This window comes from Pelophylax lessonae (genome assembly GCF_965119305.1).
Source record: "Pelophylax lessonae genome assembly, chromosome: 3".
In the NCBI taxonomy this organism is placed as follows: domain Eukaryota; kingdom Metazoa; phylum Chordata; class Amphibia; order Anura; family Ranidae; genus Pelophylax; species Pelophylax lessonae.
The window spans coordinates 599,192,971-599,337,149 of NC_138770.1; the positions used below are offsets into that span (position 1 = coordinate 599,192,971).

Genomic DNA, 144,179 nt, shown 5'->3' on the forward strand with positions numbered 1-144,179 from the left:
GAATCAGCAGGTGGCCATTTTGTCTGGGCAGATCAAGATTTATGGGGGTATTGTATGTCAATGCATAAAGTGACAGTTGAAACAGAACACTGATTATCTTTGAGCTTCTGATGGAACATCTGTAACTCTTTTAAAGCTGTGGCTTTTTTACCGCGATTTTACAGCGATATTTGACCTTAATCTGCACTCCTCATCTATCCACCTAGCTGTAATATAGATCTCAGATGCAGACAATACAAGTTACTACTTTCACCCGCCAGGGCTGTTTATCTTCCTTTTAGATGCAATGGCCTCTGAAGTGATTGCAAATTATGCAGACACAGCTATAGAGAATAATGACTGTCCTGGGTGCATGCACCCACCTAGAGACCAAACAGCTGTTATTCTGTAAGGCCACGGACAGAGGCAATCCAAAAATGTACTTTATGAAATAAACTCTGTCATGTTTTTATTGCTGTTGTGCAAATGTCCCCTTAGTTCTTTTTCCATTCAATAAGTTTTTATTGAGTTTTTACATAAGCAAATATTAGAACAAATATAACAGGAATTACAGATTTTCAACAGGTTCCAATGCATGTACACAGATAAATGAACTATAACATAGAGGAATCAGGTATAACCAAAGCATTACAGGTTATAAAGAGGTATGGCAAGTGGAAAAGTGGTAGTAAAAAAGAAAAAAAAAAAAGGGGAGTAGAATAGGAGTGAGAATCTCCACCGTTCCGGGCCCAGAACCCTAAGGAGCATTGTCACTAGGTCCGGTCGGGGGGAGCACCACCACTATCCTTATGGCTATTAGGCAGGTATTATTATTTCAAGAGAGTCTTAATGCCTGATTTAGATAGGGCCAGCTTTCCCAGGACTTTTGGAATTTTTTATATGACAGGGAATTGATTGCTAGAGATTTCTCTAGGAGATAATTGTCATTAACCAGAGATATTACTTCAGGTAGATTGGGAGTGGTAGTAGATCTCCAATTGCGGAGAATAAGTGTCCTGGCTGCTAACAGTATGTGAGTTACCATTTGTCTATGGCTGTGAGGGTATATGTCGATGTTAATATTTAATATTGCCAGTTCTGGATTTGGGGGGGAAAATACTCCTGTGCATGAGGAAATACACTGGAATATTTTATGCCAAAAACTCGTGAGGGATGTGCAGCCCCACAGGATGTGATGCAGGGTACCTGTTTTGCCACATTCCCTCCAGCAGAGTGAGGGTATTGACGGGGCCATCTTGGCCAGCCTGTATGGTGTGTAATACCATCTGTTGATGATTTTAATTGTAGTTTCCCAGTGATTAGTGCATTTGGAAAATTTATATATAGAGCACAGTGCTGTATGCCACTGTTTGAAGGTAAGATTTAGCTTCAGATCTTTCTCCCATTTAAGCATATTTACCGTTTTCTCGGAGGTTGTATCGCTTGTTAGGATATTATAGAAGGTAGTTATACCTTTATTGGCTGGGGGGTTTGATACCAGGAATTTCCATGTGGTTAGATTAACATGGGTGGAGGTAAGGGAGTGTTTCCCTAGTAGAAAAAGTATCCTTGATAGGGTCAAGGATGTTTCGGGCGGTAACTTAAATTCTGACATTATGTCTTCTCTATTTTTGAGACCTAGGGGTGACCAGAGTTGTGAGATTTGCGTTAGTCCTAGGGTTTTTAATTTGGAGACATTCAGATTACTGTACATAGTCGTGAGGATAGAAAGTGGTAGGTTGTGAATGTCAGTAGGTATGGCTCTTGGTTCTATTTTGTTTACTGTTCTCCAGGCTTGGAGAGAAGCCTTAACCGTAGGTGGCAGTTTGGCTAAGTTCCATGGGATCCAAAGGTCTCTTAGCAGCATTAGATTAAGGTTAGAGGTAGGTACTAGGTATTTTTCGATATCTGACCAAAGGGGGGTATCGTCACGGGGGGTCCAGTGTTTAAGCTGGTCAAGTCTAGTGGCCCAGTAATAAGCGGAAATATCGGGTAGTCCCGCTCCTCCTCGGTGTTTATGATTTGTGAGTATATCATATGCAACTCTTGCTTTTTTACCCAGCCATAGGAATTTCCTCAGTGTGGCTACAAGAGTGTGTAATTGTGTTTTGGTGAAAGGGACAGGGAGGGCTCGGAATAGGTAGAGGATTTGTGGTAAGATATTCATCTTAATAGCAGAGATTCTAGCCCCCCAGGATAAGTTTAGGGAAGCTATCCTTTCTAATTCAGATGTTAGCTTTTGTCTAAGGGGGCCTAAATTATTTTTAACAAGATCTGTGGTTTTGGAGGTAATATAAATCCCCAGGTACGAAATCTTGTCTGTAGTCCAGGGAAAGGGACAGGTGTCGATTAAGGTTTGTTTAGTTTCAGGAGATACTCCTAGGTCAAGGATTATCGATTTCGTGGTATTAATTTTGTAAAATGAAATTTCACTAAATTTAGTCAAGGTTTGGTATGCAGCGGGTAGAGAGATTTCGGGTTTCGTCATCATTAATATAATGTCATCTGCAAATAAATTTATTTTATGGTCATAACCATCAATTTTAAAGCCATGAACATGTCCGTTAGAGCGTAGGGCTGCAGCAAGTGGTTCTATAATTAAATTAAAGACCGTAGGGGATAAGGGGCATCCCTGTCTGGTACCATTGGATATGGTGATCGATTTGGACAGTGCCCCTGAGGCGAAGACTCTGGCAGAAGGTTGTGAATAAAGTGCCATAATGGCAGAAAATATATTACCTCGAAGGCCGAACTTGTGTAGGGCGGCCGTCATGTAGCTCCAGTTGACTCTGTCAAACGCCTTCTCCGCATCCAGGGAAAGGAGGAGAGAAGGCGTTTGACCTTTTTCAGCCATGTGTAGCACATTTACTATACGTCTAGTAGCGTCCGAAGTTTGGCGACCTGGTATGAATCCTATTTGATCTTTACCTATGAGGGAGGGAATCATCTCCTGTAGGCGCCCTGCAAGCATTTTGGCATAAATTTTAATGTCTGTATTCAACAGAGATATAGGGCGGTAGTTGCCCGGGAGAGATGGGTCCTTCCCTGCTTTTGGTATGGTAACAATGTATGCTCCGAGCATATCTGCAGGAAAACTCGTCTCGGTTGCAGCTTTAGTATAAACATTCAGTAGATGTGGTATTAGAGTATCGCTGTATAATTTATAATATTCACTTGGGAACCCGTCGGGTCCCGGGGATTTACCGTTGGGAAGTGAGTTTATAGTTTTCCTAATTTCGTCATGCGTAAATGGCGCATTGAGTATAGACAATTGTTGTTCGGTAAGGGTCGGTAGGTCTAATTTGTCCAAAAAGGCAGATATTTCAGCTGTAGTCGGGGTGTGGATGGTATTGTCCTGGTCAAGATTGTATAGTGATTGATAATAGGTTGCAAATTCATTTGCTATGTCTTTAGGATGGGTATATTTGGTATTCGTCTGAGTATTAGTCATGTGGGAGATTTTGGATTTAGTCTGTTTGGCTTTGATTCTATTAGCCAGTGTTTTTCAAGGTTTGTTAGCGTGAGCATAGTATGTCGTTTTGAGTTTACGGAATATTTTGTCATGTTGTGTAAGCAAAAGTTGACGTAGGTCATGTCTCAGGTCATGAAGGGTATTGCCTAAGGATGAGTCAGGTACAGCTTTGTGTTTTTGTTCTAGGGTGTTGATTTGGGACAGAAGGTTAGAGAGTTTTTGGTTGTATAATTTTTTCATTATAGAATTTTGTTGGATGCATATGCCTCTTATGAATGCCTTATGGGCACCCCATAAGGACCATGGATTAGAGACCGAGTTTTCGTTTAAACTAAAGAATTCCTGCAGGTGCTGGGATACACACTTACCAACCTGTTCATTCTGAAGGTTTCTGATGTTACATCTCCATACTTGCCCTGCAGATCTCGGGATTCCTTCATTCACAGTCATTTCTATTGCTGCATGGTCGGACCATGTAATGTTTTTAATCTCTGCAGAGGTAGTTCTTCCCAGGAGGTGCCAGTCCACCAGAAAGAGGTCAATCCTAGAATACGATTTATGTCGTGCTGAATAGAAGGTGAAATCTCTTTCTGATGCATGAAGGCACCTCCATGCGTCGTAGAGATGTTCACTATTGAGTAAGTGGAGCAGAGAAATCCTACGACCTTTTGGGGAGGCAGAGGTGTCTATGTCCGGATCTACTGTGAGGTTGAAGTCTCCACAGATGACCAGGTTTCCATATTTCTTCTTGGCAATGAGCTTAAAAAGTTTACGCAGGAATCTGAGCTGATGTGTATTTGGCGCATAGATTGTGACAAAGGTCATTTGTAGATTATTAAAGTCTCCTGTAATGATCAGGTAGCGGCCTTCTGGGTCAGCAATCTCTTCCTTCAATTGAAAGGTGATAGTGTTTTTTATGGCAAAAAGGATTCCTTTCTTCTTAGCTGGGGATGTTGCTAGGAAAATGTTGGGAAAGTCTCTGTGTGAACACTTGGGATGGTTTGCGGTTTGGAAGTGTGTCTCCTGGACTGAAAGGATGTCGGCGTTTGAGGATTTCACTTCTTTCCACATTGCGAATCTCTTAACCGGGTGGTTTAGACCGTTAGCATTGATTGAGAGACACTTGAAAGGCATTACGGTGGGTATTTTGATTCATTTATTGGCGATGTGGCGCTAGTATAATTGATAGCCCGGTTAATGGCTTGGTGGGCTTCATGAGAGAGAGGAATGAAGGTATAACCAGTGTGTACAAGATGTGCATTGGAAGAACAAAACAAAAACGAACAAGGAAGAAGGGTATGAACTAGTAAAAAAAGGGACCATAGTATAGGTCCGTGATTAACCGAAACAGTTAATAACAGTTCTGGGTGAGGGGCCATATGGATTTAGGAAGATCCATGGGCCTGGGGACCGTGATTTTGAGGATGAGTAGTGGGAAAACCATCCGCGTGGGATTTGTTGTTTTGTTTTCCCGATTTCTTTTTGGACACAACATTCCATTCCTCGGGTAAATGAGAAGGGCCAGGCCCCCTGTGGGGGTTGGTTATCTCCGCTGGTAATAATATCCCCCATTTTTGAAGCAGGGCAATCCCTTCTTCAAGCGCTGTGACTGTGGTAGAGTTCCCATTATAGGTGATGACCAGGGAAGCGGGGTACTTCCACTTGTGTGGAATCTTGTGGTTTCTAAGCGCTTTAGTAATGGTCGATAGGTTGCGTCGTTTCTGTAGAGTGTGCCGTGATAAGTCCGGCAAGATTTGCAGGCCTGCAAACTCTCCTGACAGGTCATTGATTTGGCGGGAAGCTGACATGACTTTTTCTTTAGTTTGAAAAAAGTGTATTCGCAGCAGGACGTCTCTGGGGATTTCTGCTGCTAGGAATGCGGGTTTTGGTAGACGGTGAATCCTGTCAATGGCCAGATCTGCAGCAGACAGTGAGGGGACTAGGGTGGTAAATAGACGAGTCGCATACTGCATTAGGTCAGGGGCTTGTATTGTTTCTGGTATACCCCGCAGTTTGACGTTGTTGCGTCTCGACCTATCCTCCAAGTCAGCCACTTTATCCTTCAGCCAGGCAATATCATCAGAGTGGTGGTTGTGAGCGTCCACCATAGTATTGAAGGATAGAGCATGATTCCCCAAAGATTCTTCGACTATATGGATTCTGTTCCCCATGCTGGACATTTCCTGTCTAATCTGGTGCATACAAGACATCATATCCGCATGCATCGAGGCTTTGAGTGTATATAACATATTCTTCAAAGTAGTCTCTGAAGCAGGTTGACCACCAGTGGGGAAGGATTCAAAGGGATCCTGAGTATGAGGTATTTGGTTAGTATTGAGGCCTGTCTGTTGCAAGGGGTTACTGTCCATGCCATGCCACTGTTTAGCTGGAGAGTTGATTCTCTGTTTAGCTTTGGCAGGACTCTTGGAGGATGGGGAGATAGGAGAGGCTGAGCCAGAGGATCCCTCACTATCTGGATTGCCTATCTGGTAGATTGGATGGATGGATTGAGCCGGATTACAGTGTTGAGAAGAGCTGCCTCTGATCTGCTGTGTAGAGCTGCTATTTTGGAAAGATCCGGGGCTGAGATGAAGCCCAGTTTTGCTCAATTTGCTGAGCTCTGGAGGATCTCTCCTTCTTCTGCCCATGTTTGTTTATGGCCCAGTGTCTTTGTGATCCTGTCAGTGATGTGAAGCTGCGGTTGGTTTGTGCGGCAGATGTCACGGTCCCCTCAGGCGGTAAGGAGTTACAGTGTTAAGTTGTCATTCCCCAGTCACCACCTTCCTAACTGGAGCTGTATGTATTGGTTGAGGGTGCCCACCGCACATGGGGGCAATATGGCGGTTATTGCCCAGTTGCCTGAGGGTGTAATACTAGTTTATTTGATGGGAGAGGTCGGAGGGTGTTGTGGCCTGGTTGCAGGGGGTAATGTGCACTTCTCCTCTAAGGCGGAACACCGCCGCTTACCGGAGTGGTGGCCGCCCGATCGCGGGATCCCGCAGGAAAGTCCGCGGCTTCGGCTGTAATGTAGGCCTCAAATCCGGATCGCGGAAATCTTGGTCCGTTTTTCCCCAAACTTTCCAGGGTTGTGAAGTGGGTCCCGAAGGGTGCCTCCACCGATTTTGGGGGCAATTGGTGGATTTATAGAGGTGGATGGACACCGATTATAGTTGACTTCGGCGGAGCTCTTTTCAAAGCGTCCGTCTTCCGCGGCTTCCGGTCCCCGTCCCCTTAGTTCTTGTAAGGACAGAAAGTGATAGAAAATCTCTCAAACAGGCAAAATGAAAAAACAATTTTTAGTACAGTTGGAAAGGCTTAGAACTGCTGAAAAAAGTTTTAATTACTGTCTGTGTTTTCCTGTTCCTGTAACAACCATTCAAATTATAAAGATAAGCAAGAGCCAGTCCAATTTAAAAAAATCAATATAAAGGGAAGATGTGCAAAGTGAAGTCACCAATAATAAGTGGTTCCAAAGCCTCAAGGTTTTTCACCTTAATGCATAGTAAAAGACCTTCTATGCTGCAGCCCCCCCCCCCTCTCCCCCCCAGACCCCCTCTTTGTCTAACCTGAGCCCGATCCGATCTGATCCAGAGATGTGCTCGTACAGAAGGGCTCCAGACGCTGTCTGCCTCCTCATTGAACAGATTGATAGCAGTAGAAGCCATTGGCTCTCGCTGCTGTCAGTCTCAGTCAAATCCTGTGACATGGGAGCAGGGAAAGGGGCCGAATCCCGCTCTCTGTGTCAGTAAACACAGCGAGACTTGGGGGCGAGCCTGCACGGGTGCCCCCAGGGAAAGGGGCCTTCCGTTGGGGCACCTGATGAAGAGGAGGGGCCTGGAGTGCTGGTGGAGGGGCCCCAGAAGAAGAGAGTCCGGTCTGCTCTGTGAAAAACGATTAAGGCATTATTGTTATGAGAAAGAAAAAAAATGGAGGGTTTACCATAACTTTAAGTGCAGTAATCTGAAGCAACCAATTTAACCTAAATCTAATCTAACCTGGCACTTAGCTTTGCTTAGTTGCTATAGAATACTGGTCTTTGCATTTTTAGGATCTCTTTGTATTGCTGTACTACATATACATATTTATGTGCTGAAACCTTTTATGCTTATCCTAATGAAAAATACACTATTTAGCCTAAGACAATCCTTTGCTACTGTGCATTCTTATATGCTGAGCTATAACTCCTTCCAGATATACTAAGGCTCATTTACTAAAGCACCTGAGAATCCTAACACAATAATTTGTGTGAAAATTAACCTAACTATTCAGTCATATGGACAGCAAATTCCTGTATTCTTATTTTATTTGCACATGATCAAATAATTGGATTGAATATTCATATATTCTTTTATTGTGGTAATATTCTCAACTTTGGTAAATCAGCACAACTGAATAGAGCAGTGGTGGTCAACTTTCTTCATATGTTGGACCTTGAGTTAGGCTCCCAACATCACTAAAGGGAAGGGCAGCACATGAAATTCAGTGAATATTCTACATTAGAGGCAACACAACAGGATATAGTCAAAGACTATGGGTATGATACAAGAGATGGTCAGAGATTGTGGACATAGTACAGAAGATGGTCAGAGACTGCAGACGTGGTACAGGAGATGGTCAGAGACTATGGACATGATACACAAAGTGGTCAAAAACTGTGGACATGATACACAAGGTGGTCGGAGACTGTGGACATGGTACAGGAGATTGTCTGAGACTATGGATATGATACAAGAGATGTCAGAGACTGTGAACATAATATAGAAGATGGTCAGAGACTGCGAAGAGGATACAAGAGATAGAAAGAGACTGTGGACGTAATACGAAAGATGGTCAGAGACTGCGAAGAGGATACAAGAGATAGAAAGAGACTGTGGACGTAATATGGAAGATGGTCAGAGACTACGAACAGGATACAAGAGATGGTTAGAGACTGCGAATATGGTACAGGAGATGGACAGACACTGTGAACATGCTCTAGGAGTTGTTGGAGTCAGGGAACATGCTTCAGGAAACAATAATAGACAAAAAACATATTACATAAGACTGATAGAAATCACTACTATAACAGGACAATCCGTAAACACATTTTAGTGTCTGCAGGGGACCAAAGGGCCACATAACAGGTTCCAAGGGGTCGCAGATTGGGTACAATGGGCGTAGAATGTCTTCATCATGTCTAATGTGCCCATAGTTTTACCTGGAGAGAAATATGGTATATGGCGTGCTAGTCCTGCAAGCTCACACACAGATCATGTTTCTGGTGAATGTGAGCTTCAATTTCTACATAAACAATACCTACTATGGATGAGAAGTGCTATCAAACTAAATGGCTAAGTCAGGATTCTATGCAATACATTAAAAGACCACAAAGTAAGCCAATGAAAGGAATCATGGCAAAAAGAAGTACATCTTACTTCAGCAATTTTTGCTTAACTGGTTTACAAGGGTGTTGTTTCCCTTTAAATGTGCTACTTATATTGTACATTATCCCCCTAGCCAGCCTGTCCTGTGTAATGTGCCTGAGATGTAAGTAATTACAGTAGTGCTGTAATAGCCTTCTCATTGTGAGATTACATCAGCAGCTTTCTACAAACATTAAGCTGGCCCCTTGAGAGACTAGGCTCGTGACTGTAGAAAGCATGCTACTGGCATGTAATAGATGCATAAGTACATATTTATTAAGCAGGGAAGGATCAGTTCACCGGTCACCCACCACTCATTTGCTGCTCACTCATTGCTGAAATCCCGCCAGGGTCATTCACTGTAGATATAAGACACAGTCGCTGTTCTTGCTTTTCTCTGATCATGTCTTGTTTGCTGCACATCTGGAATTCCCAGAGGGATGCGTAGGTCTTGGTAACTCTCATGTTTATAATTTATCATAAAATTGATTCTTTGCCCAAATGAAGAATGCTGAAACCAGATGTGCCCACTCTCCAACATATACATTCACCACATGTCCAATGCTCTGCAAATGATTTTATCATTAACGTTTTAGGTGGAAAGGGGAAGTCAGGTTTTTTTTTTTTTTTTTGTGGACAATCCAAAGAAAGGAGTGTGGGGTGCTGGATTACTTGCACACTTCAATTCTGAGACTGATGCAGGGTAAGATTGCTGTGATAGCAAGGCTTGGCATTTCTCATGGGAAAAAAACAGAGTACAAGGAGGAAAGCGCTAGAAAACAAGTACAGTATATAAAGTCTAGGAAGTGGTTTATAACAGAAATCACATTCAGTAAAAGCCAATGCCTTTCAAGAGTTCAATTGGTCCCTCTTACCAAAGCCTGTCAACTCTTGTGAAAAATTCTTGCAGTGCTGGATTACCAAATAGAGTAGACTCTGGCTATGGCCCCTTTCACAATGGCCGGTTCCGGCTTTTCTCAACAGGGGATCCATCCGCTGATCCCCTGCTGAGCTGAGTGGAGCGGCTGGGTCACAAACCCATGTCTGTTACGCTTATGCAGAGCAGACACAGACACAACCTGCTCTTCTCTATAGACCAGCTGTCTGTTTACACCCAACTGCCCTCCGATCTGATCTGGCCAGACTGAAGGGAACGGATCCCTTTCCTTATTTTTTGCTGGATCAGATCGAACCCAGAGGTAGGCAGGTGTAAACGGACACAATTCCATTTACATCCAACTACCCATTAAAGAGATCAGGTCCAGTTGAAAAACAGACAACTGGACCCAATCAGACCTCTCATGTGAAAGGGGCCTAAGGTCCCCATGGTGTTTAACGGCTCCAAGACAACAGATAAAAATAAAATTGATTTGATATTGAAAGAAAATTACAATGAAGCTTTCTTAAATTGTTTACAAAACTTAAAAAAGGGGTCAACTTAAAGAAACAAAAATTTGACATGAAAGAAAATTACTGTATTAATGTAATGTACCCAATTACAACCTAAAGTACATAAACCATACACATCAGGTTCACATTACGGTTTGTCTCTTGAAAGCTCATCTTCTTTCAGCTTTAAAAATTTTTTGGTGCAAGCTATGTACGTGTAAGTGATGATCATCTCCATCTAGTGGCCGACATGCACACTACTTATTTCATTGTTATCCCACTAGTACATGCGCACGAGAAACCTCCAGAAACCTGAGAGGGGTCCCAAGGTTTCGAATGTCTAGGGACCTCCACAGAGTTTAATATGGCACTGAATGCTTGTACTTGACAAATAGCTGTAAAATTATACTGAGAATAATTTGTGATCAAAGAAAAGTGAAAATCACTTGCGCAAAGGATAAGTGATATTATTTAGGTTTACTGCTTCTCTTTAAAAGGTAAATACCTCTGCAATAAATAAATTATATTAGATGAGAGCTGCGCTTACCCTAGCTACTCTCTACTGAAACAATTATAAAGGATACAAATATGCACATATAGGCCAATACACATTTCATGCAGCACTCAAAAGTGTATATGTAGATATTATTATAAAAGTAAAAAAGAGTTAATCAAAAAGTGCAAGTGTTCAATTGTGCCGATGCTACACAAGTGATAATGCCTTCAAATAAAAAAGTGCTCATGTGCATGTAGACCTTCTCCACAACAATCCCCTCTATTTGTGCCCCCCCCCCCCCGAGGGTTTGCACTCATCCACTGGAGTCGACCCCCTTAATTTTATATACACTAAGGTGGGTCGCCAAGGCTTTAAATTTCTGCTTTCATAGAAAGAATCACCGTCTAGGGGCTTTACACGCCACACACCCAAAAGGTGAAACTAAGGAGAAAGGAGCCATTGGAAACATCATATCTTATCACCAAAATGTATTCAAACCCTTATAACATATAAAATGTATGCACTCACAAATCTTATGCCCCGAATGATCTGCCAATGTACCAAAGAAGAAACGCCGCTGCTCCACAACCAGCATGCATTCTAAACAGCAGAAGTGAGGTACAAACCGGAAATCGGAGACTTCAGGGGCAGGGACTTCTGGTTGTAGGTCTACACTGGCCCACATAAAAAAAAGAAGCACTTTACCAAACAGGTAGCTGTCAGTGTGAACTCTGGCAAGTAACGGTGCAATGTGCATTTCAGCGCATTGCACTGCTTACTTTTTTTTTTATACATTATTTGAAGTCACAATTAGTGATGGGCGAATGGTTCAGGCCAAGCATTGGTTCAGTCCCCAGAACAGCTCCTGTTCGGATGTTCGCCAAACATCTAAATTTGCGCTGCACAGTGCATTCTAAGCCCTGATTGGCTGAAGCAATGTACCTGACCGCTGGTCAGGTGCAAGTCTTTGCCCAATCAGGGCATAGTGAATAGCTGGTTGTTAAGAAGCAGGTTGGGAAGCTGGCTGTCGCGTACTTAACAACAGATGAGTCATCAGCTGTTAACGGGCTTCCCCACTGACAGCTGAATGAGAAAAAAATACATTGCTGGCAATACAAAATTGTGAAAAAAAACAGCGACATGGGGGTCCCACCCCAATCTATATCAAGTGCTTTGGGTCTGGTATAGAACAGAAAACCTACACCAACATTAAAAAAAAAAAAGGCTTCGCCCCACCTACCCCCTCAAATCTATACGGGGGACATTGTTTTTTTAGTTTTTATAAAGGAGTTGTCTAAAACTGTGTGTGTGTTTTTCTTTTTGACAATTTTTTTGGTGAACGAGTACCTCACAGAGGGGTGGGGGGATCTGGGGTCCCTCTTGTTATAGGGGGCTTCCAGATTCTGATAAGCCCCCTGCTCACAGACCCCTACAACCACCATCCAGGGTCTTGGGCAAGAGGCCCCTCTGACCCAAAACAACCCCCCCAGGTTGAGGGATCGTGGCCTGGTATGATTCAGGAGGGGGGGGGTGCTCTGACTACGGTCTGGTTTGGTTTTTTGGGGACCCCACATAGTTTTTTTTTATTTTTTTGGCATGGGGTTCCCCTTAAAATCCATAATCCCAAAGGACCTGGTATGGATTGGGGGAGACCTCCGTGCTGTTTTTTTCACATTTTTGTACCGTCTGCAAGAAAGCTTGCAACCGAGAAAATTAATTTAAATGTAATTTGTTTTTCTTTATATGTCAGTTTTGCTGCAGCAGGTTCTTTACCTGGTACAGATGCACCACTTTTCAGGCAGACTAAGGGTACCCCCCAGGCACTATATTTAAAGGAATTTTTCATTTTTATTGTTTCACTTTAAGCATCATTAAAATCATCACTAAAATTCTTTTAAAAACAATGTTTTAAAAAAAAAAAAAAGTTTTTTTTGCATTGATATATTTCCCCTAGGGCAGTACCCGGGCCCCCATACCCTTTTTATAGCCAATACCTTGTATATAAGCCTTCAAAATGGGGACTATTGATTTCTCAAGTTCTGGTCCCATAGACTTTATTAGGGTTCGCGTCCAAACTTTTTCCATGTTCCGGAGTTTGGTGCATACTGAACCAGGGGGGTGTTTGGCCCATCACTAGTCACAATGAGTCACTTGATTCATGTCTTTCCATATAGTAGCAGCGTGGTTTGTTGACTGTAGTGATGTGTAATGTGGTGCCATCCAGTGTAAACTTGCAGCATTTTTCTGTACCACACACATCACAGCAGTGTTATGGTGTGAACAGAACTCAATGTGGTAACCTTAGTTTGTTTAGTGTGGAAAAAAGCAGGTCACCGCACATAGGGGTTGATTTACTAAAGGCAAATTGACTGTGCACCTAGCAAAGTGCAACTGCACTCTACAAGAGCAGTTGCACCAGAGCTTAGTAAATGAGGTAAAGGATCACTTTGCAAAAAATGCCCAATCACATGCAAGGAAAATAAAGATAAGCTGCATTTTTGTTTGTACATACTACTAGGCTGTACATAATACTAAGCTCAGAGCAACTGCTCTTGCAGAGTGCAACTGCACTTTGCAAACTGAATAGTCTATTTGCCTTTAGTAAATCAACCCCATAGTGTGAACAAGCCCCTATATTAAATTTGAAGTATGGGTGGAATACTTATAAAGCAAAGCATGTAACATTTACTGTACATTTACATTTATAAAATGAATACACTGTGAATATTTAATGCATTACCTAGCACATTTGCACATCAAGCATCTCTCACTGACATTCATTAACATCTATTTTTCAATGGGAAATAGCACTTACTGTACTATTCAGTGTATTTACTTCCACATGAATGCACATTCAACATTCTGTGAAGAGTCTATACTTTAAAAGGTATTTTAAAAGACTTGAATGGCAGCAATTGGAAAATTGTCCACTTGTCCCTCCATAGTGATGTCTCCCTAGTGCCCCATTACTTCTGTATGCAAGGTTATTCTACAATGAACACCATTATATTAAAAAAGAATGGATAACAATGTGTAAGCAATTACACAATTCTTGAGGTCGACAACATACTGATTTGATTTCTATGTATACACTATATTTTTTTCATCATGGAAAAAACATTATGAAAAAATGTATTCCATAAATTCATATAATTACTGATGTCATATAAAAAAGATATCATATAAAATCTAAAAAACAGAAGCTAGTAGGATAAATTAGGCTTATATGAATGCTTTTCTGCATCCAGCTCAGTGTATACTTATGTGTGGCAAGCATTTCAATGTTCACTCAACTGCAGGTCTATCTATCTATCTATCTATCTATCTATCTATCTATCTATCTATCTATCTATCTATCTATCTATCTATCTATCTATCTATCTATCCATCTATCCATCTATCCATCTATCCATCTATCCATCTATCTATCTATCTATCTATCTATCTATCTATCTATCTATCTATCTATCTATCTATCTATCTATCTATCTATCTATCTATCTATCTATCTATCTATCTATCATTGAAGTGTAAAGATTTTTGCATTTTCACCTGCAAAATATCATTTTTTTTTCCCTTAATTTTCAAAAGTATCCTTTAGAAATCACATTTTGAAATGCTGCAAGAATGAGTCCGCCAAGTCCATCCACTACAGGGCAGCAACCACAATATGGTTGGATTGCAACCAGCATAGGAACAACAATAGTCAACTGATTTCTTTGTCGTTTATTTATAAAATAGCGAGCAATCCAGGCATGTTAGCAATGCTAGATTAGTCACAATCTGTTGAACATTGGGCAACATTTGCTAGCAACATTCATCAGGTTTATAGTACAGAGCATGTAATGCTGACAATGTTCAATCACCTAAAACTCATCAAAAAGCAGCGTGCAAACTTTTTGGGACCATGCTACGCACTTGATGAACAGCCCATACTTTAATGAAGTTGTTCCAAAATACTGCACTGATGTTTACTGATGACTTTTGTGATGTTGGTGAAGTCTCATGGAAAAATGAAAAAATGTGTTGTTCTAGCCTGAATGGTTTCCATGTTGAGCTGTTTGCTGTTGGCTCAGACAATCCCAAGGCAGGATAAGGTTGTATGTTGGTGTGTTTCCAGCACCTGCGCTAGAGATGCCATTAATAATTATGTTATAAACATTTTCTGTGCAGTTTACCATGTGTTTGGAAATGCGCAGATGTGAATGGAGCTTCATTGTTCTTGTGTAAACACACCAAGTGCACATTCAGACCCCATGCACACCTAACGTAGTGGCAGCGCACATTTTTTTGATAATTTTTCCCACAAAATAGGGCAGCCTATTGATTTGAATGGACTGCCCTAAGTGTGACAATGTAGGTTATGGGACATTTTGGCGTGTTGCAATTTACAAGTTTTTTACTGCATGTTTTGCTTTGTTTGCCGCTTTTTAATTTTTTTTACGAGGCAAAATGTGAGTTTTGTGAGTATACCCACATCAGCCTGTGCCCCTACAAATGAGGAAGTCCGTGTGGTGAATGCATTACCTAGTGGGGGGCCACGGGTAGCAGCACTCACACACATTAGCACGGAATTGGACGGATTTCCCATCAGAGAGATTGTACTGTTAGACATTAAGTGTGGAATCAATACCTCCTTAAATTGTCTAGCATCCATCCGCATTTATAGTCTTTCACCCGCTGGCACCTAGCACTGGGCAATTATAATCATCATTTATTCCCTGTGATCAGAGGTCACACAATAAAAGGAATTCAATCAGCACTTCTCTTTTTGCACAATTTCACCAAGCACGCAGCATTTGTATAGCAACTTTATTCAAAATTAAATATCCAGCACACTGGCACTTTATTTATATACTGTGTATTTTTTCTTTTTTTGCATTTTCTTTATATGATACACTGGTTAAAAAGTAGCAGTTTGATGCCATTATCCAGCACGCTGGCACTATAATACAATAAGCACAGTGCACTTTAGTAAGTCACGGAAGAATCGCACAGGATCACTGCATTTGATTTATGGTCCTAACATCTCAGCACAGTGCACTTTTATGCTTTTTATGTGTTTATGCCATATATAATTTCTATGATTGTCATTTCTAAGTGGTATTATCATATGTGCTGATTAGGGCATCTGTGGATGTGTAAATATCTTCCTACACACAGTTAACCACTTAAGCCCCGGAAGATTTTACCCCCATTCCGACCAGGGGGTATTTTGCGATTCGGCACTGCGTGACTTTAACGGACAATTGCGCGGTCGTGCGACGCTGTACCTAAACGAATTTGGCGTCCTTTTTTTCCCACAAACAGAGCTTTCTTTTGGTGGTATTTGATCACCTGTGCGATTTTTTGATCACGCGCTATAAACAAAAAAAGAGCGTCAATTTTGCAAAAATAGCAATATTTTTCACATTATTTTATATGAAATTCCCCCCAAAAAAAATTTAAAAATCAAAATTTTTTTACTTTTTCGGCCAATTTGTTTTATGCTACCTATGTTTGGTAAAAAAAATCGCAAAAAGCGTATTTTGATTGGTTTGCGCAAAAGTTATCGCGTTTACTAACAAAGGGAAAGATTTCTGTCATTTTTGTTGTTTTTTTTTTTAACGTGTAATGGCGGCGATCTGCGATTTTTTTTGCGGTACTGCGACATTGGGGCGGACAGATCGGACCCTTGACTGACATTTTTGACACTTTTGGGGTTACCAGTGACATTTCTACAGTAATCAGTGCTATATATATGCACTGTTACTATAAAAATACACTGGTAGTGAAGGGGGTTAACTTTATTTGGGAGGGAGGGGCTGTGTGTATCCCTAGGGGCGTGCTTTCTACTGTGATTGGCTGGGGCTTGAGCTGTATGGACACTGATCAACGGATCTACATACTAGATCCGAGTGATCAGTATCCTAACAGCAAGGAGAATGACAGGTGGCTTGTTTACACAAGCTGCCTGACATTCTCCCTCTCCCCCGCCGATCGCCGAGTGACCGGCGGACATCGGGTCCGCCGGTCACACGCGCGGGGGGGTCCGTGACCACGCGGGAGTGGGAGCGCGCCTCCGGGGGCGCGCGCTCGCTCCCTAGACCCTCACAAGCTAGTGACGTAGCCCTACGTCACTTTGCCTGTGAGGGGCTGACTGCCGACGTAGATCGGCGTTAGGCAGTCGGCAAGTGGTTAATGCCCCACATAGTCACACATACTTTATGCAGTGGTAGCGCCACATACCAACACTACACCTTCCATTATAAAATGTGAGTTTGTGTCTGCATTTGGGGTGCCGTCAAAAATTATTGGCACTACAAGCGCGACTAGTTACTTTTAGGTATATATACTATACCATGCACTATACAATCTAATTGTACAATCTCTGTATGATCTCCTGTAGATTTACTAAAACAATTAAATAGAAGGACACAATACTGTTTTTTTTTTTTTTTGGTTGAACCGGATGGACTTGTGTCTTTTTCCAACCTGACTAACTCTTAAACTATGTAACTATCTATTAAATCACTCTGTATCCAGTCAGACAGGCCTTTGCATTACATAGATGATGGTAGATTTAAAGGCAAGTGTACAATCTGATTGTATAGTGCACTGGTCTCCAAACTGCAGCCCGTGGGCCAGATGTGGTCCTTTGCTTGCCTTTACCCGGCCCTTGGGGTACTTTTCTTTCCACTGACACCAAAGATGGGGTACTATTCCTTCCACCAACACCAGAGATGGGGAACTAATTCTCCCACTGACACCCATGATAGGGCACTATTACTCCCACTGATACCGAAGATGTAATTTTTTACTCCCTCTGACCACCAAGCCTATGGTTGTTTACTTCCACCTAAATTTTGAAGGACAGTAAACTGGCCCTTTGTTTTGAAAGTTTGGAGACTCCTGGTATAGTGTATGATGAGCTTTACAAACCTCCAGGGACACACTTCTCCTCTTTTCAATTCTACAGCTCTGCTCCATCTAGGCTGTTATTGCTCAGCTCCTGCACACTCTGCCAAATGAATAATCTATGCAAGAAGAAAATAATATACTAAATGAGGAAGAGCCTGGCTGTGCATTTAGTGAGAACAAAGCTGACATTACCTTAATTTAAAAAGCAGTAACAGGGTGGCTGGGTAGGACCAATCTCTTGGAGGGGGAGGGCAGGTGCAGGGTGTGTGTTAATGAGATCAGCTGGTGAACTACTTTCTTGTACATGTTTTTCTGTCCCAAATATTACATTTCAGGACAGGGCAGGAAGTAATGGAGGATTTTTTTTTATGGAAAACACTAGAGGTTGAGGTAAGGCCTGTCCTAAAAGACAGAGAAAGCTTTGTCTTTTTGGCAAAAAAAGGTACATTAATGGAATACTGGTAGCCTTAAATACTGGAGAGCATCTTCACTACTATCAGAGCTATGTTTCAATACTTCCTCCTCTGTAAAAATATAAATTAAATATAGGCATCACGTTGGCCTTACACCAATCCAGTGGTACTAAAGAGTCCCCAAAAAGTAGAAACAATGGCTTTGAAATGACAGAGCTCAATTTTTTTAGGACACCTGCGTGTCCTGGTTGTCACACAATCACAAAAAGCTGCACCAAGTAGACTGGCAAAATCAATAGGTATTTGTCAGACTTTTCAGGGGGACTAAGGGAAATTTGTCAGTGCAAATGCAATCAGTAGCACTTTCTTTTTTTAACGGGAGGCCATAGCTCTACTTTAAGATGTTTATTTGCAAAAAAAAAATGTTTTATAAAAATAATACAAAAAAATTGATACAAAATATCAGTTTAAACACATTATTTTATTCTCTTTAGCATTACGGTTTTCTTAAAATCTCTCTGGTAGTCAAGGGGTTAAAACACAGTGCTTGTAAGTCTCCCATCCTACAGAGTGTCTGCATAAGAAATAGTAAGCGATAATTGGAGTGAGATAACTTTGTGTGTGGGAAGATGATCAAAGCGACAGCACAATAAATATTCTTTTGTCATCAGCTACCAAGCTGCAGCTTAGATAATTTTCTTTTTTCAGCTTAAAAAGCTTTTCCCAAACCTTCTCCGCCACCTGTGAATTTACAAGTGACACATAAGGGGGGTTTGTGTTCTGTACTCCGACTCACAGCTCTCTGTGTTTTACTTCCAAAGTCTAACAACTTGTACCTCTGATTTTAACACTTAGGTAAAGGACGTTTTTTTTTTTTTATGCTGTGGAAAATAAGAAAGATGGGTTAAAATAGATGAAAGCTTCTACTTTTGAAAAAGCAATACGAAACTGACATGGTAGTATGTCATTTTTTTTTTTTTTCATTTTTTCTCTGCCATAGGACCAGGAGATAAAATAACAACCAGCTTTTGCTACAATATTCACCTTCAATTCAGAATTTCCTAGCTGTGCGGTTTTCTGCAGCTAGATGTCCTCTGTCAAAAAATCAGCATCATTCAACCCACTTCCTTTGAGCTCAGGTGGTCCTGGACCAATGCCCAGCCAGTGACTGGACAGTGAACAGAGAAGCAGCACAGCGATGAGTTCATTTTTCTGTCACTCTGCTCTCTCTTCCTAACAGCATGCTTCCTGTCAGCTCATGAACTGATTGGCTCCTTGTGCTAGTACTTCCTCTCACACTTCAGCTTTGTTAGACAGAGTCTACTGATACCAGGTCAAACTCATCCACCTACAGAGCTGCAATAATTTGTCCTATTTTATCTGCCTAGATTTTTGCTTTAAAGAGTCTCTAAAAATCAGAAATATTGATTTAGAAATGACTAAGTTTAACTCTTTAATGGGTAAGAAAGGAGCGCCTAGTGTCCAGAGTAATGCCACACTTGATGGGAGAATCACAATCTTTTATTGAACGTAAAAAATGACAAATAGAGCCAATGTATTTCAGAGGAATTACACCCCCTTCTTTAGGACTGTTGGTACGTTCAAACAGATGGGTGGCATCACGTACCAGGTAGCAGAGCCTGATATGATAAGGAAGGCCTCTCTTACACCTCTGATTTAGGGCCCCTGATAGTATAGACAGGACGCACAGGAGTGCAGAGTGGCAGGAGAAGTCACTAGATGGCTTCAGCAAGCAGGCAGGGAAATGGTGCTGGTGACAGCAGGCAGAGAAGCAAGGTCAGTCAGGCCGGGTCATACACAGAAAGGATGGATCAGGTAGAGGGCACAGACAGGAATGTGGTCCGGAGACAAGCTGGGTCTGGAACCGATCAGTTGAACAGGAGCTAAAGGAGCAGACAGAAGCAGGGGTCAGAGGACAACGCAAGGTTGATGAAGGTGGAGTTCAAAGAATGGTCAAGACAAGCCAGGTCAGATACTGGAAGCAGGATACAAGGTCACGGGATCACAGGTACATAGGAGGCTGACAGCTAAATATCCCAAGCGATCACTCTATTGGGAATAGTAGGCGTGCTGCACTCCTCAGATGGGGAAACTGCAAAGATTGAAAACACAAAAGAAAGGAGGCGCAAGGACCTAGTGCATTACTCTTGGATACCTTCTAAAAATGTATTGAATACCAAAAACATACTCACAAACATGAAGAGTAAAATCGCATAAAACAAATCCACCTAATGTGGAAAAGGACATGTCCCTGTGTTAGGACAGCTGACGCGTTTTGGGAAGCATGCTCCCTTCCTCAGAGCTCTGTAATACACTAGGTGCTTGTGCCTCCTTTCCTTTGTGTACACAGGAGGCTGACGACAAAGTAGCACTGATCATGCGCACTGGTTGAGTTTAAGCAGTCTGTTTGGTGCCAGCATCTGTCACAATGCACGCAAGCGCTGGCATGCACAAGAACGGCTCATGTGTGTGCGCAAGTTCGCGCATGTGCATTTTTTTTAGCCAGTGCTTGATTCTTTCAAGCATAAAAATGAATTTGTTTTAGCCTGTGACCAGAAGTTCATCCAGAGGAGTTATCTTGTTTGCTGGCATGCGCATCCTGACAGGTGTGCTCCATGGTGGTACCTGGATTTCTTGTAAATGTGGCTGTCCGCTTTTTGATGCAGAGGAAGCCTCTTCAACTCTTTGAGAACTCAAAAGTCATCTGGCCCAGGTGCTTTTTTCACAATTATTTTGTCTATTTCTGTCTGCTCCTTGTCAATGTTGAGCCACTGTGGTACATTTAAAATTGGCTTAATTCTACTGTACTGCACATCATTACTATCAATTTCCATTGCATACACAGATCTTAAGATTATATTTAACTCCTTGCCGCTTCCTTTCGGCGGCTCTTTAACAACTTCTGGACCGGAAAGGATTTACCCCCTTAATGACCAGGCCATTTTTTGCAATTTGGCACTCAGTGATTTTAACTTACAATTGCACGTCATGCAATGCTGTACCCAAACAAAATTTACGTCCTTTTTTCCCACAAATAGAGCTTTCTTTTGGTGGTATTTGATCCCTTCTGCTTTTTTTTATTTTTTTGCGATATAAATGAAAAAAGGCCAAAAAATTTGAGAAAAAAATTAAATTTTCTACTTTTGCTACTTTCTACTTTTCTATCCAATAAACTAAATTTTTGTCATACATTTAGGCCAAAATTTTATTAGCTACGTGTCTCTAATAAAAAAAAATCTCAATAAACGTATATTTATTGGTTTGCACAAAAGTTATAGCGTCTACAAATTATGGTGTATACACTGGAATTTTCGCAGCTTTTACTTTCTGACTGCCTATCTCATTTCTTGAAGTGCTAAAATGGTAGGGCAGTACAACCCCCCCTGCCCCGAATTACCACTTTTTGGAAAGTAGACACCCCAGGTATTTTCCTGAGAGGCATGTTGAGCCCATTAAATGCTTTTATAATGGGCTCAACGTTTTTTTGTGTCACACGTGTTTGAAAAACCGCAAAACAAAATTTTTTTACACAAAGTTGTCACTGAAATTATATATTGCTTACACATGCCATTGGTATATGTGGAATTACACCCCAAAATACATTCTGCTGCTTCTCCTGAGCATGGGGATACCCCATGTGTGAGACTTTTTGGCAGTCTAGCCCCGAACAGGACCCCGAAAACCAATCACCGCCTTCAGGCTTTCTAAGGGCGTAAATTGTTGATGTCACTCTTCACTCTACCTATCACAGTTTCAGAAAGAAAGGGGGAATGGTCTGACACTAGCCATTGTGTGCACCTCCATCCCTAATTCAAATGCAAAGAAAAGAGTGCCCAGATGGGACTTTAATTGAGGTGCACGCAATAGTCACTACTATGGAATAATGAATGTATTGGTTTATTGTAAAAACATAACTGAATATGAAAAAGTACTTGTTCATATTCAGTTATGTTTTTACAATATACCAATACATTCATTATTCCATAGTAGTGACTATTGCGTGCACCTCAATTAAAGTCCCATCTGGGCACTCTTTTCTTTGTATCACAGTTTCAGAGGTCATGAAATGCCAAGATAGCACAACCCCCCCCCCCCCCCCAAATGACCCCTTTTCGGAAAGTAGACACCCTAAACTATTTGCTGAGAGGCATGTTGAGTATTTTGCAGATATCACTTTTTGTCACAAAGTTTTGAAAATTGAAAAGAGAAAAGAAAAAAAATGTTTCCTTTTCTTTCTTCATTTTTCAAAACAAATGAGAGCTGCAAAATACTCACCCTGCCTCTTAGCAAATACCTTGAGGTGTCTACTTTCTGAAAAGGGGTCAGTTAGGGAGGGTTTGTGCTGTCTTGGCATTTTATGGCCTCCAAAACTGTGATAGGTACTGAAGAGTGAAATCAACAATTTACGCCCTTAGAAAGCCTGAAAGCAGTGATTGGTTTTCGGGTCCTGTATTGATACTTGTGGCAAAATATACAATTTTCCATGGGCTCAACATGCCTCTCAGCAAATAGCTTGGAGTGTCTACTTTCCATAATGGGGTTATTTGGGGGGGGTGGGGGGGTGGGGTTATGCTATCTTGACATTTCAGGGCCTCCGAAACTGTGATAGGTAGTGAGGAAGTAAAATAGGCAATTTATGACCTTAGAAAACCTGAAGGCTGTGATTGGATTTCAATGTCCCGTACACAGTTAGGCTCCCATAAAGTCTCACACATGTTATATCCCTGTACTCAGGAGAAGCAGAAGAATGTATTTTGGGGTGTAATTCCACATATATCCATGGCATGTGTGAGCAATATATAATTTAGTGACAACTTTGTGTAAAAAAAAGTTGTAATTTTCCCGAAACGTGTGGCAAAATATGAAAAAAATCCAGGGACTTAACATGCCTTTCAGCAAATAGCTTGGGGTGTCTACTTTCCAAAAAGGAATCATTTTGGAGGTGTATGAACTGTCCTTGCATTTTATGCCCAATATTAGAAGCTTATGCCACACATCACCCACTCTTCTAACCACTTGAAGGCCAAGCCTTTTCTGACACTTTTTGTTTACATGAAAAATTATTATTTTTTTTTATAGAAAATAACTTTGAAACCCCAAACATTATATATTTTTTAAAGCAGAGGCCCTACAGAACAAAATGGTGGGTGTTGCAATTTTTTTTGTCACTTGGTATTTGCGCAGAGATTTTCCAAACACAATTTTTTGGGAAAAAAGCCTTTTTTGAAATTTAATGCACAAATACACTATATATTGCCCAATTGTTTGGTAAAATAGGATCCTCTGCCGAGTACATAGATAATAAACATGACATGCTTTAAAATTGCGCACGCCCCTGCAGTGGCAACAAACTATGTAAATTTTTAAAAGCCTTCACAGGTTACCGTTTTAGATTTACAGAGGAGTGCTACTGCAAGAATTACTGCCCTCGATCCGACATTCCCGGCGATACCTCACATGCATGGCGCAATTGCTGTTTACATATGACACCAGACAGATGCTTGCATTCGCCTTTGCGGGCAAACGCTGGGGGACAGGGGTGCTTGAATTTTTTTTTATTATTTATTTGCTTTTATTTTATTTTGACACCTTCCCTTTCAATTTTTTTTTCTCATTTTTATTGTTATCGCAGGAAATTTAAATATCCCATATGATAGCAATAAGTAGTGACAGGTACATTTTTTTTTCTTTTTCAAAAAATTGGGGTCTATTGGACTCTAGATCTCTCCCCTGCCCTTAAAGCATCTGACCACACCAAGATTTGTGTGATAAGATGCTTTTCCTCCCACTGTTTGTAAAAGCAGTCTAGTGGCTAATTATCTGCTAGGATTGCTTTTACATGAAAGATGACCGCTGGCTGTAAAAAAACGATACCAGAAAGTGTGTGGTATGCCCACCATTAGAACTCCCACCATCCACCCACTTCTAATGATGGGCATACATGCAATGTTTTTTTTTTTTTTTTTTCATTTTTTTTCTTCAGCTTATGGGCTGAAGAAAAAAAAGAAAAAACAGCTTTCGCATTGATCGATGTGGATGAAGTAATCTCTGCCAAGCAAAGTATTAAAAATATATGGCGAAGCATAGGGGAGATGCGCCCTCGGTGTCCACCCTATCCCCTATGCTTTGCCATATATGCGCTTTTTTTAACTGAGGTGGTGAAATCACCTCCTACAGTGCTACAATCATTGATTACATATATGGTGAGAGAAAATGCTGTTGCTGTCAGAATAAACAAATCCGTGCTGCAGCTAATGGGCATACCTGCAAAGCAAACAATGGGTAACAATAAAACACAGTAACAATAAAACATTACAGTATAACAGTATATTATGAAGTACAGTAAAAGTAGAAAAGTAGAGTAAGAACAGAAAATTAACTGAATATAACGACAACTTATTTGGCTTTTTTATTTTTTTATGTAACTTTTTTTTACACTTTTTTTGTAATTGTAAAAAAACAGTTCCAGGCTAGGGTCTCTCAAATAAGCGATAGCCAACATCTTTCAAGACCCTGTGTGAAAAGTGTGCCCTAGACTGTGCTGTACCCTATACTAATAATCTACTAGTGTGTAGTAGCGATGGAAACAGTCCCCGATGCAGAGACCAGGTAGGCCAGGACAGGAGGGACAAAAATACCGGGTGTCACGCCTAAATCCACGTTTCCTACAGACACAATATCTTCTTTGGGGTGCTCTTTGGATAGGGGTACTAGGGAGGACATCCCGAAAATTCCTCTCATGCAGCCGGCTCACTGCATCTGGATAGTGAATTTGGACCATGGCACCTGCTGGATACAGAAGGGCTGTTATGATCTCTTCCTGGAATTTTAGGAAGGATCCACTTCTTCCTGGTGCTTTGTATAGCACATAAACGTTCTGCAGAGCCAATTGAAAAAAAGGTATACAGACTTTTTTTTACCAGCGTCTAGCCTTACAGGCAACTAAGTACGGCACCAACATCTGGTTGTTGAAGTCCACCCCTCCCATGTTAAGGTTGTATTCGTGGGCACAGAGGGGCATCTCAATAACACCAGTCAATTCAGACAATCATATCTGTGTTAATAGAGGACAGAATGAAAACATTCCATGTGTCCCTCCACTTCACTGCAAGCAACTTATTAGCCTTCAAGCAGGCTATCTCCCCTGTCTAAGTCGGAAATCTACAAACAATTGGGGGAAGCTCCATGGATTAGGTCGCATGGTGCCACATGCGCCAATTCCAAAATCAAAAAGGAGTCTAAAAAGTGGCACGCTTGTATAGAAGTTGTCCACATATAAATGGTACCCCTTTCCAAATAAGGGTGACACCAAGTCCCAAACAAACTTGCCACTGCTCCCCATGTAGCCTGGGCAGTTGGGGGGATCCACGTTGCTATCTTTTCCCTCATAAACCCAGAAACTACATGCATAGCCTGTTGCCCTGTCACAGAGCTTATACATCTTGACCCCATATCTGGCGCGCTTGCTGGGGAGAAACTGTTTCAAAGCAAGGCGGCCAGAAAATGTAATCAGGGACTCATCAACGCAGACAGCTTGTTGGGGCATATACAAGGCTGCAAACTTTTGGTTGAATTGGTTTACGAGGGGCTGAATTTTGTGGCAGCAGTCATATCCAGGGTCACCCCGAGGAAGACAGTTCATTGTCACTGAAGTGCATGAACTGCAAGATTTGCTCGTATCTAGTTATGGCCATGGCAGCAGAGAACACGGGAAGTTGATGAATTGGGTCAGTGGACCAATATGACTGCAACCCACTCTTTTTAGTAATGCCCATGAGGAGGGATAGGCCCAGAAAATTTTTACATTTGGAAACCGTTATACGTTTCCATGCAAATTCTCTGGCAAACGTTAAATTTGGATTTGCCGCAATTAATTGATTGCATATAAATTTCTTTGGTCCACAATAGATCTGTAAAGATCATCCATGAAAAACAGCTCATATAAAGTAAAGGTGGGAAGTAATATTGTCTGTTTCCACCTGAATTCTGGGTTGGCCAGTGAATGGAGGAAGTACTGGCACTGCAGAAGTGGTGGGCTCCCAATCAGGATTTGCAAGCGTATCAGGAAGGACACTATGGGCTCTATGAGCCTGCCTTTGAATTCTTGGAGGCTGCGGGACACTACTTGTTCTAGCCACCACACCAGTTTGAACTGCACTTATGGGATTCGCCACATCACCAAGTGTTACTGCAATGCTGGTTTGACTATGACCAGGATGTACTAGGATGCTGGTGCTTGCCAGAGCTATCTGTCAGGGTGCTGCTGCTGTCTACAGGTTGGAATACTGAGCCTGATACTGACAGTGAGGCTTCCCCACTGCTCTCATCTGTCATGCTCAGCATCGTGTAGGCCTCTTCACTAGTGTACCTCTGTTTGGACATTTTGGCCAATACATATATAGATACCTAGTGTGACTCAGGTAAAAAAGCACCTGGTCGTCAAGGACTGTTTGAACCGCTACCAAACAATGGAACTGCTAGTGCAAGCAGAGATCAGGCCTGACTCTGCTAATGTTGCGGTTTAGTGTGCTGTGTATTGAAAGTGACAGTAATCTGCTGATTCTGCACTTCTTGGGGGGAAGGCTAAACGCAGATGCTGGCAGGTGTCGGGGCTGATCCTGCTAATGCTGCATTTTGGGAACACTAAACTATCGGGGACGCTGTATAGTTCTGATCAGATCAAAGATATTGATCCCTTCAGACACTATACTAGTAATGGAGGTGTTTAGTGTGTGTGTCACTGGCAATCAAAGGGTTAAAATGTATTACTAAATATGTGGCGGGAAATCTGACGCTGTCCTGAATTGACGCTAACGTAACACTAACTGATGTCACGTGTAACACTAATACAGTGATCGGAAAAAATATCTGTACACTATAATAGTGACACTGTGACAATGCAATGAAGGGGTTAACTGGGGGTGATCAGGGGATTAAATCTTTATTAGGGGATATATAGCAGATACCTTAAAACTCTCTGGGACTGCCTCTAACTACCACTAACTGCATCTCAAACTAACTGAAGTCACAAGTGACACTAATACAGTGATCAGTAAATTGTCTGTATACTGTATGTAGTGTACACTGTGACAGGGAGTGAAAGGGTTAACGGGGGCTGATCAGGGGGTTAAATCTTTATTGGGGGATATATGGTGGGGACCCTAAACCTATATGGGACTACTACTAACTGCCTCTCACACTATCTGAAGTCACAAGTGACACTAATACAGGGATCAGTAAATTTTATCTGTACACTGTATATAGTGTGCACTGTGACAAGGAGTAAAAGTACTGGTGTCAGTGTGCTGCTTCTGTACTCACAGTTGATGTTATCTCCTCTCACGCTGGAACCAAAAAGGACTCCAGTAGAGGAGATTGCATCATATCCTGTGCCTGTTGTTTACATTACATGGGCTGAAAACGTTTTGCAATTGGCCAGAACCAATCAACAGGTTCAGGCCATAAATCAATGGCCCGGACCTGATCAGTTCCAGAACCGAATCAGAACATCGCGGGGACAGCGAGGGGGTTATTGCCCTATTTAGCCCCGTGCGTGACGGCGATTCGCGCAGCTGAGCCAGCATGACGCAGTATATCTGCGGCGGGCAGTCAGCAAGTAGTTAAGAGAGTTTATCACCAGGAAGCGAAATCTGCCATCATAATTGTGTGCAAACATAATTACGACCCAGCACAAAAAACCATATAGTGTAGTATGTAAAAAAAATTGGAGAATGTATTAATAAATTTAAAATGCACTCTCAAGGGTACAGTGTGTTAAGTGGTATGCTATTGTTGAGGAGTCACAATCAGGAAGAACCAGTGGCATCTATTGGCAAACACTGTGCCCTGGCCAGGGGCATTGGCTGTAAGATGACACAGGAATGCCAGCACTGCTGTAAGCTTGTATGGAAAGCAGGCAAAGTTTGGCCACAATGTGGAGAGCAGCCCCCACTTGACATCTGACCCTTGGGCATTAACAGAAGTAACATGTTTAGCGTCACACCTATTCATCAGCCTGATTGGGAGACTACCAGCATAGTATTAAATATCTGGTTGATAGAGGGCGGCCTAAGGTGGAACCCATCTGGCACAGTGATTCATAAAAATAGGAGGACACTATTGCTTATATACTGCAAAAGGGGCACCGCCAGAGGCTGCACATAAAACGTTAATACTAAAAATTATGTATTAAAAATAATCCTATCAATCAGTTTTAGAAGGATAGAAAAAATGCAAACAATAAATTGTACTGCCAATTAAAAGCTGACTGAGCAATTGGTAATATACAATTCAATTCAGAGCAACATCGGTGATGCACAGAAAACTAGTTCCAATGGACAAATATATAGGGTGCTGCATCAAACCAGCCGCCTCATACTGTATATGTATAAGGCTGGCAGGAATGATTTAGTAGGTTTGTTTCTTGTTGCCCCAACTGACTAACTTTGACTTTTTTTTTTTTTTTTAAGGGCCTCCCTTATAAAATGACTGCGCACTATATTGCAATATTCCCAATTATTTTATTCCTCTTTTAACTTTTCTGTATTTTGAAATATATTTATTGTATCCTTATTTATTACAAGATTATAAATAGAAGGGGACAAAATATAATTCACAAATTTAAAACCATTTGTTATCTGAAGTTTTTGAAGCCAATTGGCTTTGCCCTACTCAGTCTCCTTCAGCCAACACCATGGAATTTTCTAACAAAATGAAAATGCAAAGACCCATCTATCTAAATATGTACACAAACACATTGTTTCCACAGCTTTGATTAAGAAATAAAGCATGTATAACACAATTGTTTTTCAAATAAAAATATTTAATTTAGTAAATGCCTATAATTTACAAATATGGTTACTGGTAAATGCTATGCATATAAATTACTAAACATTTTAGGAGGGTTTTGTAAACAGATAAAAGCACCATTGTCAAATATTACATGGTTGGCATCAAACTGATTTTTAAGATCTTTATTAACAGTAACACTGGGGTCTATAAAGGTCTGCTGTGTGATTTGCATAGTGAAGTTTGCTTAACAATTGTCCTTTGGTATTTCACAGTATTCAACTATCATTTCAGAGGATTCACCCATCACTATACAATATAAAAGAGATCCCCCCCCCCCCGTGCATGTTTTCCTATAAGGCTGTATAGTAGAGGCTTTGTAGTAGGGAAGGTGTTTATTTCCCTCCACTTAGGTCTCAGATTACACTCAGTTCACTGCTCTATGCTGTGCAGTGTGTGACATCACCACTCCCATCTTTTCGGAGCCTAGAAATATTGCACTAATTCTGTGCTTTGAAGGGGTGTAGAGCAGAGATGGCTGGAGATTTTTTTATCTCTTTGTATCACCTGAGGCTAGGTACTTCAGTGGGTATATATTAGGGTCGACGACCACTTTAAACAAATGTTGTAAAATACTGGTGGAAAATTGTCCAGGAAATATTTGTGTTACAAATCACACAGCAAATCTTTTTTAAATGGACATCATGGAATGATGATTATTACCTGGGAAAATACAGCAGGGATATTTGTAAGTATTATAGAATAAACCTATTGCGAGAGAATATGGAGGCTGCCATTATGGAGTTTCAGCTGCCTGGCTGTCTCTGGTTTCAATACTTTGAGGTTGATTTACTAAAGGCATATAGACTGTGCACTTTGCAAAGCGCAGTTGCTCCAGAGCTCAGTAAATGAGCAGAAGCTATGCTTACTTACAACATCCAATCGTGTGCAAGCAAAAATGCTGTTTTTTTTTTTTCTTTGCACGTGATTGGGTATCCTTTGCAAAGAGAGACCTTACCTCATTTACTAAGCTCTGGAGCAACTGCACTTGCAGAGTGAAACTTCACTTTGCAAAGTGCACAGTCATTTTGCCTTTAGTTAGTCAACTCTTCTGAGTTACTGACCTGGAACAAGGAAGCAGATTAGAAATTTAGTTTAGATGCAGAAATCAGGATCTGCAGACTTGTTTCAGGTCAGTGCCTCAAAGTACTGAAGCCATTGAAAAAGCATTATAGCTGGGCAGCTAGCATTTTAAGAAGCAGAGTACAGCAATGACAGCCTCCATATTCATTTGTAATAGTTCTCCTTTAAAGGACTTCACTTCTAGTGAAGTTGTCCTTTAAAGTCCCAGCCTTCCTTAGTTAAGCCCACATGATGAGATATCTTCTTCCCCACTCCTAAAATCTTCACTATGCAGCCCTGCCCTCCACCACAAGCAAAACGTACCGCCTACCCCCATGCACGCTCCATTTATTTTTATGGATAGTCCATATTCATGGCAGCTATTAGCCATTAGTAAAGTATGATCTATCCACTGGACTTAATGGAACTGTTGCATAGTAGGAGAAAGACCCCTCCTGGACATTTTGCTTGCATTGTATGGTCCTAGGTGGGTTGCACAGTGAAGAACTTAGTAACAGGGATAACAGTAAGTATCTCACAATGTGGCATTCACTGAGAGATCATTTAAAGGATAATTTTACTAAAATGTATGATGTATTATAAAGCACAAAAAGTCATGACAACCAATCATATTTTATGTTTCATTTGCTCAAAGCTGTCTGAACAATGAAAGGTGATTGCTAATTAATTGGTATGGGTTACTGCACTTTGTACATTGATCTCTGCATTAGTAAATAACTATCACTGTGTATTTAATGTAAACAACTGTTCTGTCCAGCCAGGGTTTCATAACCATTTGCCATAGTCTGTCAATAATAGAGTCCATTAGCTAGGTTATAGCACCATCTAGCGGTGTTAAGTTGTACTACATCTTGTTTTTCTTATTGTAATATTTCTGCCTTGTGGGCGGCTCTACTCTTTGTGGGTTCTTGCAAGGCACTCTGGGAAGAAGAAGGGGCTGTCCTCAGTCTCCTGGACACAGAATCAGAGCTGTCTCTTCATGTCTCTCTTCTAAAACTCCACCATCTGTGTAACAGCATATCTGGTGAGTCACTTACCTCTGTAACTAGGGCATCTAGTATGCAGAGCTGTGTAGTTGTTTATATTACTACTCAGGAAAGTTAACTGTGTAGATGTTAGACTGTTAGCTAGCCATGCAGTCCTATGTATAGGCAGTCATTGTACCATGTGCTTCACTGTTATGTAATGTATGATGCATGCAGTTCTTATACTCTGTACTTATACATGTCCTTTTGTATTCTTATAGTTTTACCATATTTCTACAACCCTGTTTGCCATCACATAATAAACCTGTTAAACTACATACAACAGGCCTTTTATTTGGGAGACAGGAATGGTTTATGCTGAATGTTGGACTACACACTGTATGAACGTGTAAGAAGACAGAACAGTAAAACAGATGCTAGTCACCAGCGATAGTGGATCTGACTATACGGAACCGCCATCAGCCACGCGCTCCCGCGCACATGATTGCAGCGGTTGCCACACAGTCACAAGAAGTGAGAGTGTAACCCCCAGTAAGCACAGCTCAAGCCAAACCACACTGAAGTCTGTTCTTACCTAGACTGAGCCTGCACAGAGTCATTAAGCAGCCAGCAACAGAAACACCATGTCCACCAGCCAGGCATCATCATGCAGGACAAGGTCACAAGCGAGCCGCTCTAGCAAGTCCTCCATAAAAGAAATGGCTGCTCTCGCCCGTGCAGAAGCTGAGGCCGCTAAAGTAAGGGCTTCCTTTGCTGCACAAGAGATGCAACTAAAGATATCACTGGAAAAACTTGCAGCAGAGAAAGAAGCGGCAGCCGCAATAGCCAAAGCAGAGTGCTTAGAAGCCATAGACTGTTCTGAATCTGAGAAACACAGCCAAGTACTCGGACCAGACTTAGCAGCCGCAATAGTCAAAGCAGAGTGCTTAGAAGCCATAGACTGTCCTAAATCTGAGAAACACAGCCAAGTACTCGGACCAGACTTAGATCAACAAGATCCAGCACAGCGCGTCTCAGAATATGTCTACCAGCATCCCAAGACAGATGACACCTATGATCCGGTATATCAGCCAGCGTATACAGTGAGTCAAAGACCCTACCTTGAATCACAGTACCTCGAGCAAGAAGGTATGCGGCAAAGTGATCGCGACCACAACTACCGCTCTACGGGACAAAAGCTACGACCTTCGCTTCAACTTAAAGGGACACCCTTCGCATCAGAGCGGTATTATACAGATTTTCCTAAGCCAGAAACTTCCAAAAGGTATGGTGATACACCACACACGCAGCATAACAGCACACCGGGTAGTGTTGGCGCCAACCATGCGGTCGTGGACTTTGCTAAGTTCTTTGCTAAACGGGAACTGGTTACCAAGGGACTTATAAAGTTCACTGATCGACCTGAGAACTACAGGTCATGGCGAGCCTCCTTCCAGAACGCCATACAGGACTTAGATCTTTCCTGTAGTGAAGAGTTGGATCTCTTGGTAAAATGGCTTGGAAATGAATCTGCTGAACATGCCAAAAGAATCAGAGACATTAACATAAACTACCCGGGCAAAGGTTTAAAGATGGTGTGGGAAAGACTTGATGAATGTTACGGGTCAATAGAAGCTATAGAAAATGCTTTATATAAAAGAATTGAAACTTTTCCCAGAGTAGCTGGTAGGAGTTACCAAAGGCTCAGGGAACTCAGTGACTTGTTAATAGAGTTACAGGTTGCTCAGGCAGAAGGAGATCTACCAGGGCTAGCATTCCTGGACACTGCCAGAGGTGTTAATCCTATTGTCCAAAAACTTCCTTATAACTTACAGGAGAAGTGGGTCACACATGGTTCTCATTATAAACAGTCTCATAATGTACCATTTCCTCCCTTCAGGGTGTTTGTAGACTTTGTTGCTCAACAGGCAAGGATCAGAAATGATCCCAGTTTCGATTTTACACTGTCATGTCCCACTGCCCCTGGTGTCAAACCTCACAAAACACCAGTGGCAGTCCACAAAACTAATGTTGCTTCCACAGGTTCTCCTTTCAGGTCGTTCAAGCCTTATCAAGAAGGGAACAAACGGGAAGACGTTAGCAAGCAATGTCCCTTGCACAAGAAACCACATCCTCTACTGAAATGCAGAGCTTTCAGGGAGAAGTCTTTAGAGGACCGCAAAGAATTCCTCAAAGAGAACAACATCTGCTTCAGGTGCTGCACTACAACAACGCACTTCGCCAGGAACTGTAAGGTCAGTGTGACATGCACAGAATGTGGGAGCACGGAACACAACACGGCTTTGCACCCTGGACCACCCTCTCATGTATCATCCCAAGCAGAGGAGCATGACAGAAAGCAGATAGACACCGACGTAGACACTGCAATAGTCACTTCTCAGTGTACAGAGATATGTAAAGGACTTACAGGAGGGAAGTCCTGCTCAAAAATCTGCCTTGTCAGAGTTTACCCGGCCGGTTACCGAGACAAGGCGATCAAGGTATACGCAATCTTGGATGACCAAAGCAACAGGTTTCTAGCTAAATCCACCTTCTTCAACACATTCAACATCGTAGGGCCTGGTTCTCCCTACTCCTTAAGAACATGTGCAGGTACCGTTAAGACGGCGGGGAGGAAGGCAGCTGGTTACAAAGTAGAGTCCATAGATGGTCAGACCTGCTTGTCTCTGCCAACCATACTGGAGTGTAATCACATTCCTGACAACCGATCTGAGATACCTACACCTGAGGTGGCAGCACACCACCCCCACTTGAAGCGTATAGCTCACCTGATACCGGAGCTGGACCCAGAAGCTCCAATAGTCCTACTCCTTGGAAGAGACATACTACAAGTTCACAAGGCTAGAGGACAGATTAATGGACCCCAAAACGCTCCATACGCCCAGAGACTTGACCTAGGATGGGTCATCATAGGAGACGTCTGTCTACGAGGGGTACACAAGCCAACCTCAGTCTACAGTATGCTCACCAACACACTTGAAAATGGACGTCCATCCCTATTCCAGCCATGTCAGAGTAGTTTCCTGATAAAAGATTTTCCACACAGAGATCCTGTGCCTTGTCCTTATGTGGATTCCTCCTGTGAAGATCATGCCTGTGATGGTGAGCAAGATCACCTAGGGTGCACAGTCTTCCACAGAACAAGAGAAGACAACAGGGTTGCAATGTCCATAGAAGACAGGCTGTTCTTGGATATCATGGATCAAGGAATAGTAAAAGACAAATCAAACGGCTGGGTCGCACCTTTACCGTTTAGACCCCAAAGACGGCGCCTACCTAACAACAAGGAACTTGTTTACAATCGATTTATCTCCCTCAGACACAAACTCCAGAGGAACCTAGTGATGAAAGAACACTTCTTTACCTTCATGGAAAGAATATTTCAGAACAACCACGCAGAGATGGCACCCCCCCTACAATATTCAGAAGAGTATGTGGACGACTTTTTGAAACCTACACCCACGACTGAGACCGCAATCAGTCTCCTGAAAAGAGCTCAAGAGATGCTCGCCTTATCTAATTTGAGGTTGAACAAAATCGCCTCCAACAGCCGTGAGTTAATGGAGGCCTTCTCACCCCAAGACCACCCAAGTGGTCTAAAGGACTTGGATCTTAGTACAGACTCCCTTCCTATGCAGCGAAGCCTTGGTTTGCTTTGGGATTTAAAGGCAGACACATTCACCTTTCAAATCAGCACAGACGAAAAACCCTTCACACGCAGAGGAGTCCTGTCTACTATAAACAGCTTATATGATCCTCTGGGATTCGTAGCGCCAGTTACCATCCAGGGTAAAATGATGCTAAGAGACTTCACCACAGAAAACGCTGATTGGGATGTTCCACTTCCCATGGAAAAAAAAGACCTGTGGATAGGATGGAGAAAGTCTCTTGAAGGTTTGTCCAGCCTTCAGGTAGCACGACCATATGCTTCCGTGTCATCAACTGAAGTCAAGATGCAAAGACTGTATATTTTCTGCGATGCTTCAGTCAAGGCGATTGCAGCTGTAGCCTACCTAAAGACTATAGATGTCAAAGAACAATGCCATGTGGGTTTCGTTATGAGCAGGACCAAACTGGCACCACTCCGCGAGCACACGATACCCAGATTGGAACTCTGTGCTGCGGTGCTTGCAGTGGAGTTGGCTGAACTTATAACAACAGGACTACATCTGGAAATCAAGGAAGTCGAGTTCTACACAGACAGCAAGGTAGTCCTAGGATACATTTGCAACGAAATAAGACGCTTCTATGTCTATGTCAGCAATCGGGTACTTAGGATCAGGAGATCCACTTGTCCTAAACAGTGGCACTATGTGTCCACACACCATAATCCTGCAGACCATGCGACTAGATCTGTCGCAGCAAGCCATCTTAAAGACACAACATGGTTTACGGGTCCTGCATTCCTGTACTGTTCTATGTCTTGCAGCATTGAATCTGACTTGTTCGACTTAGTAGACCCGGATGCGGATGAAGAAATCCGACCTGAAGTAACGGTCCTACATAAGGTGACTTCAGACCACCAACTCAAGTCTCATCGTTTCGAAAGGTTCTCCACCTGGATGTCACTTGTTCGCGCTATAGCCTGTCTTGTTCATATAGCTCAATCGTACAAGTCGACATTTTCGGTGAACCAGAAGCCATGCAAAGGTTGGCATCACTGTAAGCACGCATTTACTGTTCCAAATATGGAAAGGTCCAAAGACTTAATAATTCACACTATACAAGGTGAATGTTATGCTAAAGAGAGAGACTGCCTCAACAAAGGCCAAACAGTCTCCAAGGATAGCGCTTTGAAGAAGTTTGATCCCATCATTGACAAAAATGGGCTGCTCAGAATAGGAGGCCCTCTTCAAGAAGCCAAAGTGGAATTTGTGGAGAAACATCCTGTAATAATTCCCGGACATCATCACGTCACGACCTTGCTTGCACGGCACCATCACATTCAAGTGAAACATCAAGGCCGATTGTTTACCGAAGGGAATCTACGAGCTGCCGGATTATGGATAGTCGTCGCTAAGAGGTGTGTGAGCAAGCTCATCTTACAACCAGTTGCATCGAAATGAGTGGCCATTGGGCCTCATCACCAACACATTCCCAAGCAAAGATGGGAACGTACGCAAAGCCGAAGTCAAAGTATGGAAGCTTGGCGAGTGCAAGTTATTCCTTAGGCCAGTGGCGTAACTTGTTTTGTTGTTTTCACCTAATCTACCTAGTAGTGGCGTCAGTTGACGCCAGGCGGGGAGTGTTCTGTCCAGCCAGGGTTTCATAACCATTTGCCATAGTCTGTCAATAATAGAGTCCATTAGCTAGGTTATAGCACCATCTAGCGGTGTTAAGTTGTACTACATCTTGTTTTTCTTATTGTAATATTTCTGCCTTGTGGGCGGCTCTACTCTTTGTGGGTTCTTGCAAGGCACTCTGGGAAGAAGAAGGGGCTGTCCTCAGTCTCCTGGACACAGAATCAGAGCTGTCTCTTCATGTCTCTCTTCTAAAACTCCACCATCTGTGTAACAGCATATCTGGTGAGTCACTTACCTCTGTAACTAGGGCATCTAGTATGCAGAGCTGTGTAGTTGTTTATATTACTACTCAGGAAAGTTAACTGTGTAGATGTTAGACTGTTAGCTAGCCATGCAGTCCTATGTATAGGCAGTCATTGTACCATGTGCTTCACTGTTATGTAATGTATGATGCATGCAGTTCTTATACTCTGTACTTATACATGTCCTTTTGTATTCTTATAGTTTTACCATATTTCTACAACCCTGTTTGCCATCACATAATAAACCTGTTAAACTACATACAACAGGCCTTTTATTTGGGAGACAGGAATGGTTTATGCTGAATGTTGGACTACACACTGTATGAACGTGTAAGAAGACAGAACAACAACGATATATCTGGATTTGAGAGATGTTCTGTTTTTTTAAGGAAATCAGATCAAAATGCAAAAATAATTACTGAAAACAACAAATAAGATCATAATTATATCACTAATATATATTCTAATTATACTTCTATTTTAAGATAACGTATCTCATATAAGAAATGTACTTTTGACATTTAAGGTTTAGGCATTGAAACAATAAAGAATTACATTGCATATCTGTAGTGGATTTGTCATGTTTACTATGATATAGAAAAATTCCACATTTGTTAAAAATAAAACAATTAATTTAATTAAAAAGTATATATATATTTGTTATCAAGACATTTTATAGTTCTATTTTATTTTACCATTCCACTTCAACCATTATATGTTTCAAAAATGCATGTTGCTTCTTTGTAACTGTGCCAACAGTTTGCACATTCTGTACACATTTAGGGGGTCTAAGTATAAAATGTTTATTTGTCACATCTGCACACTTAGAATTAAAATCAACGTATTTGCTCTAATATAAGTAGTGCCTGTATTATCATCGCCACCTAGTGGCTATAAAGCATTTTTTTTTTCCTGATTGAAGTATTAATTTAAAAAAATGCATTATGGCCACTAGGAGGTGCTGACGATATAGAAACTACATATATTAGTGAAAGTATGGCGATTTTGTTCTAAATGTGAAGATGTTTGTCACAACCGCACAACAAACTTTTCATATGTAGTTTGTGTTTAAAGTGTCTAAAGACACATAGGGGAGATTTACTGAAACTGGAGCACTCAAAATCTGGTGCAGCTGTGGACAGTAGTAACCAATCAGCTTCTAGGTTTTATTGTCAAAATGTAATTGAACAAGTTGAAGTTAGGCTGGCCATACATTATACAATTTTCCTTTTCAATTTCCTTTAGATTTACCTTCAACTATGTAGTGCCTGATGGCATACAAATTGAAAATGTTTAGGTTTGACATTATACAGTTATATGATTTTGGTAAATCGAAAAGAAAATTGTACAGGAAAATTGTATAATGTATGGCTATTTGTTTACTATGCACAGCTGCACCAGGTTCTGTGTGAACTAGATTCAGTAAACCAACCACTTGGTGTCTAAAGTGCTCCCTGAAATGTCATTTGCTGCTCGTGTTATTCCTCACTGCCTCTCCCAGCAGTCCAATCATGGTTACAGGAACCAAATTAGTGCTCAGAAAAAGGGAAGTATAAAGACAGAACACATTTTACAGTTTTGGGTAGCCCCTTCAAATGTCTATTAATGTGAGCGATATATAATACACTACAGCCAGATTCATAGGATTCCACATGCTACTTATGGGTGGGGCTAAAATATATTTGCAAGTTTCTGCATATGCAACCTCCCACTCATGCTCCAGTGAGTATAGGTTAGTTTGCAGTGGTCAGAGAGAGAGAGAGGTGCTGGGACCAGGAAACACACTGGTTATTAATTCACATGATCAGATTAAAGCAAATCTGTATTTTTCCATGCTGGTTAACACTACTCCTCCCCAGAGTCAAAGCTCACTTTATCTTTGCAACCCTTGTAGTTATGTTTTGCCAGAAGTAGAAATGCACAGAATTGACAAGTATAGGGGAGCACATGACTCACTCCCCTCTTTTAAATGTAACAGTGCTGGTGTGTGGTGATTGGCCCATCATTGCACCAAGGTTCAGAAAGAAGATACTCGGCCCTGAATCATTTCCAAACCACAACTTGCACAGGGTTTTCTGTCTTCACTACCTGTGGCTGAATGGTGTGATGGGGGAACAAGAAGGAAGTGAAGCTACTGGGGAGGGAGGAATTTAAGTGTGCCGGTTGCACTCATTCATGAGCAAAGCACAGGTCCCCACAAGGGGTCATTAGGATGATAATAAGATAGAAGGATTTACCCAATCAAGGAGGCTAGCTGTCGATGAGTGCCAGGACAAAAATCAGAGACACCCGGCAGCAGACTATATCCACTAATTCAAGGCATTTTTTGTGTTACCGACTGGAATGTGGACCTTATCTATTATAACAAAAAACAAAAATGTGCTGCGCTAGACCATGAATAAGTGCCAAATAAATTCCAAAAACTGAGAATAAATAACTCAAATGATCCCATAAACATAAATATGCTGGGAAAAAAAGTCCATGTGACAGAGTGATGCTGAATTCCCAAAACGCAAACCACCTCCGTGAACGTGCTCCAATCCGCCACCACAAATAAAAGCCTCTCACCTTAATTTCTGACCCAGGAGTCACCCAGGGTCAGATATAGCAGTTCCCCACAGGGGTAATGGATAGTCAGCAGGATATCACAGGCAAGATGTCCGGGATCCAGTGGATCATACACCCATACACAGAGGACCAGGTAGGGAAGGAATAGAACAAAAAGATCTAATGCTCTCTGCTACGTTTTAATGAAACAATTTAATCAATGAATCCACTTACAAGAAACAGCACTCAACAGTGCAGGTACATCAGCGGTTTCTTAGAGTTAAGAGAGGATGTGACGTCGGCAGCTAGGCTCCGCCCCCTGTATGCGTTATGTCGGCGCGCAGGGCGACGACTTCTTCAGCAAGTAGTGGAGATAGCATATCCCTAGCACAATATATCGGCCGCACCGGCCAGCGGCTCTGAAATCTAATTGGCTACAATAAACGAGTTCTCGCCCCTCAGGGCGCCGCCAGAACACGGACCGCTGCATTCCCGGAGGGGAACACACAACACACATATCTATTATAAGGTTGCTAGGAAGAAAATTCCTTGTTGTCCATAACAACTAGTCAAGATCCTTATTTCATTTTCAACTCTATACTGCATAGATGACAGTTGGAAACTAATACAATGGCAATGTCCACATCAGATGGGGTGTGGGGGAAGAGAGAAACTTCAACTGTATCCTGCTTTGGAAGTTCTAGATTGTATTAAGGGAGTGTTCTGGCGTCTAACCAACAGCCTAATGACCTGAAAATGGTTAACCATATCTTGCTGATGCTTGTAGAATTGTTCCTATAAGCCATATTAACTAAATACTGAAGTAAAGGCACTATTTAAACAATCTATTAGCATGAAATATACCATCAGGAACTCCCTATCGGAAGCTGAAGTATCCATTGAGTCATCAATATGTCTTGCAGATTTATATCTGCATCATACAGCAAGTTTTAAATGTGATGTCTTTATGATGAATCACCTATTGCTAACATTGACATCTATAAGATGCTACACATTGCATAAATGAGAAGTCCCCCCATAGTTTCTGTTCAGAGGCAGGCGAGCTGAGTGTTATTCTGACCCACCTTAGCAGTACTATCTGGCCAATCTATGTTTCTTAAGGGGACTAAAATCAAAACCTAAAAAAAAGCGGTCTCTGCAGAGGAGATCTTACAGTAGTTATCCATCTTTCCCATTGCCGTGTCACCAATCTCTGCTGCAGCTAACAAATATTGCAAGCTGAATTTTCAGAAACTCACATTTCCAGGAGTTCTGGAATAATGGCGTCCTGCTGAGTGGTTTTAAATCCTACATCACGTCATCCATACTCCCTGCTCTTCAAGCCGCCTTTTCTTGGTGTCACATTTACCTCTACAAGTCCAAAAGGTCAAAGGGGCTTGAATCCGAATTAGGTGGCATTGAATTCTGGACTACAATATCAGCAGGACGGGTGGACAGAAGTTTGTCTTTGTAAACACCAAACTCTTCTTCTTTCATCACTTTAGGCCCCGTTCACATTGCAGCGACCCGACTTTGCCGGGTGACCTCACAGGTCGCGGCGCGCTGCTCGCCCCGCGACCTCGGAGCGGCCGGCACGGACTTCATAACATTGAAGTCTATGCAGGTCGCTCCGGGTCGCCCCAAAGAAGCTCCGGACCCTTTTTCTAAGTCGGAGCGACTTGTGTCGCTCCTATTAGAACGGGTCCATAGCTTCTGTATGGCAGGCGACCTACGGCGACCTGTGAGGCGACCAGGTCGCCTCACAGGTGGCCCCAGTGTGAACGGTGGCTGAAAGTCTTTAATGGGAAACTGTACTGAAGGAAACATGGAGGCTACCATTGCTGACCTCTACATCTAGAATTTCTTGACTTCCATGCTGTGTGTTACTGACCCATAGGAAGTATGCAAATCAGGAATTATGACTTCACAGATTTCCCTTGCTGCATGCTTTTTCTGGGTCAGTTACATATAAATCTGTGAAGTCAGAGACCACATGGTAGCTAACATTTTTAGAAAGAGGTAATGTTTCTCTTTATATTGGTGTACTCTAACATTACAGTCTGATTTTAAAAATCCGTGTTTATTTACACATCATTCTGGTATTTTAAACTCTCAAAAAGGTATTAGAAACAAAATGTTAAAGCTGAACTCCAGGCATATATAGGGTAAGAACATTTAGTCCAGTGACCGATAAGAAGGGAAATATATCTTAGATACAGCTGGCATACATACCTGAATCTATATAGTCATTAGTTTCATGTAATCCCCACACAACAGCACTCCGACAAGTAGAGCGAGGGGCAGCGCTATAAACCAGTCAGGCTCTACTACATGACACAGAGCTGTCTATCTGACCCTGGCTGCATTCTGACAGGGGAGAGTAGTGACTTCACCATTGTGCTATTGCTCCTTCATTCTCAGCCACAGAGTGGGGTAACTGCTAGATCAGGTAATATTGCTTTATTGCAGTGTAGTCTTCAAAGTCTTAGAGAACACAGGACCAGACTTATGTCTAGCAGGAATGTCTGGACCACAGAACTGGCTGATCAGAATCATAAAATCACTTATCAAGCTTTTACTTACTCTGTGGCTTCAATAGAAACCAGTTGTTAAAATGACCTTGTCAGTGCCTTAATGTCATTAAATAAGAAGTGTCATTTTGATTTTTATTAACATATTCTGTTCCCCAGTAGACATAGTATATGTAGTACTTTGTCTTATCTTCCTAGGTGCTACCTAAGGCAGTGCTCTTTCCTTCACACAGATGTTGGACCATTTAAGTAGCAAGGAGACACTGCTTTGATCGGAGGCACTTTTCTCCATCTTTGAGCACTTGCCTGTTTGCTTAGAACATTTTAGCACCCTCTCCCTCCCCACCGCATTCCTTGTGAGGAGCTTGTCTCAGGCAAGTGCTTGGGGATGGGGAAAAGTGTCATCGGTCAAAGCCACCTCCTTGCTAACCGAGTGGTCGCACAGCCAGGGCCGTCTTTAATATTGATTGGACCCTGGGCAAACCTTTTCTTGGCCCCCCCCCATGCAATTTCGCACACACTATGGGGGTCGGGGGGCACATATCAGGAGGTTCTGAGGGCACACACTATAGGGGTTGGGAGGGCACATATCAGGGGGTCCTAAGGGCACACACTATGGGGGTTGGGAGGGCACATATCAGGAGAACCTGAGGGCACACACTATGGGGGTTGGGAGGGCACATATCAGGGGGTCCTGAGGGCACACACTATGGGGGTCGGGAGGGCACATATTAGGAGGTCCTGAGGGCACACACTATAGGGGTTGGGAGGGCACATATGAGGGGGTCCTGAGGGCACACACTATGGGGGTTGGGAGCGCACATATCAGGGGGTCCTGAGGGCAAACGCTATGGGGGTTGGGAGGGCACATATCAGGGGGTCCTGAGGGCACATAATAGGGGGTCCTGAGGGCACACACTATGGGGGTCGGGAGGGCACATAACAGGGGGATCGGGACACACCCCACACCAGGAGACAGTAAAAACCTAATAGCAGTGTAGCCATCTTCCAATTTTTCAGCTAACAGGCAGCACTTGGATGCTAAGCTGCAGTAACTCAGCCTAGAGGTGCCTGCAAACAAATCCATACTGAACTGCTAGATGACTTTACCTCCAGACACACTCTCTGCTCAGCTGCTGTCAGAACACCTGATTCTAGGCGGGCACAATCTCGGTGGCCAGGGTAATCCCCGCCCACTCAAGCAGCAGAAGCCTGGAGGCTCCACATCGGGGATGGTCCTTAGTCCTGCAGGAGAGAGGCACTACTGATGAGCGAGCGAGGTAGGGGGAGGTACAGGGGGCGGAAATGTGTGAACAGTGGGCAGCAAACATGTAGCAACGAGTGAAATGGTTGCAAGCTGTCCCAACCATGGCTCTGCTTTTCGGAATGCAGCCGGAGACAAGAGTACGGCGGGACAGGCAGCTTAGTGAAATCCATGACATTTGGCAAGCGTGGGCAAGGGGCAACTGCTTTGGGCCCCCCAACAATGACAGGGCCCTGGGCAGCTGCCCCTTTTTACCTGCGTTAAAGACGGCCCTGCGGACAGCCATAGGGGAGGGTGATGCCCTGTTGAACCTCACAGTTAGCCTTAGGTCACTTACACAGGGGGCAGGCTCAGTTGGAATCTGCCTGCTCAGCGGGGAATCTGTCCGTTGATCCCAGCTGAGCAGGCGGGTGGCTGGTCTATGTCCACTTTGCTTATGCAGAGTGGACACAGACACAGCCGGCTCTCCTCTATGGATGGTCAGATGTAAATGGTTAGCCTGTCCGTTTACACCCGACTGACGGATGGGGAACAGATCCCCATCCATCTGTTTTTAGCAGATAGGATTGGAATGGATGTCAGTGGGTTTCAACAGACACAGGTCTTTTGACACCTGCCGTTACATAGAGGAGATTAGAGGGTCCGATTGGGTCTGCCTGAAAACCTGACTTATTAGTCTGCCTGTGTGAAAGGGCCTTTAGACAAAACCTAGAGAGATGGGACAAACTACTACATGTACTTTATCCCCTGGGGAACAGAACACATTAATAAAAATTGAAGTGAAATTTCTTCATGAACAGATATCAGAATTTCAGAGCACATCCCTTTGAATGCTTTCTTCAGCACCATAGTTGCACAAAATCCCAGGGTGCTATAGAAAGCAGGTTTTCACATTTTCTATTATGCTATCTCTAGAACGACAGCTTCATTGACCAAAAGAAATGCAGCAGGCAGGAGAAGCCAGCCAATACTTATACTATCGGGATCGCTTATTAATATTAAATCATCCCAGGATTTGAGGCAGCTGAGCTGGTGACCACTGTATGGAAAGGTATGTGCAGAACTGCACTGAAGTCGTTAAAACAAGATAATGGTGCGTGAACGTCTTAAGTGTAACTGATGAAAAGAAATGTATTTATTAAGATAGCACACTTTGCTGACTTGATGTTTTAGCCAATGCTTCCGCTTTACTGAAGTCACAACTCTAAGTAGATACCAATGCCAAGGATTTCTCCGCTAGATTCTTACTAAATGGCATCTTGAAATCTTCAAAATCTGCTTCATACGTGAAGCGTTCACGTAGGCGTTCTCTTTTTCTTATGAGGTCCGCTGTGCTAGGCTCTGAGACCCAAACCTTGGAAAAAAAAAAAAGTGTTTGAAGAATCGGCACAACTAAAATTATTATTTTCTGCTTTAAACAATGACATAGTCTTAGTCATCAAAGGGATTTGATTGATCTACAACAAGATCTCTGAACATCATTTGAGCTCTGTCCACCTTCATAAGGGATATTTAATTTTAATTATATATGCTAAAAGTAGAACTATAGGAAACATTTTTTTCCATTTTGCATAGAGTAAGGGAGGGTTAAAACCTCTGTCAGTTTTTTTTTTTCTCCACTGTGTCACATTGGTGAGATCTACCTTCACTTCCTGTCCCATAGCCAAACAGGAAGTGAGAGGAAAACCCTACAAATAAAGGGTATTTCTTGGGGGACCCCCAGATCACCAGAACTAGTGTCCCCATTTGAAGATTTCCCCTCTATTATTTTTCTGGGGACAACTCAAAAATTGTGATTCTCTTTTACTGATAATGATAAACAGGATTAATAGAGAGAGGGTGAATCTCCCTAATAGGGACACAGACAGCAATATAAACTGACAGGTGTTCTAATCCCACTCCACTCTATCCAAAACTAAAAAAAAAGTTTTGCTTTTAGTTATACTTTAAGGCAGGCATGTCCAACCTGCGGCCCGGGGGCCGCAGGCAATGTGGCCCACTGCCCCCTGACAATTATTTATTTTTTTTTGTTGGGGAGGAAGGAAGTCGAGTTGGGGGCACGGCCACAGAGGCAGCCTCGGAGGGGATCATCCACTAGTTGTGTAAAATTAGTGCTGGGGGGGCGGCAGCACGGGAAGGGCGCGGCTGCGTTTTATTACTTATATACATTAACTAATAGTATATATTTTATATGCGGCCCGAGAAAATTTCTCTACACTCAATGTGGCCCAGAGAAGCCAAAAGGTTGGACACCCATGCTTTAAGGCATTTGTTTGGTATCATATTAGTAATGGTTGGGAGTAAAACTGGGAACTCACTCTCAAAATGTATATTCCCATAAAGATATAGGAAGCCAGCAGATGATTTAGCCAATCCTATCTATTCAAAATTGGCGTACTAAATTTATATAGACTTGATGTGAGACTAAATTCAAAATGTTCTATTCTATAGGAAATACAGTGGGTATGGAAAATAATCCCCCCCCCTTTAAAATAATCACATTTTGTTTCTTTGAAGCTTGAAATGAACAGACACAGTTTTCGTTTTATCCAGCTGTATTTACTCCTATAACAACCAAGTGAAAGATAGAACACCAACATTTCAGACATTTTTATTTTTTTTTAATTCAGAAACAGAATCACTGGTTAGAAAAATGATCACCCCCATGTGTCAGTATTTTGTTGAACCGCCTTTTGCTTTTATTACAGCCTTAAGTCTGTTGGGATAAGTCTCTAATAACTTTGCACATCTAGACTTTGCAATATTTGCCCACTCTTCTATGCAGAACTGCTCATGTTTGGGTAAATTTATTGGTGACCGTTTGTGGACTGCAGTCTTCAAGTCATTCCACAAATTTTCAATGGGGTTTACGTCTGGGCTCAGACTAGGCCATGCAAGGACATTCACCTTTTTCTCCTTCAGGCTACGTTCACATCTTGGCATTGCTTTTTATAGGCGTTTTTTAGGCGTTATTTCAGGCGTTTTTTCAGGCGTTTTACAGGCGTTTTTACAGGCGCTTTTGTGCAGGCGTTTTTAGGTTGACAAGTGACCAATGGAAAAAAATAAAAATGCCTGTAATCTGCCCAAAAAGAAGCTTGTGTACTTTTTTGAGTGTTGGGCGTTTTGCTTAAAACGTCAAAACGCTCAGATGTGAACAGGGGCCATGGAAATTAATAGGATTTGTCTTGTTGGGCGTTTTTGGAACTGACCTTAGAGTAGAAAAACGCCCCAAAACGCCTACATGTGAACTTAGCCTAAACCACTGTGTCTTCATTTTTTCTGTGTGCTTTGGTTCGTTGTCATGTTGGAAGGTAAACCTTCTTCCCATTGACAACTTTCTGGCAGAGGGCAGCAGATTTTCCTCAAGAATTTGATGGTATTTTGCCTTATCCCTTTTTTCTTTTATCCTGACAAGTGCTCCAGTCCCTGCTGCAGAGAAATCCCCCATAACAGGATATTACCACCTCCATGCTTTACTGTAGGAATGGTGTTATTTGGATGGTGAGCTGTATTGGACTTCCGCCAGACATAGTTTAGTGTTGAGGCCAAATAATTCAATTTTAGTCTCATCTGACCATAACACCTTTTTTCATGTGGCCTCAGAATCTTCAAGGTGTGCCTTGGTAAAGCTCAGGCATGACTGCACTTTGCCTTTCTTGAGGTGTGGCTTTTTTCTTGCAACCCTCCCATACAAGCCACATTTGTGGAGAATTTGTGATATTGTTGTCACATGCACACAATGACCACTCTTTGTAATAAATTCCTGCAACTGCTGAAGGCCTCTTGGTAGCCTCTGACCACTTTCCTCCTGGCTCTTTCATCCAGTTTGGAGCGACATCCTGCTTCAGGGAGGGTCTGTGTTGTATCAAATACCTTCTACTTCTTAATAATAGACTTCATTGTGCCTCTAGGCATTGATAAAGCCTTTGCAATTGTCTGTATCCATCTCTTGACTTGTGCCTGTCCACAACTTTATCCTTGAGATCTTCTGACAGTGTCTTGACACTCATAGTTGATTGTTTGCTTCAGTTGCACTATTAGAGACTGAAATGCTCCAGGAAAGCTCTTTTCATGCCAAGCTAATCAAAATGACCACAGCTGATCACAGTTGAATGTTAAATGGTGTGCCATTGATAAGGTGATTAGCTACACCTGATTGGGTTTACAAGTCATTTTTAGGAGGGGGTGATACTTCCAACTCAGTGTTTCTGATTTTGATTTTTTTTTTCTGACATGGTGTTATATCAATCACTTGGATGTTATGGATGTAGTAAATGCAGCTGGATAAAACAAAAATTGTGTTTCTTCATTTCAGGTTGCAAAGCAACACAATGTGATTATTTTAAAAGAAGGGTGATTCTTTTCTATACCCACTGTACATAAAAGTTTAATTCTGCCTCAGCAGTAGCCTGTAAAATTGATATCTTGTCTTGACTGCCTTTAGACATTGGACTGTACTTGGGTACTGATTTTCTGTAGCTTTATAACTGTATATCTGCAGTGTGAGACCATCTAAGACACTGCTGCCTCTGACTGCTAGTCTCACCAAATCTGCAGTGAGAACTGGTGATATCAATAATGGGCTGATCATTGTTTTCCTTGCTGGAGAGAAAGCTGTATCTGAGGACCTACAGTACAAAGATCTCCTTGTTTTTTCTTCATTCCATTTTGTGGATGTGTACTTTCTCTGCATCTACTGCTACTTTTTGGTGATTACCCCACCAGCCATCAAGGGGCAGCTCTGATATGAGGCTGCTAAGCCCTGCTCCTCTCTCAAGATGCCCACCTCAACACAGTGCAGAACAAAGCATAGTAAGTCTGTACGGAGGAAACATCAGGTGCCTGGAGCCTACAGGAATTAACCTAAGCCCTGCAGTTTTTTTTTTTTCTTCATACACTGACTAAAAGTCTACAAGGTCCTCTAAGAACAGAGCAGGGAAGAAGGGGTGCCCCTGAAGTCTGGTATTAAGACTGTAGCATATTTGGGTGTAGGCAAATTTCCAGTGTATAGATTGATCAGTGATTACTAGTCCCTAAATAATGGAATATTGCCCTTGGATATCTCTTACCGTTTTAGGCACAAATGTGATGTCAACTTTCTTTGTTTCTCCCATTGATAGTTGTTGGTTCAGTTGGGCGATTCTACTCTTCTCCCTTTCAGATTGAGCCATTTCTATGGGCTTTGATGTCTGGCAAACATAAAAAGTAAAAACATATTAAGGAACTGTACATGGTGCTTTTAATTTTTAGATATATCACTGCTGCTAATATAAAGTACAACATAAAGTCCTCAACTGTACAAAAAAAACTATCAAAAAAACTGTAAGACCAATATATGCAAAAAGTAGCACACGAAAAAAAAGGAGCTGCTTGGGTGGCCTGTATGCATTACAAAATTGTATAATTTATAGATAAACACTGCTTCTTGCTATCTACGTTACTCCCCGTATTCTGTGGAAATCGCAGTTGCTTTTTTCCTTGAACTCCCTTGGTTACATCCCTCAAAGTGTTAGTCCACCTCTACAGAGAAAATGTAAAGGTGAACTAACAATTGACGGCGCTGACCAACCAGATTCCATCTGGTCCGTCCTGGAAGTGCTGATGTTGAAAAGAGAGAAGAGCAGGGATTTCACATCCCCAAACCACTGGATGCCTACAGCTCAGCACAGGTAAATATGGTGGGGACTGGGGGGTTGGGGGAGATGCCCAGAGTTAGTTCACCTTTACATTTTTTTTCTGTAAAGGTGAACTAACCCTTTAATTTTCATGGGTAAGCTGTAATGTGGATTCTGTAAAAGTTCAGAGACTTATTGGCGGGCGCTACACCCACTGAAATTGACAGGAGGTATAATGCCTGTCGCAGCCGCGGCCGCTGCAACAAACCCTAAATATATATATTTTTTTAATATTATTTGACAGGAGTTGTAAAGTCAGAATGCTTTTTATCCTAATGCATAGAATGCATTAAGATAAAAAACACTTTCTGGATGTAGCAGCCTCCCCAGCACCCACTAATACAGTAAAACCTTGGTTTGAAAGCGCTTTGCAAGACAAGCACATTTTTTAAATAAATTTTGACTTATACAAGTCATACAAGTATATACAAGTGATGTCTTGATATACAAGTAGCGTCATGTATAAAAAAGAAAAGAGGAGCCTCTAAAGTGTAGCAATATGGTTACATTGAATGAAGGTTCAATATTTAGCCACTCACATGGTTGATGATTAAAACAGGCACATCTAACTATGCTGGCATCTGGGGTAAAGCTGTCCACATAGACCATCCTCTGCACAGCCATCTTCATCATCCCTTCCCGTTGCACTCCACGAGTGATTCAAAGCCTCACTTTCAGATCACTCTACTGCAGGCTATTCTTCCCGGTCAGGATTGCAGACTGACAGTGGTGAGAGCCGGTGGTTCAGAAGATGGTCTATGTGGACAGCTTTACCCCAGATGCCTGCATACTTTGGTGTGCCTATTTTAATCATCAACCATGTGAGTTGCTAAATGTTGAACCTTCATTAAATGTAACCATATTGCTACACTTAGAGGCGCCTCTCATCTTTCTTATATTCTGTAGCTCTGCTAGATTTTGCTTCTAATCCCCTTTGGAAGGCTGCATATTGTGGATGGACATTTTATGGTTACACAACCTATCACATTGCTATAATCTTTGTATATAGACTATAAACTGAAGGACTTGTGGAACGAATCATCTGAGTTTCCATTATTTCTTATGGGGAAATTTGCTTTGATATAAGAGTGCTTTGGATTACAAGCATGTTTCCAGAACGAATTATGCTCGCAATCCAAGGTTTTACTGTACTTACCTGAACCCCTTCTGTCTCCAGCAATGTCCACGAGTCCCTTGACCATCCATGACTCTCTCTCCTGATTGGCTGAGAAACAGCCGCAGCGCCATTGGCTCCCATGGCTGTCAATCAAAGTCAGTTAGGAGAGTCAGGAGAGAGAAGGAGCGGAGCGGAATGGCAGCTCCGTGTCTGAAAGGACCCATGGAGCTGCAGCTCAGCTCGAATGGACCCATAGCAAGCTGCTTACTTTGGGGGCACTGGATGGGAGGGAGGGGCCAGGAGCAGCAAGAGGGACACAAGAAAAGGAGGATCCAGGCTGCTCTGTGCAAAATCAACTGCACAGAGGAGGAAAGTATAACATGTTTGTTATTAAAAAAAAAAAGACTTTACAAACACTTTAAAATTTCCAACAATTGTGCAAAACCTTTTAGAAGAAAAATAACGGTCATACCTCTTGCTTAACAGGTGGAGGAACTAAAATTGCAGGGGTCTGGGGTTTAGACACAGCTTTTGATTTTCCTTCCATTTTGCCTCTCCGCTTTTTCTCTTTAGGTTTTGGCAAACTGTCCAGTTTGGCTTGAATCAAGTCAATCAATCTGTAATCAGCATAGGCTTTTGCAACATCAAGAACATTTTGTCCTATTAAAAAAGAGAGAGAGAGATGGGAGATAATAAATGTATTATCACTTTAAAATGTACTCAGTGTACATTAATGAACAAATACTTTCGAGGTTATGGGCACAATCCGGATTTACTGCAATGCATGTTACCTACTTTGTCCAAGACTGAAAACAAAGCCTTGGTTGGAATAGGGCCTAAAATAGTATTAAACCATCCAAATAAATACAACCTATATATCTGAATGTGAGCAATATAGTCATTACATATTTATTTATTTTTTTCAAATAGAATGTTTGTACACAGACATTCCAATTATCTTCAGTAGGCACCGCTCACTCCTCTGTACCTGCACTTCCCATCACTTCTACCTGGGTGTGTGGACACAAATGTTTTCCCGTGTCCAACCAGCCTATCGGGTTTTTCCTGAATGGCCGCTGTCACCGACTATAGCACTGCAGGAGGGAATACCCCACCCACATTAAATGTGTGGATGAAAGAACTGGCTCCTTTTTTTTGTTCAACCAGCTGGTTGAACAAAAAAAAAAAAAAAAATATGATTAACGTATGGGCAGCCTCAGATTTTTTGGCGAATCTGAACGGTCCCCCCATGCATCTCTATGGGGCATCGGATGTCAGCGGAGACATGTCCGCTGACATCCGATCCGCTCCGTCAAATCTGGACGGATGGAAACCCTATCTTCCATCCGTCCAGCGGATCGGATGAGAACGGACCGACGGTCCGTTCCCATCCGATTTCCCCCAAGAGATGCATGGGGAACTGACAGCTGTGTCTCCGCACACAGAGCGGAGACACAGCTGTCATCCTCCTGCTCAGCGGGGGATCGGCGGATCGATCCCCTGCTGAGAAAAACGGACTCCGTCCGACGGACGGAGTGTGTGAAAGGGGCCTTAGTGTTAGGGTTACAGGAAAGGTAAGGTTCTCTGTGTTCAAAGTTCTATATAGAAAATACCAGCACTGATCTCCCAGGACTAAAAGCACAACGCATTGTGAACATTCAGCTGGTGTGTAGAGGCGAATTGAAATTAATATAATTAAACGATAATTGTACACATTCTAGACTAAGTGGGGGAGCTTTGGTTAAATATATTTCACTTGCAAAAATCCTTATTAATTCACATACATAAAGTTGTTGCACAAGATAGGATGTATGTGAAATGGTTACCTTTCTTGTTAACTATTTGCACTTTTGCTCCAGATGTAATTAGAAACTGAGCACAGTCTAAGCTGCCGCTTTCTACAGCTCTCATCAGTGGCGTGGATCCATTGAGGGCCACTGCATCTATCTTCGCTCCGTGTTTAATCAACAGTTCTGCTATGTCTTGTTGGCCTGCATGACATGCATGATGCAATGGAGTCCACATGAAATTATCACTTGCATTGACATCAGCACTGGAAAATAAAAAACATAGGATTTGGGTCCAAATAAAAGCCTTAATACCATAAGAAAAATTAGATGGGAAAACATTTTCTTCTAAAACCTGCTGCTGGTAAATTAGTATAATATATACTTTATGTGGGCAGCCAAAAGGAGGATGCTTAGTGTGCTGTTACATATGTTGTGAGAATTTATATACCGTATTTATCGGCGTATAACACGCACCGGCATATAACACGCACCTCAAATTTAGGAGGGAAATTTTAGGAAAAAAGCTTAAATTTGAAATAAACAGCATTGAACTCAGAACTTTTTTTTTTTTTAATCAAATGCAGTCTTACCAGTGCCCGTGAATGCAGCCTCATCAGCGCAATGTTCATAAATGCAGCCTCGCCAGCGCAGTGTCCACCAATGCAGCCTCGCCAGCGCAGTGTCCATCAATGCAGCCTCGCCAGCGCAGTGTCCCCCCAATGCAGCCTCGCCAGCTCAGTGTCTCCCAGTGCAGCCTCGCCTGCTTAGTGTCCCTTAATGCAGCCTCGCCAGCGCAGTGTCTCCCAGTGCAGCCTCACTAGCGCAGTGTCCCACAATGCAGCCTCGCCAGCTCAGTGTCTCCCAGTGCAGCCTCGCCAGCTCAGTGTCCCGCAATGCAGCCTCGCCAGCTCAGTGTCTCCCAGTGCAGCCTCACCAGCGCAGTGTCCCCCAATGCAGCCTCGTCAGCGCAGTGTCCCCCAATGCAGCCTCGCCAGCGCAGTGTCCATCAATGCAGGGCAAAGCAACAGCAGCCTCGCCAGCGCCATTGGAGAGAGCAGTGATATACCTGTATTTTAAAAAGGCTGCGCTGAGAGGCAGAGGGGGGCGAGCCGGACCGAGGAGAAGCGAGGACGAGCGGCAGCTGTCATCAGAAGTCCCGGCGCCTATGGGAAACATCACACGTCCCGTGTCCCAGCATTGGACCACTGTGCTGTCTATCATAGGAGGCGGGACTTCCTATGACAGCAACCACTCGTCCTTCCTTCTACTCGGCCTGGCCCGCCCCCCCTCCTCTGCCTCTCAGCACTGCCTGGACTGTTTTTTTTTTTTAATAGATCGGTGTATAACACGCACTGGTGTTTTGCCCTCTATTTTTAGGAGAAAAAAGTGCGTGTTATACACCGATAAATACGGTAGTTAAATTTCATAAGCCATTGTTATTTTACTTCTATATATTTGGTTATTATACTGCCATCTTGTGGTTATTTTGGTTGTTGCACTTGTTTTCTGTCTATCCTTTCTGCGTTTCCTCCCACCTGTGATGTACTTCCTATTCCTGCTTCTTTATGCTTGTGGGAACAGAGATGGCTACATCTGTCTAGGCCTTTATACAATCTGCTCGCATCCGGAACACATTACCATGTTTTGACCTGCAGATACCATCTTCTGCCACATTTTGTTGACTGCTATACTTACTGCTTGCAATAAAACTTACGTGGATGGAAAGAAAAAGGTGTCTGGTGAGTTCAGCTCTCTGATAAAGATTGTCCGCGGTGATTGTATCTGCTTATACAGGCCAGAAATAGGTCCCAGCAAGGGCTAATTCACTATTACAATAATTGGAGTCAGAATACTTAGATTTTCTTTATCTGTTGCTGGATTATTTGAAAAGTTTGCAGCCCTTTCAGGGCTCATTCACGCGTTTGCGATCCACTGTGCTGCGTTAATGCATGAACGCAAAAGCATGTTACTTTTTGCGTTGTGTTAAGGCAACACATTCATTATGAATGGGCTACCAGGGCAATACAAGAGATAAAAAAAAGTATGATATATTTTTTAAAAAAGCAGCACACCACAAAGAAAAGAAAAGGCGCTGCTTACCAACCCAGTGCATTAGTATGAAGATAAATGTGGCCTCAGCCAGAGACGCTACCCTGACATGTTTTGCTCTGCTCACTGGGGCCTTTTCTTCTCTTTGATAATACTCTTACACCTCTGAATGGTGCACAGACGCCAATTCCCTTCACTGCAATGGGCAGGGAGATCTCTGTCTCAGCCTAGAGCGGCATTGCAAGTTTCGATTGGATTGCAGCGCACCACAACACACAGCAATACTAGCAACATAATGAATGGCACAACAACACACTGCACACAGAATGAGTGTGTTGTAGGAACGGGTGGTAAAACACCTTTTTAGCATGGGCTGATGGGCTGCTGCAATGCAGAAGTGTGAATTGGCTCTCAAACCCTTCATGAATACAGGTCTCTGAGGGAGGAGAAACTTAAAGTAATAAGACTTTTTTTCTCCTTTGTTTTATAGACTGACACAAAACATGATGCTAAATCTAGGCTCCGGTGCCAGATCCTAAAACACAGAAGGCTTTCCCGCAGGCACATAGAGGCAGACTGTGCCCTAATACCTCCTTTCCCCAACATTCTTTTATTGACCCATCACTATGATGGGCTGCGTTACTGGAAAATAGAAACATGCTAGAGGCAGAAGAATTGCGCAAGACATTTGCACTACATACCTGTCTGCAGCTTTTTGTTTTCTTAAAGAAAAACTGAATTTTTGTAAAATCTTACCTGTAAAATTCCTTTCTATGAGTCCTCCGACAGTCACCGCCACCTCTAAGTCATCACTGTTGGGGTATTGACTTCCGCTCCGCAGGAGTAGCTAGGCATAAAGACTTAGTCAAAAGAACAAAGGCATTTGCATATACAAACCCATGGGGGCTGTCCCATCTGGTCAATAGCCCCCTGCAGTGACCACTCCCAACTCAGTTTGGTAGCATAGCAGTAGGTAATAAGAACCCCAAAAGAGGGGCGGGGGCGGGCGACTGTCGGAGGACTCAGAGAAAGGAATTTTACTGGTGAGATTTTACAAAAATTCAGTTTTCTCTTACGTCCTCCAACAGTCGCCGCCGCCTCTAAGTCATCACTGTTGGGATGTCCCAAAGCAGTATAGACATGAGGGGTGGGAGACGCAACCGTAGAAAAAGGCAATGCAGTACCCACATCAGAGAAAGGAACCTTACATGACAGTAAGAGAACCTGCTGGGCAACAGAAAACAATGCTCAACAGGAGCAACAGCCCAGGAAAGCAAATACAAACAGCCAGGGACCCACAAAAAAAGATAAGGGTCCTTCATGGCACAGCCGCACTGAGAACCTTGCGGCCAAAGAAAGCATCAACTGATGCCAGAACATCTACTTTGTAGAACTTGGAAAAAAGTGTGCACCGACGACCAAGTCGCAGTCTTGCACACCTGGGCCACCAAGGCCCGATGCCAATAGGTCCAGGACGCACTCACAGATCTGGTAGAGTGCGCCTTAACAGGGAAGGGAGTAACCCGTTCCTTCAAGGCGTAAGCCTGTTCAATGGTCTGTCTGATCCATTTGGCAATAGTCGCTGCAAATGCAGCCATGCCCTTCCGGATTCCCTCCGAGGACAAAGAGGGAATCCGTCTTCCGAAAGGATTCCGTAGACCTCAGGTAAACCCTGATCGCCCTGACAACATCCAAGGAGTGCAGAGCAACCTCCTTAAGATGCTTAGGCTTTGTACAAAGCGAAGGCAGGACAATGTCCTAATCAATGTGGAACTCAGAGACCACCTTAGGAAGAAAGGAGGGATGCGGACGCAAGACCACCTTATCCCGGTGAATCACCAAGTATGGAGAACAGCAAGATAACGCTGCCAGTTCCGACACCCTGCGAGCCAAAGTGATCGCCACCAAAAAAGGCAACCTTCTTAGACAGCAGAGACAACGATATATCCCGAATGTTTTCAAAGGGAACACGCTGTAACACGGACAGAACCAAGTTCAAGTCCCACAGAGGTAAGGGCTCCTTCCTGGGAGGAGCCAAATGTCGCACACGGTGAATGAAGGTGCGAACCAGAGAATGAGAAGCCACAGGGCGTTGGAAAAGAATAGCCAGTGCGAACACCTGGCCCTTGATCGTGGCCAGCGCCAGGCGCTGGTCCACCCCAGACTGGAGGAAAGCCAACACTCTAGACACAGAGTATGAGCGAGGGGAGAACCCCCTGGACTCACACCAGGCGAAATAAGCCTTTCAAGTATGGTAATAGACCTTACCAGAGGAAGTTTTCCTAGCCTTGACAAGGGTAGGAATGACTTCAGAAGAGAGACCCCTGTCCCTCGGGACCTGGGTCTCAACAGCCAGGCCGTTAAAGCCAGCGGCCGTAAAGCAGGATGGAAGATCGGACCCTGAGACAGGAGATCTTCCCGCAGAGGCAGTCGCCATGGAGGCGCCACTGCCAGGTGAACAACGTTGGTGTACCAGGACCGGGGGTGGCCAGTCCGGCGCCACCAGAATCACCAGGTGCGGTTCCGAGGCTAACCTGCGGAGGAACCTGGATAGCAACTGAATCGGAGGAAAGGCATACATCAGACGATACTGATGCCAAGGGGCCACTAACGCCAGCGGATCGCGCGTTCATGCCACGAACCTTTCCACCAGTCGGTTTAGCCGAGACGCGAACAGAGCCACGTCCAGGGATCCCCACTTCGCACACAGCATTTGGAAGTGAACTGCTGAGACCGCCGGGACATGAGTCTCGGCCCAAGACAAAATGTCGGTCACCTCCCGGGCCGCCCGAGCACTCCTGGTGCCCCCTTGGTGGTTGATGTAAGCCACCGCGGTAGCATTGTCCATCTGTACCTGGACAGGACGGCCCCGAAGACGGTCCGACCACTGGAAGGGACAGAGTTTTTTTCGCTCGCAATTCCAGCACATTTATCGGGAGGGAGGACTCCTCCTCCGACCAAGTGCCCTGGGCAAACAGGTTGTCCAGGACTCCACCCCAGCCCGACAGGCTGGCATCCGTGGTAATCACCGTCCACACCTACGGATGGAAAGACTTTCCTTCCGCCACCGACAGGGACTGGAGCCACCACAGAAGAACCAATCTGGTCTGACGACTCAAGGAGACACTCAGATCCAGGGACTGAGGCAGTCTGTCCCACCTGTCCAGGATCTCCGCTTGGAGAGCCCGCATGTGAAACTGAGCAAAGGGTATCGCCTCAAAGGCCGACACGATCAACCCCAGGTCCCGCATACAGGTCCTGAGTGACGAGGACGGGTTGTCCCTGAGGGATCTGAGCTTGTCCTGCAAGGTCCGGAGCTTGTCCTCCGGCAAGAACACCTTTGCCTGAGCAGAGTCCAGAATCATTCCCAGATAGGGAAGACGAACCTGTGAAGACAACGTCGATTTCTGAACGTTGATGGTCCATCCGAAACTCCTGGAGCGTCTGTACCGTGGTGGACAGATCGTGCACTAGGTCCTGGCTGGCACGTGATCCCAGAAGTAGATCGTCCAGGTAACCCAAGACCGCAATGCCCTGTGCCCTCAGCAGGCCCAGAACCGGCGCCAACACTTTGGTAAAAACCCTTGGTGCCGAAGCGAGACCGAAAGGTAACGCCCCAAACTGGTAGTGGTCCTCTGCGATAGCAAATCGAAGGTACTGCTGATGACCCTCGAAAATGGAGACGTGCAGGTATGCATCTTTCAGATCTATTGAGGCCAGGAATTCTCCTGGACTCAAGGAGGCCACCACCGAACGGAAAGACTCCATACGGAACTTCCGAACACGCACGAAGCGGTTCAGTACTTTCAGGTCCAGAATAGGACACACTTTGCCCCCCTTTCTGGGCACAGCGAACAGATTTGAATAAAACCCCCGAAACCTGTCCCGATGAGGCACCGGGACAATCACCCCCTGAGCAAGTAAGGTCCTGCACCGCTTGGTGCAGGTCCTGCAGACGCCCCGGAGGCAAATGAAGATTTGAGGGAAAGAATCCGTTCGCCGGCCGGGAAAGGAATTCGATCTTGTATCCCGATCGAACGATTTCCAGAACCCACCTGTCCAATATCCGGAGCAGCCAAGGTCGGAGGAAACCGCGCAAACGTCCCCCCACCCCAGAAATGGGTGAGGGCGCCCCTTCAGGCATAGGAGGACTGACCCGCCGAGCCGGCATTGCCTGACTTCTGCTTACCCGCCCAGGGCTTCTTCTTACTGCCCTGGGTCTTGAAGGGCTTGCCCTTGGATTGGTTTCGAAAGGCACGAAAGGACCCCTGAATGGATCTGGGCGCAGAACCCCGCTTGCCTCGAAAGGACTTGTTCTTCGGGTTCTGGGGCAGCAAAGTGCTCTTGCCCCCTGTGACGCCTTTCACCAGGGTATCCAATGCCTCGCCAAAAAGGCGAGAGCCAACATAGAGAGAAACAGCAACTGTTTCCCGCGAGGACTGGTCAGCCGACCAGCTCTTCCACCATATCAGTCGCCGGTTAAGCACCGAGACACTAGAGAGGCGTGCCACTAAAGGGGCCTCATTTAAGGCCGCATCACACAAATACATGATTCCTTGGTGAATTTGATCCACCATTTCCAGCCGGGCAGGCGGAACATCATCAGACACGAGGTTGCTCCTAAGCACCTTAGTCCATTCTGCCAGCGCCTGAGCCACCAAACGGACGCAAAAATGGGTCTGAGCAACGAGCCCGCCACCGTATAGGAATGGCGGGCTAGAGACTCCAACCGCTGGTCCGTGGGATCCCAGAAAACCGGGGTATCCTCAGAAGGAACCAATGTAGCCTTGTTGAACACGGCCACAGTGTGATCTACCTGTGGAGGCACACACCATCGTGATTCCGTAGCCAGATCAAAGGGATAAAGCAATTTGAACCGACTAGGCACCAGGAATGGACGTTTTAACGTGCGCCATATTTCATTAACCGTGTAATGAAACTCAGCGGGGCAGGGAAAAACCTGCGCCGACTTGCGGGTCCTGTGCGTCCCAAATGAGGACCCCACGCCTGGAGGACTTGGCTCATCCTCCAAATGCAGTGTTTCCTTAACAGAAAACAATAATTCATCCATGGTCGCCCGCTCTTCAGGCGATCCCGGGGAGGAGGTATCAACCCCCTCCACCTCTGCCTCCCCCTCAGACCCCAGCGGGTCCAAGGATGAGCGAGACCCTGAAAAGGGCAGGCTCGCAGAAGCGGCAGCCATATCACCATCTGAATCAGAGGAGAGAGACAATCTGAGCCTCTTTTTTAGCAGCACGTTCAGCCATCAGCATTTCCATGATTGACACCAAGGACGCCACTACAGCGGCCAAATCAGGGGCCATAGGAGAACTGGGAACCCCCACCAGAGTTGGGGGGAATTTACTGTCCTGAGAATCCATTGCTCAAATGACAAACAACAGTGAAAAAAAAGTTTGTACTGCCCCTTTAAGATCGCTGCGGAGTGCGCAGCCCACCGCTACAGCTACAGTGACAAAGACCCCCAAACAGGAAAAGACAAAACTGAGCTAGAATGACAATACAGAAAAAAATATTGAGAGCAATAACCTGCAGAGCCCCGCAGAGTGTTGCCACCGATGTCCTTGCTGCTAGAGTAGGCTGAACGTATAGGCTGCATGACTCAGGGAAAATGGCTGCCCCATAGGATTGCATGGAAGGCTCCGCCAAAATGGCCACCGAACATGCGGTCGGAACGATCGTTCGGCTACCGCAAAATGGCGGCAGATGGCGCCAAAAACAGCATGTAGATAGCCCACAAAGAAGCCCAACATGCCTGCCCATACTTAAAATGGCGGACCGCGTGGAATCACCCGCTGCGGTCGCCACACACTCAGTCTGCACCCCCACCAACACCGAAGTGACACAGGGAAGGGGACCCCCAAAAACACATAGCACCGCAGCATATGTACAAGCGATCCCCGCAGGGACCGTATCAGGGAGTCACACAGGCACAGACGTGGGGAAAACACAGCAACACAGACTGCCACCCCAGACAGAGGCCCCACACAGAAGTACTTAGCTTTACCAGATGGCGTGGGGCGCCTCTCAGAACGGAAAGCCGCTGTCCTCATCTGACAGGGAATGCCGTTAGCCAGGGACCTTGCACTGCAGCATCGCAGATGCGTCCAGTGAGGTAGCCATCTCACGGCTGCATCCCTGCTGCGAGCAGGGCTGGGTCGTTCAAATGCCAGGGCGGACCATAGCTGAATGCTCGATGGCGGGCTGGGGGTCCATCTGACCCTCTGCTCTGGAGACCCAGGGCGGTCAGTCCGAATCCCAGCACCGCATGATCCATCTTCTTCCGAAGAGTCGACTAAAACTAAAGCTGACAAAATAAACAGCTAGTAAAGTAAGAAAAAACTGACATTTTCAAAGAAAATCAAATAAAAGATTAGATAGGCTGAGACTGTAGCCCCAGCACAGGGAAGCCTAACTACTCCTGACGCTAGGCAGATTAAAACTGAGTTGGGAGTGGTCACTGCAGGGGGGTATTGACCAGATGGAACAGCCCCCATGGGTGTGTATATGCAAATGCCTTTGTTCTTTTGACTAAGTCTTTATGCCTAGCTACTCCTGCAGAGCGGAAGTCAATACCCCAACAGTGATGACTTAAAGGCGGCAGCGACTGTCGGAGGCCGTAAGAGAAACGTTTTTTTTTTAATAAACTACACATGGAAAATAAGCTGTAACTACTGTCCTGCAACAGCTCCTCCTCTGACCTGCTGTTGACTCACCGACAGTCCCATTCACTTTAATGAGACGGCTGGTGATATGGCAGTGACACAAGGTGAGGGATGTGGCGGCAGCAGGTGAGTGGATGCCCACTAACAAGCGCTGCCATGATGGATCTGAAATGACAGGTGCACTTTAAATGTAAGGACTCTTGCTGGTAGTTAATGTGAAATTGTTATCTCTGCTTGCAGAGCTTGAAATAACTGAATGAGTTTACCAAAAATTTAAATATTGCAGAACATACAGCCAGATGCTAAATAACAAAGCTCCATTTCATACTGAATAAACTAAATTATTAATGTATCTTAAATAGATAGTTTTTTACTCCAAAAGCATTTTATTTGCATACATTTAATAAAAATCAAAAAAAAAAAACTGATTTAAATTAAAAAAAAAAAAAAATCAGATTTTCTTTTGGATTTTTTAAAAAAATCATGGATTTTTATCCACCCTGCATAAAAATAACAAAATAATTTAGTGGAATCCCAGTATATCAAACACAGATTCAAGTCAGCAGATAGACATTTACTGTACTTTAGGCTGGCCATACATCATACAATTTTCTTGTACAATTTTACTTTAGGTTTAACAAAACTAGTGGTGCACCGAAATTTCGGCCACCGAAATTTTCGGCCGAAAATGGGCTTATTCCATTTCGGCCGAAATAGGGTTAAAAATGCCGATAGTAAAGATGGCCGCCGCGAGCGCAAGTTTCAAAAGACCCGCCTCTGGCCGTCCTTTCCTTTCTAAAGATCCGCCTCTGGCCGTCCTTTCCTTTCTAAAGACCCGCCTCTGGCCGTCCTTTCCTTTCAAAAGACCCGCCTCTGGCCGCCGGCAGCCCGCCTCCCGGTGATGTCACTACTACTAAGCTCTATGCATGAATGAACTAACAGACCCGGCGGGCGGGTGAGCGGCCGCTAATAGCTGTAACTAAGTATGCTCTTCACCTTGTTATCAGGCGGGTATCTCCGCTGACATGGAAGTGAAGAGCTTACTTAATTACAGCTATTAGCGGCCGCTCGCCCGCCCGCCGGGTCTGTTAGTTCATTCATGCATGCATAGATCGTAGTAATAGTGGCATCACCGGGAGGCGGGCTGCCGGCGGCCAGAGGCGGGTCTTTTGAAACGAAAGGACGGACACCGGAGGAGCTGCAAGTAAGGACTCGGAGATGGAATCATTGGGATGGGGAGGGACATTTTAAGTAAGTACATGCTGTTTTATTGAATCATTTTACCAAAAAAATATTATACTACGGACAGTTCATATAACGGAGGAAATTGAGGAGGAAACCCAGGATCATTGCAGATGGAATACATTTATTTTAAAGACCCAAAAGCCAGATAAAGCATTTGGAGGTCCCCTAGACATGAGCAGATATACACAGATCAACATACAAAGCTATGCAATGCTATACTGTTACCTTACAGCAGTAAGGTGAGTGGCCTGTGAGCACTTAGTTGTTATTACATTGAAGATTTAGGCAGGGGGGGGGGGGGCGCTGAGCCAGGGGGGGAGGGAAGCTGAGGCGAGGTTACCAATGGTATTAGTATTATGCAGCATGAGGGGGTTAATGTATTGCCACTGCTGGTCACTGATGCATTAGTGACCGATCAGTGACAGTTAACCCCTTTGTGCTGCATTAGTTCACCAGTATCAGTGCAACCAGTGTTAATTAACACTGATACTGGTTGCACTAATGCAGCACAAAGGGGTTAATTAACTGCCACTGATCGGTCACTAATGCACCAGTGACCAGCAGTGGCAATACCTTAACCCCTCATGCTGAATACAAATACCATTTGGGGAAAAAAAGTCATTTTCGGTTTCGGTTTCGGTTTTCGGCCAAGGGCATCCTGCATTTTCGGTTTCGGCCCAGAATTTTCATTTCGGTGCATCCCTAAACAAAACCATATAATATGAGATCAAAACGAAACACTTTCAATTTATATGCAAACAGGCAGGCCCCTGGACTACATAGATGAAGGTAAATCTAAAGGAAATTGAATAAGAATATTGTACAATGTATGACCAGCCTCAGGGTGTTGTGTAGAGGACCATTGTGCATTTAAACTGTGGCTTTGCTTTTGGACTGAGCAATTCCGACTGATTGGAGTTTGCCTTGAAGGCCAAGTAGGTCAAAATTAACCTTTTGCTGCAGGTTGCGTTGTGCTTCTGTTTGAGCAGAAATGCTTTTGACTGCAAATGTTATCTACCAAGCCCTAAACATACCTTAAAGTGTATTTAAACCCAGAAATAATTATTTAACATATCACAGCTTACCAATAAATGTAGTGGCTGCAATAACTTTATTTTTTCCATTATTTTCACCTGGTGATCCAGCCACTCTCTGGAGTAGCACCATAGCCACCCTTGGCCAGCAGCATTGTCAATCTGGGGAGAGGAATGTGTTTGACGCACTAGATGGATTTCACTAACAAGTTAAAGCGGAACTCCAGCTAACACTTTTTGAGTAGTTACAACAACTTTTTTCCTTTTGGGGATAAGATGTTATATAAATGAATAAAAACTGCATGCGCAGCTAAGGGTACTTCCCAGGCCTCCACCTACTAACATCCAGTTAGTAGATGTAAAAGTTACCATCTTCATCTTCCGCATTGTTCAGTAAGATTCCAGGGGTATGCAGAGCAGGAGAAATTACAAGAAAACTCTCCAATCCATTGAAAGAGTATCTTCTCATACGATTTCATTTGCTCTGTATTCCTAGAAGTTGCAGTCAGAAGATGGAGGGAGAGTAAGGTAAGTATTAATCTAAAGGTACCTGTATAGAAAACAGTGAAGACGGGGGTAACAAAAAGTGATTTTTACAGGAGTAAGCCTGGACAGTATTAGCAGCCCTTCAAGTATTCCTACCCCTTGAAATGTTCCACATTTTGTTATGTTACAACCAAAAACTTAAATTTATTTTTTGGGGATTTTATGTGATAGACCAACACAAAGTTGGACACATATTTGAGAAGTGGAAGGAAAATGATAAATGGTTTTCAAAATTTGTTACAAATAAATATTTTAAAAGTGTGGCGTGCATTTGTATTCAGTCCCCCTTACTCTGATACCTCTAACTAAAATCTAGTGGAACCAATTGCCTTCAGAAGTCACCTAATCAGTAAATAGAATTCAGCTGTGTGTAATTTATTCTCAGTATAAATACAGCTGTTCTGGGAAGCCCTCAGAGGTTTGTTAGAGAACCTTAGTGAACAAACAGCATCATGATGGCCAAGGAACACACCAGATAGGTCAGGGCTAAAGTTGTGGAGAAGGTTAAAGAAGGGTTAGCTTATAAAAAAATATCCCAAGCTTTGAACATCTCACAGAGCACTGTTCAATCCATCATCCGAAAATGGTAAGAGTATGACATAACTGCAAACCTACCAAGACATGGCGGTCCACCTAAACTGAAAGGCCGGGCAAGGAAAGCATTAATCAGAGAAGCAGCTAAGAGGCCCATGGTAACTCTGGAGGAGCTGCAGAGATCCACAGCTCAGGGGGGAGAATCTGTCCACAGGACATATATTAGTTGTACACTCCACAAATCTGCCCTTTATGGAAGAGTGGCAAAAATAAAGTCATTGTTGATAGAAAGAAGTCCTGTTTGCAGTTTGCGAGAAGCCATGTGAAAAACTCAGCAAACATGTGGAAGAAGGTGCTCTGGTCAGATGAGACTAAAATTAAACTTTTGACCTAAAAGCAAAATGCTATGTGTGGTGGAAAACTAACAATGCACATCACCCTGAACACACCATCCCCACCATGAAACATGGTGGTGGTAGCATTATGTTGTGGGGATGCTTTTATTGAGCAGGGACAATGAAGCTGGTCAGAGTTTATGGGAAGATGGATGGAGTCAAATACAGGACAATCTTAGAAGAAAACCTGTCAGAGTCTGCAAAAGACTTGAGACTGGGGCAGAGGTTCACCTTCCAGCAGAACAACGATCCTAAACATACAGCCAGAGCTACAATGGAATGGTTTAGATCAAAGCACATTAATGTGTTAAAATTGGCCCAGTCAAAGTCCAGACCTAAATCTAATTAAGAATGTGTGGTAAGACTTGGAAACTGCTGTTTACAGACACTCTCCATCCAATCTGACAGAGCTTGAGCAATTTTGCAAAGAAGAATGGACGAAAATGTCACTCTCTACAGTAGATGTGCAAAGCTGGTGGAGACATCCCCAAAAAGACTTGCAGGTGTAATTGCAGCAAAAGGTGGTTCTACAAAGTATTGACTCAGGGGGGCTGAATGCAAATGCACGCCACACTTTTCAGATATTTATTTGTAAAAAATGTTGAAAACCATTTATCATTTTCCCTTCACTTCACAATTATGTGCCACTTTGTGTTGGTCTATCACATAAAATCCCAATAAAATACATTTATGTTGATGTAGTATTAATGAATCTAACTGACCTTATGGTGGACGATTAGCACCTGCTATATCCCTCTGCACCCCCTACTTCATAACCCACCTGATATGTTCCCTACCCACCTTGTGTGTCCTCCCCCCTCCTTATTATTTCTTGTTTTATTGTTACCTGAAGCACGGATTCCCTCACCAATGGCAGTCCGTATTTCATTTGAGACTTAGGTTCCTAACTGTTGATAGGGCACCCCCCCCCCCCCCCCCTGGGACACAGTTTGGTTTCCTTTGGGGTGCCTAGGGTGGGGATGTCCACCTATTTACCTGATGTTTGACAATGTACCTATATGCTAAAATTGTTAAGTTGGACTGCTCTACACTGATCAACACTTGTTATTTTATGACTACTTATCTATGCAGCATGTTGCAACCATTGTCATTGCAGAATTGTTTGATTGTTTTATTCTTGCTGTACCACTAAAACTAATAAAAACTATTGAAACTAAAATACATTTACGTTTTTGGTTGTAACATGACAAAATGTGGAAAATTTCAAGAAGTATGAATACTTTTATTAAGGCACTGTATATTAAAAATATTACTACATTATATACTACTATTTTAAAAATACTAATTCCACTAGTGCTAACTGCTATTACTACTGTTACTACTACATGTACTAATACTACTACATCTTTGCTCACACTACCACAGTGAATATCTGACTACTACTAACTAGTATTACTACTACTACTATTCTAAATGTACAATAAGTATTGTTATTGCTACAGCTATTATTGATACGAAAATGATAAAAATAATAATGATAAAGTAATGATAAAGTATACCCTTTTTCTAGCAGGAACTTGACAATGTTCATGTTTCCATAAGCACATGCAGAAATCAAAGGTGTTTTAAAAAATACATCTTTCACATCCACAGGTACTCCTTCTTCAAAAGCCTTTTTCAAAGACTCTAGGTTTCCGGCCTTGATGGCAAAGTTTATATTTGTGTACACCTTTTCTAGATCATCCACATACCACCCAGTGTCATCTGTCAGGGGGTTTTGTGGTGGGTGGTCACAATCAAATCGATTAAGGTCAGTTAGATTATGAAATGTTTCAATCATAAAGTTGGGAGGTCCACCATCTTCCCGACGTGAAATGAGATGACTTGGCATTGTACATATTGGCACAAGAAGTGTTTTCTTCCCTTTCTTCCCCTTTTTCCCTTTTTTTCCTTTCTTCTTTTTAGGTCCATACGAGGAGAGAAGAAAAGCTTTCTGTAGATACTTTGACCCTTTTAGAAACTCCTCAGCATTAATATCTCCTCCACGTCCTTTCTCATGCAGACGGATAACATTGTCCAGTTCTTCTGTGGCCACGGGGGCTCCATTCTCTAAAAGGACTGCAGCAAATTCCTCCCTGGAAAAAGTCCCATCCCCCTTATCCAACGCAGCAAAAGATTCTCGAAGAACTGCCTGGTGCTCAAAAGACCAGTCATGCAGTGTTATGGCCCAAGGTGGGTTGGGATTTTTCACTCCTGGCTTGGAATATTTTTTGAACAGGCGCATTGCTTTGCTCAGTTCCTTCATAGCAGCCTTGAAACCACCTTCTTTGGCCACAGCTTTGGGAGTCAGAGCTTTTATATTCTTCCAGTTGGGATCACAACCTGCCATGTAAAATGTATTGGGTGAACTTCTTTGAACCCTTAGTACAAAAACTCAGATCATTGCTATCATGGATAAAAAAGCAGCACATGATTATAAAAGATGTTTATACTGTATACCCTTGTATATGGAAATTGGCATAATTGGGAATATTTAACATAAACTTATTAGAAAAATTAAAAAATTGAAAGTTAAACTATAGTCAAAACTTTTTTTTTCGTTTTGGATAGAGTAAGGGAGGGTTATAACCCCTGCCAGATTTTTCTTCACCATCTGTGTCCCATTGTGGAAATTTCTGTTAATTTCCTGTCCAATAGCCAAACAGGAAGTGTGAGGAAATCTCTGCAAATTAATTTTCCTTGGGGACCCCCAGGTCACTAGAACTAGTGTCCCCATTTGGAAGATTTCCTCCTATTAATTTTCTGTGGACAAGCCAAATTGTGGGATTTTCTTTTACTTTCACTTTCAGTGATAATGGTCAACAGGACAAATAGAGAGGGTAAATCTCCCTAATGGGGGCGCAGACAGCAATAAAAACTGACAGGTGTTCTATTTCCTCTCCACTCAACCCAAAACTAATACATTTTGCCTTTAGTTATAGGATCAAGGATTAAACTTTTTTTGTTTTAAAAGAAAAAAATAAAAGGGCAATAGTATTGTTGAAATTATGTGTTTAAGGCAAAAGAGATAACTTCTCTTTCACAAAATCTTTATTTTACTTTAATGGAACTTCACCCAAAAAGCAAATTACTAATTGTCCCTCCCCCCACCTCATTGCAGATTTTTATGGGAGAGAGGGAGTACCTTTTTGAATACCTTAACGGGAACACAAGCAGTTCTAATCCCTCTCCACCCTATCCAAAACTAAAAAAAAGTTTTAGCTATTTTAGCCTAATTCTGACATGTTGTTTACAAGTTAAAATCAGTATTTTTTTGCAAGAAAATTACTTAGAACCCCCAAACATTATATATATATTTTTAGCAAAAACTCTGGAGAATAAAATGGCGATTGTTGCAATATTTTTTTTCACGCAGTATTTGCGCACCGGTCTTTCAAACACAATTTGGGAAATCTTTGGGAAAAAATTACATTTTACTGAATTTAAAAAAAAACTAAACAGAAAAGTTAGTCCTATTTTTTTGTATATTGTGAAAGATTATGTCATGCCAAGTAAACTGATATCTAACATGCTATGGTTTAAAATTGCACACACTCGTGGAATGGCAACAAACTACGGTACTTAAAAATCTCAATAGGCGACGCTTTAAAAAAAATTTGCTAGAATTATTGCTCTCGCTCTGGTGATTGCAGAAATACCTCACATGTGTGATTTGAACATTTACTTTTGCGGGCAAGACATACGTATGCATTTCTTTGGTGCGCGAGCTAACGGCGATGGGGACGCTTTCTATTTATTTTATTTTGTTTTTTATTTATAACATTGTTAAAAAAAAAAAAGCTGATCACTTTTTCAATTACGTGATCGGGGACCCGATCAAAGCCAAATCCGGCTTTGTTCGGGACTCTAACCAGCTGTGGGACGGGAGACCTGGGTAGTGCGACGGAAAGCGGCAGGAGGGGGACGTCCCCTCCCACTCGCTGAGATAACGGCCGGGGGGCTGCTTAGCCGCATTGGTTGTTATCTCCAGAAAGCTGACCGCCGGCTCCAAAACACGGTACCGGGGAGATGCCTCTAGTTGCAGGCATCACCCCAGTACAACCACTTCTTCAAGCCAACGTACAGGTATGTCAGTTTGCGGGAAGTGGTTAACCACTTGCCGCCCGTATAATTTACTTATGCGGTAGTACAGTATACGGTACCTAGTACGTGATCTGACACTTCCGAGCCTGGGGTGCGCGTGAGCACCCCCGACGACCTGCTACCGCTGTGATTATACATAGCGGGAGCTGATCTGTGGGTACGAAAGGCTCAATGTCTGCCGCCACCTGCTGATCATTCAGCACAGAGGCAGAACAGAGACTAACCTATGTAAACAAGGTAGATCGCTGTTCTTTCAGTAGGAGAGATATGGATCCTTGTTCCTGCAAAGCAGGAACAAGGATCCATGTCTCTCCCTGGTAAAAGCACCTCTAACCCAAACACAGTAGCTAACCACACAGTTAACCCTTGATGTTTAACCCCTTTCCAGTCAGTGACTTTAGTATAGTGACCGTTCATATTTTTAGCACCGTTTACTGTATTAGAGACACTGGTCCCCAATAAGTGTCAGTTTGTGTCCGACTGTCTGCCGCAATATCGCAGTGCAGCTATAAGTTGCTGATTGCCACCATTAGAAGTAAAAAAATAAAAATATCCAATATTTTGTAGACGCTATAACTTTTGCGCAAACCAATCATGGATGGATAAGTAAAACAAAAATGGATTAAATATTTAGCTCTCCTGGAAAAAAGAAAATCTGCTTCCAGAAGAAACTTAGTCCTTGGCATTGAATCACATGTTTTCTGTTGAAGGAGGGGCTCAAATTATTTGTACTGCGAACCTTCACTTCAGCTGAGATCACATGACCAGCTATAAAGACACATAACCTCTCTACCTAGGTATGTGTAAGTGGATGTTAGTAGACTATTATACAGTATTAGCCACATTTAATAACTTAACTTAACTAAGTAAGTTAGCCAATATAGGATACTCCAAACTTTGTGTATGAGCAAATGTTATAAGTTTATAATACACTGCTCAAAAAAATTAAAGGAACACTTGGAAAACACATCAGATCTCATTGGGGAAAAATATCATGCTGGATATCTATACTGATATGAACTGGGTAATGTTAGGAACAAAAGGATGCCACATCATTTGATGGAAATGAAAATTATTAACCCACAGAGGGCTGAATTCAAAGACACCCCCAAAATCAAAGTGAAAAAATGATGCAGCAGGCTAGTCAATTTTGCTGAAATTTATTGAAGCAAATCAAAATGGTACTCAGTAGTTTGTATGGCTCCCACATGCTTGTATGCATGCCTGACAACGTTGGGGCATGCTCCTAATGAGGCGACGCATGGTGTCCTGGGGTATTTCCTCCCAGATCTGAACCAGGGGATCACTGAGCTCCTGAACAGACTGCGATGCAACCTGGCAGCACCGGATTGACTGGAACATAAGGTCCCAGAGGTGTTCTATTGGATTTAGTTCAGGGGGACATTCAATGGTATCAATTCCTTCATCCTCCAGTAACTGGCTGCATACTCTTGCCGCATGAGAGCGGGCCTTGTCGTGCACCAGGAGGAACCCAGGACCCACTGCACCAGTGTAGGGTCTAAGGATTTCATCCCGATACCTAATGGCAGTCAGGGTGCCATTGTCTAGCCTATAGAGGTCTCTGTGTCTCTTCATGGATATGCCTCCACAGACCATCACTGACCCACCAGCAAACCGTTCATGCCAAACGATGTTACAAGCAGCCTAACATTTCCACGTCTTCTCCAGACCCTATCCCATCTGTCACATTCTCAGGGGGAACCTGCTCTCATCTGTGAAAAGCACAGGGTGCCAGTGGCGGACCTGCCAATTCTGGTGTTCCATGGCAAATGCCAATCCCGCCCCTCAGTCCTCGGCAGTGAGAACAGGGCCCACTAGAGGACGTCGGGCCCTCAGGTCACCCTCATGAAGTTTGTTTCTGATTGTTTAGTTCTACGGCCCTGTCCAGCTCTCCTAGAGTAACTGTCTGTCTCCTGAAATCTCCTCCATGCTCTTGAAATTGTGCTGGGAAACACTGCAAACCTTCTGGCAATGGCACGTATTGATGTGCTATCCTGGAGGAGTTGTACTGCCTGTGCAACATCTATAGCAGGGGTGCCCAACTCAATTTCATTACAGGCCGCATCAGCATTATGGTTGCCCTCAAAGTTGTATCTGTAGGAGTAGATGTCCAGAGCACCCCACTCCCCCTATATAAGATGTCAAGAACCCCCCCACCATCAGAAGAGTCCTCCACGCTCCCTTACATAACAGTGCACTCCCCATGTGCTGCTGCTGGAAAGAAGCTGGGGGCAGAGATGGGAAGCAGAAAGGGTAAGGTCTGGAGGAGGACTAGAGGAGGGCTGGAGTCTGCTGAATGCTGGGACCAGGGAAGGTGTAGACGAGGGGATGCTGTGGCTGCACAGAGAGGCACAGAATCTGTAGAAGCACAGGAACTGGTGGAGGAGTTCTGTCCTCCTCTCTGCTGTTGACTGCTGGGACAAGGCAGGGGCAAAGACAAGGGGGTTGCTGCAGGTAATGGAAATGTGCAAGGACCACATGAAATGGCCTGGAGGGCTGTATTCGGCCCGCGGACCTTGTGTTTGACACATGTGGTCTATAGGGTCCAGGTATCGCTTCATGCTACCAGTAGTGACACTGACCCTTGCAAAATGCAAAACTAGTGAAAAAGAGTCAGAAAAGATGAATAGGGAAAAAAAAGTCAGTGGTCTTCACCTGCAAAACCATTCCTGTTTTGGAGGTTGACTCATTGTTGCCCATCTAGTACACCTGTTTATATTATTAACACCAAAGAATCTGAAACTGATTAACAACCCCCTCTGCTATTTAACTGACCAGATCAATATTACAGGAGTTTATTTGACTTGATGCTTGTAATGTTCGGGTACCTCTGGTACCCTTATTCCACTTTCCTATTCAGTGTATGCGTCCCACCATTCTCTTCTGGTAGGTGCGCATACACCTTTAAGACCGATGCTGTCATCACTGAGCGCCGCAGAGCGGCTATTTCAACCGCCGGCGTTCTCACTCACATGTTCGTTCAACCTGCCTTGAAGCTCATATGCTCACAAGCGTACCTCGCTGTCGGAACCTCGCTGCTGATCCCTGTATCCCGCTACCGGATCACTCGCTCATACCGAACCTCTCTAATACTGCTTGCTATTAGTGATAAGTACCCCACAGGGGAATCCTCCATAACCTTCCTACTAAGCTTACACTATCTAGCTCTGCATATTAAGGACTGTAACTATCATCTGCACTGTTGTTTTAGATTGCTAGCTCTTGAGCCTACTAACATCTATCCTTGCACTGGGTTAGTCTCTCCTGTATGTCATCTGCTGTCCTACCACCTACTACCATACATGATTGCTAACCTATCTGCATCCTACCTGTTACCATCTATACTCTCATGAACATTTCTCTTAAGTGCTGTTCACCTATTTGTCACTGTTCATACCTGTCTCTTCAACTCATCACCACTATACTGCTATATACATCTATCACTCCAGGAACATCTTATTGAGTGTGTATATTTGTATGCTGAATCAGACAGACCACAGTGATGAGTCTTTGGAGTTGGAATTGGTATTTCAACGTATCTCTACATGACTACTGAGTGGAGTTTTTCTGCAGCTGCAAATCCATCTTGTTTCAGAAAACGCAGGAGCGTTACAGATTGAACGAACCTAAAATGGATTCAGCAGATTTACCCACTCAAGTGACACAATTAAAACAACAAGTGACTACGTTAATACACGCTCTTACTGAATTAAAAGAAGACAATCAGGCTCTGAAGCAGCAGGTAACCCGTCTATCACAACTTGCCGCTGCTCAGCCCCCTGAACCCAAAATAAATCCTCCTCTAGTGTTTACAGGTGATCGCAAAAAATTTCGTGAATTCAAAAACGCCTGTCAGTTACTTTTCTTGCTAAAACCTCGTACCTACCTTACTGATCATATCAAAGTCTGTACTATTATTTCATACCTAACGGGTGATCCACGGGCCTGGGCAGACTCTTTTTTTGAGAAAAATGATCAGCTTCTCAACTCCTATGCTTTATTCCTAGCGGAACTCGCTAGTCTATATGATGACCCCAATAGGCAGAGTACTGCCGATATTCAATTGAGGTCCTTGAAACAAGGTAGGAGACCTGTAGAAGACTTTGTAGCAGAGTTCAAAAGATGGACCCTTGATTCAGGGTGGAATGATACATCTCTGAGAACTCAATTTAGACTCGGCCTATCAGAAGCCGTTAAAGACGAGCTCACCCGAGCGGATTTACCGGACACCCTGGATGCCTTGATACAACTCAGTATCAACATAGACAGGAGGCTGCGAGAAAGAAAGGCTGAAAAAATGGGAATGCCATTGTCCAGTCCTTCTCGGATTTCGGCCGTTGACCCTACTCCTATGGAGGTAGGAACCATACGCCCACCTTTATCAACTGCTGAAAGAGCCAGGGGACGATCCAGTAATCTTTGCTTGTACTGCGCATCCCCGGATCACATGATAAGCGTCTGTCCCCTTGTCCGCAAAAAAGAGGGTGAGTGTTCACATGTCCTCCTAGGGGGATTGACAACTTCATTTACTAACCCTTATCTTTTTGTTCGTTTGACATTGCAGTGGGACCAGACTAGGATTACCACTAAAGCCATGATCGACACAGGATCTTGCGGAAATTATATCGATATACGTTTTGCTACTTTAAATAAAGTACCTATTATTTCAAAACCTAAGCCTGTCTCTGTGAGTCTTATTAACGGTATTCCGTTATCTTCTGGCCCAATCACTAATCAGACACAAGCACTCCTAGTCACCACTAACGAGTCTCATACGGAGACCACTACCTTCTACCTATTGTCTTCGTCCCACTTTCCCATTGTTTTGGGACTTCCCTGGTTACACACACATCAACCAACCATAGATTGGAAGAAACGGACCCTAACCTTCCTCTCTTACTATTGCGAGAGTACGTGTAACCTCCCGTCTTAAGGAAAGATCCTGTCTGTGGTGTCAGATGAGATTGCACCACTATGCTATCAGGATCTGTCCGAAGTTTTTCTTGAGAAAAATGCTCAAATACTGCCTCCCCATAGGGATTATGATTGTACTATTGATCTACTCCCTAATTCTAAATTGCCTTTTGGTCATGTTTATCCTCTTTCGCAGGATGAACTTTCCCATCTCAAGGAATACTTGGATGAGAATTTGACAAAAGGTTTTATTAGACCTTCCACTACTTCCACAGCTGCAGGACTTTTTTTTGTCCGCAATAAAGACTCAAGTCTCAGGCCTATTATCGACTATAGGCAATTGAACGCCATTACAGTAAAAGATCGTTATCCTTTACCGCTTATCCCTGAACTCATTGAACAAGTGCGCGGAGCTACCTACTTTTCAAAATTGGACCTGAAAGGAGCATACAATCTGATCCGAATCCGTGATGGAGATGAGTGGAAGACGGCATTCAGAACCAGATACGGATTGTTCGAATATCTTGTAATGCCATTTGGGCTATGTAACGCTCCCGCAGCCTTTCAACGATTCATAAACGATATCCTTAGAGACTTACTTGATGTCTGTGTTGTGGTATATCTGGACGATATACTTATTTATTCATGATCCTTGTCTGAACATATAAAACATGTAAGACTTGTGTTATCCAGATTGCTTGCACACAACCTATACGTGAAACTAAAAAAATGCTTATTTCATAAAGAAGAAGTATTATTCCTAGGATACATCATATCCAAAACAGGAATCAAGATGGATATGAGTAAGATATCCTGTATTCAGGATTGGCCTATACCAACCACCCACAAAGCACTACAGCGATTCCTTGGATTTTCAAACTTCTATAGGAAGTTCATCAAGAACTTCTCTGCCATTGTGAGACCTCTCACACAACTCACAAGTATTAAGAAACCATTTAAATGGTCAGATGAAGCAAATGAAGCTTTTCGCTTGTTAAAAACAAGCTTTACCTCTGCTCCCATACTACGCCATCCAGACCCATCCCTCCAATACATTCTGGAAGTAGATGCGTCAAATATGGCAGTAGGAGCAGTACTCTCCCAACGACCAACGAATACTTCACCACTCCATCCAGTCGCCTTCTTCTCTAAATCTCTAAGCAGCCCAGAGGTGAATTACCCAGTGGGTGAAAAGGAACTGCTTGCTATAAAACTGGCTCTGGAGAATTGGCGACATCTACTTGAAGGCACCCGATTACCAATACTCATATATACAGATCATAAAAATCTTCAATATCTTCAGACTAACAAAACCCTCTCCCACCGGCAGGTACGATGGTCACTATTCTTCCTAAGATTTAACTTCCTAGTGACCTACACACCTGCAGACAAGAATAAAAAAGCGGATGCGCTATCACGATTAACTGAAGATAATTGCTCCGAAATCCCTTCCGTTCCTATAATACCCTACAAGCGTATTAATGGGGTTGTCCGTTCCTTGAAGGAAGAGATTCTGCACAGTATAGGTTTGGATTCACCTCCACCACAACTAACTGCTGATGCAGAAGGCTTCCTCTAATACAACGACAAACTCTACATACCCCCTACTATGCGCACCAAGATCTTGGAATTGTCACATGATGTGCCTATGGCAGGACATATGGGTATGACAAAGACCCTTAATTTGCTTACCAGGCAGTTTTGGTGGCCTGATATGAAGACATCTATACAAAAATTTGTCTCTTCATGCAACGTCTGTGCCAGGTCCAAAATTGACACTACAAAACCATCCGGTCTACTATGCAGTCTACCAATACCCCAGACTCCATGGGAAGTTGTGTCCTTGGACTTTATAGTAGAACTACCACCTTCCAAAGGATTAAATACCATTTTAGTGTCAGTGGACCATCTGACAAAGATGGCACATTTCGTTGCTATTCGCAGACTACCTTCGTCCAAACAAACAGCGGAACTACTCATGAAACATGTCTTTAAGTTACATGGTATTCCAAAAACTCTTTTGTCTGACCGTGGATCACAATTCATCTCCAAGTTTTGGCAAGAACTATGCCACATACTACGAATTGAGCGAAAGCTCACTTCTCCCTACCATCCTCAGACCAACGGACAGACTGAAAGAGTCAACCAGTGCATCGAGCAATATTTACGTTGCTATACATCATACCTACAGGATGATTGGGTGGATCTTCTCCCTCTGGCAGAATTTGCCTACAACAACGCAACCCACAGTACGACCAAACAGAGTCCGTTCTACTTGAACTATGGGTTTCATCCCACTATTCTTCCACCACGCATCCTTCCATCAAGTAACCCAGTAGCCTCAGACTATCTTACCCAAATAAAAGACTCTCTGGGTTTTACTTAATACTACCATCTCACACGCTCATAGTCAACAAAAAAAATACTATGACCTTCGTAGAAGACCTTCTCCTCAGTATGCTATTGGGGACCTCGTTTGGCTATCAACAAAAAACTTAAGATTAAAGATCCCTAGCAAAAAGCTTGGGCCTCTATTCTTGGGACCCTTCCCAATCAGGAAACTTATTGGAAAAGCTGCAGTACAGCTCACATTACCAACAGACCTCAAGATACATCCCATCTTCCATGTGTCGCTACTGAAGCCCCATGTTCCTGACCAAGGAATAAGGCCTACCATCCCACCTCCACCTCCTGTACAAGTTGAAGGCAGAGAAGTAAATGAGATATAGGAGATTCTGGATTCTCGTATCCACAGAAGAAGACTCCAATATCTAGTACGATGGAAGAACTATGGGCCCCAAGACGACACCTGGCTGGATACCTCTGATATACATGCCCCTAGGCTGATTCGCAAATTTCACGCGAAATACCCGGAAAAACCAGTTCTAGAGGCCTTCCGGAGCCGGCCTTAAGGGGGGGGGGGGTACTGTAATGTTCTGGTACCCTTATTCCACTTTCCTATTCAGTGTATGCGTTCCACCATTCTCTTCTGGTAGGTGCGCATACACCTTTAAGACCGATGCTGTCATCACTGAGCGCTGCAGAGCGGCTATTTCAACCGCCAACGTTCTCACTCACATGTTCGTTCAACCTGCCTTGAAGCTCATATGCTCACAAGCGTACCTCGCTGTCGGAACCTCGCTGCTGATCCCTGTATCCCGCTACCGGATCACTCGCTCATACCGAACCTCTCTACTACTGCTTGCTATTAGTGATAAGTACCCCACAGGGGAATCCTCCATAACCTTCCTACTAAGCTTACACTATCTAGCTCTGCATATTAAGGACTGTAACTATCATCTGCACTGTTGTTTTAGATTGCTAGCTCTTGAGCCTACTAACATCTATCCTTGCACTGGGTTAGTCTCTCCTGTATGTCATCTGCTGTCCTACCACCTACTACCATACATGATTGCTAACCTATCTGCATCCTACCTGTTACCATCTATACTCTCATGAACATTTCTCTTAAGTGCTGTTCACCTATTTGTCACTGTTCATACCTGTCTCTTCAACTCATCACCACTATACTGCTATATACATCTATCACTCCAGGAACATCTTATTGAGTGTGTATATTTGTATGCTGAATCAGACAGACCACAGTGATGAGTCTTTGGAGTTGGAATTGGTATTTCAACGTATCTCTACATGACTACTGAGTGGAGTTTTTCTGCAGCTGCAAATCCATCTTGTTTCAGAAAACGCAGGAGCGTTACAATGCTATACTCTGATTAAAAAGTGTACCTTTAATTTTTTTGAGCAGTGTATATACATTACACACAACTGCCACATCGGGGGGCTATTTATAAAACATTTTCATATTAATTTTGTGCAAATTGGGTAAAACAATGTTCTATAAGCTATTCACTCTCCTATATGAATATTGTTTTATTATGGGCTGTAGTAAAATATCATAAAATACCAAGGCCATTAGAAGGAGTTCAGAGCATATGTCTTTATATACTTATATTTAACAACAGTTAAAACATGTTTTTAAAAACATTCTAGAGAATGATAGAGGGAATGAGCAAATATACGTAACTATTGGTTACAATGAATAGCCCAAAGAACATCCCTTTTTACTCAATTTGCACAGAACAAATAAACATATAGATGGCTATGAACCTTTTTTTTTTTTCATAGACCCCTAAGAGTCTGATAATAATCTACATAAAACCAAAATAATTATCCCTTGTGAACTCATACTGGGATCTATATGCACGGATTAGTTGAATAATTTAATATTGTACAATTAAAACCTAAATCACCCACCTCTTTGTCCAAGAAATTTGCAGCAATCAGCAAACCCCCCGCCAGCAGCATGGTGAAGGGCTGTGTTACCATCCATGGCAATAATCCCCATATCCCCCTTGTAGGCAGACAGAACCATCAAGATCTACAATAAAAGGCAAATGATAACAGACTCACACTTTAAGCATAATTCCTATTTCTGGCACTTTTTCCGATTAATCTATCCTGTACTCATACATTTATACAGGTCCCTAAATTATCAATTGTGCACAGTCTGTATCCATCCTGGAGAGATCTCCTATCACTTCCTGAAATCTCTCTTATAGGAACACAGATGCAATAAAAATGTGACAGAGATTCTACACATCCTCAAATATTTAAATTAAATATGTTTTGGCTGAATTTGGGTTTCAGGTTTCAGAATAACTGGTTCAGGCATTCTCACCTCAAAACAGTTATAGTCATTAAAGCAGTATTGAACCCAAACCCGAAAATATCATATATTGCAACTTACCAATCATTAGATGTGGTGACTGCATTTGTTTTCTTTTTTAGGCTTTTTTTTTAGATTTGTGTATGGCCAAAGCTCAATAATGTTGCCTTCTCTGAACAAATACTGGATGAGGAATCTCTGCTGCTCCCAAAATATGTAACTGCTGTGCATTGTTCAGTTAGTGCAAGAATTTGATCTTTATGGAGTAAAAGCAAAAAACAAAAAAACAAAAAACATACCCCTAGGAAGCCACCTTTGGCAGCAAAATGTACAGCATGATACCGCTGATTGTCAATAGCATTTACTTCTCCTTCTTTCTCCAAAATACTGCGAACAACCTCCAGAGCTCCTTCCCTTGCTGCTTCCATTAGAGCTGTTCGACCTGTGTTCTAGAAAAATAATAGTAGCAGGTCATTTTTTATTTGTTTTATATAAAAAACATAGCGTTCCAGACAACAAACCTTTAATTAAAGCTCCAACTTTACAACCCCCCCCCCCCCACACACACACACACACATGTGAGGTCCCCCAGTCATATATATATATACTTTTTACTCATACAAGTGTCTTCTTACTGGTCTGGTGATGTAACAGGTCCTTTCTCTTCTCCTGTGACAGTAACAGCATGGAATCCTTACTATTGCACTGAACAGCATGCAAGTTTTGACATGTGAGTGCTGTTCAGTATTTTGAGCCCAGCCCAGAGTACCCTCGGCCTCGGGGGTGTCAGTGACAGACCGGGCCCTGAGGAAACCCTAATGCTGGCAGTTATTCAACCTCAAAGACTGGTTACATCTAGTGGCGGAAAGGAATTACTGCTGGGAACAGCTCTAGATGTAAAGTGGAAGTCCAGTCTAAAATTAAAATCCACTTGCAGCCACAACCTAAGACTAACCTATCAAACCCTGTAAAGCAAAACTCGCTAAACATACCCTTTCTGAAGCCGCACCGATCCTGTCCTACGCTGAGCTGTCAGCGGTGGCTTCTCTGTGAAGGTGTGTGTAGGAAGGGCAGCGACAACAGAAGCCCAATAGTATCTCTATGGGTGATGTCACTTCCCAGGCATTTCCCAGCCGTTGTCAGCTGTTTCCTGCACAGAGCTTCCGCAGCTGGAGACCGGAGCGGCTTCAGAAAAGGTATGTATGGCGAGTTTTGCTTTACAGGGTTAGATAGGTTAGTCTTCGATTGGGGCTGCAAATAGATTTAGAGGATTTTTATTTTAGGCTGGACTTCAACTTTAAGGTATCACAGCAAACGTAGCTTATTTATTTTTACCTTAAACAGGTCTATTCATTTTGTGACCCTTGAGTTCTGCTTAAAATATTTTCATTAATTTAATTGTAGTTAAAATAACCGCACAGCCGAGCTGCATGGAGCATAGGCATTTGAACATGCACTGCAGACAGACATCGGCACTACAAGCCATGAAGAAGCACAGTGCATATGCATATTACATTGTCACAGTCAAGAACCCCAACCTGAAAAATGACATGCAACAGTTGCTCAAGTGCATGTATATAGACAGGATGCGGCTGCAAAGTGGCTGGTGGAGAACTGCAGGACTGAAGTGCAACAAGGAATGAAAAAATGCTAACTGATTATGATACACGGTGGGGTTGACTTACTAATATGGGAGAGTGCAACACCTGGTGCAGCTGTGCATGGTAACCAATCAGCATCTAACTTCAGATTGTTCAATTAAGCTTTGGGAGCTGATTTCTATGCAGAGCTTCACCAGATTTTGCACTATCTGGTTTTAGTAAATCAATCCCAGTGTTTTAGAAACTTAAAGTGGACCTTGGCTCCAGAAAAAGTCCTGCTGGTTTGCTCTCTCCCCCCAGCCTGTATGTAAGTAACAGTTTTTTTTTTGGGGGGATGGGGGGTATTGATTTTTAGTGGTACCCGCTCCCACTTCTGCAATCCTCACCTTGGCCAGAATGACATCCATTTTCCCGCCACCTCCCCTTTAACAGCCTCCTGGAAGATGTCACACGTCCCAATAGTTTGCAGGACCATTCACAAAACGCCCTGCAAGCTTGTGCATGCACAGTGGGGAATTGTCCAAGGTTCCTCAGGAAGCAACAGCTGGCTCCTGTATCCAGGATGGCAGTGCAGGGGACCCACAGTGGTAGGAAGACAGTGCTAGACCCCAGGCACTGGTAAGCACCTGTTCTTCTAAAAGTCAGCACATAAAATTATTTGTGGCTTTTGACTTAAAAAAATAAAATAAAATAAACTGCAGTTACTCTTTAGGCCCCTTTCTCAGGTGGCGGATCCGCTCGACGGACTCCGCTAGCTCAGTGGGCATCACGCTGTTCACTGTGCAGAGGCGGACCTGTCAGAGTCCCGCTCTCCTCTATGGGGAGATCAGATGAAAACGGACAGCATGTCCGTCTTCATCTGATCCCATCCGATCTGATCTGCTGAACGGATGGTGAACGTATCACCATCCATCTGTTTTAAGCAGGTCTTGATGGATCGAATGACAGATGGGTGTTAGCGGACACATCTCTGCTGACATCCGCCTCTCCATAGAGTAGAATGGACAGGCAGTCCTGATCAGTCCAATCGTGTGAAAGGGGCCTTAATGTAATTTAGTAGATGTAATGTAACATGTATATTTTTTTCCCTTGGGAAAAGTGCATTCTGACTTGTTAATATAAACATAATTAAATTGAGCAATCTGATATTCAATCTTTAACTGAATTAAAAATATTTTTTCAGACCTATTTAATATGCCTGAGGAAGGAAAGTAATTGATCCCTAAAGCTTGCATCTTAATCAATTTTAGTTATGCTAATCAATAAAGGGCATCACTTAGATTCCAGGCATTTTTTCCTAACTATTTAGTTAACTTAGAGATTTTTTATTTTTATATAATTTTGATTCCAAGTCATTAAAAGCCACAATTTAAAAGAGGTGCTCTGGATCCCATCTTACTTGAACACTCACACACCCTTTTGTAAGCAATATGAACTCTATAAAGAGTTTGAGGGTTCTGTTCTCACCAGAAACACTATCTTAATGGAGCCTGTATGTTCTCCAGTGATGAAGGCTGTCTTCTGTTGTGTGTCTGTATGACTGTAATAGGGACAATAGAATAAAACCTGCTTCTGGTGCAGAGATTGATGTGTTTACTCTTTGAATATGAACACTGTAATGTGATGTGGAATACCTTGGCATAATATAAATTAATCTTCTCAGCTATACTTTGCTGTGGTTGAACAGATTGCTTGTCTAAATGTCCCAGAGAGGTATGCTGGCTGGAGCATTGTGCACCTGATAGGCCATCCTTGCCACATAGGTCAATAGGTAGAAACCAGATTAAAGTGATCTGATAATTAAGCTCACAACTAACAACCCTGACCCATAAAACAAACAATCTCCCAGAAATCGTGGAAATTATCATCCTAAAGGCAGGTGTGACCAATAAGGTGATGCAGGCTTTCCTTTTTCCAGTGATTCTCCAGCCTCTATATGTTCACTATGTTATAGTTTACTTAATGTTTACTTAATGATCACATGATTGAGAATCATTCTAATTGGTTCCCTTTTGTCAGTAACGACCAGATCAGTGACAGTGAGTGTCAGTGACAGCTGTGCTTATGAGCCACCAGCCATGTCAAGTATTGGCTGCTGGCTGTCAAAGGGAGCATATTTATTAACAAACCCTCAACATGAGGCATCAAGCTGAGGTGAATTAATAAATAGGTTGCAGGTCAAAAGGGGTTTGAGTGCCGGTTCACATTCTTGCGGCTGCGGCGATTGCATGTAATATCGGAGCGCACTGCTCCTTCATTACATGCGATCGGCTGTGCGGTACGAATTCAGCCATACACTTTGTATGGCTAAATTCGCACTGCACCCGCACCAAAGTCGCACATGACCCTTTTTTTCAGCCGCATCAGGATCGGATCGCACAGTGGTTCACACTTGTGCGATCCGATCCTGTGCGAACTGTCAGATCGCACTGCGATATTCGATCAAACTGGGGGTGTTGTTAACATTTCATTGACACCCCCAGCGTATCGCATATGGCAGTGTGAACTGCCAGGGGTGCGTTTGCGATGTGGGAACAGGCTGCGAATTCGCAGCCTTCGCGCATCGCATAAGTGTGACTGGCACTAAAAAAACATAAATACTTTGTGTGATTGGGATTCCTGAAAGTTGCTACATTAACATTGTTTGTTTTGATTGTGCATTGTTTATGGGGACCTGAGCTGCCAGGGGAAGAACTCCTTCAGTGAGGCCGGGAGAAAGGGAAAGGAAAGACAGGTGCTGGTGGTAGGGGACTCAATCATTAGAAGGCAATCTGTCACAAAGACCGCGAGCGACGAACAGTCTGTTGTTTACCGGGCGCTCGGGTACGGCACATCGCGGATCGGGTAGACAGATTATTGGGTGGGGCTGGGGAAGACCCAGCTGTCATGGTACACGTGGGTACAAATGACATAGGCCTAGGAAGATGGAGAGTTCTAAATGATTTCAGGGACTTAGGCGCTAAGTTGAGGAGTAGGACCTCCAAAATAGTATTTTCAGAAATACTGCCTGTACCTCGAGCCACACCAGAGAGGCAGCGGGAGATTAGGAAAGTTAACAAGTGGCTGAGGAGCTGGTGTAATGAGGAGGGTTTTGGGTTCCTGGAGAACTGGGCTGACTTCTCAGTCGGCCGCCGGCTCTTTGGTAGGGACGGATTGCACCTAAATGGGGAGGGTGCAGCCGTACTGGGTGAGAAGATGGCCGAAAAGTTAGAGGGGCTTTTAAACTAGGTGATGGGGGGGAGGGTACAGATGTAGAATTAGCCAGTGGAAAGCAAGATTCAGAGGGCAGAAATGGGGACATTAGCGGTAGGGTGTTCGGAGCTCCTAAACCCAGGGTGGGTATGGGGAAAAACCACAAGAGCAGCCTAAAAACATAAAATGAGTATATATGTAAACGGCCAAAATTACGAGGTTCGTATACCAATGCCAGAAGCCTGGCCAACAAGATGGGAGAGCTGGAGCTGCTGATGTTTGAGGAGGACTTAGATTTTGTGGGAATAACTGAGACTTGGTTCGACAGCTCTCATGACTGGATAGCGACCATTCAGGGGTATTCCCTTTATCGCAGAGATAGAGAAGGTAAAAAAGGGGGAGGGGTTACGGGTATGTCTGTATATTAAGAACAGTGTACAGGTAAATATGAGGGATGATATTAATAATGGAGCTATGGACGAGGCAGAATCCTTCAAAGGGAAGGCACTGTGGGGAAGGTAATATTAGGCGTATGCTATAGGCCCCCCAACCTGAGGGTGGAGGGGGAGGCGGACCTCCTTTTACAAATAGGATTGGCAGCAAGGATGGGAAATGTCATTATAATGGGGGGCTTTAATTATCCAGATATAGACTGGGCAGAAGGAACCTCGCATTCAGCCAAGGCTCGGCAGTTCCTAAATGTTTTGCAGGACAATTTCATGGGTCAGATGGTGAATGCACCGACAAGAAACGATGCAGTACTTGACCTACTTGACCTACTGATTACCAACAATACAGACCTGCTCATGGATATAGAAATACGGGGCAACTTAGGAAACAGTGATCATAGGTCAATTAGTTTCAGTATTAATTACAGTAATAGGAAACACAAGGGTAATATAAGGACACTGAATTTCAAAAGAGCCAATTTCCCAAAACCGCACTCTCTGCAAGAAAAAATATTAAATGGGATAGAACCCTGTGAACAAAGAGCACGGAGGAAAAATGGGAATGCTTCAAGAGCATACTTAACAAAGGGGTTGACCAGTGCATTCCAAAGGGAAATAAATTTAAAAGAGCAAAACTAAACCCCTGGTGGCTAAACTCCAACATAAAAATGCATATTATTGCTAAAGAAAAAGCCTTCAAAAAATACAAGACTGAGGGGTCATTGGCAGCATTCAAGGATTACAAAGAGTGTAATAAGAAATGTAAAGACGAAATCAAGGCGGCTAAAATAGAACATGAGAGACATATAGTGGAAGAGAGTAAAAAGAACCCCAAATTTTTTTTTAAGTATATAAACAGTAAGAAAGCGAGGCCAGAACACATTGGCCCCATAAAAGACGACAAGGGAGATTTGGCCACAGAGGACAGGGAAAAGGTGGTAGTGTTAAATAATTTCTTCTCTTCAGTCTTCCCAAAAGAATTGGGGGGCTACCCTAACCCAGCTTGTAAGGCCAAACTAAACAACACACCTCAGGAAGTACCGCCATGGCTAACAGAAGATAGATTTAGAACTAAACTAGAGAATCTTATCATAAATAAATCACCGGGACCGGATGGCTTGCACCCGAGGGTTCTTAAAGAGCTCAGCCAGGTGATTGCCAGACCATTATTCTTGATCTTTAAGGATAGTTTACAGATGGGTATGGTGCCAGCTGATTGGAAAAAAAGCCAACGTGGTAACAATATTTAAAAAATGGCCGAGATATATCCCAGGTAACTATAGGCCGGTCAGCCTAACATCAGTAGTCTGCAAGATTTTGGAGGGGATGTTAAGAGACCACATCCAAAACTTTAGTAATGAAAATGGTATTATTAGTAGTAATCAGCATGGATTCATGAAAAATCGTTCTTGCCAAACCAATCTATTAACCTTCTATAATGAAGTGAGCTGCCACCTAGATAAAGGTAAGCCTGTGGATGTGGTGTATCTGGACTTTGCAAAGGCCTTCGACACCGTTCCCCACAAACGCTTACTGTTCAAACTAAGGAAGGTAGGTATGGACAATAGGGTGAGTACCTGGATAGAGAACTGGCTCCAGGTGCGAAGGGTGGTGATTAATGGGGAATACTTGGATTGGGCGGGTGTGGAAAATGGGGTCCCCCAGGGTTCTGTCCTCGGGCCAATCCTGTTTAATTTATTCATAAATGATCTAGAGGAGGGGATATCTAGTACAATCTCAGTATTTGCGGATGATACTAAACTAAGCATGCCAATATCTTCTATGCAGGATGTGGAAACCTTACAAGCGGACCTGAACAAAATGATGGGGTGGGCAACTACATGGCAGATGAGGTTTAATGTTGAAAAATGTAAAGTAATGCACTTGGGTGCCAGAAACCAGAAAGCAAGCTACTCACTAGGGGGGGAACCTCTGGGTGAGTCTAGAATGGAAAAGGACCTGGGGGTACTGGTAGACAACAGGCTTGGCAATGCCAAGCCGCTGCAAGCAAAGCCAACAGAATACTGGGATGTATAAAAAAGGGGATTCACTCCAGAAATAAAGAGATTATTCTCCCGCTCTACAAGACTCTGGTCCGGCCACATCTGGAGTATGCTGTCCAGTTCTGGGCACCGGTCCTCAGGAAGGATGTGCTGGAACTGGAGAAAGTCCAGAGAAGGGCAACAAAAATAATTAGGGGAATGGAGGACATCAGCTATGAGGAATGACTACAAGCACTGAACTTATTCTCTCTGGAGACGAGACGATTAAGAGCGGATATGATATCAATGTACAAATACTGTACTGGCCCTAGCATAAGGAACAAACTATTCAAAGAAAGGGAATACAATAAGACATGTGGCCACTCACTAAAACTAGAGGAAAGGGGGTTTAACCTTAAAGTACGTAGGGGGTTCTTCACTGTCAGAGCAGTAAGGATGTGGAATTCTCTTCCGCAAACAGTCGTATCAGCAGGGAGCATCGATAGATTCAAAAAACTATTAGATGGGCACCTTAAAGACCACAACGTACAGGGGTATACAATGTACGGTTAACAGCAAACACACACACACATCATAGGTTGAACTAGATGGAGTGATGTCTTTTTTCAACCTCACTAACTATGTAACTATGAGCTTTAAAGGACTACGAGGATCAAAGTAGAAGTATTGTTGCTTTTTATCTTTTACCTACAGGTAAGCCTACAATAAGGCTTACCTGTAGGTATAATTACTGTAATATCTCCTAAACCTGCAAGGTTTAGGAGATATACGTCCTGCATGCAGCCGCTGAAACCAGCAGCGCATGCGCTCTGAAGGTCCAGCGAACCTTCAGAGCTCTTTGCCGGCTCCTTGCTGGAAAGTTACTCCCGCGTGACGTCATCACGGCTCTGGCCACTCACAGCGCCGGAGCCGCCGAACCAGGAAGAGACGCCGAGGGAACATGACAGCTCCCTCAGCGGTAATCGGGTGACTGTGTCGGGGCTTTGTTTTAAAGCGGGGTTCCACCCAAAAGTGGAACTTCCGCTTTAGGGAGTCCTGACCCCCTGACATGCCACATTTGGCATGTCATTTTTTTTGGGGGGGAGCGGGTACCTAGTTTTGACAGGTACCCGCTCCCACTTCCGCTCGGAACGCCGCGGCGCCCTGAACGGAAGTTCTCCTCTCCCCCTCCCTCCCTGCAATCTTCTGGGACACGTCAGAGGTCCCAGAAGATTGCCGGCCAATCACGGCGCGCAGCGCGACTCGCGCAGTGGGTACCCGGCTGTGAAGCCGCAAACTGTGACAGCCGGGTGCCCACAGCAGTGATGCTGGCGCCGAGGGAGAGGATCGAGGCTTCGGGCGGCCGCATCGCTGGACCGTTGGACAGGTGAGTAAATGGCTGGAACTCCGCTTTAAGGTAAATATTTCATAGTGAGCTAGTATGGGATGCATACTAGCTCCTTATGCCTTTGTTCTGCAGGGTTTGTTTTTTTTTTGTTTTGTTTTTCGGTGAGGAAACAACCGCTTTAAGAGCCACTAGCTATGCAAAGGGTTGGCTGGTGGCTTTAGAAGGGGAAGTTCATAAATATATACCCAGCATGATGTGCTGGTAAATGTTTTACAGATTGTGGGTGTCAAGGGGTTAAAAACATAGATGCAATTGCAGTTCCTATGTTCATGTCCTCACAGATTTCCTACAAAAGGTTACTTGGGAGGTTCAACAAACAAGAAAGATCAAGCCAAGCTTTAAGTGTTACTAAACCCAGGAGCTTGCATTCACTATATCTGGTCTCCCACAGTACACAGAACATGGAAATGCAATTATTTTAATAAATAGAGAGGGATAAATACTTTTTCTCATTAGCAGTATATAGCAGCCTTGTGACTTCTATCAGTTCCTAGTAAAGCTTGTAGGAGTTTTCATTCTCCCCTGATCCTCTGTCTGCACATGTCTGGACAGTGCTGACTGGCCCTGTGCTGATCACATGCAATCTCCCAAGGAAAAAAAAAAACCTCTCTAGCAATACACACCAAACTGAGCATGTGCAGACCCTGATCAGGATCACAGAAGACAGAATCAAACAGTCTTTATACACAATACAAAGGATTAACCCCCTAGGTTTCACAGTGAGTATAACAAGCATGTTTTACTGCATATACAGACTGATTTTACTGTTGTGGGTTTAGTAACACTAACTTTTGCTGGAACATTCCAGGTTTGCACATAAGGTCAGTGGCTTATACCTCATGATCTATTGTTCATTTCTTAAAGAAAGGCAGTCTCTCTGTTTTTTTTTCCATCAGGTTCTCAGCTTGAATCATATAGATTCATAGCTCCTAAATTTTGAGATGAGAATGATGGATACCTACTAGCAAAAGTATGTAGGCATAGGACACCCCTACTGACATGCCCCCCTTAAAGGAGAAATATACAAAAAAAAAATGATTAGGTAAACTCACAAGTGTTTTTTTTTTTTTTTTTACCACTACCTTTTCTTTATACTGGCTTTTGAAATATATTAGTGCAGACATTAAGAAATTGGATGAAAGGTTTAGCAATGGGAAACACTTTTTGAAAGATAAATAGTGTATTTTATTTGCAACTATATAGATCAGACCAAAATAAAGAACAAATGAGGAGGAAAGAGGGACAGAGGGGACTTTGGTCCAAATCAGGAACAGCCCTTCAAAAGCAGGGACAGTTGGATGTATGTATGTAGATTTACTCTAATATAATACAAATATAAACTGAAGAACACCTCGTTGTATACAGAGTATAATTCAAACATCTTACTGGATTGCAAGCACTGGGATTAGCCCCTCTTTCCAGCAATTTCAGACACATCTCTTTACATTCACGAGCCTGTTCACATGCGACTAGGAGCACTGGAATTCCATTGTTAGAAGTGTTATTAACATCGGCTCCACAATCCAGAAGTATCTGAAGACAGCGGAGATGTCTCTTAGTGGGGGAAATGCAGTAGAACAAGACTCCTTGACAAAAAGAAAAATAACCATGATTATATTCAATATATAAATCAGTTTCTATAACTTTTGTTTAAAGAAAACAAAGATGGAACTACCAAATTGTAAAGGTTATGTTGCTATAGAAATGCTACTGATCTATAAAATAAATGATATGCAGACCCATTTCCTATTAATATCTGTGGCATTGAGACCAGACCCAGTTGGCTCAGCCATGTATATTTTCTTAAATTCTATGTCCATGCCGTAAGTTACTGGTCTGCAATATTTCACAGGCCAGTCTCTAAAAGAGAATATGTTGTTGAAAGCAGCCTTTTAAAAGAAAAGTGAGGTCCAACTTTGATTTTTTTTGGGCTCCAGCTGCTTGTTGATCACTGCGCAGGATGCAAATGAGCAAAAAAAGGGAGGGAGGTTTCTTACTGTGGGTGAAAGAAAATAATTAATGTAGAAAATTCTTCAACCACCTGCCGACCACTCACATTGAGCATGCTGCGGCAAAGTGGTTCGTTATCGTCCAGCGACGTAGGTCTACGTCGCTGGACTCCTCCCCTTGTGGGTGGGGCGCGCGCGCCGCCGAAGGCTCGCTCCCGCTTTATTCAGTCACAGCGGGAGTCGGGCCAGGGGAGGATCGTCGGGGATCGAGTGTGGAGATCCGCCCGCTTGTGTAAACAAAGCGGGCGGATCTCCTAAGTGACAGGCAGGGACAGATTGCAGGATTCAGCATAGCTGAACCTGCGATCTGTGCCTGTGTCACACAGTCCCCTCCCCCCACACACGTTAGTAAGCACCAGGCATACATTAACCCCTTGATCACCAATAAAAGTTAACCCCTTCCCTGCCAGTGTCATTTTTACAGTAACAGTGCATATTTATAGCACTGATTACTGTAGTAATGTCACTGGTACCCCCAAAAGTGTCAAAAATGTCAGTCAAGGGTCCGATCTGTCCGCGGCAATGTCGCAGTCCCGCAAAAAAAAAAAAAAAATCGCAGATCGCCGCCATTACTAGTTTAAAAAAAAACAATAAAAATGACATAAATTTCCCGTAGTTAGTAGCTGCGATAACTTTTGCGCAAACTAATCAAAATACGCTTATTGCGATTTTTTTTTACCAAAAATATGTAGCAGAAAACAAACTGGCCTAAAATGTTAAAAAATTTTGATTTTTACATTTTTTGGGGGGGGAATTTCATATAAAAAAAATTTGAAAATTATTGTTTTTTTTAAAAAATTGTCGCTCTTTTTTTGTTTATAGCGCAAAAAGTAAAAATCGCACAGGTGATCAAATGCCACCAAAAGAAAGCTCTATTTGTGGGGAAAAAAAGGACATACATTTAATTTGGGTACAGCATCGCACGACCTCGCAATTGTCCGTTACTAAGTAACGCAGTGCCGAATCGCAAAATATGGCCTGGTCAGGAATGGGGTAAAATCTTCCGGTCTTAAAGTGGTTAAAAATACGCTCATTGAGAATTTTTTTGTCAAAGACATGTAGCTAAATACATCTTGGCCTAAATATATGACAAAAATTTAATATATTGGATATTTTTTAACTTTCAAAATAGAAAAATATTATTTTTTCAAAATTGTCGCTTTTTTTATTAATATCGCAAAAAAATAAAAGCGCAGAGGTGATCAAATACTACCAAAAGAAAGCTCTATTTGTGGGAAAAAAAGGACGTAAATTTTGTTTGGGTACAGCATTGCATGACCGCGCAATTGTCAGTTAAAGTCGCACAGTGCCAAATCGCAAAAAGTGGCCTGGACGTAAAGCAGGAAAATCCTCTGGTCCTAAAGTGGTTAAAGTTTAACTGAAACTTTGCTTGTGCTTTACTGAGTCCGCTCTCACTGGTCCTTCACAGCACTAACCAAAAGTTTACTCAAGGCTCTTAAAGTGGTTGCAAACCTCATATGTGAAATATGAACAAAGCATATCCCTCTATAGTGTGTACATTTCTCAATAAAACACTTTCGCTGCGGTAGGTTTACCCCCCTTCATGACCAGTCCATTTATTGCGATACAGCACTGCATTACTTTAACTGACAATTGGGCAATCGTGCGACACTGTACCCAAATAAAATAGATGTTATTCCTTTTTTTCCTCATAAATAGCGCTTTCTTTTGGTGGTGTTTGATCACCTCTGAGGTATTTATTTTTTGCGCTTTAAACAAAAAAAATACAGACAATTTTGAAACAAAAAAACAATATTTTTTACTTTCTGCTATAAAACATATCCAGTAAAAAATGTACAAAATCTAATGTCTTCATCAAATTAGGCCAATATGTATTCTGCTACATATTTTTGGTAAAAAAAATCTCAATAAGTGTATATTAATTGGCTTGCGCAAAAGTTATAGCGTCTACAAAACAATGGAATATATTTATGGAATTTTTTTTTTTTTTTTTACTAGTAATGGTGGCAATCAACGACTTCTAGCGGGACTGTGATATTGCGGCTTACACATTTGACACTCAGTGACACTTTTTTGGGGACCAGTGACACTAATACAGTGATCAGTGCTAAAAATATGCACTGTCACTATACTAATGGCACTGGCAGGGAAGGGGTTAACATCAGGGGTGATCAAAGGGGTAAATGTGTGCCTAGGGAGTGTTTTCTAACTGTGGCGGAGGTGCTTGTACTGTGGGAAGGCAGAGATTCATGTTCCTGCTGAGCAGAAACACAAGATCACTACCTTGCCTACTGACAGAATGGTGCTCTGCCTTGTTTACATAGGCAGATCGCTCATCTGCTTCTCTCTCGAACGATCGCCGGGTGCTGGTGGACATAGAGTCCACTGAACCCACTGATTGGCTCCCGCTGTGTCCAATCACAGTGGAAAAGGGTTGCCGGGAACGGTTCGCAGGCAGCGCGTATGTGCGCCACAGACCCGGAGGTGCAGAATCACATACTTCTACGCAGAGGAGCCACCACCCCGCAGTAAATGTACGTGGGGCGGACGGCAAGAGGTTAAGAGCACTAAATGTAATTTCTGTCTGCTGCTTGGTTTCTCTGCTATTAGCATGAATCACTTCTAACAAGTTTTCCGGATACCAAGAGGGGCAGGGGAGGGAGCTCCAAAGGATTTACAGTCTCAGCTCTGTTCCTGTGCACTGTGTGAAGGGGATGTGTCCTTTCCCTCCAATCAGCTGTCAGAGCTCTCCTCACTGAGCACTGCAGAGTGTAACTTCAGGTCTCTGCCCCATATTTTTCAGGCAGCTCAGACAAGCATTACAAATTCTGGACTTTGAATGGATGCAGAGAAGAGAAGACTGCAGATAGACAGGTACAACTTATGTAGGAGGATTTGTTTAGTTTCTGACGCCTGTTACTTCAATAAGTATATATAAGGGTTAACAATCATGTTAAGGCCTTTAAGGTCCTTCATGCACAATCCGACCATCCCTCCAACCTTAAAGAAATGTGAGCAACTTAAACGGACCTTCACCTGAAACTGAAAACTTACACCCACTCTCTTCTTCCCCCTAGCCTATAAATAAATTGCAGCTTTTTTTGTCAAAATACTTTGGCAATACCTGTTCTGACTTCTTCAATCCATTCCTATGTGAGAATTATGTCAACTCCAAACACTACCCCCTTCCCCCTAACTGCCATCTTGGTTCCAGGAGCCAACTGTCACTTCCTGATGACTCACAGCTAGCTTCCCATCGCACATGTGCAAGATTGAAGGGTGCAGGAAGCCTTGTCCTGTAGCCTCCTGAGATGTGTGATGTTACACAAAGTTTTAAAAGAGGCTAAGAGGAAGGCACCCCAGAGAGAACGTAGTTCCCTTTTGGTTAAAAAAGAACTTGCTGGTGGGAATGATGAAGGATGTGGACCAACCAGGTTCATCACCAGATATGGAGCTCAGTGGGGCCAGGTTAAAAATATTCTGTCCTCTCATTGGCATGTCTTGAGACAATGCCCAATTTTGAGCAAGATTGTAGGTGACTACCCCCAAATGGTTGCCCGGCGGGCCCCTAACTTATCCGATAAATTAACCAAATCAGAATAAACTCACTCCTCTGATCCCACCTGGCTCTCATCCTTCCCCAGAACCACCGGCATGTTCGCATGTGGACACTGTCAGATTTGCCCACATGTTGATAGAACTGTTTTTTCGATGCTGGAAACCAAAATTCTTTCTCAAGTAAGTCACAATTGTGCCACTGAGCGGGTTATTTATAATCCTACCTGCCCATGCGAAAAAATTTATACAGGTAAGATTAAAAGACAATTATGAATCCGTATAGGTGAGCACTTGAGGGACATAGTGAAAAAAGAGCCAGATAGCCCTCTTGCACAACATTTCTTGGAATTTCATGATTCCAAAACAGATGGAATAAAAGTTAAGGGTATTTTTGCTCTCAAGATAAGCCAGAGGAGGGGGGATTTTGATAAGATTTTATTAAAAAAGGAGAAAATCTGGATATATAAATTGAGAACTCTATGGCCCTTAGGGTTAAATAGGGAAATTAATTTGCAGGTTTTCCTTGATTAATGGGATGCCCAGAATTATTATTTAGGTATTGATTAGTTATATTTATCTATTATCCATTATTTAGGTTTTCAATGCTTTTATCTATTTATACTTTATAGTCATCCCTATTTATTTTTATTTTTTCCTTTTTCTTATTGTACTTTCTTTATTCTTTACTTTTTCATTTCTTTATTTTTTTTATTTTCCTTCTCTTCCTTGCTTTATTTTTATTTCTTTTTGCGGGTACTTGTGCTTGAGGATATCATTTGACTGTTTATTATTCCCTTTTACTAATGCTAAACACATTGAAGCGCCTTGGCTGGCAAAATTGGTCTATTGATGAGATAATTAGTACCATGTGATTCTTGAGTGTATTTAATCACATTGCCAGCTAGGGGGCGCTATGTCCTGACGAAGCTGAGGTTATCAGCGAAACGCGTAGACATTACGCTACTAGGTGGCTGTGGCTGTTTGAAGCCAGGGCTCCTCAGCCCATGAGCAGGGCTGTTAGACTTCCATGGATGCTACAGCTAATTTCCCTGTGGCCAACTGCTCCAGTCCCTTATCATAGGTAGACTATGGACTTGACGGCATTACATGCGGTAAACCTGTTGGTGGAAGTTTGATGTTGGATTGCAGCTGATTTGCAAGGTGTGTGGTGAAGCTGGATGGACGGCGTGTGACCTCATGCTTGCTGCAGTCATGCGGTCTATGGCGTTTCGTACAATGGAACTTTGCATCTACATGCTGCTCTGACCACGGATGGAGTGACCTGCAGCTCATCTTGCTGAGATATTTATTTCCACCGCCTGTTTTCCCAGCATATGATCCACTCAGACACCCCTAAATTAAGGATCCCCATGGGCGTTTGAACTACACCATCCCGCATTCAGGTTTGATACCTGTCCGATGCTTAAGTGTCTCCCTTGTCTTGGCCTTGGGTGTAACCGTGATTATACTTGGAAGTGATTCCCAATTTTCTTGTGGTTTACCAGCATTTTCTGCCTAATCTATGAGACTGCCTACTGAGTTTATGGACGTGATCAATTCAGTCACAATTTACTTTATTTGACCTTTGTTGTTCTGGGTATTCCGGTACTATCAGTATTTACACATTAGACTACTCAGTTTCCATCTCATTAGTATTTCTTGCCATTATGGAAAATCCATGGATCTATGCCGATTTTTGGTGCTTGGCATTTCTATGCCCTACGGAAGCTGGCTTTATTTCATTATCATTTTCAATATTCATTGTTTGACTCCTTTGTATTTTAATATACATACATTATTTAATTATCCTTTATATATTCCTTTTATTTTTGCATGCCAGGAGCACCACGATATGGTGTACCATACACCCTACGATTCACATCGGTTCGCATTTATTTTTGTCCCTGGTGTTATCTCCTGCTGGCTGACGGGGGAGTTGTCCCTGGTCTGGCCCGTTGCGGCTTCTCTGCTTCCCATTATGTTTGCGGGGATAGCCGCCGGACACGAGCCAGGACCTTTTTCCTGTTGGTCACCAGTTTGAGACTGGTTTGTTGTCATTTTTATTTTTGTTATTTGTCATGCTACCATGTTACCATTTATGACATGTTTACTATTTTGTTTTGATCTTCCTATATTGGTCATCATTCCCTGTCAGCTCTTTCTTTAGTGATTTATGCACTGCATTTCCTATATATGCTGGACGGCGGCGTCTGTGTAGCTTAATGCTCGAGATCGGAGGCCATACATTGGTCAATTTGATCTGATTCGATCTCGTTTTACATGCAATTTGCTCTACTGACACCTTACACCATAGTCTGGGGTTTGCTAACCCCGTGGAGTCCTCAGCTTGGATGTGATCAATCGGTTGCCCAAACCCCTTGAATGCCCCGTGATCACCTCTAACTGGGTGCTGAGTTGCCCCATGTGGTCCATTTTTCCCCACTATAGTGGACTAATTGTTTATATATTTAAATATTTTGCCTAAATCCATTTGCAAATTGGTTATTTCATTGCCTAAATGACAGCTGCAGCCTACCTATACGTATGTGTGTTGTTTTTAATGACCACGTGGTTATTTTTAATATAATGTCTTGGTGAAGTGGAAGGTTTATTTATTCCATTGTTAATTATCTGTTTTGAAATTTTTTGATGCAATAAAATTTATTTACTTTTATCATTAAAGTGATCTAATTGGAATCTTTGTTTGACCCGCATACATATACACCCCTATGGTGCTTTCCCTGGGCAATTTTCTCTTTTCTTGTTGTCCATGCTTTTGTATATGCTGTCTCTTTGCCATATGAGCCCCGCTCTTTATGTTGAGTCTTGAGTGAGTGGGTAATCTTTATGTAGATTTCTGTTTATCAGTACCTTCCCTCCCCATTACTTTTTTTGTTTACAGGCAGCCTTGCCCTATAGCCTCCTGGTATTTGTGACGCTATCCCAGAAGGCTTCAGGACATGGCTACCTGCATCCCTCAACCTCGCGCATTCACAGTGAGGAACTGGCTGTGACTCATTACAAAGTGACAGCATGCTCCCGGAACCAAGATGGCAAGGCAGAAGTTTGAAAGCCCTGAGAAGAATCAGCTGCAAGGTGAGTATCTGTTTCTTAAAAATCAGCAGCTATAGTATTTTTAACTTCTGACTTTAATTTTCAAGTAGTTCCTCTTTAAACATAATGTTCTTAGCAGCTGAATGATAGCTATGCCTCTTAAACCTAAGACTTCCTCAATCCATCTTTGCTGCATTCCTATAGTAACGAGTAAACAACACGAAGACACATGAGATTAGAGCAGGTCCTAAATGTGATACTTCTAAAACACACTAAAACTTTCATAAGAAAGTTGAAGAACTAGAATGGTCACCTACTCTCCCTTTTTTCATCAACGCATTAGGTGCTTTTTAATATAAAACAAAGGACTGGCTAATAAATTCACAAAATAGTTAGTCTGTAGTGAGTAATAACTACCTTTTCCTTCTTTATTAACAATTGTCATGTCAGCCCGGGCTTCAGCAAGAACCTCCAGTACCAGGTCATGTCCTAATTCTGTTGCTTTCATGGCAGGGGTGAATCCCCTTAAGTCTTGTATGTCAGGATGAGCTCCAATGTTAAGCAGAAAGCTGCACATGTCCACATTATTAGCCACAGCCGCCAGGTGTAGAGCCCCTTCTCCATTGCGAGGCTCGGTGAGATTTATGAGCTTCGGGACTCCAAGTTCGGTAAGTTTTAGGATCTGCTCTTTGTCTTGACCTCGAACACACTGCAGTACTTTGTAGATCTGTAATGTTTCCAGTCTTCCATCAGCTACTCTTGTCTCTGGCTCCATTTAATACAGGCGTTCCAGTTCTTTTCCAGCTGCAATAACAGCACATAGCATTAAGCAATCATTTTAAATTTATGTCTCTGAAGCCTGCACTTACACAAGTACCATTAACAAAATAAGTACACTAAATTTATGCTTCAATCAAAGATGAAAATGCTGCATATAAAAAGTGAACGCTACAATACATATACACAATCTGTCTTAGCTGACATTGTAATCTTATTTCATGATTCAAACACCCCTGCCAGACAGGGCAGCCCGGGTAATGACCTAATTTTTCTCATCTCACTCTGTTATCTTATTTTTGCCTACTGGTAAGCTTATAATAAAGCTTACCTGTCGGTAAAATGAATATCTCCTGAACCTGCTGTCCCCGTCACATACGTACTGCACATTGAATTGAGGACACATGCATGGGAGTGACGTCATCATGGCTTAGCCATTCAAGCGGCCAAAGAACGCAAACCTGAAGACCGGAGTTCCGTGAGAATTACCTACCCCGTGAGAAAAACCTACCCTCGTCACTTCCTGCCAGGAACAGCTGAGCAGCGCAGCAGTGCACATGCTCACAGCCCCGGATACGTAATGGAACAGCTGAGGAGCTGACTAGTGCGCATGCGCACTAGTATGAAATGATCACGATGTTCCGTGAAAAAAACCTACCCACGTGACGGTTACATTAAAACAGCTATGCTGCAACATGAGTCATCTCCGCTCCTGTCCCCGTCACTTCCCTGATCTTGGCAAGTAAATATAAAAGCGGCTCTAGGCTCCGTGATTTATGTTTTGATACTGCACAGCTGTTTTAATGTAACCGCTGCATTACACACACTGCCATGCACCGGAAGTGACGAGGGTAGGTTTTTCTCACGGGTAGGTAATTCTCATGGAACACCGGGTTAACATGGAAGCCCTGACAGTGGTGACAGCGCACCGCTGGAGGGCTTTGTTTTTTGAGGCAAGTCTTTGATAATGTGCTAGTATGTAATGCATACTAGCACATTATATCATTTAAATACAGCCAAAGCTTGTTTCACTGGACTTTTCCTGTGGACCACAGGAGTGGAGATCATTCTACACTGCTGTGACTTGTTTTCAGCAGACAGCGAGGCTGAAGGCCGCTGTTGACTGATGTCACAGAGCCGGTCCAGGCTCAAGCAGGATTTGCCCACATGTCTGGACTGGTACCAGGCTCAGCCTCTCAGCGAGCTGCTGAGAGCCTGAGCCTGCCACACCCGCCCCCTCCACAGCACAGCACTCCAGTGAGCGGGGGGGGCGGGGGGGCAGAGCAGAGAGCAATGACTGACAGTCACCAGCTCTCTGCTCAGGGAGCTGTGTGAAGCAAGCATTTGGCAGTATTTGATTTCTTGGTTCTCAGTGTTAGAGCCAGTGGAGGAGAGATGCAGCATCTGAAAGATGCAGCATCGCAGTGATGCTGCATCCACCTAAGTAAGTATGATGCAACAAAACAAAAGTTCCCATACATCTTTTTTTTTTCCCCAAATCCTTTTTTATTGAGATTTCAATAACACAGACATCACCCGCGCAGGAGCAACCAAGGCAAACCGCTGGAGACTCGCAAAGCCACCAAAAACAATCCAAAAAACAACTCACAAGGTGTGCGTGTGAGGCTAACGCAAGAACTTAAAAAGTAAACAGAGACAAGCTGGTAAATTATTTCAAACAGGTCACCCCAACCCGCCCCCTCCACCCTAATAAAAGGGCATAACAGAGAAAATAAAAAAGATATGAACCCTTATTCAGGGGTACCGGTCATATTTTCAGTAGAGCCATCTTTAAGCCATTTGTTCCATTTGCTAGGACAGCTACCTAAAGAGGTATGGTAGAGTTGACCAAGTTCATCCATGTTGGAACTGTAGGAGAAGAAGGTTTTTTCCATGCCAGGGTCAATGCCTTTTATGCATAGTATAACAGAAGCCCCACCAACATCCGCTCCTCCACCGTGGGGGCAAGCTCCTTAACCAAACCCAGTAGACAGACTCGTACGGAGAGGGCAAGGTCCTGCCCGGATACCTTTCCTATAACACGAACTACTTCCTCCTTGTATTGAGTAATGGCCGGGCACGACCAACAAATGTGGATAAAATCATCTTTAGAGTGAGAACATTGTTGAAATTATGTTTTATTTAAAATGTTATATAGTCATGCTTAACTGAATGATTGGAATTATGCTTTAAACTTTTTAATTTTACTGAAAGTCTCTCGCTTTGTAACAGATATTTTTGTTGTCAAGGATTTAAATTTCCTCCCATTGTTTTTGAGTTGTGAGAATATTTTTGGTCACACGGTATTTTGCTATTATGAGATATTTCTTTCCTGAGTTTGCTTTCCTGTTATGTATACATCTGTTTCCTACTATGTATATGTTATGTCCATTGTGCCAAAATATATTATGTATATTTTTAGATGGTCTGGGAAACGAATGTTACATACCCTTTATGAACTGTATATAAGCTGTCCTGACCAGAATGCTTTGAATACAGACTGAAAGACCATACCTGCCTGGATGTCTTATTTCCGAGTGTACGTAAATTCTTTACAGGTTGAAATTAGGATGGCCAGCAGAAGTGTACCTAACAAGGGGTATTACCTTTTTAGAACTGGTGATCAGAAGTGGGATGTGACTTCGCCATCAGAGGTAAGTGAGACTTCTTGTCTTATGACACCCTGATTGCGGGCACATTTCAAAGAACCCTAATACTGTGGTAGCACACGAGATAGGTCTGTTTGTGCTGAGGTAGCTCACAGACGGTTTATTAGCCGAGGAAAATTTAAATAGTGGTAGGAATACTCCCTTTAACCTGTTAAGAGTGATGTGATATGCATGTTTTGCTTATTGTGCCTTTGTTAGACTGCTTATTGTGCTTTTATTAGATTGCTTTTTGTGTTGTTGTTAGAATGAAATGTTAGAATTTTTGGTACTCTTGATCTTCTCAAAACGCACCATCTTTTTGGCTAGCTTACCGGTCGTGACCCATAGAAGGTGAAAGCAAGTGGGGGAGAGACGGAGTGTTAGGGGTGTACTGAATTCTGTCCGATTTAAGCCGTAGCTGTGCATGTGCGGTTGAGAAGTTTTTGACGGAGGCTCTACGTAAGTGTTGTCAGCTACTCCAGCACAAAGAGTATTGGGCAGATTATCACTACACTAGGAACCGCTTGCATAACTGCTTTTTTGGAATCCAAAGGATGGGAAAATCCCCAGGTAAGGGGGTAAGATCCGCCTCAGCTTCCTAGAAAGGTTCTTAGAGAAGGAAAATTGTTGCGTAAACTTGGTAAAATGCCAAAATCAGCTCCAAAACCAAAACCTGAAAATTTAGCATGTAAAGAGTATGTTGCACGGACATCCCCGTGGGGTTATTATTATGTAAATCCTTGGGTAGATAATCTGTCAGGATATACTGAGTTAATGCATAGTTCAAGCCCCTTTACCAGAGATGGCACAAATGATGAGTTTCATATGAATACGGTGAAGGGTCTGTGCCTGGGAGACAGGGAAGCTTTCCCATGGTTTGACCCTGATCCAGAATGGGATAAAAAGTATTTGATGGCAGGAGGATTAAACTGGTTAAAATATGCACATGGATTTGTACCTTCAGGACCAACCCAGGCAGATAAAAAAAAACAAATAATCCTTTCCTTTTAGATACAATGGAGCTTACTGCTTCACCCCTGGGCCCTCCTAATTATACACAGATATACCCACAATTACCTAACATCACAGTTAATAGCAGAAGATGAGGATGCAGTCGTTTTTATACTGCGTGCAAATTGTCCTTGGCCTCAGCATCCCAGGACCCCGCCCGTACAGCAGGATGACAGGGATGGGGTTCCACAGCAATCAGTTCAGGCAGGTAGTTCTGCAGGAGCTGCTGCCCCTAAGGTGTAGGATGAACAAAGAGGGGGAGCCCAAGTAACATCCTCTACTGAGGAGGGAGGAGTGGAAGCTAACACAGAAGGGAGATTTGTTAGTTAGATTCCCTTAACCTCCACTAGTACTTTAAGAAGTGGTACCTTAATTAGGCCCAGTGCCTCCAACCCCATCGCTGGGCCCAGTACCTCTTCCCCCATTGCATGCTACTTCCCATCTGAAGATTTAATAGCACCTTTTATCATAGTTGGAAATCATGTTATGGTTAAACCAATGGACATGCAATACTGCATGGACATTATCAAACATTCCCCAGATCCTAGAAAAAATCCTTCAGCTACCATAAACTATTTAAAGAGAGCTACAAAGGGTAGGCAGTGTTCTATAGAAGACTATAGACTAATTATAGATGGCATAATATGATATGGAATCAGGATGGAATTGGGATAATGTGGATAAGTTAGACTTAATACCACCAGGCAGAAGAGCAGCAGATTATCCTTTATTAGATGCCGATGTGGAAGAAATGTAGAAGCAAGTTGAGGCAGAAATTTAAAAAATTCTTCCTAGCAGCTGCTGAACTTGATGATATAAATCCACAGCTATGGGCAAAGGACAAGTTAGACATATGGTTCATTCCATGCACACCTTATAAAAGCTACACTAATCCTGTGTATCAGAAACAATACCCTTTGTCACAAGAAAAAATAGAGGAAATTCGGCCAATAATTGAATCCTTTTTAGAACAAGGTATATTAAGGCCTGTGATCTCTCTCTACAATACACCAATAAGTCCAGTGAAGAAGCCTGATGGCTCTTATAGATTTACCCAAAACCTTAGGACTATTATAACTTTATAGTCCCAGTTGCACTGGTCATTCATTACTTCTATTCCCCGTACCACTCAGTGTTACACTGTGATGTTGTTGTTACAATTCAAATATAGCTATGCAAAAATAGTCAGGGTATGATAAATGTTGGGTTTGCAGTAAATTACACCCCAATACTATGGCCCTCCAGTTGTTCAGGAACTACAATTCCCATCTTGCCTATGTCTGTGAATTTCAGAGTTTTACAATGAATTATGGGATGCGTAGTTCCGCAAAAGCTGGAGGGCCGTAGTTTGAAGATCTCTGCCCTAGCACAATGATGGTTCCTTTACTGGCTACGCTGGTAAACATTACTTCTTTTTTGAATGGCGCCACCGCAGTAAGTATTCTACACAATCAAGGTATGAATGCAAGCTTTGGAAATAAGTGTCTTGGTAGGATTATGGGACTTACACCTATAATGGGCAGAACAGAGTTGCTACACCTTCCAATTGAGAGGCACAGGTTTGCAGATGAACTCAAGGCACAAATCAATGGAGCTCTGATATCATTAATACACCAATGATTTTATTTTTGAAATACAAGCAGTGCAAGTACCCGAATTTGACCTGGTATCAGCCTCTTCCAGTCCATGCACACTTTGATAGGGATAGAAGGAGAAAGCAGAACAACAACAGAGCGAGTGGGATGAGCTTACAAATCTGCTGCTACCCTTTTCCCTGTCCAATCAGTCACAGGGTTGGGGTGGGTAGGAGACCCGTAAGAAAAAGTGAAACTGAACCACAAAAAGATCAGGTCTGCTCTCCTGCTAGACTGTATTGTGAGTCCGAGCTGTGAAAATCTCAAGATTGGATGGACAGAAATACAAATCCTATGCCAGATAAAACAGTTCCAAAAGTTCTGGGTTTGGGAAATACATCATACATACATGAAAGCATCAGCATTTACCCAAGTTGGAATGTCTCTACTAACATTCCACGTCTAGACTTTGCAATATATGCCCACTCTTCTTTGCAGAACTGCTCAATTTTATTTGATGGTGACCATTTGTGGACTGCAATCTTCAAGTCATTCCACTGATTTTTATTGTGGTTTAAGTCTAGGATCTAACTGAGCCATGCAAGGACAACTCTTTTCTGCTGTAACCACTGTGTGGTCATTTTTGCTGTGTGCTTTGGGTCATTGTCATATTGGAAGGTAAACCTTCTTCCTATTATCAACTTTCTGGCAGAGGGCAGCAGATTTTCCTCAAGAATTTGGCCCATCCATTTTCCTTCTATCCTGACAAGTGCTCCAGTCCCTGCTGCAGAGAAACATTCCCATAACAGGATATTACCACCTCCATGCTTTACTATAGGTATTATGTTATTTGGATGGTGAGCTGTATTGGATTTCTGCCAGACACATCGTTTGGTGTTGATGCCAAATAATTCACTTTTTGTCTCATATGACCATAACACCTTTTCCATGTGGCCTCAGAATCTTCAAGGTGCGTTTTGGCAAAGCTCAGTGGTGACTGCATGTGGCCTTTCTTGAGGTGTGGCTTTTTTCTTGCAACCCTCCCATACAAGCCACATTTGTAGAGAATTTGTGATATTGTTGTCACACAATGACCACTCTTTGTCATAAATTCATGCAACTGCTTCAGAGTTGCTGTAGGCCTCTTGGAAGACTCTCTGACCAGTTTCCTTCTGGCTCTTTCATCCAGCTTGGTGCAACGTGCTAATCCAGGCAGGGTCTGTGTTATAACAAATACTGTCTACTTTCTAATAATATACTTCACTGTATCTAAGCATTGATAAAGCCTTTGATATTTTTTTGTATCCATCTCCTGACTTGTGCCTGTCCACAACTTTATTTCAGAGATCTTTTGACAGTGCCATGAACCCATAGTTGAATGTTTGCTTCAGTTGCACTGCCAGGGACTGAAATGCTCCAGGAAAGCTCTTTTCATGCTGAGCTAATCAAAATGACCACAGTTGGTCACAGTTGAAAGTCAAATAGTTTGTGTGCCATTGAGAAGGCAATTACCTACACATGACTGAATTTACAAGTCATTTTTAGGGGGGGGGGGGGGGGGTGATCTTTTTTCATTTTGTAAATTTTGTTCTAGAATTTTTATTTTTCTCTGACATGTTGGTGTTATATCTTTCACTTAGATGTTATAAGTTGCACTGGGTAAATACAGCTGGATAAAGCAAAAAATGTATCTGTCTTCACAGGCTGAAAAGCAACAAAATGTGATTATTTTAAAGGGGGTGATTCTTTTTGATACCCACTGTATATGCTGGGGCATATTTGTGCTTCCTACTGTCCATGCACATGAGTCCCTATATGTATTTAAGGGAGAAATACAGCCAAAGCATGTTTGGCTGTACTTCTCCTGTGGATCACAGGAGTGCAGTTTGTTTTGTACTCCCGCGCCTAGTTTTCAGCAGACAGCGGGCTGAAGCCCGCTGTCGGCTGACGTCATAGAGCCGGTCCAGGCTTGGGAAGGATCCCAACAACAATATGATCCAGATCTACCCGCGTGCTTCCCATGAATCCCATTCTTCTCTTTTACCCTGTTTGCCAGAAACTCAGCTTTAACTGCTCTGCATATCCTAAATGGATGCCCAGGACAAAGTTCTCCAGATGTACTAGGCTTGTCCATGGAAGAAGACTACAAGACAAGGACTACTGCAAGGTGTAAAATGTAAAGTACAGTAACCCACAACAACCAATTAGAATCCACTTTACTGAATGTAGACCAACACAATACGGATTATGATCAGGTGCTTTGACTACTGCAGTTGGAATTGAACAACCCAATACCCAGGCCAGGAATACCCAAATACCCAGGATCAGCTGGAGTAGTGGCCAGGGAAAGGGATGTCTGAACTGACCAGCTCAGTACCGCCAAAAACTCCTACAATATTGTCAATCACAGTAATTGTGGTGATGTGCAATGCTGGCCATACACTGGGCGATTCTGCGGTCAGCCTGATTTCTATTAAAAAGGCATCAGTGAAACAATCAAAACTATAAGTGGTGCCTTATTGTGTTTACTCATTTTAGGGATGTAAAACTGATTAAAAGCTGATTAAATTGCTACAAAACTGCCTACTGTATACCTGTGAGATGCTATGATGGCCATATACACTTCCAGAAATGATCGATTTATTTTCCTACTGATCTCTTCCTATAGCAATAACTAATATATATATAGTATTATATATAATATATATTATATATATATTATATATATATATATATAGTCGACAACCCAATTGATTGATTTGCCACACAAGGGGAAGTGGATTTTAATTGATAGTTAAGATACCATGGTAACTTTTGATCATAAATTACAGATCACTTTTCCACCATGTAATCTCATAATCTGATGAAATCTAAATACAATCATATTCAAAAACAAAGTGCTGTCCATCAGTGCAAAACGGTTAATAATTTTCCGCCCTGGCCCACTGACTTACAGTAGATTGATGGAATCTGATCTATATGGAGTCTAAATTGATAGGAAGGGAGGTTATGGCTATTTGATTGTGGATTTGATATTTTTGATCTAATTGCACATCTATCAGATAAGAAAGTCAAAGCGTGTAGGGCCAGCATGAGTTATGGTGTGTGGTGGCAGCATTTGCGCAATGAGGCAGAGATTGACCTGAAGCCTCTTGGGATGGGTGATGTCAGTATCCCAGGAAGCTTTGGAAGGGTGTGAGTGGATGGGGAGTCATTATTGCCTAGCCAAGAAAACCTGGAAACGCAGGGACAGGACCCACTGAAAAGTTACTGCAGCCTCATCAGAGCAATCTCGAGAGTGCAGCCTCATCAGGGCAGCCTCATCAGAGCAATTTCTTCAGTGCAGTCTCATCAGTGTACCCTAATCAAAGCAGTCTCATGAGAGTAGTCCCATCATAGCATTCTTATCAAAGTAGTCTAATCAGAGCAATCTCATCAGAACAGTCTCCTCATAGCTGTCTCATCTGAGCAGTCTCATAAAGAAGAATGCTGTTTTCTTCCTCCCGGTCGGGACCCCGCAGCAGCCGCTGACATTGACAGTCTGAGTGGCTTATTACCCTTGGCTGGCCATGCCCCCTCTGGACACTGTCCAATCCACAGTACTTCCTGGAGGTGGGGAGGAGGCAGGAGAGGGATGACAGTGCGACCCAGAACAGAGGCTAATTTTTGGAATTCTGTTGGAGACAATAACAAAGTTAGAAATGGGTCAGATTTTCGAGACTGTCCCGGGAAATTCGGCACTGTTGGCCACTATGTGCACTACTCAGTGGGCATGCTTGATAGGCAGCGTCGACCGTCAAACTCTACACCATGAGTTAAAAATGCCACAGCTGAGAAGCAAAGTATCCTAGCCGTGGCATGTGTACAGCTGGGGTTTAACCACCTGTTTTATATTGCCTCCCAGACATCTGGGAGAGCCCATAGTGACACTTAGTTTGTGCCACTGCATGTGCTGCGCTGCTGAGCAAAGCAATCCTGTGTGCTGTGGAAAAATACAGACATGCTGCATTTTTGTGCACTGCACCACACATCAGCATTGTGGTGTGAACAGGGCACCTAGAAACCTATTATTTTTTCCACCTTTTTAATCACCTTTTTCCAATGATAATTCTTACAGGGGTAGATTTTCTCTCACTTCCTGTTGTCTTCCTTCATTTGCAAGTATGAGCTGCATGTAAGTTGGATGTATGTAACTCGGGGACTGCTTGTACATACGTGTTTGCAAGTGCGTAAATTAAGTCTAAACAAAACTGAAAAATAAAATCATCATTATGTATGCATACGCGTCTTTACGCGTTTAAATGCATCTATACGCAAATATTTTACTGATCATTACGCAGGAAATTTTCTCCTAGAAAACACATGGGAATTAACATCAGTAAGGCTTCAGTCACACGGCTATAAAAATGTTACTGATGTTATTACAGATGTGTTTTCTAGAAGTAATGCATAATGATTAGTAAAATACTTTCGTATAGATGCATTTAAATGCGTAAAGACACATATTGTTTATATTAATATTTATTTTTCCCTTTTTAAGTCTAAAAAAAGGGGAAAAATACAGTATCTCACAAAAGTGAGTACAACCCTCACAGTTTTATAAATATTTTATTATATCTTTGTATGTGACAACACTGAAAAAATGACACTTTGGTACTATGTAAAGTAGTAAGTGTACAGCTTGTATAACAGTGAAAATTTGCTGTCCCTCAAAATAACTCAACACACAACTATTAATGTCTAAACCACTGGCAACAAAAGGGACTACATCCCTAAGGGAAAATGTCCAAATTGGGCCCAAAGTGTTAATATTTTGTGTGGCGACCATTATTTTCCAGCACTGCCTTAACCCTCTTGGGCGTGGAGTTCACCAGAGCATCACAAGTTGCCACTGGAGTCCTCTTCCACTCCTCCATGACGACATCACAGAGCTGGTGGATGTTAGAGACCTTGCGCTCCTCCCCCTTCCGTTTGAGGATGCCTCACAGCTGCTCCAATAGGGTTTAGGTCTGGAGACATGCTTGGCCAGTCCATTTACTCTCAACCTCATTAGCAAGGCAGTGGTCATCTTGGAGGTGACGATGAACTGTAGCTCCCCAGTGCCGGCAGCACTCGTGACCGACAGCCCCAGACCATGACACTCCCACCACCATGCTTGACTGTAGGCAAGACACACTGGTCTTTGTACTCCTCACCTGGTTGCCGCCACAAACGCTTGACACCATCTGAACCAAATAAGTTTATCTTGGTCTCATCAGACCACAGGACATGGTTCCAGTAATCCATGTCCTTAATATGCTTATCTTCAGAAAACTGTTTGTGGGCTCTCTTGTGCATCATCTTTAGTAGAGGCTTCCTCCTGGGAATGACAGCCATGCAGACCAATTTTATGCAGTGTATGGTCTGAGCACTGACAGGCTGACCCCCACCCCCTTCAACCTCTATTCACAAAGACAACATCTGGACATGACGCTGCAATGGCTGCAGAGGAATGGATGGCGACATGCAAAGGTAGACATGATAAGTTCTACAGTATATGGGCTACATGGATTCATTACACAAGTGGGAATTCACACAGCTCCCAGTCTATAGTTACATCCTTGACCACAGTTGACTATTTTTATGTTTTATAATAGATCTGATCTAGAGAGCTTTTTCACAACTACATAAAATAATTGGTGCTAGAGTGCTGCCCCCCCCCCCCCCCCAGTTCTCTTACAATGAACCTTTCCAGCTGATGGGCTATCCCTGGTAATTATTATTATTATTATTTCCGGTACTTATATAACGCTGTCAATTTACGCAGCGCTTTACATATACATTGCACATTCACATCAGTCCCTGCCCTCAAGGGAGCGTACAATCTAAGGTCCCTAACTCACATTCATACATACATAGTAGGGCCCAATGAATCAACTAGATAGCATGGTTAGAATATTCCCTGGCTTCTCATCCCATGATAAACCCTGTTTGGTCCAGGTGAACTACTGTAGGCAGGATAAGTTTGAGGTGATTGGCCAGAATCTTCGCTAATATTTCATTATCGTTGTTCAGGACCGAGATCGGTCTATAGTTACTGGGAGTGGTCTTTCCCATCTTTAGGGATGACCGAAATATGAGCAAGTAGGCTCTCTCTAGGTACTATAGTCTGCGGGGCCAAAGCGTTAAAATAGGCGCACATCGGGTTAGCAAGAAGTGAATGGAGTGTACGGTAGTAGGCATTAATAACCGCCGCTAATTCTGTCAGGGTAATTGGTGTGTCCAATTGGGTGCTAACCTGGTCGGAGAGCCAAGGGGAGTGAGCCTCTTCCAGGTACTGCTGAAAATGTTCGGCCTTCTGCTCAGTTGTTAAGTCTGGTAGTGTACTGAGGAGATGGTAAAGTTGGGCATAGTAGTCTCGAAAGGCTGCCTTTATCTTGGAAGAGTAAACGACCGGGGATCCTGTTGCCGTGTGGACTTTCTGAAAGTGTCCTGATGTTTGCTGTTGCCTAAGAGCTCTAGCAAGCAACTTCCCACATTTTTTCCCATATTCATAGAATTTGTGGGAAACATGTCGTAATCGAGTGTCCAACAAATTGGCAAAGTCAAGACGTAGGGACTGGAGTTTTGCAGATAATTCTGGGGTAGTGTTGCATTTGTGTCCAAGCTCAGCTGATCTGATTTTCATCAGTATAGTTTTCAGTTCCGCTTCGCGTGCCTTTTTAAGTCTGGAGCTCTGGGAAATGAGTTTGCCTCTAACCAACGCCTTATGACCCTCCCAGATGGAGGCCAATAATACATCATCTGTGGAGTTTTCTTTAAAATACAAAGATATAGAATCTGATACCGTGCCACTGTGTTGTCCGAAATGTTCTCGTTCAGCCACCAAGTCCATGACCCCCTGTCAGAGGACAGCGGGTGTAAGGAAATGGAGACAGGGGCATGGTCAGTTAAGGCAAGTGAGCTCATTGACACACCGGAGAGAGACTCCAAGGAATAATGATCCATCAGGAGTAGGTCTATTCGGGTGTCAACAGCATGAGCAGCCAAGTAGTAACTAAATCCTAGTCAGTAGGATGGAGTACTCTCCAGCAGTCAATCAGGTGATAGAAGTATAGGGACTTCCTGAAATGTTTGAAGAAAGTGAAGGAATGTGCGGAAAATCCCGTGGACGTGTCTAGTTGAGGATCAGGACTTACGATGGAGTCACCCCCAAGATCAACTGGCCTTCTCGAAAAGTAGATAGTGTCTCTAAGACGGAGTTAAAAAAGGTGAGCTGCTGTGTGTTTGACAGGTACACAGCTGCAAACGTAAATTAACGTTCTAAAATGGTGCCTTTTAAAAAAAACAATTCTGCCGTTGAGGTCAGCTATATGTTCTTTCATAACTAAAGGGCATTGCTTGTGTATGGCTATAGCCACACCTCCAGATTTAGGGCGTGGGGAGTTGTTAAGATACCACTGATTATAGAGGTGATGGGGTAGGTGAGGGACCAAGTCAGTGTGAAAATGGGTCTCCTGCAATAGAAGGATATGTGTCCCCAGACGCTTCGTCTCAAGCCACAACTTACTGCGTTTACAAGGCAGTCTCAAACCGTGAAGATTGTACGATACAACCTTCATAGAAGCCATGGAGGGGGGAAGAGAGTGGAAGACCATTTTGACCACCAACAGGAGCTGAGAACAGACCGATCCATAGGGCTTTAAGTGCTGAGAAAACCGAAAACATATATTAAAACCAGGAAAACAAAAAACCTTGAAAACATTTAAGAATAAAAATGCTCAGAGAAAGTATCCGAGTATCCAACCTCTAATCGGGGGCCTCCATCTATCCTTCTGGCCAAAAGAAGAATAGGGGTCAGCGATCAGGGTGAGGTCCCAATTAGGGGACATAACTCCAAGGAGTTGGCCTATTAGGGGTAGGTGATGCGGCACCCAGTGCGGGCTCAGCAGAAGACCCGCTGTTGAGCAAGTGCAAATCTACAACCTCAGTGTGTGGAACAAACAGTATTACCACAACAGTACTCAAAGGGTATAAGTCCTCAATGATCAATTATGGGGGTACTGGATAGTTCCCCAGGGCCCTCACTCAATAGGGGAGGAATGCGTAGGTTGTAATGCGGTATGAGAGGAGTCCCTTCTGTTCCTGTTTCGGGTTCTGCATCGAGCGGGTTGCAACAGCGGAGTGCGCGATGGAAGCGGGATCTCAGGGGAGGACCTCCAATGTGAAATGTCCACTGCAGGTAGGTTAAGGTGTTTCAGAAACTTGGGCAGATCATCCTTATTCCGTAAGATGAATTACCGGCCTTCTTTGGTCATTGACAGGTGGAAATGGAACCCCCACTTGTATACCGGTTTGGCATCCTGTAAGGCTTCAAGCAACGGTTTGAGGGTTCGACGTTGCATCAGAGTGCATCTGGAAAGATCCGGGAAGAAAGACAGTTTTGCACCGTCAAAGTCCACATGACAGACACCCCTGACATGGAACATAATCCGCTCCTTCAAAAAGTATTTGTGGAGTTTGCAAATTATATCTCTCTTTTTATCAGGGTCCTCTGAGGGCGGGTGAAGTGCTCTGTGAGGGTGGTCAATTTCAATATGGTCAGGAGCCTCATGTCCCAGAATTTGTTTAAAGACCCCTTGCAAGGTGGGGACTATGTCCCCAGGGGCTGTGGCCTCTGGTAGGCCTCTAATGCGGATATTAACTCTGCAGCTCCTGTTCTCCAAATCATCCATCTGGTCTAATAAAGAGTTAGGCCGGTGGTCTTGCGTTCTACATTTTTCAGTGAGGGCTTGCAGGGTGGGTAAGACATCCTCCCACTGTGATTCCAGGGCCCCAACTCTACCCCCAATAGGTGTCTGCTTGAAGGGCTTCTATATCCTGTCTCAGGGCTTTTCCACTCTGTGGGCAAACAGCTCTAGATCAGCCTTAGTGGGGAGGGATAGTATGTGAGCTTGCCGGTCCCTATCATCCAAGACTTCTCCCACATCATATTGCCGGTATTGGCTGTCTGAGCAAAAGGGTGAGGTGCACGTGCAGCATGAGGATGCTCACCTGGCGTGGGTTTCTGTAAAGTACACATCCAGGGATCCAGAGCGGCTCAGTGGGGTCCGCTGTGGCTGCGGGGACATCCGTTGCTTGGGGGGGGTATATTTGTGAAGCAAGGTCTCCAAGGACAGCTGCTGTGGATGCTGAAAAGAGAGTGAGTCTCGTGGAGCTCTGCAGGCACACGTCCTCACACAATCATGCTGTGGCCTCGCCCCCCCACCTGAGACCTTGTAACACTAAACGAGTCACATGACACCGGGGAGGGAAAATGGCTAATTGGGCCCAATTTGGACATTGTCACTTAGGGTTGTACTCACTTTTGTTGCCAGTGGTTTAGACATTAATGGCTGTGTGTTGAGTTATTTTGAGGGGTCAGCAAATTTACACTGTTATACAAGCTGTACACTCACTACTTTACATTGTAGCAAAGTGTCATTTCTTCAGTGTTGTCACATGAAAAGATATAATAAAATATTTACAAAAATGTGGGGGGTGTACTCACTTTTGTGAGATACTGTAAATTATCACTTTGTACGCATACTGTATGTGTCTTTACATGTTTAAATGCATCTATACGCGCATATTTTACTGATCATTAAGCAGGAACTTTTCTTCTAGAAAACACATCTGTAAGAACATCAGTAAAAAAATTTAAGGCTGTGTAATTGAAGCCTAAGGGGCCATACACACTATACAATTGTCTTTAGATTTTTTACTTTAGATTTACCAAAACCATTTAATATGAGGTCAAATCTAAACACTTTCAACTTGTATGCAATCAGGCAGGCCCTTGCACTACATAGTTGAAGGTAAATCTAAAAGAAATCTAACAACAAAAGTTGTATAGTGCGTATCCAGCTTAAGGGGGACCTGCAATTATCCAGTTCAGAAAAAAACACAGCTCAGCGCACACAGTGTGAACGAGTCCCTTACCCAGTGCTGGGACAAGGTCATCTAGACCCCAGGATGAACATGCCAAACTGTGCCTCCCCTCCCCCCCCCAATATATATAAGCATTATGTGTCAGCAAAAATATCCCCGCCCCCCCAAAACATTGGTCAATAATCTGCATGATTACCCCATAAGCATAAATTCCCTCCTCTCCCAGTGCAAATTTACAAGCCTTAACTGCTACAATCTCCCCTCCCAGTACAAATTATTGTCCCATCCACCCCCAAAGCCTCCCCAGCACAAATGTCGCCAAAAAAAAAAACACCCCTCCTAGCACAAATCCATCACCCCTCAAATGTCCCCTCTTAGTACACATTCTCTCCCCCCAGTGGCGTAGCGTGGGGGGTGCAGGGGGGGACAAGCCGCACCGGGCGCAACATCTGGGGGGGCGCATCCGCAGTGTCACTCTGTCTGTCTGACTCTGGCATACACAGTTCACACACTGTCTGCGGCTGCCTCCATCTTTAGGCTGAGAGATGTCCAGCGCGGCCGCCCTATGGCTGAAAATGGTGGGTCGGGGCGGGGCTGGACTGTGCCTCACCTGTCAATTGGTGTAGGGTGGGGTGGCGTTGCAAGCCAAGCCCCGCCTATTCCGCCTCTCCTCAATGCTCAGTCAGTTTAGCAGCGAGTGAGTCAGCAGCCTGGCGCTGTCACAGAGTGGGTTTTTTTTTTTTAATCACCTGATTAGAGCCAGAGGCTCTAATAGGCTTCAAAAAAGGGTGGACCCGGGGCACCGAGTAGTGCGCCCCGAACCCACCCATTGTGTGACAATAGCAAATGAAAATTCGCTATTGTCACATGGATCCTCCTCCTGGCCAATCAGGAAGCGGGTCCGAGACCCTCTTCCTGATTGGCCGAAAGGCGAACTCATGCCATTGGCCGAGGAGGAGGCGGGAGGACTCGAGGAGACGCGGGGAACTGAGGAGAAGCCGTCGCTGCAGGTAAGTCTCTCTGCATTGAAGGGGGCACGCAGGTGACTCTGCATTGAAAGGGGGCACGATGATCTCTCTGCATTGAATGGGGGCACGCTGGTCTGTCTGCATTGTAAGGGGGCACGATGATCTCTCTGCATTGAAAGGGGGCACGCTGGTCATTCTGCATTGAAAGGGGGCACGCTGGTCATTCTGCATTGAAAGGGGGCACGCTGGTTTCTCTGCATTGAAAGGGGGCACACTGGTCATTCTGCATTGAAAGGGGGCATGCTGGTCATTCGTCATTGAAAGGGGGCACGCTGGTCTGTCTGCATTGAAAGGGGGCACGATGATCTCTCTGCATTGAAAGGGGGCATGCTGGTCATTTTGCATTGAATGGGGGCACCCTGGTCATTCAGCATTGAAAGGGGGCACGCTGTTCATTCTGCATTGAAAGGGGGCACGCTGGTCTCTCTGCATTGAATGGGGGCACGCTGGTCATTCTGCATTGAAAGGGGGCACGCTGGTCATTCTGCATTGAAAGGGGGCACGCTGGTCATTCTGCATTGAATGGGGGCACGCTGGTCATTCTGCATTGAATGGGGGCACGCTGGTCATTCTGCATTGAAAGGGGGCACACTGGTCTCTCTGCATTGAAAGAGGGCACGCTGGTCTCTCTGCATTGAAAGGGGGCACGCTGGTCATTCTGCATTGAAAGGGGCACGCTGGTCATTCTGCATTGAATGGGGGCACGCTGGTCATTCTGCATTGAAAGGGGGCACGCTGGTAATTCTGCATTGAAAGGGGGCACGCTGGTCTCTCTGCATTGAAAGGGGGCAAGCTGGTCATTCAAACTTGTATTTAGATGCATTTTACTTTAATTACATCAGTATTTTCATAACAAACAATACATGTGTTTGGGGGTAAGGGTTTCTTTAACTAATCTAGTGGAAGAGACTCGAGTGCTAAAATCCCGCGGGTTAGGGGGCGCAAATTACTTGCCTTGCCCCGGGTGCTGACAACCCACGCTACGCCACTGTCTCCCCCCATTCCAAATCCCCTTCCTAGCACAAATATCCCCCCAATCATCCCTACTAGCAAAAACTACCCTCCCCCCCAATATTTTCCTCCTAGTACAAATTCCCTCCCCCCCCTCTACCATATCAAAACTTCTAACACAAACCCCCCAAATCCCCCCTCTTAGCACAACTCCTCTTCTCCCACCCCCCCCCCCCCCCTGCAACAGAAATCCCCCTAAATCACCACACCTAGAGCCCCCCTCCCTCAAACTTCCCCTCCTAGAACAATTTCTTTCCCCTGCTGCCCCCAAACTCCTCCTCCAAACACAAATACCCTCCCCCTCAATCTCTTTCACATGACACCACTGTGCCCAGGGCAGACGCCCCTCATCCTGGCCCTGCCCTTAAAGGAAGAGGTACAATTTACCTCCAATTCCTGATCGCTGAAATGGCAGTACTTAATAAATCCGGCACAACAACAGCGCGGTAGAATATGGGCCGGCTCACGCTAGAACGCATTTCATGCACCACATAGGAACGCTCAGCCCTAGATGTGTCCCATTGTTACCGACACCCCAAACGCATCTACAAGACAAGCAGTGCGTTTGTGGCCACCAAACTGCATCATAGTGACGCACCATCCGGTTTGGTGCAGCGTGTTTGTAAAAGTAGTGACGTTTTGCATTTGTCAACCTATGGAAATGAATGGGCCGTCAAAACCGGAATGTGCAAAAATGTGCGCATTCAAACGCACACATTCCAAGGCAGTTATGGCGAACCTTGGCACCCCTGATGTTTTGGAACTACATTTCCCATGATGATCACCTACACTGTCGAGTCCAGGAGCATCATGGGAAATGTAGTCCCAAAACATCTGGGGTGCCAAGGTTCGCCATCACTGTTCTAGGGTGAGCCGCCCTACAAGTCTCGCAAATGAGAACTACTCTAGAAGGCGCAGGCCTGTGGACTGCATAACTTTTTGAATGGTTTTATATACAAAAGAGGGAAAATATGAACACAATACTTGAGATGATAATAGTAATATTAATAGGGGTGCAGGGGTCCCACGTGACACATAGGACAGACCCCCAGCCCCCACACACAGATCAGATCGTACATGCCTCCCCCCAAGTCATACACAGAATACACAATGCCGGAGTTACCTGTCCGCTCAGCCCGCTCTCCCGCGAACTCCCCTCCTCATTTCCCGGCAGCGGACTGTAGAAGGACGCGGTATTCCGTCTCCATGGAGACCAGACGGCGGACTGACTTCAGCAGAAAGCTCGGTGTGCGCAGGCGTGTCTGGCGGCTGTGTCCTGCGCAGGCGCAATCCCGGTTTGTGTAGTTCAATGACTGTAATCTATTGGAACAATGGACAGCACTAATCTGTTTTAGCAACGCCGGTATTTTAATGATTATAAAGTGGAAGAGCTCTGTACTAATCCCCATATATATTGTATGCTGTGCAGCGTTGTCTTCTATCTCCATAGATACCATACAATTACATAGTATTAATGAGGGGACTGTGGACTGGTAACCAGTTTAGGGAGTGACTCTGCTGGTGTAAAAATAAAGAATTATATTCAAGTATGTGTTCCTAAATCATAAAATTCCCTTTTATTGCTCTCAGCCTCCACCAAATCTCTGGGGGCTTGTTTACACTTGCGGTTGGGGCGGTAAAACCCCATGGCTGAGACACCTTTTTAACCGCTCCTCAACTACTCCCCTTTTTGTTGTCACACAAAGAATTCTACCACCCATCATGATGCCTGGATGATACCGATCACAAAGCATGACCCATTGAAAAGAATAGGGCCACGCAGCAACCCCCCACAACCATGCACATCTGGTATTTAGGGAGTTAAAACAGGTGGTGAGAAGCGGATAGGACATCTCTTCACTGCCTGTTAAAGCGGAGTTCCACCCAAAAGTGGAAGTTCCGCTTTAGGTATTCTAACCCACTGACATGCCACATTTGGCATGTCATTTTTTTGGGGGGGGGGAGCAAGTACCTAGTTTTGACAGGTACCCGTTCCCACTTCCGCTCGGAGCGCCGCGGCGCCCTGAGCGGAAGTTCTCCTCTCCCCCTTCCTCCCTGCAATCTTCTGGGACATGTCAGAGGTCCCAGAAGATTGCCGGCCAATCAAGACGCGCGACTCGCGCATGCGCAGTGGGTACCCGGCTGTGAAGCCACAAACTGTCACAGCCGGGTGCCCACAGCAGAGAGAGGATCGAGGATTCAGGCGGCCGCATCGCTGGACCGTTGGACAGGTGAGTGAAATGGCTGGAACTCCGCTTTAAAAGTACTTTGAAGAGCGATCCAAACATGGATCACATGCGTACACAAAGCCTAAATTCCTTCTTTTTTTATTTGCTGCTATGATGAGATTTTCTATAAGAGGATGGCTACATTTCTTCTCCATGGTGTCACTGTATACAGGACTGGTGCAAGGATTTTTGACACCCTAGGCAAAACTACATTTTGCCGCCCCTCCCTGGCTCGGCCCCTGACTCAATTTTTTGAGGTGCGTCACCACCTATTTCTTCAGCCTTGGTCTGCACCTGACCCATCCTGAAAACAAATAATGGCGACACCAGCTCGCTTCCTCAGGCCATAGATATGGACAGGTTAGGGTAGTATACAGGCAGGCTAGGGTAGTATACAGGCAGGCTAGGGAAGTATATAGACAGGCTAGGGTAGTATACGGACAGGCTAGGGTAGTATATGGACAGGCTAGGGTAGTATATGGACAGGCTAGAGTAGTATACAGACAGGCTAGGGTAATATATAGGCAGACTAGGGTAGTATATAGACAGGCTAGGGTAGTATACGGACAGGCTAGGGTGGTATACAGGCAGGCTAGGGTAGTATATAGACAGGCTAGGGTAGTATATAGACAGGCTAGGGTAGTATACGGACAGGCTAGGGTAGTATATAGACAGGCTAGGGTATTATTACGGACAGGCTAGTGTAGTATATAGACAGGCAATGGTAGTATATGGACAGGCTAGGGTAGTATACGGACAGGCTAGGGTAGTATATAGACAGGCTAGGGTAGTATTACAGACAGGCTAGGGTGGTATACAGGCAGGCTAGTGTAGTATATAGACAGGCAATGGTAGTATATGGACAGGCTAGGGTAGTATACGGACAGGCTAGGGTAGTATATAGACAGGCTAGGGTAGTATTACGGACAGGCTAGGGTGGTATACAGGCAGGCTAGGGTAGTATATAGACAGGCTAGGGTAGTATAGAGGCAGGCTAGGGTAGTATATAGACAGGCTAGGGTAGTATACGGACAGGCTAGGGTGGTATACAGGCAGGCTAGGGTGGTATATAGACAGGCTAGGGTAGTATAGAGAGATGCTAGGGTAGTATACAAGCAGGCTACTGTAGTATACAGGCAGGCTAGGGTAGTATACAGGCAGGCTAGGGTAGTATATAGACAGGCTAGGGTAGTATACAGGCAGGTTAGGGTGGTATATAGACAGACTAGGGTAGTTAACAGGCAGGCTAGGGTGGTATACAGGCAGGCTAGGGTAGTATACAGGCAGGCTAAGGTGGTATACAGGCAGGCTAGGGTAGTATATAGACAGGTTAGGGTAGTATACAGGCAGGCTAGGGTAGTATATATACAGGCTAGGGTGGTATACAGGCAGGCTAGGGTAGTATATAGACAGGCTAGGGTAGTATACAGGCAGGCTAGGGTAGTATATGGACAGGCTAGGGTAGTATACAGGCAGGCTAGGGTAGTATATGGACAGGCTAGGGTAGTATATGGACAGGCTAGGGTGGTATACAGGCAGGCTAGGGTAGTATATGGACAGGCTAGGGTAGTATACAGGCAGGCTAGGGTAGTAAATGACAGGCTAGGGTAGTATATAGACAGGCTAGGGTAGTATACAGGCAGGCTAGGGTAGTATATAGACAGGCTAGGGTAGTATACAGGCAGGCTAGGGTAGTATATAGACAGGCTAGGGTAGTATACAGGCAGGCTAGGGTGGTATACAGGCAGGCTAGGGTAGTACACAGGCAGGCTAGGGTAGTATATAGACAGGCTAGGGCAGTATAGGGGCAGGCTAGGGTAGTATATAGGCAGGCTAGGGTAGCATACGGACAGACTAGCAGCAGTGCAGTACAGTTCTGCATCTGTTTTTGTCGTACCTTTCCAGGCATCTTCTGGGTCCACAGGGTAGGGGCTGCCAATTTTCTGGGACTATGTGTCACATGATGCTCCCCTAGCTCCTAGTCACTTCCAATTCACCCTCCACTGTGGCCAATGGGGAGAAGAGTAAGCAGAAAGCCGGTAGGCACTGCTGACAGGTGAAAGGGAGGGGGCAAGCGGGGGAAACACTCTTGCAGCCGGCAGCTCACCTCTTCCTTATGTCACAGTGCCACTGCCTTTGATATCTGGCGGACTGAGCAGGGGAAAAGAGCCTGCCTTGCTATCAGTGCTTCAGTCACGGGGGGGGGGGGGGGGGGCAACGCCCCCTACAGATAGGCACTCTAGGCCGGCGCCTACCTGACCTATGGGTAGCGCCGGCTCTGACTATATGTAGGAATATACTCACCCTCTCTTACCCACTCCCGAGGTGGACTATGGGCTATGGGATTTGTAATGTATATAGAGCATTGCACATGACTGCAAAAAAACGTGCACTGCTCGTTCCAAACAAACAAAAGTCTGAGGAAGAGGAGAGGTTTGGGAGCTCACAAAGACAGAAAAACAAAATAAGGCTTCGTTCACATGGGCATATGACTCCATGGCCTGCGTGATGGCCGTATTCCAAAGAAAATTAATAAGCCATTGCGCTGACTAGAGCCCAATCGTCATTTAGCGGGGCACTTAAGAGGGCCAGGAGAGTGGTAGGGAACACCAGGTGAAGTGGATGCAGCTCCTCTCAGACTTGGTCTTGAGATCCTAATGCACATATAACAAACAAACACAAGAGGGCTCCTCCATTTTTTTGTAGTGATTTATTAAAAAGAATAAAAGACAATAAAAATGCATTTAGTAGTTAAAAGTGGATCAAGGCTTGTCATAAAGGATCACTGTGAGGATGTGGAGCTCTGCAGGCATGTTGCTGGCAGAAGCAGAGTTCTTGGTGGAAGTACAGCTGCCAGGCTTCAGGCTGGAACACAAGCAACAGTGGCTTCGGTAAGTAGCAAGATGGCTGCAGCTCCAAACAGCACCTCTCTAGGCTAGGTGATGGTAACTGGGAGTGGAGTGTCCTGCAGAGCTCCACATCCTCACGGTGATCCTTTGGAGGTCTATATGGGTTAATGACAAGCCTTGATCCACTTATAACTACTGAGTACATTTTTATTGTCCTTTATACTTTTTAATAAATCACTACACATATATGGAAGTGCCCTCATGTGTTTTTTATATGTGATGGACATGTTTACCCACATGAGGATGTACAGGTGACCCATGTATCCCTGTGCAGGCAGTCCCATTGCTGTCGAATGAAGCCTAAGAAACATTTTGACAGGTTTGCTGGTGAGTGGCCCCCAAATACACACATAGTACATTTAGGGCCACTCACCCACACTGGGTAAATTCTGATTAAAATGTCTGTCTCCGCACAGCTGCTGCATTCCTATAAATCTACATCTGCCTTCCTAGACATTGGTCTGCCTGCACTCTGCACCTGGTGGCTAAAGCTGCAAAAATAAACGGGACTCATGTTCTACAGGCCTCAGAGCCTTTATACATGGGGCTTAAGAATATTGTTTAGTGTCACTTAGAAAAACATAGAAAAAATGTACCACCCTCTACTGTGTGCTACTAATGGTGAGAGTAGGAGAAACATGGCTGGCTCTGGGTTAGACCTATGTCATTAAATCTGTGTCAGGATTCAGTGAGTCAGGGCTGGATGACTTATCCTGGCAGCTCTCCCCCTGTTTCTGGGACATTGGAGAATATTCTAGAACTAGTGGGTGGAGGCTAGGAGTGGCTGCTATGAATATTTATGGGCCCTCAGCCAATTCCCAGGAGTGGGCCTGGCAGGGGACTGGGAATTCCATAAATAGACATGGGCCATGCCATGTACACCCCTCGTTTAGTTGCAAAAAGAATATTTTGGTGCAGAGCGCCAGTTCCCTGCGCTCAGAGAGGTGTAGTTTCTAGTCCACCTTATTTAGGGTCTTTCCACTGTTTCTGGAGCTGTGGACTCGACAACCCAGGATAAATGCTGTCGCCTTGCTGCCCTTTATACGACCAGGGAAGTCTGGAAATACTGCAAACAACAAACAAACACAGGGGCGCACAGGCCTAGTGCATTATCCTTTGGTTGGTTTATTTAAAAGAAAAGATTTAAAATACTCACAAACGAGTTCTTGGTTAAAAGCATATCACATAAGGAATGCAGTCCTCAGTTGTGTGATCCGAGGGTAGGTTATCCCTTGAATTCGTAATGGCTAACGCGTTTTTGAGGCTTAGCCTCTTCCTCAGAGCCTCCTTTTTAAATAAACCAACCAAAGGATAATGCACTAGGCCTGTGCGCCCCTGTGTTTGTTTGTTGTTTGCATGTACACCCCTCACATTTTTGTAAATATTTTATTATATCCTTTCATGTGACAACACTGAAGAAATTACACTTTGCTACAATGTAAAGTAGTGAGTATACAGCTTGTATAACAGTGAAAATTTGTTGTCCCCTCAAAATAACTCAATACACAGCCATTAATGTCTAAACCGCTGGCAACAAAAGTTAATACACCCCTAAGTGAAAATGTCCCAATTGGGCCCAACTAACCATTTCCCTCTCCGGTGTCATGTGACTCATTCATTTTACAAGGTCTCAGGTGTAAATGGGGTGCAGGTGTGTTTAATTGCACCTCATGGCAAAGAACTCTGAGGATCTGAAAAAAAGAATTGTTGCTCTACATAAAGATGGCTTGTGCTATAAGAAGATTGCCAAGGCCCAGAAAGTGAGCTGCAGCATGGTGGCTAAGACCATACAGTGGTTTAACAGGACAGGTTCCACTCAAAACAGACCTCGCCATGGTCAACCAAAGAAGTTGAGTGCACGTGCTCAGCGTCATATCCAAAGGTTGTCTTTGGGAAATATATGTATGAGTGCTGCCAGCATTGCTGCAGAGGGTAAAGGGGTGGGGGGTCAGCCTGTCAGTGCTCATGCATCAAATTGGTCTGCATGGCTGTTGTCCCAGAAGGAAGCCTCTTCCAAAGATGATGCACATGAAAGCCTGCAAACAGTTTGCTGAAGACAAGCAGACTAAGGACATGGATTACTGGAACCATGTCCTGTGCTCTGATAAGACCAAGATGAACTAATTTGGTTCAGATGGTGTCAAGGGTGTGTGGCGGCAACCAGGTGAGGAGTACAAAGACAAGTGTGTCTTGCTTACAGTCGAGCATGGTGGTAGGAGTGTCATGGTTTGGGGCTCCATGAGTGGTGCGGAACTGGGGAGCTACAGTTCATTGAGGGAACCATGAATGCCAACATGTACTGTGACATACTGAAGCAGAGCATGATCCCCTCCCTTCAGAGACTGGGCCACAGGGCAGTATTCCAGCATGAGAAAGACCCCAAACACGCCTCCAAGAAGACCACTGCCTTGCTAAAGAAGCTGAGGGTAAAGGTGATGGACTGGGTAAGCATGTTTCCAGACCTAAACCCCATTGAGCATCTGTGGGGCATCCTCAAATGAAAGGTATAGGAGCGCAAGGTCTCTAACATCCACCAGCAACATGATGTCATCGTGGAGGGGTGGAAGAGGACTCCAGTGGCAACTCGTGAAGCCCTGGTGACTTCCATGCCCAAGTGGGTTAAGGCAGTACTGGAAAATAAGGGTGGCCACACAAAATATTGACACTTTGGGCCCGATTTGGACATTTTCACTTAGGGGTGTACTCACTTTTGTTGCCAGCAGTTTAGATATTAATGGCTGTGTGTTGAGTTATTTTGAGGGGACAGGAATTTGCACTGTTATACAAGCTGTACACTCACTACTTTACCTTGTAGCAAAGTGTAATTTCTTCAGTGTTGTCACATGAAAAGATATAATAAAATATTTACAAAAATATGAGGGGTGTACTCACTTTTGTGAGATACTGTAGGTCTCAACTAACCAAATGGCTTTGACCCTCTTGTATAATAAAAGGAGTCAAGATCGCTTAGTGGTCACCCAAAGACCAGGGATGTCCTCGGCTACTCTCTGATATCCTTTCCTCGTGACGACATCATCAGTGACTCCTCTGGCAGCAAGATTGTTATTGGAGGAGAAAGAAAGAGAAGGACGGGCTTCTCAGAGGGTAAAATTGCTTCAAATTTTTTATAAAGACACTCGTTGCCGGTATACATACATAAAAATCTTGGGCATCCCATTAGTGCAAAGGAAGCGGTGGGCCGCTAAACCCCAGTGTGCATTCCATCTGCATAGAAAGTTATGCACCATGCTTTCCAACATGATGGGTTTTCGTCACTACGTAACAATCTTCAGAAGTCAGTAGTCGCTCTGTGTGCCCCAAAGCTTTATACAATCCGCGATCACTAGAACAACGCCCCTTTCCCTTTACATGAATAATGTTATGCATATCACGTGGCGAACCTCAAGTCCTGCTGCTCAGCCCCTAAATAGGACGTTATCTTCATAGTTCCTCTAATATAATGGAAATTGACTTTTCAATATGTGTATCCAAGGTTGCCTTGTGTAACTATCCCAGTGTGTGGTGGCCATCTAGTGGTAAAAAATAAAATTACATGCTAAATGGATAGCACTGGGCAATTATTACCCAATACCAACCTATAGTCATGATTTACTGCAGTGAGGTGTGAGTTACAGGGGAAGTGCCTGAAAGTACCGTATATGCTGATGAAATTGGGATGAAAAACAGTATAAACAAATGAAAATTGTGTACTAACTAAAAATAAAAATAAATAAACCCTTGTTAAAGCTGATAGCATTTACACATGGATGGATGACTTATTAGTCTTACTCATCTAATTATGTGTAATATTATATTGCATGTACTAAAATCTTTGCATAATAGGGGGCCTAAAAAACTCAACATAAGGGGGAAAAGTTTTTTTCCCCTGTGGGTTTTTGGTGTAATCCAAAGATAAAAACTATAGTGTGACTGCTGCACAGTACATTTAATAATTTGATGAAGTGATTTATGTCTATATCAATATTCATACCCCCCAACACTTTTGGGGGACATTGAGGAAGGACACAACAAAACTATAGGAGAGGTAGAGGAGGAAGGGGGGGGGGGGAGAAATTGGCAGTACACCCGCCCACCCCCAACAACAAGTGTAGAAGGGGGGGCACAGAGGGTGCAGAGGAGGCCACAGCAAAAATGATACGAGAAAAGTAGGACAGGTCATTTTTAATTTAAGTGGAGTAGTGTTTTCAGAAAACAAATTAAGAGTTTTTGACCTGGGACCTAAATTTGCCCCTGATAGGAATATTGAGGAGTTTGGGACATATACAGTATAGGCACACAAAAGTTCATACGTAAGTTGAACCTAAAAAACATTTTCTTACTAATACAATGACTACAGCCAATTCAAGTTCAAAGTATCAAAATAGTGGCCTTAGAAAAAATTTCACTTTAATCCGAAAGGCCCCCTCCAGCCATTATATTAAGACTTTAAGGTTGAGGGTTGAACAAGACATAAAACATATGAAATATGTTTTACATATTTAACAAGAAATATAAGAGAACAAATATAACATATGGAAAGGCATTATAGTGTTAGAGAGTAGAAAGGACATGGCAATCCGCGGGGGATTACTCATCTTGAATGAAGGCTACAACAAGGAAATCAATAGATTGGTTGGTGACACCACAACTTATGAAAAATTAAAACAGGACCCCCACGTGTTTAAGAAAACACATAAGAAGGGCATACTGAACAAAAAGGAGTATACATACCCTATGCTGCCCCCCAAAAAACACTGATGTACCAGGTTCCTAGGGTTCATAAAAACCAGACACAACCACCGGGGAGACCCATAACAAGTTGGGTCAATTCCTTCTTTGAGGATGGAAGAAAACCTAGATAAATATATACTACCCCTAGCACAACAATACCCAGCATACCTTAAAGATAGTAAACATTTAATTAATATACTGGAAGACCACCACATGGAAGAGAACATCATCTTGGCCACTGTGAATGTGGAGTCGCTCTACACCATGGGTGTCCAACCTTTTGGCTTCTCTGGGCCACAATGAGTGTAGAGAAATTTTCTCGGGCCGCATGTAAAATATATACTATACTTAAGGTATATAAGTAATAAAATGCTGCCGCGCCCTTCCCGTAAAACGCCCCCCCCCCCCCCCGCACTAACTTAACAACTAGAGGATGGTCAAATGAAATGGAATCAGTATACAGAGGTTCACTTCTTCTGAGAGATAATAGAGGAACACTCTAACCACTATGACCACTTCAGTGATTTGAAGTGGTCATGGTGGTAGGAGTCAGAAACACTGCAAATGCTCGCCTCCCCCCTCCCCTCCGAGGCAGCCTCTGCCTACAGTTGGAAGCTGCTGAGGCCGTGCCCCCGACCCGACTTTCTTCCTCAAAAAAAATGTCAGGGGGCAGTGGGCCGCATTGCCTGCGGTTCTGGGCCGCATGCGGCCCTCGGGCCGCAGGTTCGAAATGCCTGCTCTACACGAACATTCGCCAGGATGATGCATTGAGAACAGTTAAGTATGCCTTAGGCCCTAGAATTAGAGTAAGAGAACATCTTACCAATATCAAAAAGGGCTTCAAAGAGCATAGCCTTTCTAATCACTTTAGACTATACCATAATAGAGATCCCAGTCTTCTCACGTTTTGTGGCATTGACAAAATAGAGAGACACTGGAGGGCACTGACATGTGAAAAGCCGTGTCACAAAATGAGACACACTGGATATATGAGTTATGCACTGAGTCCCCATGGTAAGAATATTGATATAGACATAAATGGTTTCATATCAAATTATTAAATGTACTGTGCAGAGTCACACTTTAGTTTTCATCTTTGGATTACACCAAAAAAACCCACAGGAGAAAAATACTTTTCCCTCTTATGTTGAGTTTTTTAGACCCCCTATTATGCACTGTCCTCATGGTATGAATATTGATATTGACATGAACTCCTTTATATTAAATGTACTGTGCAAATTACATGGCAATTCATTTTTAGATTACACCAAAAACCCACAGGGGAAAAAACTTTCCCTTCTTGTGTTTAGTTTTTTTAGGCCCCCTATTATGGATAGATTATAGCACATGCAATACAATATCACATACATAGAGGGGTAGGACTAATAAGTCATCCATACATGTTTAAATGGTATCACCTTTAACAAGGGGTTTATGTATTTTTATTTCATATTTTAATTAATACACAATTTTATTAATTTATAGCTGTTTACAGGCATTTTTCATGCCAATTTCATCAGCATATACTTTCAGGCACTTGCCCTGTAACTCACAGCTCACTGCAATAATCATGATTATAGGTTGGTATTGGGTAATAATTGACCAGTGTTAACCATTTAGCAAATAATTTATTTTTTGCCACTAGATGGCCACCACACACTGGGATAGTTACACAAGGCAACCTTGGATACACATATCGAAAAGTCAATTTTAATTATATTTGAGGAACTACTAATATAGCATTCTATTTAGGGAATGAGCGGAAGGAATTAATGTTTGCCACGTGATATGCATAAAAAGATTCATGTAAAGGGAAAGGGACGTTGTTCTAGTGATTGTATAAAACTTTGGGGTGTGCACCGCGACTTCCAACTTCTGAAGACGTTATGTAATGATGAAACGCAATGTTTATGTTGGAACACACGCCTAACTTTCAATGCAGGTGGAACGCACGCTGGAGTCTAGAGGCCCATGGCTTCCTTTGCACTAAAGGAATGTCAAAGTTTGTGAAACATTTATGTATGTATACGGACAACGGATGTTTTTATTCCACCACAAGGAAAAGATATCAGAGAGCGGCCAGAGGATACCCCTGGTCTTTGGGTGACAAAGATACAACAAGAGGTTCAACTCCATTTGGTGAGTGGGAATCTATATCACACAAGTGGTGGATTGGTGGCACTAAAGTGGATATTGTAGCTGAAGAAATCAATATGGCCCTTTAACACATGTTGAAAGGACTTGTCATATTGAACACCACACCTATTTTGGACTGAGCACTTTTTTTTATTATTGCTCACTATTTGAATTTATGTTTTTTTGTCTGAGATTTGTATATTTGCACAACAGTAAATTCTATTATATTTCATGTATTTGATTTGCACTTGTGAGCGCTGTTTTAACACACGGAGCCAACATTCCAGTGTGTTACTTTTGAAAATAGCTAATAACCTGTGTTTTTGTTTTAATTGCATGGTTTGGAAGAACAAATACACGTTCCAAAAGGATTTAGGCAGCAGGAAGATCGCCATCAGCAAAATTCAAAACTGGTTATGTGTGGTATCAATGCAAACTGGATGTTTCACATTCAAAAAGGGGGCCTTCCCCATCGACAAAATCCTGTCTCCTCTGCACATCACTGACTGACAGCATCACTTATTCACAGCAGCAGCTAAAGCATCCTATGGAGCCTCCTATAGCCAAGAGTTGTTTTATAGCGGTGTTATTTACCCCCATAAATGTATTAAATTGCAGCTTACCAGTTAGATGCGATGGCTTCTTTAGTTTCCTTCTTTTTTTTCCTTTATTTGTACCTGGTGATCCAGCCAATAAGTCTGTTATATTTTAAAGTCCTTTAACAGACCAAGCTGTCCAGCAAAAATGGCAGTTACAGGATTGGGACAAACCATTTAAAGTGGTTCAAAAGGCAGAAGGTTTTTTACCTTAATGCATTCTATCTCTCTCTTACCCATCCCTGAGGTGGACTATGGCAGCCTTTTTCAACCAGTGTGCCTGTTGAAAAAAAACGCCTGCAATAACACACCTGGGCTTTTTTTTTTTGGCGCAGGTGTTTTTTTGGGCATTTTTTTGGAGTCTTTGGAGGCAGGCAAAACATCTGAACTTCTGTATAGGGGTATATATACACACACACTTATATGTATTATATACATACACACATATAGGTGTAATAGGAGCGGAGCCATATGCCTGTTAATTATTTCATTAGCGCAAGCATAGTGTTCTGCTATTTTCACACCTATATATGTGTAGGTGTATATATACATACATGTGTGTGTGTATATATACCCCTATACACAAGTTCAGATGTCATGCCTGACTCCAAAGACCCCAAAAAAATGCCCAAAAAAAACGCCTGCAATAACACACCTGTCATTGCAAAATGGTGTCTGCATAAAGCAGCCTTGAGAGAAAAGGAAGTCCTCTTCTTCCTCCCGCTGCTCTGCCTCGACTTCCCTGTCCATAATGCCATGCAGAGAATGCTCCAGCAGGATCACAAGTGGGATAGTGTCACTGACGCATGCATTGACATGGTTCACTATCCTTGTCGCATCCTCAAATGGTGACAGTACAGTGCATGCATCCTTTATCAGCAGCCATTGGCATGGAGAAAAAAGCTGAGCTCCCCTGAGCCTGTCCTTGTGCCATACTCACACGGGTACTCATTGATTGCCCTCAGCTGCATGTGCAGCCGCTGAAGCATTGCTAACGTTGAGTTCCACCAAGTGAGCATGTCACAAATCAGGCGGATTTATGGGCAGGTGGGATTCCCGCTGAATTTCAACCAACCGAACACTGGCTGTGTATGACCGCCTGAAATGGTTACAGACTCTTCTGGCCTGGCTTAGAAGATCTTGAAAACCTGGGTACCTGTTGCTGGAAATGCTGCACCGCCAAATTGAGGACATGTGCCAGGTATAGCACATGTGTTAACTTTCTCTGTTGAAGAGTGGACAGAAGGTTAGTGCCATTATCGCACACCACCATTCCTGGCTCAAGTTTACATGGGGTGAACCACCTCTGGACCTGCCCCTGCATAGCTGAAAGAATTTCTGCTCTGGTGGGGCTCCTTTCTCCTAGACAGACCAGCTGAAGCACTGCGTGGCATCATGTGCTAAACTGAGCTTTGAGAAGTGGGCCAGGAGATAACAGCTCCACAATCTGCTGGAATAGGTTGGCTGGTCTCTACTGTTCCATGAAGGCTGCCTGCGGAGGACATCTTGCCTCATTGGGGTTGTTCTTCCCCCTCACTTTCCTCCTCTGCTCTATCCTGCACCTAAGTCACGTCAGTGACCTCATCCTTATCATCTCCTCCATCCTCATCAACACTGGAGTCAACTTTGCAATATGCTGCGGGTGGGGGAACATGACTGCCAATTTGTTGTTTATCAATGTTCTCCCCTCTCTGTAGGCTCATGTTCCTCCCTCCCTCAAACTCATCACCGACACTACACTATACTCACACTACACTGACACTCTACACTCAGAGTCACAATGACACACTAGCTCATTAGTAGCAAACAGAGAATTGCACTTTCAAAACTGATTTACCGCAAGAGCTATTTAACCACCTTTTATTTGCTGTTATTTAACTCTTGTGAATTTACTCCATGGTGTAGTATACCTGGAGTAATCATCTATAAAAGTGAGAAAATACCTCTTATTTCCTGGAGTCAATTTTTCCATTGGACCACAAGGATCTGAATGAATTAAGTCCAGAGGCTTGTTAGCTCTGCTGTTACTCTGCTTTGGAAAGGCTTTTCTTGTCATCTTTTCTTTTATACAGCTGGTGCATTTCATTGTTTGATGACATGGACTAATATTTATGCCATTTGCATAGTCATTCTCAGTTAATTTCTTTATTATGTCAAGACTTCTGTGCCCAAGTCGTCTGTGCCATGTGTGAATGCAGTTTGAATGTTTTTCCTCCTTGGCAGTATTAACCACCTCATTGCAGTTCAGCTGATACAGTTCATCTGTACTTTAAGCCTTTGCAAGTAAGATATCTCCTTTTGTGTTGGCACAACTGTCATCTAGGAAGTTCACTACATTGCCTTGTTTTGTGAGCTTCTTCACTGACAAAAGATTAGTTTCAAGGGCAGGGACATAGAGGACACTTTTTACAGGTATCTTTCTGGTGACACTCTGGAAAATAGGACAGTAAAGAAAAATGCCTCCTATTCCTTCTGATTCCATTATTTGCCCATTAATTGTGGCAATTCTTTTCTGTTTTACTCTGGTCAATGTGACTAAGAAATGACTGTCATGTGACTCGTAGCTCCTGATTTAACACACCATGCCTGCAAAGATGAGGTGCAATTTTTGGACTGAAAAACATATTCATTATCTAAAGCAAAATCAGTTTCTTCCTTTCACACTTTTGTAGTTTAGTTTGTTTTTGCATTCTAACTTTCCAGATTGCCATCTGCTTTTAAATAACCTTGACATGAGATTTTAATGATTGGGTTTACATCTACTGTAATGTGGATACTGCCAGACTCAAAAGCTACTTGTACCTTTATCTTATTTGTAACTTGCTGCATGCACAGGCATTTTTTCTCTTTCATTTATTGACGGACACAGCTCCTGAGAATCTTGACCAGTGGGTTATACTGCCCCTTACAGGAGTAGGACACTAGACAGAAAAAAGACATGACTACACCTATGGGTAGTCCCCTGAGGTATAACCCCCCTCTCTGCTATAGGTACTGAGTTTTTATATGCCTAGTCAGGAGTAAGGACCTAGTTCCTTGCTAGATAGATTTTGTCTCCTGTTTTTTTCCTGTGAGATCTACAATCAACTGCCGGACAGGGCGACGGGCTGGATAATCTAGATCCAGTGGTCACCCTAGTCTGGCCAGCTAGTGTGCGCAGACCACAGCTCTGCGCTAGTTCAGCCGAAACATAGCCCCAGACGGGGGCTAGCCTGCAAGTTAAATGCCTCACGAGGTCGCATACGACCAGGTCTCAGCCTACATAGCAGTGTTCCTCCTGGCCAACAGCCCCCCATTTAGATGATGAGGAGGTTCTGTCCTGGAGCGGTGCCAGTCTGGTTCCTGGTATGGAGGGTTTTGGTGTGGACATGGGCCCCTCCCTAAGACCCCCAGGTTTCCCTCCTTCCCGTTAGACAACCCCCTGTGCCTTGGTGGTCCCCCCTGTGCCATGGCGTAGTGTGGCGGTTTGGGCTACTTTCTGGGGCTGGGGCAGGGTGCTGTACTGGTAATGACGGCGGATGGGTGCGCCACCGGTGACTGGGCGATAGACTTAGGGGGATGGGACTGTACCTGGTGGGGGCTCATGACAGGTTCCCCCTTCCCTTATGTGCCTTGCCTGGGCCCCAGGGATCCCTCCTGAGTCCCTGGGAGCCTCGTGGAGCCATGTGGGGCCGCTATTTTGCTGTGGCCTGTATTGTGTATAGGCCAGCAACCATGTTTGCGTAGTCCGGCGGCCATTTTGCATTGGTCCTGCATTGGAATCAGCGGTGGCCATTACAGAGGAGCCTTCTGTGCGGCAATTTCAGCTGTGGAAGCCCCTTCTTATACCCTGGTGCTGACTCCTGGGTCTCTTCTCTTCCTGGACGCCGCACATGGAGTACATTTTATCCTGGTGCTGCCGATGACTGTCTGGTGGGCTGGTGAGTCTGGTGAGGTCCTCCCTCTCCCTGCTGGGGGATTGTGGGGTGCTCTGTTGCTGGCAACAGGGTGGTGTTACCAGTGCAGTGGGGGTGTCCCTTAGCAGTGTTTTTGGAGCAGGTTTCCCCACCTGACCCCTTCTCAGAGGCTGCAGGGCCCTCTGGGTCTCAACCATCCATTGATGTACTGATCGCTGTCCTGGAGTCCTTTGTGTGGACGTGGCTTTTGGGCAGCGGGCAGGTCAAAAGCGCCCCCCACGTTCCCCTATCTCCTCTGTCTCCTCAGATCCTGAATCTGATTTGGCTGCAGCGGATGTGGCCCACCCTGAGGGGTCTGCGGCCACGTGCCCTGATTTTTAAGATAGTGAGGATGATTTCTCCACACCTGTAGCCACATGAAAAGGCGCTGGTGGAAGCACTGGTTGTGTCTGTGCATGAGACTTTAAAAATGGAGGATGCAGCTGAAGCTGCGGGGGAGGCACCGGTTTGCTTTGGCACTCACAAGCTGTCCAGAGGTGTTTCCTTTCCCCTCTTTTTTTTGACAGACTTGTCGCAAAAGAGTGGGAACGTCTAAAACATCCCTTTGTGGTCCTTAAGCAATTTGCAATGAGGTACCCCTTTGAAGAGTCCCTCCTTAAAAAGTGGACTGTTCCACTGGCGGTGGATCCCCCGGTTTTCAGGTTAAATAAGGCAACCATGATCCTTGTTGAAGAATCGCCAGCCTTTAAGGATCCAGCTGACAGAAAAGCAGATGCTCTGGCCCGCAATATGTTCACTGTTACAGGTTTGGCACTTAGGCCAGTCTTCACTATTGCTCCAGTGTCACAAACTCTGACTGAGTGGGCTAAACTTTTATGCCGTGACCTATAGGGAGAGCAGTTTTTGCTGAGCTGGCAGACCAGTTGGTCCAGGGGCTGTAGTTTATCTGTGATGCCTCTTTGGATGCGGCTCCCCTGAATTCTAGACATCATTAAGAGTCTCACAGGTGGGAAGAGTACTTTTATTCCACAGGCTGGTAAGGGTAAGGAACCTCACAAGAAGTTTTTTTCGTCCCTCAGGGTCAGCTGACAAGGATTCAAAGCCTTTCAAGGCCTCTTTGGGAGGATCCAAGCGACCTTGATCTGGCAAGCCGAGAGCGGGATTCTCCAGACCGGCGGACAAGGCTCCTTCTGCATGAAGGTGCGCTCTCACCCGTGCCTCTGGTGGGGGGGACATCTTCGCTGGTTTCTGGGTCCGTTGACCTCCTTGGTGCAAGACAAGTGGGTCCACAAAGTGATACGGTCCGGCTACAAGATCAAGTTTCATTCTTACCTTCTGGAAAGCTTCTTTCCTTACAATGTGCGCCTGTCCCTGAACCGATTGCGAGCTCTCTTTTGGTGGCAGTGCAAGACCTGTTACTTCAGGGGGTGATCGTCCCAGTTCTGACTTCGGAATGTTTTCAGGTGTTCTATTCTGAAAATTACAGCACCTGCTTTACAGTCGCTGGTTTTGATGGCTTGGCTGGTAAAAGCCAGGTGCTGAAGTATAGAGGTTTGCCTGGATCAGGGATTCCAACACTGTTAAAGCTAGGAAGTCTACCTCTAGGAAGATCTACCATCCTACGTGGAAAGCTTCCTTTTCGTGGTGTGAGTCACTTGGTGTTCACCCTCGCTCTTTCTTGGTGGCTCGGCTCTTGACCTTCCTTCAGCGGGGAGTTTAGCAGAAATTGGCTTTAAGCACCATCAAGGGCCTTGTGTCAGCCTTGGCAGTCTTCTTTCAATGACCCTTGGCAACTCACTCCCTGTCACGTACCTTTATTCAGGGGGTTCGACATTTGACCCCCCCCCCCCAGCACGGTTTCATCCACCACCTTGGGATCTCAACTTACTGCTTTCAGTCCTCCAGAAGCCTCCCTTTTTTGGGAGATTCCCCTGCTTAACCTCTCCCAGAAGGTGACCTTTTTGGTGGCAATCACCTCTGCAGGGTGTCGGAATTGGCGGCGTTATCTTGTCGCACCCCTTACTTGGTGATCCACAAAGATAAGTTAGTTCTTTGCCCCTATCCATCGTTCCTTCCAAAAGTGGTCTCTGATTTCTATTTGAATGAGGACATTGTGTTGCCTTCCCTGTGTCCAAGGCCAAAACATCCCAAGGAAATTGAGTTGCATGCCCTGAGGTTAGGAAAATTCGGGTGTTCCTGGCAGCCACAGAGTCTTTTAGGAAGTCAGACTCACTATTTGTGCTCACAGATGGGCCTTGAAAAGGAATGTCCACCTCTTTTGCAATTATTTCAAGATGGATCAGACAGACGGTGACTCAGGCCTCAGTGCTTCTTGATTCTTCCGTCATCAGGCGTCAGTAACGCAGTTGTGCAAGGCAGCTACCTGGTCATCGGTGCACACTTTCACAAATTCTGTGGGTTTCAGTGGATGCCTCTGTTGGCCACAAGGTTTTGCAGGCTGCTGTTTAGAAGGTCTTTTCCCTCTTTGGGGGAGTTATTTTCAGGTGGGCTCAAGTTGTTTTTTGTTGAGCTCCTGTTACCTGGTTGGCTACAGTTTAGCCTTTGGGAATATTTTTGCTGTTGCCACCCCCTCATGTTTTGACACTGCTTTGGGACGTCCCACTGGTCAAGATTCTCAGGAGCTGTGTCCGTCAATGAACGAAAGAGAAAATGGGATTTTTGACTTACCGTAAAATCAATTTCTGTGATGTTTATTGATGGACACAGCACCTGCCCCTCTATGGAGTTGTAATACTTCTGACGCTACTTGTGATGAGTACCTATAGCAGAAAGGGGGATTATACCTCCTGGGACTGCCCATAGATGTAGTCGAGTCTTTTTTTTTCGCCTAGTGTCCTACTCCTATAAGGGGCAGTATAACCCACTGGTCAAGATTCTCTGGAGCTGTGTCCACCAATGAACATCAGAGAAATTGATTTTACGGTCAACAATCCCATTTTTCTCGGCAAAGGATTCCTTTAACCACTTTACGTCTGCCTGCGGTAATATTACTGCGGCAAAGTGGCTCGTTATCGTCTGACGACGTAGTACTACGTCGTCAGACACTCCCCTTTCTCGGCGGCGCGAGCGCGCCGCCGGAGGCTTGCTCCCGCTGTATTCATTCACAGCAGGAGTCGGGCCAGGGGAGGAGCGGCGGCAATCGCCTCTGCTCTTCCCCGATCGTCGGGGATCTAGTGTGGAGATCCGCCTGCTTGTGTAAACACAAGCGGACGGATCTCCTAAGTGACAGGCAGGGTCAGATTTCAGGGTTCAGCATAGCTGAACCCTGGATCTGTCCTTGTGTCACATAGTCACCTCCCCCCACACACGTCAGTAAGCACCAGGCATACATTAACCCCTTCCCTGCCAGTGTCATTTTTACAGTAACAGTGCATATATATAGCACTGATTACTGTAGTAATGTCACTGGTACCCCCAAAAGTGTCAAAAATGTCAGTCGAGGGTCCGATCTGTCCGCCGCAATGTCGCAGTCCCGCGAAAAAAATCGCAGATCGCCGCCATTAGGCGTTAAAAAAAAAAACACCAAAAATGACAGAAATCTTTCCCATTGTTAGTAAACGCAATAACTTTTGCGCAAACCAATCAAAATATGCTTATTGTGAATTTTTTTACCAAACATAGGTAGCAGAAAACAAATTGGCCAAAAATTAAAAAAAATTTTGATTTTTACATTTTTTTGGGGGGGAATTTCATATAAAAAAATGTGAAAAATATTGTTGTTTTTTCAAAATTTACGCTCTTTATTTGTTTATAGCGCAAAAAGTAAACATCGCAGGGGTGATCAAATACCACCAAAAGAAAGCTCTGTTTGTGGGAAAAAAAGGACATACATTTTGTTTGGGTATGGCGTCGCACGACCGCGCAATTGTCAGTTAAAGTCGCACAGCGCAGAATCTCAAAAAGTTGCCCAAACGTAAGACAGCAAAATTCTCTAGTGGTAAAGTGGTTAAAAAACACAGCGTTAATTTAAAAAAAAAAAATTACTATAATATCAAAGTTACCATCATTTCTTCTCTATGTGATATTTTGCAGTGACTTTGAATCAAGTCTTTGGGTCTTTGGGTAAACTGCCAGACTCCTATGGTAAACGGTCACTTGATTTCCTAATTGCTTTTATCAATATCTGTCACATGTTACAATGTCTACGTAACATTTCCTTCTGCAGCATTCATTTTTCTTGTATAAATGTACCAAGGCTCCACTCTGGTATAGCATGTCACCGACACTGTGATGTACCGGCTTGTAGAAGTAGACTACCTTGCCTAAAGAACACCAACGTACAAGTAATATATGATTGCTTATCTATGGTCCTTTCTTGTACAGCGCATGGCCAAGGGTCTATCTTGAAGTGGTCCTTTCAGGTCTGCATGAACTCATTACTAAAGTGTGACAACATACAGCAACAATATATTACTTGAATACAGCTCCACCTTTATTCATTAGACTGCAATGCAATAAGATTAAGTTTAAATGCTAAAAAGGCACAGATCCCAGGGAGATTTTCTACTTAAATATCATACTCCCCAATCCCTTGCCACTCACATACAATATGTGAAGGATTACTTAAAAAAAAATTGTTACTATACAAAGACCCGTAACTTTAGTTTACCTCTGAATGCCCACTATAATACAAAAGTGTTGTATAAAGTTATGTTTATGTGGTTAATACTAGTAAAATATTAATACAGTCATGATTAGGCACTTATATAGCATGAAACGTGTTGACTACCTCACAGTGTCTTGTTGCTGTATTTTGTTGCTTTTATGTCACAATAAAGACGGATATTTTTGGAGTGTGGTTATCCAGACTTTTGGAGCTTAAATTGTGTTCAATGAGCAGAGCTTTCATCCAAGTAGGAGGTGTGTGGAGGATTGTGGTGGTAGGCTGACCTGATATCTTTTTTCTAAATAATATACAGCTGTCACATGACCCAGCTTTTTCCCAACCTGTCTGCAGAGAAACAGAGGCAGGAGGGGTTCTAGTCCTCTGCTGTTGGTCACATGTTCAAAATAAAAAAGAATAAAAAAAACAGTCTTTGGAATACAGAGTAATAATAAATAATATCACTAAACTATTTTAAATTGTCATACTAATATATATTTGAAATCAAATCTTTATTATTTTTCGGCAATAACATGGTGTGGATGGATTTTTGGCAGTAACATGGTGTGGATGGATTTCTGTCAGTCACAAACTGTGTCACGCCTCCTCAGCCTGTGTCTTAGAATAAGAGGGAGGTGAAGCCTCCATTAATCTACATATAATATCCCACCCCCATTGTGTTTAGCTGATTAGTGGGCATGGAGGAAGAGGGAAGGAGGGAAGCGTCATTTATCACAGTGAATAAGCCCTCATGTGTGACTCAGATCTGTTAGGGAGAAAATGCCCAGCATAGAAATACACAGAAAACTAAGCATGTACACTACCTGCCAGCACTGACCTGCAAAATTCCCAACTGCAGTAGGGACATGGACGCCCCCCCTTGTGATGTCACCGACTGGTGTATGCTGGGTCGTTGATGTCACAAGGGTGCGGGAGCACCAGGTAACATCGCCAGGTGACCCCCGTCCTTACCTATAGAAGAACTGTCAAACGGCAAGCAAGGCATTTGGCAGTTTGCCTTAGTTAATGGCAAAGAGTTTTTTTTTATTTTTCGGGTCAAGTCATGGCGGCGGGCGTTGTGATTGACGATGGATTTACATTAGGGGACACTGTTTCTTTTTTATTTTTCATAAAGGAATTGTCAAAATCTGCATCCTGTTTTTAATTATTTTTACATTTTTGTGGTGAATGGATACCCCATACTCATTCACATGGGGAGGAGGGGTTCCAGATCTAACTTTAGAAAGGTCAGTTTTGCTGCAGTAGGTTCTATCCACGGTACAGATGCGCCACTTTACAGGCGGACTAAGGGGACTCCCCACTCAAATTTTTAATTTTTTTTGTTGCACTTTAAGCACCATTAAAATCACTGCTCCTTTAACCACTTCTCGTCTGTCATATAGCAAAATAACAACTGTAAAGTGGTTAAGTTATCCTGACTGGGCGTCATATGATGTCTAGCAGGATGCGCCACTAATGCGCGCTCCTGGGGGCACACACCACGGTGATCGGGGATGACGTCTGTCTCTCGGACATAGCCAATCCCCAATCATGGTAAACAGCCAATGAAATTTGCTGTTTACCACGTGATCGGCTGTGTCCACACACAGCTGGTCACAACTGTCAACAGAAGAGCCGTTACCAACCGTGTAAGGAAGAGAGCAGGGATCAGTGAGTGTTTGACTTTTTTTCAATTACTCCACACATTACTGTGCACCCCCCCCCCAATAAAGAGAACCGGTCACACAGCCCATCTGGACCTCTCATACAGTCCATCTGGATCTGTCACACAGCCCATTGGATCTGTCGCAGAGCCCAACTGTCACACAGGCCATCAGTACCACCATCAGTACCGCTATCAGTGACCTGTTACATAGGCCATCAGTACCGCCATCAGTACTGCCATCAGTGACCTGTCACATAGGCCATCAGTACTGCCATCAGTGACCTGTCACACAAGCCATCAGTGCCGTCATCAGTACCGCAATCAGTGACCTGTCACACAGGCCATCAGTACCACCATCAGTGACCTGTTACATAGGCCATCAGTACCGCCATCAGTACTGCCATCAGTGACCTGTCACATAGGCCATCAGTACTGCCATCCGTGACCTGTCACACAAGCCATCAGTGCCGTCATCAGTACCGCAATCAGTGACCTGTCACACAGGCCATCAGTACCACCATCAGTGTCATCAGTACCGCCATCAGTGACCTATTACACAGGCCATCAGTACCGCCATCAGTGATCTGTCACACAGGCCATCAGTACCAGCTGCCATGAACAAAAGATTTTTTACATCTGAGGAGGCATATACAATTCTTACAATGTCGGATGATGAAGGAAAAGACTCCCAGCTCTAGGCCCCTGAGTGCTCAACATACATCGGAACCAGTGGGAAAATTGTCTGGGACCTGGCATACTCCCCTGTTCAAAAAGGATATCATATATATGTGGACAATTATTATACCAGCTTTCCCCTTTTTCGTCACCTGTACCGTGAAAAAACCCTGGCCTGCAGTACCTACAGAAAAAACAGGAATTGCTTCCCATAAAATGTAGTCACAAAAAGGCTACAAAGGGGGGAATCTGCATTTCTGAGAAATGGGAAAGTGTTGGCCATGAAGTGGAGGGACAAGAAAGATGTTTGTCATGTCCACCATCCACAATTACATCTTGGTGGAGATTAACAAAAGATGCGGCCCCATTGTAAAGCCTGAATGTGTCCACGATTATACTGTAATCAGTTCATGGGGGGGGGGGGGGGTGGATTTAAACGCCCAAATGCTACAACCATATTTGTTAACCCAAAAGTCCCATTACTGGTATAATAAAGTTGCATTTCATCTCTTTCATATGGCCATGTATAATTTGTTTGTCTGCTACCAGAAGTCAACAGAAAGCCAACCCAGCACCTACCTCAAATATACTGAAGATATCATCACTGCCCTGAGTTACCAGCAAGGACCTGCCTCAGGAAGCATTTGCTCTGATAGTGTGAGTCGACTTCATGAGTAACATTTTCCCTATAACATTCCCCCCACAGAATCAGGAAGAAGACACCAAAACAGATGTTGTGTGTGCAGCAGAGGAGGAGTTAGACGAGACACTAGTTTTCATTGTCCCTAATATCCCTTCCAACCTGGTCTATGCATTGGAGAATGCTTCAGAATTTATCACACATCCATAAGATATTAGTTCCCCTTATTTTTAACAGACTGCCATTTCCCTGTTTCAAATACCTTTGTGAATCATTTGCCTGCTACCACGTTTCTACCTTCCACGTTAACTGACCCTGGCCTGTTTACTGACGATGCATTTGCCTGCCGTTTTAAACAATGTTTCTGACTAACTTACTAACTTTCACGTGCACGACCTCGGCCTGTAAATTGACCACGTTTTTTGCCTGACACTTGGACTGATCTTTTGCCCTTCTACTTTAGTACACAAGGTTATCACATATGTGAGGGGCTTTAGAATAGTGTACTGAGTAGAGAAAACCAGTTTTTGGTTTTCTGTGTTCCTAGAACAGGGTCGGGAGTCTGGAGGCTTTAAAGAGATTTGGGTGGGAGAAACCTCTACCCCTGTCCCTTTTCTTTTCTGACAGAGGCCCTAAGAGTGATGGTCCTTCCTGCTGCCTGAACCAATGCTTTGGCTGTGCTGATAGTATCTCTGCCTGCTATCTGGACAATTGCTTTTGCTGTCGCTGACCACATCCTTGCCTGCTACCTGGATGCTCTCCTCTGAGGACCACTGCACTACTAAAACCACAGGTAATCTTTTGTTTACTCTTTGCTCAGCAGAATGTATTTTGGGGTGTAATTGATATGTACATGCAATGTGTTAGAAATATGAAGGGCCTTCACAAATATAATAGGTTGTCATGAAATTAAATGTATAATTTATGCTCCTAGAACATCTGAAGGTGAATACTTGGAAATTGGGGCTCTGTTTATGGCCAGGCTGTGTAAAAGTCTCACACATGTGGTATCGCTATACTCAGGAGGAGTATCAGAATGTATTTTGGGTGTAACTTTTGCTATGTACACGCTATGTGTTAGAAATATCTAATAAATGGACAACTTTGTGTTAAAAAAATATGATTTTCATTTCCTTTCCACATTTTCCAAAAACCTGTGGAGAAAAAATGACATGTTCAAAAGACTCATAATGCCTCATAGACTATAGGTTAGGGTGTTTGCTTTCCAAAATGGGGTCTTTTTATGGCTGTTTCCATTGTCCTGTTGCTCCAGGGCCTACAAAAGTATGATAGGTCTTCATGAAATTAGATGTGTAATTTATGCTCCTAGAACGCCTGGAGGTGCTACTTGGATTTTGGGCCTCTGTATGTGGCCATGCTGTGTAAAAGCCCCACACATGTGGTATCCCTATACTCAGCAGGAGTATCAGAATGTATTGGGGGGGGGGGTAATTTTGGGTATGTACATGCTGTGTGTTAGAAATACCTTATAAATTTACAACTTTTTGTTAACAAAATGCTTTCATTTCCTTTCCATGTTTTCCGAAAACTTGTGGAAAAAAATGACATGTTCAAAAGACTCATAATGCCTCATAGAATATATGTTAGGGCATTTGCTTTCCAAAATAGGGTAATTTTTTGGGAGTTTCCATTGTCCTGGTACTCCAGGGCCTTCAAAAGTGTGATAGGTTGTCATGAAATTAGATGTATAATTTTTGCTCCTAGAACGCCTGGAGGTGCTACTTGGATGTTGTGCCTCTGTATGTGACCATGCTGTGTAAAAGTCTCACACATGTGGTATCACTATACTGAGGTGGAGTAGCAGAAATTATTTTGGGGTGTCATTTTTGGTATGTACATGCTGTGTCTTACAAATATCTTATAAATAGACAACTTTGTGTAAAAAAAAAAAAGTTTTTATTTTCTTTCCACGTTCCTTTAAAACTTGTGGAAAGAAATGACACGTTCAAAAGACTCATAATGCCTCATAGGATATAGGTTGGGGTGCTTGCTTTCCAAAATGGGGTCATTTTTTCAGGCGTTTTCATTGTCCTGGTGCTCCAGGGCCTTCAAAAGTGTGATAGGTCGTCATGAAATTTGATGTGTAATTTATGCTCCTAGAATGCCTGGAGGAGCTACTTGAATGTTGGGCCTCTCTATGTGGCCAGGCTGTGTAAAAGTCTCACACATGTAGTATCGCCATCCTCAGGAGGAGTAGCAGAATGTATTTTGGGGTGTAATTTTTGCTATGTAAATGCTATGTGTTAGAAATAACGTATAAATGAGCAACTTTATGTAAAAAAAAATGCGTTTTCATTTCCTTTCCACGTATTCCAAAAACTTGTGGAAAAAAATGACATGTTCAAAAGACTCATAATGCCTCATACAATATATGTTGGGGTGTTTTCTTTTCAAAATGGGGTCATTTTATGGGCGTTTCCATTGTCCTGTTGCTCCAGGGCCTTCAAAAATGTGATAGGTAGGAATGAAATTAGATGTGTAAATTATGCTCTTAGAACGCCTAGAGGTGCTACTTGGATGTTGGGCCTCTGTATGTGGCCGTGCTGTGTAAAAGCCCCACACATGTGGTATCACTATACTCAGGAGGAGTATCAGAATGTATTTTGGGGGGTAATTTTTGGTATGTACATGCTGTGTGTTAGAAATATCTTATAAGTTTACAACTTTTTGTTAACAAAATGCTTTCATTTCCTTTCCATTTTTTCCGAAAACTTGTGGAAAAAAATGACACGTTCAAGACTCATAATGCCTCATAGAATATATATATTAGGGTGTTTGCTTTCCAAAATAGGGTCATTTTTTTGGGCGTTTCCATTGTCCTGGTACTCCAGGGCCTTCAAAAGTGTGATAGGTTGCCATCAAATTAGATGTGTAATTTTTGCTCCTAGAACGCCTCTGTATGTGGTTAGGCTGTGTAAAAGTCTCACACATGTGGTATTGCTATACTCAGGAGGTGTAGCAGAATGTATTTTGGGGTGTAATTGCGAGTATGCATATGTTGTGTGTGAGAAATAACTTGTTAATGACAATTTTGTGTAAAAAAAAAAATAAAAAATAAAACATTTCTTCATTTTCCTAAGTATTGTGTGAAAAAAAGTACAACTTCAAAAAACTCATCATGCCTCTTACTAAATACCTTGGCTTCTCGACTTTACAAAAAGGGGTCTATTGTAGGGTATTTGTACTGTCCTGACATTTCAGGGCCTCAAGAAATTAGGTCATTAGTAGTCAGTACAGCAGTCAGTACATCAGGTGTGATCAGTTTTCAATAATTGGCACCATAGCTTGTAGACTCTATAACGTTCACACAGACTAAATCATATACACTAATTTGGCCTATTTTTTACCAAAGATATGTAGCAGTATAATGTTTGGTGGAAATTTATGACGAAAAATAACTTATTGGCAAAATTGTATAACATAAACTATAAAATAGTGGGTTTTTTTTTTTTCAAAATTTTCACTCTTTTTTTATATCGCAAAAAATAAAAAACCCAGTGGTGATTAAATACCACCAAAAGAAAGCTCTATTTGTGTGAAAAATAAATTATACAAATGTTGTTTGGGTACAGTGTAGCATGACTGTGTAATTGTCATTCAAAATGTGAGAGTACTGAAAGCTGAAAATTGGTCTGGGCAGGAAGAGGATATAAGTGCTCTGTATTAAAGTGGTTAAAAATGATCTTTTTAAAAAAAAAAATGCATTGATACATGTCCCCCAGGGCAGTACCTGGACCCCTATACCCTTTTGGCCAATAACTTGCATATAAGCCTTCAAAATGGGGACTTTTGATTTTGAAAGTTCGGGTCCCATAGACTTTAGATGGGGTTCACCGTTCAGGTCAGAAGTTTTTTTATGTTCGGGAGATCTGGTACAAACCGAACAGGGGGGTGTTCAGCCCATCTCTAGTTGTAAACCCCAGTCATGAAATTTGACTAAAGCACACGTCTCTGTAGTGTTTTCTTGCCTCTCTCTAAAGCTCTAAGTGTTGTTTCTCTCTGGTGCTTTGTTCCTCTACTATCAGCATAAGTCACTTCTGACAAGTTTTCCAGACACATGAGATAGCATTAGCTAAAATTTGTGATGGGTAGGGAGATTAGCACATAGATTGCCTATTCAGAATACACTTCTGCATGTTCCTTCGTTCCTCTGCCTATGTGGGGGGAGGGGGGTGTCCCTTATCTCCAATCAGCTCTCATACAGTATCTCAGAGCTGTAAATGCAGTTCTCCACTTCTTTCTCTATACTACTTACAGATGCATAAGGATTTTAGCACGTTGAAGGGTTGTAGACAAGAGAAGACTGCAGTTAAACAAGGAAAACCTATGTAGGGGGATTTGTTTAATCTCTGTGTATCATCTGAGGCCAGTCACTTCACTGGGTATATGTGAAGGTTTACAACCACTTTAAACTGCGTATAAGGTTTTATCTGGAGTTGGACTTAAAATAATTTAATACTACATGTAACTAAAACTCAATGTCCACAGACTGACAGTGTTGCAGTGCATCTTTATTGCAAAACAAACTGGATTATCACCCTGTTAAAGGAAGTGAAAAAGTATTGGAAAAATAGCAGATCAACTTGCAGGATCAACAAGTGTGGGGTTGATTTACCAAAACTGGAGAGCGCAAAATCTGGTGCAGCTGTGTATTGATTGTATAGATTGTAAGCTCTAACGAGCAGGGCCCTCTGATTCCTCCTGTATTGAATTGTAATGTAACTGTATTGTCTTCCCTTACACTGTAAAGCGCTGCGCAAACTGTTGGTGCTATATAAATCCTGTATAATAAAAATATTAATATGGTAGCCAATCAGCTTGTTTAATTAAGCTTTGACAAAAAACAAACAAACCTGGAAGCTGATTGGTTTCTATGCAGAGCTGCACCAGATTTTACAGTCTCTAGTTTTAGTAAATCAACCCCTTTGTTGCATGGGAAACTGAGAAAGAAATTCTTGGTAATGCTAGTGGCAGACTGCATCATATGCCATTTTTATTTTGCCCATAGTACCACCTTAACTTTATAGAAGAATGACAGAGGAATTGCTTTTTTGAACATATATTGGCTTCTGTCGGCCTTTAATTTATTTTTCCAAAAAACAAAAATAAGACACATAAGAACCATCCACATTTAAATTATTACATTTACCATATTACAGTTCATTTCAATTTTCTTCAACTTTGATTACTCTAAAATGTTATCTACAAACTCAGGTAACAGGTTGAGATCAACTCAAAACACAATGTCACCTGTTATATTGGTTGCAGTTCTGGCTGGAATTACAATGGACACATGCAGGCAAAATGCTTACTGACCACAAAGTTTTTGGGGCTTCAAAAGTAAGGAATTTTATGTGGACTGGTAAAGGGATCCTTTGCACTCCCTTGTAGCTTGGTACAGAGGACTGTGCCATGGAGTTAATTAGGGCAACTTAAACATAGAAAATCAGTGTACAGGTAAGGGAACACAGATGCAGCGATGCACCATTAACCCTAATCCTGAGCAGTGCCTAATAACAAATCTCTTTCTTCCCTCTATGTCTGAGCTGATTTATTGCCTTCAGCAGAAAACATAGTGAGACTGATGGGGGGACCCAATTAAATTCTGCTATCAGACTACTTGAATTCAAGTTATGTCCCCGATCATGCACCAAGAATTGAGATAAGTAAAGAACTTATGGGTATCATTCATAGTCAGTGCACAATAATGTATAGAGTGCAACTGGAGGAAAACCAGGGGATCTGCAGAAGGAAAAGTACCTAGACCTCAGGAGTGTGTACATCCATTCCCTGTTACCATATAGTCTTAGTGCTGAATGCATTACATAGTAGCTGAATTTGCTGCATAACTGTACATTAACCTTAAGCTGCTATAAAAATATACAAATTTAAAAACAAACATTTTAAAAAATAAAAAATAAAGCACACTGTGGTGTTAATTTTTCCAAGTATTCATTTTGAAGATCAGTCTTCCGGTTTGTCTTGTGTGTTCACAGTGGGTGGCCACGATGCTAAAAAAAAACAATGAGATACGTTACTGTAGTACAAACAAACGTTTCATCGTCAATTAAAATTTGCTGCCGGAGCCATTTTTACATTTTTTGTTCTGCACATGTGTTAAAACCCCCAAACATTATATAAACATTATATAATTTCTGAAAGCAGAGGCCATGAAGAATAAAATGGTGCTAGCTGCAATTCTTTTGAATCACACTATATTAGTGCAACAGTTTATCAACTACATACACATAATATAATATATACACAAATATATAAAAAATACACTCAAGGTTTTTTTTTTTTAGTGTATGCAAATGTGAGATATTACCCAAATTTTTGGTAAAATATAAAGATACCCAACATCAAACGTTAAAAAATTGTCTGCAAAATTGTGTGCAAATGTGGTCAAACAAATTTGGAAAAACTTTCGTATCCAAAATACTCATAGGCAACATTTTAAAAGCCCTTACAGGAATGAATGGTGGCCCTAGAATTATTCCCCTTACTCCACCAATATGTGACATGTGTAGCATCATCATGTTTAAATTTCTTTTCACATAACGTTATTACTATCACATAGCAGACCAATAGCCCCCTATGTGATAGCGTGTTTACAATGACATGTTGTCTTTAATGACATCAGTGGTGTAGATAACTGAAGATAACGGAGCACAGATAATGCTCCATTAGCTGCTTTACATTTCTGTCAATTCCTGGCCAGTGCTGCCAGGGAATGACAGCTCTGAACCAGGAAGTGATGTAATGCATGTCCCTTCCTGGTTCATATATCAGAGGGAGGATCAGCAAATGGATGTTCAACAAGCCCCCTCTGCTTTACCCAGTAACACTCACCATGCTGGTCCCAGGCCCGCAGGCAGGACAGCTGAGCCAGGATACCTGGTAGGGGCGGGGTGGGGGTTAGAAGTCGCATGGGGGTATGGTATCTTCCCTTGCCTGTGGATATGATCAGGCCGAGTTGGCAACAGCAAGAGATAAAGTGCTCAATGTGGACCTAAAATCATATATATCTTATGTTATAAGATATTTTAATATGAACCCCTTTGTGACTATAACAGCCTCCACTTTTCAGCAAAGTCTTTCCTTTGGGAATTTCTGCCCGTTCAGCTAAAAGAGCACTTAGGAGATCAGGCACTGTTCTTGGATGAGAAGACTTGGCTCTTAGCTTTCCAGTTC

At 43.4% G+C, this 144,179-nt stretch overlaps 2 protein-coding genes across 2 annotated transcripts in view; both read right to left on the minus strand.

The window, feature by feature from the left end:
• Nucleotides 1-43,959: 43,959 nt before the first annotated feature.
• On the minus strand, nucleotides 43,960-114,124 carry ANKEF1 (ankyrin repeat and EF-hand domain containing 1). Its single transcript, XM_082249955.1, has 10 exons — nucleotides 113,987-114,124; nucleotides 95,323-95,709; nucleotides 87,689-87,888; nucleotides 77,970-78,119; nucleotides 77,259-77,382; nucleotides 65,465-66,287; nucleotides 51,495-51,721; nucleotides 50,141-50,328; nucleotides 47,946-48,065; nucleotides 43,960-44,230 (listed from the first exon to the last, which is right to left on the minus strand). Exons 2-10 carry the CDS (start codon nucleotides 95,678-95,680, stop codon nucleotides 44,081-44,083), a joined length of 2,340 nt encoding a protein of 779 aa, XP_082106081.1. The 5' UTR covers nucleotides 95,681-95,709; nucleotides 113,987-114,124; the 3' UTR covers nucleotides 43,960-44,080.
• Nucleotides 114,125-142,683: 28,559 nt separating this feature from the next.
• LOC309549583 (calpain-13-like) overlaps nucleotides 142,684-144,179 on the minus strand; it is a 207,591-nt gene continuing 206,095 nt past the window's right edge. Inside the window, exon 25 of the mRNA XM_082249956.1 lies at nucleotides 142,684-142,996. The gene's annotated coding sequence lies outside the window, so the exon portion shown is untranslated. The remainder of the gene's footprint in view (nucleotides 142,997-144,179) is intronic.

Excerpts from the sequence above, each read along its gene's own strand:
- ANKEF1 (XM_082249955.1), bottom strand. The coding sequence starts at position 95,680 with ATGGAGCCAGAGACAAGAGTAGCTGATGGAAGACTGGAAACATTACAG. Across the intron at positions 66,288-77,258 it reads CAAATTTCTTGGACAAAGAG|GTTGTGATCCCAACTGGAAG; the intron begins GTGGGTGATTTA and ends TTTACATGGCAG. Across the intron at positions 48,066-50,140 it reads CTCCACCTGTTAAGCAAGAG|ACATCAAAGCCCATAGAAAT; the intron begins GTATGACCGTTA and ends TATGTTTGCCAG.